Genomic DNA, 141,747 nt, shown 5'->3' on the forward strand with positions numbered 1-141,747 from the left:
TCATACTCTGTGGGTGGGAATGTAAATTACTACAACCACTACGGAGAACAGTCTGGAGGGCCCTCAAAAATCTAAAAATAGAGCTTCCTTATGATTCACCAATCCCACTACTAGGTATATACCCAAAAGAAAGGACATCATTATATCAAAGAGATATCTGCACTCCCATGTTTATTGCAGCACTTTTCGCAATAGCCAAGATTTGGGGCCGGATGCAGTGGCTTATGCCTGTAATCCCAGCACTTTGGGAGGCCGTGGCAGGCCGATCACCTGAGGTCGGGAGTTCCAGACCAGCCTGACCAACATGGTGAAACCCCGTCTCTACTAAAATACAAAAAATTAGCCAGGCATGGTGGCGTGCGCCTGTAGTCCCAGCTACTCGGGAGGCTGAGCCAGAAGAATCATTTGAACCCAGAAGACGGAGGTTGCAGTGAGCCAAGATCAGGCCGCTGCACTCCAGCCTGGCCACAGAGAAAGACTCTGTCTCAAAAAAAAAAAAAAAAAAAAAAAAAGATTTGGAAGCAATGTAAATGTCCATCAACAGATGAATGGATAAAGAAAATAAATGAAAGAAATTTAATCAAAGTTCTCCCCCAATTTGATAACAAACCAAAAAATTTACATGACATTGCCAATAACAACTTGTGAACTTGAAAGAAACTTTTATAACTGCCACAAATGATAAAAGACAATTTTGATCCACCACGTTAAGAAAAGACTGAATTACCTTCCTGGTCTCTCTCTAAAATGATATTATCAAGTGATTGTCATGTGAAGAAGCAATCAAAGAGTATGCAGCCAAAAATGTAAAAAAAAAAGTAATATTCAAGTGTGACTAGCATTTAATCAATCAAACTATTATAGAAAATTTTTTGTGATGCTTGTAGTAGTCAGCTTCTCAAAATTTGTAATTTGTTATGATTTCTCATTCTAAATAAATATTCACTTTTATACCTATCTTTAAATTTGTAAGTTGGTGGGGGTTTTTTCCTTAAAGAGGGCGTCCCCTTCTTCCCCTTTCCCTTGGAATTATATGTGCACCACACTCCATAAAACCTGGCTGACCAAAATGCAGAGTGAGCTCTTAGGTGCTGCTACAGCTATTTAAGGTGCTGGGGCTGGTATTGTCAAGCATTGTCAAGACACCTGTGCTGTTAGGCTCTGAAAAGTGGTCATAGGTTAGAAAAGTCACCAGAGTGGATCAAATTAAAACACCTCTTTATGAGGTCACCTCTCAGGCATTTTAGATCACCAGTAATGTTACCAGCGCCTATCTTTGCTTCTGGAGGAACCCCAGGGTCAGGAGTTCTTGCCATTCACTGTCCCGGAAGCAAGGTGATTCCAGCTCCTTGAAAATTGTTAATTATTTGTGCTAGCGTCATCTAGTGACAAAAAGAGGCAAGTTCAGCTCAGCTCACCAAAATTTGTCAAAACGGTGCAGCTTTTTCTCCTTTTCTGTAATTGTGCAGAATACTGTGGTTTACTAAATTCGAGTGACTTTTATTAATTTATGTCCTCAAATAAGTGAAACCAGAGAAACAGCAGGCCAGATAGAGATGAAAATATAAAGTAAAGCCTGGGCGTGCTGGCTCTCGCCTGTAATCCCAACACTTTGGGAGGCCGAGGTGGGCAGATTACGAGGTCAGGAGTTCGAGACCAGCCTGGCCAACATAGTGAAACCCCCTCTCTACTAAAAAATACAAAAACTTAGCCAGGTATGGTGGCGGGTGCCTGTAATTCCAGCTACTTGGGAGGCTGAGGCAGGAGAATCACTTGAATCTGGGAGGCAAAGGTTGCAGTGAGCCGAGATCATGCCATTGCACTCCAGCCCGGGCAATAGTGTGAGACTCCATCTCAAAAAAAGGAAAAAAGAAAATATAAAGTAAAAACTGAGAGGAAAACAGCGCTTATTTTAACTCCTGATGGCACTGTTTGCAGGAGTCATGCTTCAGTGCCTTATAAGAAGTTTACCTAACTGCCAGCCTCATGGAGCAGGATACCCCTTTAAGATGGGTGGGCCAGGTGCAGGGGTGGGGATCGGGGTCCTGCACAACTCTGCTGATGCTTGGTTGACCCTGATGGATATTCTGGGCCATCCTGGCTTTTGACTGGAACCTGCTACCTAGGTTGACCCTTCAGTTCCTCTCCTTATCAGCTCTGTTATTTCCAATCTCTGACTCACATCTTGCCCAACTCCATTCCACTATGTCTGTTTCAGTTCGCATCCTTTCTCTCTTCCATTTAAAGTTTCCCCAAACAGATCTGGCCTTATTGTATCCTCTATTGAGTTTTCATTCAACAACATTTGTTGAGCATCTTTGTGCCAGGCCCATGGTAAGTATAGGAGACTCAAGGCTGAGAATAACACAGCATTGCAAGCACATCCTCTGGATCCAAACTACCTGGGTTCGAATCCTAGTACCATCATTTTTAACTGTGGGATCTTGGACAAGTTACTTTGTTGTACTCCAGTGTCCTCATCTATATAAAAAGAATAATAATACGGTCATTTTCTTACGGGGTGAGAGGATTGACTGAGGAGCTTACAAGGGTGTCTGGTGCCTGGTAAGCACTCTTTAAGTGCTGGCTCTTAAGGCGCGGTCCTTGCCTCTCAAGGAGCTCATGGTCTACAGTTGCCCCTGGGGGACAGGGCTGAGTCGGCTGGCTTCGCAAGTGACCTGCAGCTCATGGCTACCCTTACCTGAACCAGGTGGAAGTTTTTGAGTCACAGATTCACTGTATGACCCCGGACAAGTAAGTTCTCTCGGTCTCACTTTTTGCATTTATAAAGAAAGGAAATTGGACTAAAATTGATTTCCAAGATCCCAACAAACTGGTATACTTGTTCTGGGTCAAGTAGCCCAAGTTTCAAACTATGTCAGCTTGGCCAAGACACTTAGCCCTCAGAGTTTGTTTCATCCCTGTAAAACGTGGATGATATTGCTAATCCCCTCCCAGTGTTGTGATGAGGGTTCAATAATACAAGGCAAGCCCCAGGCGCTCGCCGGCTCTAGGTATACAGCGAGAGGAAGTCAGGCCAGCCTTTCTGATTCACCGCAGAATTCTAGCCACCCGCCCTCACCGTTCGGCGCACGCGCGCTGGCACCGCCACAGCCCACGCCGACCGCAGGTTCCCGACTTCCGGTTCCGCCAGGGCCCAGAGGCGGTGTTGAGGCTAATGGCGGTGCCCACGGAACTGGATGGAGGGAGTGTTAAGGAGACCGCAGCGGAAGAGGAATCGCGAGTTCTGGAACCTGGCGCCGCCCCGTTCGGAAATTTTCCTCATTATTCTCGCTTCCACCCTCCGGAGCAACGGCTCCGCCTCCTGCCCCCGGAGCTGCTTCGACAGCTCTTTCCTGAGAGTCCCGAGAACGGGCCGATTCTGGGGCTCGACGTGGGGTGTAACTCCGGGGTGAGTGACAGGGGAGGGATTGGAGCATCCGGAGCCAAGTGGTTGGCTGCCTACACATCCACTGTGGTTTTGGCCTGGGCTCACACCCATCGAAACTTTCCCAAAACGAGTATAAAGCGTGGCGTTGACTGAGCCAGTGCCGCTGCTGCCTGCCCGCCAGGGTTCCACCATCTGTCTTAGGAATCTCTCTTGGAGAGGAGTCCTTGTCGACTACGTTCCCACTTCTCTTTCAGGGCCAGACCCCGGGTGAGAACGGTCCTTGTATCTAGGGTGGCCTCTGTCCAGCGTGCCTGGCGCTTTGACTGGGGAGAGGGGGCTTCCAGAGACACACGTTTGGGAACATGGGGTTAGGTTTGGTTTACTGGGAGAGAAGAGCCAAGGGTGACAGAATCATGCCTGATATTGAGACTCATGTGTGCTATACAGTGCAGGACAGACCCTGGGACCTGCATGTTTATTTCAAAAAAAGTGAGTAGGCCGGGCGCGGTGGCTCACGCCTGTAATCCCAGCACTTTGGGAGGCCGAGGCGGGTGGATCAACAAGGTCAGGAGATCGAGACCATCCTGGCTAACACGGTGAAACCCCGTCTCTACTAAAAATACAAAAAATTGGCCGGGCGTGGTGGCAGGCGCCTGTAGTCCCAGCTACTCGGGAGGCTGAGGCAGGAGAATGGCGTGAACCCGGGAGGCGGAGCTTGAAGTGAGCCGAGCTAGTGCCACTGCACTCCAGCCTGGGCGACAGAGCGAGACTCCGTCTCAAAAACAAAACAAAAACAGTTAGTTGACAGAGTACAGTGGAGAGGATCGAGAAGCAAATAGAGCATTTTGCCCAAGGGAATGGAGAAGGGTGACACTGCCACTCTTCTTGCTACAAACTATTCTTAGGCATATAATGATTATAATCAAACCACATGCAAAATAAGGAAATGTCTCTCCCACACCTATCTGTAGCCACTGGGATATTCTACACTAGCAGGCAGTCTGAACTTACTATGGCAAATGCTTCAAAAGTTAGTACCCTCTCTCCGCTCCCTCCATCACTCTAGTCCAGCATCTGGAGGGCGGGGGACAATTCTGTTGTGTTGCTGTCCTTTCACAGAAGAGACTTTGGGGGACGATTTCAGACCTTGTGGGACTCAGCTGATAAGTAGGAAGGGGACATTTGGATACAGTCTCAAAGACTGGAATGAGGAGATGGGTTGATGTCCGGTGTCCCCTGCAAAATTTCTCCACTGTGATGATACGGGAAGTCAGAGCGTAACAACAATGGAAAAGAGAGACTGACGTTAAGGCTTGGGATTTCACGAAAGGCATTAGGAAACCACCAGAGATTTTAAAGTTGAGAGTAGTATACACATGAGAGGTAAAGACATAGTTGGCCGCTAACTAGGGTAGTGGTTCCCAAACCTGGCTGTACGTTTATGGAGCTTTCTGTTTTGCACTTTTTAAAAAATGCTTTTTCTTGTGGATCTTTGTAGTCAGAAAAGGGAAAAAAAAATGCTTGCGCTTGATAAAACAAACAAATTCAAACAACAAAGGGGTATATAGTAAAAAGTAAGTCTCTACTCCCAACCCTAAATCCTTCTCCCCCTCCCCCCCACACAGTGGCACTACTGTTTATAATTTCTTAGGTATCAGTCCTGTGTGTATACCAGCATTTATGTACGTATAAGTACCCCCCTTTTAGTTTTACAAATGGTAACACACTATTAGTAGCTTTTAATTCTGAGATTATTTATATCACCACATTCTTTTTTAGCAGCTTCCTAATGTTTCACTGGATAGATGTACCATAATTTATGGGTGCTTTTTTTTTTTTCAGTTTTAAAAACTCCTTCCCCAGCCTGGGCAACATGGCAAAACCCCATCTCTAAAAAAAATTAGCCAGGTGTGGTGGTGGGCATCTGTAGTCCCAGCTACTTAGAGAGCTGAGGGAGGAGGATCGCTTGAACCCAGGAGGTCGAGGCTGCAGTGAGCCTTGATTGTGCCACATACCCCAGCCTGGGTGACAAAGTGAGACCCTGTCTCAAATAAAACAACAACAAAACCAAAAAACTGCTGGGCGCAGTGGCTGACGCCTGTAATCCCAACGTTTTCAGAGGCTGACGCTGATGGATTGCTTGAGCCCGGGAGTTCGAGATCAGCCTGGGCAACATGGCAAAATCTCATCCCTACCAAAAATACAAAAATTAGCTGGGCACGGTGGTGTGCACCTGTGGTTCCAGCTACTCATGAGGCTGAAGTAGGAGGATCTCTGGAGCCTGGAAAGTCAAGGCTGCAGTGATCACGCCACTGTACTCCAGCCTGGGAAACAGAGTAAGACCCTGTCTCAAAAAATAAATAAATAAATAAAAAATTAACAGTTTCAGCACCCCACAACTTCCCCTATATGCCTTTTCCTGTTCATAAACCTCTGTCTCTACCCAGAGGTAACAACTAGCCTTCTGTTGTTTCCTTGCTTTTTCAAATAGTGTACTGTTTCTCTTCCCTAACGATGTACTTTAATTTCACCCATTTTTGAGCTTCATGTAAATGGATGCTTGTCATATATTTTCTGTTACGGCTTGCTTTTTTTCTCAGCATTATGTATTTGTGAGAATCATCCACGTTGTGCACCAAGCTGGGTGCCTTCATTTTTTAACTGCTATTTAGTATTCTATCTTCATGATTCTACCACATTTATTTGTCCATGCCACTATCATTGGACATCTGGGTGCTTTCCATTGTGCATTTTCTTCACCTGCACAAAAGGCATAAATAAATATTTTCCTCACATGCTTGTTACACCAAGCAAATAAAGTAGTAAACAGAAAAATGCCTTGATAATACTATGTGGAAAAACACAAATTTGAATTAGTTATAATGGTTATAGAAATCAAAGAGGCCAGGTGCAGTGGCTCATTCCTATAGTCCCAGCACTTTGGGAGGCTGAGGCTGGTGGATCACTTGAGGTCAGTTAAAGACCAGCCTGGCCAACATGGTGAAACCCTGTCTCTGCTAAAAATACAAAAATTAGCCGAGTGTGGTGATGCATGCCTGTAATCCCAGCTACTTAGGAGGCTGAGGCAGGAGAATCGCTTGAACCTGGGAGGCAGAGGTTGCTGAGATCACGCCATTGCACTCCAGCCTGGCCGACAGAACCAGACTTTGTCTCAAAAACAAAGGATTCAAAGTTAGAGAAAGGAGATGGTGACTTAAGAGTAAAAAAGGTGCTAATGTGGTAAAAATCACAAATCATTGGACTTGTCTAGAAGGTTGTTAGCAGTGACTTTTAGCAATGATGGTTATAGAAGCAGAATGTCTCAGAAGGAGGTGGTGAATCCTAAGACAGTAAAATTAAAGCTGTAGTGAAGGCTGAATGAGGACTTTGGAATCCAGACTTCCCCCACCGCGGGTCTGAGAAGCAGGTTTTTATAAGATTGTGTTTGCTGTATTCCCCACTTTCCTGGTAAGAGACACTGGTTATGCCTCTGGACCCCTTTCCTCCTCCCTGGGGTCTTGAGATAACCAGAAAAAGAGTGAGTTTATCAGCACATTACTTAAGCTGGGAAATACTGCTGTAGGCTCCTTTGCTGCATCCATTTGGCTGTAACTTTCAGCTATACAACCCAATCTATCATCAGTGTCGTGTCAGGAAAATATGGGAATGATGCATTACAGCATGTGACCCCTGGAGGGCACTGAGAGCCTACTCTGGAACATTTTTGCACAACCTCTAGGTTATGGTTTAGGAACCTCACATCCTATACAGCCAGAGGTAAGTGGCATTCTCAGTGGGAGAATGATAGAGATTTCTCTTCCATTCACTGATTGAGAACTGCAGTGACAAAGCTGTTTTGGATTCCTCTAGGATCTGAGTGTGGCTCTATACAAACACTTCCTCTCCCTACCTGACGGGGAGACCTGCTCAGATGCGTCAAGAGAATTCCGTCTCCTCTGCTGCGACATAGATCCAGTCCTGGTGAAGCGAGCCGAAAAACAATGTCCTTTTCCTGATGCCTTGACCTTTATCACCCTGGACTTCATGAATCAAAGGACCCGGAAGGTTCTCTTGAGCTCTTTCTTAAGCCAATTTGGACGTTCAGTTTTTGACATTGGCTTCTGCATGTCAATAACCATGTGGATTCATCTGAATCATGGAGACCATGGCCTGTGGGAGTTCCTGGCCCACCTTTCCTCCCTCTGCCGTTACCTCCTTGTGGAGCCTCAACCCTGGAAGTGTTACCGGGCAGCTGCAAGGCGTCTCCGAAAGCTTGGACTCCATGATTTTGACCACTTCCACTCCCTTGCCATCCGAGGTGATATGCCCAATCAGATTGTGCAGATCTTGACCCAGGATCATGGCATGGAATTAATATGTTGCTTTGGCAACACCAGTTGGGACAGAAGCCTTCTGCTCTTCAGGGCAAAACAAACCATAGAGACTCATCCAATCCCTGAATCACTGATAGAAAAAGGGAAAGAAAAGAACAGATTAAGTTTCCAGAAGCAGTGAGATGGGAGGGCAAGAAGACCAAGAAAGATATTGAAAGGGTTTTATATTGAGAATTATGTTCATTCTCCTTAACTCCTTAACAATCAGGCAGCCGCAAAACCTGGCAGGAGCTTTTGGTAAAATGTCCAAGGCACATAATTGAAAGAATCAGTATCTGTTCCCCATTGTTTGGAACAAATCTTGAGGAGAATGAATCTGTGGAGTGATGAGCTAGGATATCTGGATTGAGATGGCCTAGGAAAAGTGGTCCTGGTTATGGGTTATGGAGAGGGCTGCTTTGGGGGATTATTTATAAAGATCAGACTAGGCTAGTCTTAAAATATATCAGTTCCTGGGCTCTCTGAATCTTACCTGGTTTCCTCAGGCTTCTGGACTTGCTAGGCCTGCCTTTGGGCAAAACCTTAGTAATTCAGGTCTGGAATGGGGCTTAGGAATCTATTTTCTGTTTTTTGTTTGTTTGTTTGTTTTTGCATTCTTCTATTGTAATATATACACAAAATTTACCATTTTAACTGTTTTTAAGTACAGTTTTTCAGAACGTAGAAATCCCATCAAAAATTGGATTAAAAAATTAAGATAAATTAATAATTTTTTTTAAAGTGTACAATTTTGTGACATTAAGTATATTTACAATGAGGCATCTGTTTTTAACAGCTCCCCCAGATGATTCTGAGGCAAGCAGAGGTAGACCATACTTTGAGTGCTTACGGTTCCATTCAGTCTGCCTCTATGTAACTTTCCTGGGGTGAGTTCTCCCCTGTGATTTTAACAACTACCTACATGCTTATGGTCCCCAAATATATTGGTAGCCCTACATCCACAGTTCCAGACTAGCATTTTTCCTGTTTTGTCATTATATCCCTTAGTTCTTAGGTACATCAGAGTCAACAGATCTCAAAAGCAAGCTCACTACCCTCATTCAAAACCTAGTCCTATCTCATTTGATAGTAATCATTGCTTAAGCTAGAAACCTCAGTTGATTTTCTCACTTACACTCCCCACATTGAAATGCTCTCAAAGTCCAGCAGCAAATTCTATCAATTACATGTAAGTTTCATTCCATCCATGTGTCCGGTGCCTGGTGGGAGGTTCCTATATTAAAGTCATCTACCTTCCAATCCATTATCTGCCTTACAGCCACAGTTTACTCATCTGTACAACGAAATAACACCACTTTCCTTTTCCTATGCCCAAATGAGCTAAGGATGTGAAGGTATTTTGCAGAATATGGAGTGATAAAGAAAAATAAGGTGCTATTACACTGTGTGAGCATGCTGCAGACCACAACTGCACTTGTTAGACCGGAGGCTTATGAGAAAAACATCTCACCTTGTAGAAAACATGCATCTTACTATCTCTGATAACTTGTTTTCCAGGATGATGAAGTAATAAGGAGTCCAGCCTCAGTGCTACAGAGCATTTTAAAGGAAGCAGTGTTGGGAGGGAGGGATATGGAGCTAATGGAAATGAGGCTAGTTTATGATGGTCTCAGTTATCACAGTAGTTACAGAGCTGAGTTTACCCACAAGATCTTAATTTAGGAACACTTTGAAACCTTGTAACCCTGCTGGCTGCTCTCTACTCTCACTCCACCAAGGCAGTGCACAGAAACATACGTGGGGCTGTGGTAGGATGAATAATGGTCCCCCAAGATGTCCACCTCCTTTAGCAAAAGGGGCTTTGCAAATGAGATTGAGGATCTTGAGATAGGGAGATTAACCTGGATGATCAGAATATACCCTAAGTGCAATCATCAGTGTTCTTATAATAGGGAGGCAGAGGGAGAGCTGACCACAGTAGGCGATGTAATGACAAAAGCAAGAGGTTGGAGTGATGTGAAGAAGGGCTGCAAGTCAAGGAATGCAGGTGGCTTCTAGAAGTTAGAAAAAGCAAGGAAATGTATTCTCCCCTGAAGCCTCCAGAAGGAACAGCCCTGCCAATGCGTTGATTTCAGATTTAATCTCCAGAGCTGTAAGAGAATAAATCAGTATTTTAAACCACTAAGTTTTGTGGTGATTTCTTACAGCAGCACTATAAAACTAATACATGGGCTCTGACTACAGTGAGACTGGCTTACAAAGCCAAGTGGCACCTTTCCCAGATAACTCCTTGATAACAGAAAATAACCTCAGTGAGCAGAAGGATACACAGGGGCTTTGTCCAACATGGCTAATTAAGAAATTGCCAGGTGCAGTGGCTCACCCCTGTAATCCCAACACTGGGAGGCTTAGGCAGGTGGATCACTTGAGCTCAGCAGTTTGAGACCAGCCTGGGCAACATGGCAAAACCCCGAATCTGCAAAAAATACAAAAAAAAAAATTAGCTGGGAGTGGTGGCATGCACCTGTAGTCCAGCAACTTGGGAGGCTGAGGTGCAGGATCACTTGAGCCCAGGAGGCTGAGGTTGCAGTGAGCCAAGATCATGCCACTGCACTCCAGCCTGGGTAATAGAGCGATACTGCCTTAAAAAAAGAAATCCTCAATAACTAAAAGCTTTGGGAGATGCTTCAGCATCCGAACCTGACCTGTTCCCTAGTAACAGATTGGCTGAGCAGTTACCTGACCTGTTGGGAGAAACCACTGTATTTCATGTCTGTGGCAGTTAGTTTCAAAAAGGATGTGCAGGCGCGTGCCTGTAATCCCAGCTACTTGGGAGGCTGGGGCAGGAGAATGGCTTGAACCCGGGAGGCGGAGGTTGCAGTGAGCCAAGATCACACCACTGCATTCCAGCCTGGGCGACAGGGTGAGACTCTCTCTCAAAAAAAAAAAAAAAAAGCAAAAAGGATGTGCAATTAGTGCCCATTAAAATGAGGTCCTCAGGTTGGGTGCGGTGGCTCACGTCTGTAATCCCAACACTTTGGGAGGCCAAGGCGGGAGAATCACTTGAGCCCAGGAGTTACAGACCAGCCTGGGTAAGACAATAGGACTTCATCTCTACAAAAAAAATTTAAAAATTAGCTGAACATGGTGGCGTGCGCCTATAGTCCTAGTTACTCGGGAGGCTGAAGTGGGTGGATTGCTTGAGCCTGGAAAGCAGAGGTTGCAGTGAGCCGAGATCGTGCCACTGCACTCCAGCCTGGACAGCAGAGTGAGACTCTATCTCAAAAAAAAAAAAAAAAGGAATGGCAGTATAAGCATATTTAGTCATATAGAAGAATCAGCCAAAAAGTTAAAATGGCTCATTGCTGGAGGTAAGAAATGCAGCAAATAATTGCTTCAGTATTACTTGATTATTAAACCATATGGACATATTACTTTTTATAAAAACTAATCTTAAATGAATAATTTTTAAAATTAGCCAGTGTTTTGTAAAATAACTCACTGTACCACCCATCTATCTGCCTAATTTTTCCCTCACAGCATAGCCAAAATCTTAGAAAAGTTTTTTTGTTGTTGTTTGTGTTTTTGTTTTGTTTTTGAGACAGAGTCTCACTCTATCACCCAGGCTGGAGTGCCATGGCGCAATCAGCTTACTGCAACCTCCGCCTCCCAGGCTCAAGCGATTCTCCTGCCTCAGCCTCCTGAGTAGCTGGGATTACAGGCACGTGCCACGGCACACAGCTAATTTTTGTATTTTTAGTAGAGACGGGGTTTCACCATGTAGGCCAGGCCGGTCTTGAATTCCTGACCTCAGGTGATCCACCCACCTCGTCCTCCCAAAGTGCTGGAATTACAGGCGTGGGCCACTGCGCCTGGCCGAAAAGTTTTAAACATCCCATGTCTCCATTCCTTACTTTGTAAATTTTTCTCAATCCTTCAGAATCTGGTTTTGCCAAGTCACGCATGGTGGCTCACGCCTGTAATCCTAGCACTTTGGAAGGCCAAGGGGGAGGACTGCTTCAGCCCAGGAGTTCGAGAACAGCCTGGGCAATGGAGTGACACCCCATCTCTATTTTAAATAAACAAATAAAATCTGGTTTTATCAAAGTCTCCAATGATACGTGGCCAGAGTCAGTGGGGATGTTTCTGTCCTGATCCAACTTGACTCAGCAACATCGGGGCCAAAAAGTTATCCCTTCCTATTCATGGGGAATTGGTTCCAGGACCCACAAGGATACAAAAATCAAAGGATGCTTAAGTCCCTTACATAAAATAGTATAGTATTTGCAAATGACCCGGGGGTATTCTCCTATATACTTTAAATCATCTCTAGATTACTTATAATATGTAATATCATGTAAATACTGTGTAAATAGTTAACACTAAATTTTTTTTTTTTTTTTTTTGAGACGGAGTCTCGCTCTGTCACCCAGGCTGGAGTGCAGTGGCGCGATCTCGGCTCACTGCAAGCTCCGCCTCCTGGGTTCACGCCATTCTCCTGCCTCAGCCTCTCCGAGTAGCTGGGACTACAGGCGCCCGCCACCACGCCCGGCTAATTTTTTGTATTTTTAGTAGAGACGGGGTTTCACCGTGGTCTCGATCTCCTGACCTCGTGATCCGCCCGCCTCGGCCTCCCAAAGTGCTGGGATTACAAGCGTGAGCCACCGCGCCCGGCCTAAATTTTTAAAATTTTGTATTTTTATTGCTGTAGTTATTTTTTTTCTGATCTAGTCTTCGGAGAGATGTAGTTTTTATTCTTTTATTTTTTCTGATCTGAGGTTGACTGAGTGCGTGGATGTGGAAGCCACCAATAAGAAGGACCGACTGTATTTGGTCTTTTTTTGGAAATCCCTTTCCTGGGTTCTGGTGACAGCGTTCATTCAGTTTTCTTTCTCCTTCTCTGAAGACCCCCCTCTAATGTTGATGTTCCTTGGGGTTCTGTTCCAGCCTTTCTTTTCTCCCCTTGCACGATCTCCTCAACTCCATGACTTCAGTAACCACCAACGTTCTGAGGACTCACAAATCTCTTATCATCCCGATTCCTCTCCTGAGCTTCAGAATTATTTATCCCACAGCCTACATCAGTGCTTCCCAACCTTTTCCATGTCAGAACACACATAGAAAATGATGGTGTTTTATATGCTGGATGATGCAATCTGGCATAACCAAGATTGCTCTCTGACTCAGGAAGCTTGTGCTGCCCAGAGAATTGTGAAGCCCATTATGCAGCACCACCGCAACCTCTTCCTGAGGCACACAGGAAGTTCTGACGAGTTGGAGAGATGTTTCTACTTGGATGCCCCCTGGGCATTTCTACGTCTGTACGTCTCTACATCTGCAGCTACCAGAGACCCAAGAGGCGTAGCCTGTTTTGTTACACAGACTCAAGTAAATAACAATATATGATTAGTGGTATATCATAAGAGTGAAGAACAAACTTTGGGACTTCTGTGTAATTTTTAATTTATGCAAATAATAGCACTAAGGAATGAAAAGTGTCTTAAGCCTCATCAAAAGACTGAAAGGGATCTTGAAGCAATAGTAGCTACACTTCTTTCAACCCCTGTCAGTGAGGATGAAGGTTTGTTAAGCATAGAGAATCTGCCAAAATCTGAATGCTGAAATTATCAAGTGCACAATAGCCTTTAAGGAAGGAGTGCAGGTACTTGCTCTGACAAATACAGATGTTCTGGCTGTGTTTATTAAACAAGGGTAAACATCTAAATGCAAAGTAAAATATTGGCTGGGTGCAGAGGCTCATGCCTTACTAATTCCAGCACGTTGGGAGGCTGAAGTGGGCAGATCACTGGAGGTCAGGAGTTCAAGACCAGCCTGGACAACTTGGTGAAACCTCATTTCTACTAAAAATACAAAATTTAGCTGGGTGTGGTGGCGCACACCTGTAATCTCAGCTACTTGGGAGGCTGAGGCAGGAGAATTGCTTGAGAATTGCAAGAGGCAAGAGAACTGCCTCTTGGAAGGCAGACCTTGCAGTGAGCCGAGATTGTGCCACTACACTCCAGCCTGGGTGACAGAGCAAGACTGTCTCAAAAAAAAAAAAAAAAAAAAAAAGGAAAGTAAATTATCATCTTGATGTTCTGTTTACTTCCAATAATTCAGTTATTTGGAAACATCCAAAAGTAGTTAGAAATGCCTGGCAGACCAGGCCGGGCGTGGTGGCTCATGCTTGTAATCTCAGCACTTTGGGAGGCCGAGGCGGGCGGATCACGAGGTCAGGAGATCGAGACCACAGTGAAACCCCGTTTCTACTAAAAATACAAAAAATTAGCCGGGCGTGGTGGTGGGCGCCTGTAGTCCCAGCTACTTGGAGAGGCTGAGGCAGGAGAATGGCGTGAACCTGGGAGGCGGAGCTTGCAGTGAGCCGAGACTGCGCCACTGCACTCCAGCCTGGGCAACAGAGCAAGACTCCGTCTCAAAAAAAAAAAAAAAAAAAAGAAATGCCTGGCAGACTTTTAAGGTTTTCTACCTCAAGGCAGAATTAGGAATACAAGGCAATATTAGGAATACAACAGGTATATGGAGTTTTATTGGACTTTCAAGCCCTTTGAAGAAAGGACCATGGCTACTTTTTGTTGTAATCCCAGAACTAGCCCACTTATTCAATCATCACAGATGATTGAATAAGAATTCACAATGCTGTAGGCTTCCGAAGATGCCACTATCATCAAGAAATAAGGTGAAAAGGAGAAATGAAAACATGTCTATGAAAATGTTTGCACCAGAATGTTGATAGCAGCCATATTCATCATAACCCCAACTGGAAATACCCAAATATCCATCAATTGAAGAATGGATAAACACATTGTGATATATTCATGAAATGGAATATTACTCAGCAATAAAAAAAGAACAGATTACTGATACACATGGATGGATCTCAAAAACATTACTAGGCTAAAGGATACAGACACAAGTACATACCATAAAGCTCCATATATGTGAAATACAAATGCAGACAAATCTATGGTGCTATAATTCAGGAAGTTGCCAGGGAAGGGTGGTGGTGGGTGTGGGGTGATCAACTATAAAGGGGCATGAGGGAACTTTATAGGGTGGTGGTTCAGTATCTTGTTTTGGGTGTTTATTACATAGGTGTATATTTTGAAATTCACCAAACAAAGCACCTAAGATGTGTGCATTTTATTGCATGTTAAGAATAATTTAAGAGCCGGGCATGGTGGCTCACATCTGTAATCCTAGCACTTTGGGAGGCCAAGGTGGGCAAATCACCTGAGGTCAGGAGTTCGAGACCAGCCTGGCCAACATGGTGAAGCCCCCGTCTCTACTAAAAATACAAAAATTATCCAGGTGTGGTGGCGCACACTTGTAATACCAGCTACTTGGGAGGCTGAGGCAGGAGAATCACCTGAAATCAGGAGGCAGAGGTTGCAGTGAGCAGAGATTGTGCCACTGCACTCCATCCAACCTGGGACAGAGTGAGACTCCATCTCAGAGAAAAGAAAAGAATAAAATATTTTTTAAGCAAAAAAATGAGAAAGCTGGTGGGGGTAACCATCAAGACATCTTTTAGGTTCCAGTAATAGCTGTCCTTGGGCACTCTTTTCATCAAACTACCTCTATGCTCAAGAACCCAAAATGACTTCTTTATCTTATGTCTTGTCACATCCATATCCTTATTCTGCTCTCCTCCATAAGAAACCTCCTCCATTAACTTCTCCCACTTCCCAACGTACCACGGTGATCTGCTCACGGTCCCATGCAGATAATTTGCTCTTTCCTATCTGAGTCTCCTTGTGGCCTTTACCCTGCCTGGACCCTACTCAAGCTCTCTCTGCCCTTCAAATCTCGTATTTAAATAAATCTCCTTCAGAAAAGAACTCTTAATCCTAGCCAATCTGAGCACCCTAAATTGCCTTACTTTTTATGTTCCTTTATTGGACTAATATGATACTCTAAGCTGCATCCTTTGTATACCCGCGACAAAGGAAATTTTAATGAAGTAGGCAGAGACTGTACCTAGGGATTCCTTTGTATTTCCCTGCAGAACCCAGTTGAGAACCTACATTTCTGGGGCAGTCACTACAATGCAGGTTGTGAGGATTATACGGTATTTAGGCGAGGGCAAATAGGTGTTTAATTAAGGACTAATGGGAATGATATTGAAAGCTCTGAGGCTCTGCAGGGGCCTGTTTGCTTTTCCTCATCCTCACCGAGATAGCAAGTGGTTGAGAACAAGGTTGTATCCTTTTTCTGCCCAGCCTTTCCCCCAAACCAGTGAGGAAACGGCCAGCACTGCCGTCTGACGAGAAGAGCCTGTTCCTATCACTGTTTTCCAGATTACGGGGGGGACGACCCCTTCCTGGAGAAGGAAGAGAGAGGCGGGAGCATTTAAGGCCAAAGAGGCACTCAAGCCTTTCCCCCATGGATTTACACCCCACACGTATGCAGAAAGGCAAACTACAAACACCGACGCTCACAACCACACATACACGTGCACGCCCAGCCCCACAGAAGCAAACGCGCATGCCTGTGGGCCCGCGCGCACCTACTTAGTTTTCTCTGTTCTAGACGCCCTCATTCCACCCCCGCTCGGCCCAGCCCGGCGTCCTCTACCCAGGCACGGCTGAGGTTTACCAAGCCCGGCCCGGCCTGGAGAAAGTGTTTCTATAAGGGGGAAGGGAGGTCCTTCCCACCAAAGCGGAAGCGGCGCGCGCCGGCCGGGCAGACTTAGCTCGCGTCCTGGGAACATCTGGAGGGGGCTGGGAGGGGCGCGCATCCAGGCTGAACGTGGATTGGCTGCTAGGGAGGAGGGGGGCGGGGTCAGAGCCAGGGGCGGGGCTCCCCGGCCCCTTTAAAGCCTTGACATCAGGAGGCGGCTCCGGCACCCCCCTTTCTCTGCCCCCCGCCCCCAAGCCGCGGCCATGGACCTGGCGGATCCGGCCTGCCCTGGCCCAGCTCAACACCTCATTTCGGTGAGTTCTGGGTCTACTTGGGATTGAAAGGGCGGCGAGTGCGGGGGGGCGATCTGTAGCTCCGGGCCGGGGGGAGTGGGGTGTGGAGGGCAAGGCTCTCGTGGCAGTACAGGGTCGGAGAGGGCGTCGCGGCTTCCTGCCCAAACCCTGCTGCCCGCCCCTCCGTCCCTCCCTCCAGCCGCATCCTCCTCGGGGGTCCGGCTGCGACTCTGTGCACCCCCACCCCACCCCCTCCCGCCCCCCGCGCCATCCTCGCGCACACTCCGTGGCCCCGGAAGGGAAACTTTCGGGAGTGGGGGATGTTCCGGGGGCCGGGCTCCCCTCCCTCTTTGAAAGCACTGACCTTGCCCCAGCTGCTCACCCCACCCAACCCGCATCCCACCGTCCGGGTGCCGCTCAGCGGTGCCGGGTTATTGCGGGGGGAGGGGCTCTCTCCCCAAAGCGCAGGCGCGGAGACGAGCCTGGGGCTGCCTTTCGCACTCCTTCCATTCCCCGTGGCCTGGGGCGGTAGGGCCTGGGGAAGGCGGGGAGAGGCGGAAAGACCGGGTCTCCTAGAGAACAGCCCTTCAAAGGCTTTGAGGGATTGCGGGAAGGAGGAAGGACCTGGTGGGCTGCACGCTGAAGAGAAGCTAAGGGAGGGAGAAGGGTTGGTTGGGCAGGGAGCAGGGACAGGGCAGCGCCTGCAGAAAAGGCCCTCCGGGTGCTGGCTGCGGTGCCAGAAGAATGCAGAGAATTCATCTGTGCCCGACGCTCCCCTGGCTTAGCCCAACTAAGAAAGCGGCTGCCCGGATCCTAGCTCCCCTCTCCTTGTCCTGGGCTCAAGGTCCCGCGTTGTCTCCAGCCCTGGCACGGCCCCAAGGGCACAGAGGGCCCTCACCTCCCACAGGCCTGGTTTTCCAGGCATCCCAGGGCTGGATCAGCCGAGTCCACCTAGTCTGTCCAGCTGCTACTTCTTAAAGGCCTGCCTTGCTGAGGAGCTAAGGGTCTTGGGCTAAGGAGTTCGCTGGCTGTAGAGGCAATCCCTCCCTCCCACTTCTCCCCCTCTTTCATGGGTCCTCCTTCTTAAGCACAATGGTCAGCCAGAGGAAGTGGCCCGGGCAGGGGTGGCCTGGGGAGCAGTAGAAAGAGTGTCAATGCCTAACCGTTTTGTGGTCAGTACTTTTGGGGAAAATGAACATAGCCCATTTGTCTTGTTGCAGACCCTGCCTTACAGACATTACGCCATCTGGCTCTCTGAGACTCCTTGTGTGACAGGAAAATTCACTTCTCAAATTGGTCCCCCTATCTTCCTAAAAACAGCCTGGGATTAGTGGGTTTCCTATCCCAAAGAAACCGTGTGTATTCCTGTCCGGGGAGATATTCCCATGTTCAAGCTTGTTTTCAAAGTCTATAGTCTGTGCATGAGGTGGCTTCGTCCTTCCAGCATCTTTCTCCAGCTCTGGCCCTCACGAAGAGTGAGGACCTGGAGGGGCAGGTGCCGTGGTTGGCAGGGAAGGAGGATCTTCATGATAGGCCGGTGAAGACCTAAGTGTTTGGGGACCAAGCGGGTATCAATAAAGACAGAGTCAGAAGCTCTGGTCCCTACTTCTCCTAGCTTGCTGTATGACCTTGGCCAAGACAGTTTGCTCTCTGGGGCTCAGTTTCCCCATCTTTAAAACTCAGTAGTTGGACTAGATAGCTCTAATATTCCCTTCCACTTTTTGACATTGAATGGTTCCACTGATGGGTGAATCTACAGAGGAGAAAGCTTCTCTGGCAGAATGGTTCCATTTAAAGGGAGCTAAGGTGTTGGGTGTGCTTTAAATTGCAATTACTTAGGATTAGAACCCTGGGTAGAGAGAACAGATTCCCTTATTCTAAGCCCGAGAGTAGACCTTGTCCCACACACCCCTGGTGCCTTGGGATATGAACTCCTGCTCCTGCTGGCTTGGGTTTGGCCCACCCATCACGCCTGTGGTGAGACATCCTGGCCCTTTGAAGAGAAACTGAGAGAGGAGGAGGCAGCCAAGGGCCAGCAGGGTAAGCAGATTCCCAGGAGACAGTTTACGTCTCAGCTGTTGGGACTTGTTTTAGGATCTGGGCCAGGGAGCACAACACACTTACCCGCCCACCCTCTTATAGGAGGAGGGCAAGGAGGGCCCCACTGCTTTTGCCCATCCCACCCCCAGCCCTGCCCACCTCACTGCTGTACTCACAGCCCCAGGTCCCAGGCAAGGGGCTAAGGAATCTTCCCCACTGCCCTCATCCAGCCCAGCCAGCCTCCCAGGCCCTGCTATACCAGCCCGTGGCAGCAGTGAGGAGAAGCCGCCCCCACCCCAGCTTTCCCAGCCCCTTCCCTCCCCGGGGTAGGACTCAGGAGTTGGGCTCTCCAGGTTGGGACTTGCTTTCCAGCCCAAGAGCCAGAGGTCTTGAAGTTCTTCTTGTTTGTTTTCATCCTCGGTCTCCCAGGTGAAGGGGAATGTTGAAGGAGAGGTGGTGGTTAAGGAAGCCCTGGGTTTGCTCAGGTAGGGGCACATTCTCCCTGGGTTACTTTTCCCTCTGCTGGCTCTCCTGGGCCTGGGAAGCCCTCTGCCCTGGGCCTTGCTGCCTATGAGGGTGAAGCTGCAGCAGGAGGTGTTTAGGTTAAATCCCAAGGAAGCCTTCCTTACCACTGTGAGTCCTTGGAATGGATAATGGAAGCTCCCAGGGAGGTCAGTTTCCCAGAAAGTGGCTAATGCTGGAGTCGCTGTCAGACTGAAGGATGCAGCTGTTACTAGGCAGAAGCTGCTGTTCCCTCTTGGGGTGTGGCTCTGAGGCTGGCCAGCCAGAGGCCCCGTTACAAGCAGGAGGAGAAAGGGCCCTTGCCTGACAGCCAAAGTGAGGTCCCTGACCCCATCATGCCTGAGTCACCAGAGCTGCATCTCTCAAAACAAGTGCCTTTTCTAGCCCCTGCTTCTTAGCCCCCTCCCCCAGTTCACCACTGCTCTCACTGTCTCTTTCGACAACCCTCACCCGAACCTGGCAGGTTCCCCGAGCCCCAGTCTGGCTGCATTAATGGACTGATTGGATTTTCTATACTTGGAGTTTGGGATTTCTGATTGAACATACAAATTTATGTAAATCAATCTGGGATCTGCCACTACATCAAAACAACCCAGAGCATAGGCTGGAAGGAATCCTAGAGACAGTCTAGTCCAACGCCCTCGTGTTAAAAATGGGGAAACTGAAGTCCAGAGGGGGAAGTGATTCATGCGGTGGTGAGTGTCAGAGGCAGGACTCCTGATTCTGCTCTGTAGTTTTACATGGTTCCATTCTGCCTTAATGTTTTATGCATGAGGTAGCCTGGCTGGATTTAAAGCAGAGAGGGCCAGTTCTTGAACCTGAGATAGCAGAAAGCTGGGCCCTTGGAGAGTCAGAGTGTTATCGCAGGACCCCCCAGGGGCTCTGGTCAGCTTTGTAACATGCTGAGGAAAAACAGCTTCAAATCCCTGAGAACAAGACCCATAATATTTTGCCCCAGACACTGACCTGGAGGGTTGGAGGCTAAGGTCATTGGCTGCTGCCTGTCTTGGCCCTTGTGTTTTCTCGGGAGCTTAGATTTTGTCTGTCCCGGCATCTGTCACAGTACCAGGCACGCAGCAGGCTGTGGAAGGACCTGCATATGCAATGCCTCCATCATTGTTTACCCTTCCCTTCTAGTTTGAGTCTCTACTGGTTCCCTCCGGGGACACAATGGGAAAAGGTCGTTGGTCTCTTAGGATGCTTTGCCCACCGTCCTCTGCCCTCTTGGAGGACAGACGCCAACTGGACCTCCCCTGCAGGTTTCTATAGCACTGGCCAGACAGGCCTTGCTGTAGGAAGGATCTCTTTATTTTAGGATCAATGCCAAGGATGCAAGGGGGCTTCAGAGATGGGCTGGGATCCCCAAGAAGCAGTCTCCCCTATTTCTTGACTCTTCTTGATCTGATCTGCCTACCTGGCTGTAAGGTGCTCCCCACTCCCACTTCATGGACCGTGCCTGTGGCGTGGGGCTGTTCGGAGGGCTGAGCGCTCACTTACCCTGTGGCGCCTGGGCATACTGTATAGATGTGGAGGTGCCTGAGGCAGCTGTCAGCCTGCATTGTGATACTCTGGCGGGGGTGGGGCATGGGCTCAAGAACAGAGGCCTTGATTCCCAGCTAAGGCTACTCACCAGGCCCTGCCGCAGCCTAGGAGGGGGCTTGGGACACATATCTGGGTCTTTCTTCACCTTCTCCCCAAACCCAAGTCTGGAGGACTCTGGAATGAGTGCCCCTGTCTTCAGCACCTTCCCAAAACACTGCAGATGTGGAACTGGCACCCTCACCCCCCACCGCCTAGCAGCCCTCGGCACCTGTGTCTCTAGTTCTCTGTGAGGGGAAATCCTTCTCCTTGGGCCTCAGTTTCCCAGCCAGTGTACCTGGATTAATCATGCATCATGACTGGGGTGTGGCATCTGCTCAATAACTACCATTTTCCCAGCTCTGGGAGTTACGCAGATGAAAGAGGAGGCCAGGCTGTTATTAAGGTGAATTATTGTTGCTGTTATTACTGATTTCTAAAACCCAGCAGCTGCTGAGAAGAGCCCAGTCAGGCACAGCACTCTGAACCTTATGCTGGTCCTTGAACTCTGGGAATTCTCCAATATTCACTATGCTTTTTTTTTTTTTTTTTTTTTTTAATGTATAGATGTCTTAAAGGAGAGAAGACCCCATTCTGCTGCTCCTGCTGTTGCCTGCAGGGCTTGAGTGACAGGTGCTGCTTAGGACCTGTGGTCTGCATGTCTCCTCACTCTCATGTAGTTCAGCCTGAAATTGCCCCTGCCCTTAGACACTCTGGGTAGGCCAATGGTCAAGATTTTTCTAGGTGGGGCTGTGAGGGGCCCTGGAACTCCCGTAGTGTGGCTCTGGGGTTCTCAGCAGTTGCAGTTCCCAGGGGCTGATTTACCTCACTCCCAGCTGGCTTGATGTGGGAGCTGTAATCGGCCCTTCTGTACACGGATCTGTTCAGACACCCCCAGAACCTGCCCACAGCAGCACCAGGCACTTCCAGGAGTCACTTACCCCACTTGCCCCAAACTTCCCCCTGCCCTCTGCCTCTGCCCCTGACCAGACTGTCCCCCTTCCCAGGGACCTAGAATAAACCCAACTTTTACCCAGGTGGAAGTGCCCCTGACCAACTTCTGAATACTGGTGTTACCATGCCCACACCACAGCCTGGGGTTAGGAGGGCCTCTCTGCTAACCCAGGGCAAGATTGCTGGAGAAGAAAGGATGTGAAGGCATCAGCAGCCCTGGGTTGGAGCCCCCACGGTCATCTGACCGGCCGCCTCACCTGCTCCCTTGTCCTAGGGGCCTGGAAGAGGGTGGATGCCACAGCTGGGAGGAGCTTTGGAAATCACTTGTTGAGTAGTTTGAGTCCTTCTAATATTTTTTGCAGTTTTATTTTTTCACCAGGTTTTATAAACACAGTTTGAAAATTGAAATCTCTGCTGGGCATGGTGGCTCATGCCCAGCATTGTGGGAGGCCAAGGTGGGCAGATCACTTGAAGTCAGGAGTTCAAGACCAGCCTGACTAAGACAGTGAAACCTCATCTCTACCAAAAAAATATAAAAATTAGCTGGGCGTGGTGGTGTGAACCTGTAGTCCCAGCTACTGGGGAGGCTGAGGTGGGAGGATCGCTTGAACCCAGGAGGCAGAGGTTGCAGTGAGCAGAGACTGAGCCACTGCACTCCAGCCAACAGTGAGACCCTGTCTCAAAAAAAAAATCTCACCCCCACCTCCATCGTGTTCTCCCCCACAATCATTTATTAGTTTCTTGTATATCCCTGGAGTTTCCTTACACAATACCAAACACACACAAATATATATTCTTTTTTTCATTCTTACCCAAAATACAGCATAGCGTGTCTACTGTATTTGTTGCCTTACCTATTAGCAGTACCTGGGTGTGTCTGAATTTCTCCTGCCGCCTATGTCGGCTCTCCTGTTTCTGACTGTCTTAGTCTATTTGAGCTGCTATAACAACATACCATAAACTAGGCAGCTTAGAAACAACAGAAATTTATTTCTCACCGCTCTAGAGGCTGGGAAGTCCAAGGTGAAGGCAAGGGCAGATTTGGTGTCTGGTGAGGGCCGGCTTTCTGATTCCTGGACAGAGGCTTCTTAATTGTGTCCTCACATGGTGGAAGGGGTGAGGAATCTCACCAGGCCCCTTTTCATAAGAGTACCAGTCCCACTCATGAGGGCTCCACCTCCATGACCTAGTTACCTCCCACAGCACCACCGCCCCGCCACCCCACAATAGCATTACCTTGGGTATTAGGATTTCAACATGTGCATTTGGGGGGATGCAAACATTCAGACCATAGCACTGGCCTTGACCACTCATCCCAGGGTTCCCCAGTTGGCCCCAAGTCATGAGCAGTGTTCATTCACCTTTGTATACCGAACTTCATTCAGATGCCAGGATTCAGGCCAAACTGGCCTCTGAGGAATTCTCAAGCTATATGAGCAGCCTATTCATTCAGCCAGCAGATTATTTAGAATTTACCGTGTGCCGGGTGCTGTGCTAATCTCTACGGATACAGTGGTGATCAAAAAAGTCCATGTTAATCAAGTAATTAAACAGTTTTTTAATTATAGCTGTGATAAGGGTTGCAAAGAAAGGACACGTGCTGTAAGAGCAAGTGCTCCGAGGACCCCCCCCACTGCGTGTTGGGAGTGGCCCATGCCAAGGCGCATGACATGGCACACATGCTGGAAGCAGGAGTCAGGCCAGGACTGCAGATGTGGGTACCACATGGCCTAGAATGCTGGCTTTCTCAACTTGGCTTGAGTGGCTTCTCTTCTCCCCACTCCCCCAGTCTGTGGGATGTCCTGGGCCCCTTGAGTTTTATTGTGTCCAAGACAGGAGACCCCCTTCTCTGCCAGATGGTGCTGATCATTTCTCTTCCCCCACCCGCATCACGTCGTCTTTATTTCCCCAGCTCTGAGCCTGCAGGCTCCTGAAGCTGGAGCCTTTCTTTCCACTCCAGGCTGAGGGGAAGTTGGGGGATGGGGATGGGGGTTTGCTTCTCACTTCCTCTGTAGACAGCACCTCACTTCCTGTCCCCCAGGCTAGAAGAAGGCTAAAACTCTTGGCTTTGCTGTCCCTTCCTCTCTCCTCCCCCACTGCTTTCCTGGAAAGCCTACAGGCCTTGAAGGCACAAGGCAGCATCAAAGCCTGCAGCTTATCCCTGAAGGCCCTGCCTAGCTCCTTACCCCACCCTTACCCCTCACAAGGGACCTGGCTCCTCAGCTGCAGTCCTTTTCTAGACGGGATATTCTTCTCTCCTGTGCCCTGCAGGGGAGAGGAGTCAGAGGGCTCACCCCCATTTTACAGGAAGGAAACTGAGGCCCAGAGGGGTGCCAGCTTCTCCTAGGGTCACGCGGTTTGGCTGCATGAATCTCAGGAGCAGAATCCCAAAAGCCTGATGCCTGTTTGTTATCATAAACAAGAGCAGAGCCCAGTGGGGGCTTATGGGTGAACCAGAGCTGTTTTCTCCTCCCAGCGTAGAGCTGGCAGCTTGGGGTGTCACCTCTGGGCTCTGGCTGGATGGTGCCCACTAGCTGAGCACTGGAGTTGCTTGAGTGCAGAAGGCATATTGGCTGCCCAGAGCCTATTCTTTTTGTAGAAAGAAGCCAGGAGATGGGGGCCTGGGTGCAGTGGCTCACGCCTGTAATCCCAGCACTTTGGGAGGCCGAGGTGGGTGGATCACAAGGTCAGGAGATCGAGACCATCCTGGCTAACACGGTGAAACACCGTCTCTACTAAAAATACAAAAATTAGCCAGGCATGGTGGCACGCGCCTATAGTCCCAGCTACTCGGGAGGCTGAGACAGGAGAATCGTTTGAACCCAGGAGGTGGAGGTTGCAGTGAGCCGAGATCGTGCCCACTGCCTTCCAGCCTGGGTAACAGAGCAAAACTCCATATCAAAAAAAAAAGAAAAAAAAAAGCCAGGAGATAAAGTTTGGGGGATGGGCACTAGGAGCTGGAAGGGTATCTGCCCAGCTCTCCTCCCCCTGCAGGTGTAACCTCCCAGGCCCTATTGTTTCAGACCTAGGAGAAAATACTAATAGCTGATGTTTCAGTGGTCAGCTCTGCCATCACCTCCGCCATCACTTCCAGGAGCCTCTCTGCCTTGGTTCCTCCTGTGGGGCCCAGCATGTGTCTCTGGTTATGCCCAGGATATTGAAAAGATGCCAACTCCCTAATTCGGCCAGGGGACAGGAGAGGAGTTAGTTATTGGCATGGGCCAGGGGAGCAGGAAACCATCACCTTCAAATGTCCTTAGATCCAGCTGCACTGAGTCATTCTGGTTCCATATACACCCAGAGGTTTCTGCCTCCTCACTTCTGTTGCTTCCCTTCCTTCTGTGTGGAATGACACCCTTCCCTTTTCGTTGTATGTAAACCCCACCTGTCTTTACCTTCTGTTCACTTGATGGCTCCAATTCTGAAAAACGGTTTCAGCTTCAGCTTAATATTTCTCTCCTGATTTTTAAAGTTCTTCAAAAGACTCCTCTTATGGAACTTCCTTCATAGTACAGCTATCTGTCCAGATGTCTGTTTTCTTTTCTTCCCTTGAGGCAGAGTCTTGCTACGTTGCCCAGCCGGTCTTGAACTCCTGGGCTCAAGCAATCCTCTGCTTCTATGCATTCAACTTTTTAGAATCCATATGTAAGTGAGATCATGTGGTATTTGTCTGTGCCTGGCTTATTTCACGTAACATAATGTTCTCCAGATTCATCCACATTGTTACAAATGACAGGATTTCCTCCTTTTTTAGGGCTGAATAGTGTCCTATTGTGTACATATAGCATCTTTTCTTTATCCATTCATCTACTGGTGGATACTTAGGTTGGTTCCATATCTTGACTACAATGAATAAATATGGGAGTGCAGATACCTCTTCAACATCCTGATTTAATGGTAGTTCTATTTAAGAGTTTTAGAATTTTTTTTTTTTTTTTTGAGGCCGAGTCTTGCAGTGTCGCCCAGGCTGGAGTACAGTGGCGCAATCTGAGCTCACTGCGAGCTCTGCCTCCCAGGTTCAAGCTATTCTCCTGCCTCAGCCTCCCAAGTAGCTGGGACTACAGGCGCCCACCACCACGCCTGGCTAATTTTTTGTAGTTTTAATAGAGATGGGATGGTCTCCATCTCCTGACCTCATGATCCGCCCACCTCGGCCTCCCAAAGTGCTGGGATTACAGGCGTGAGCCACCGCGCCCAGCCTTTTTTTTTAAATACAGGGTCTTGTTGTGTTATCTAGGCTGGTCTTGAACTCCTGGCCTCAAGTGATCCTCCTGCCTTGGCCTCCCAAAGTGTTAAGATTATAAGTGTGAGCCACTGGGTCTGGCCTATTTTAAGTTTTTTGAGAAACTTCCATACTATTTACCATAGTGGCTATACTAATTTATATTCCCTCCAGTGGTGTACAAGGGTTCCCTTTTCTCCACATCCTTGCCAACACTTATTATTTTGTCTTTTTTATAATCTAAATGTATGAGGTAATATCTCATTGTGGTTTAATTTACATTTCCCTGCCGATTTGTGATATCGAGCATTTTTTCATATACCCACTGGCCATTTGTCTTTTAAGAAATGTCAGGCTCTGCATGGTGGCTCACGCCTGTAATCCCAGCACTGTGGGAAACTGAGGCAGGCAGATTGCTTGAGCCCAGGAGTTCGAGACCAGCCTGGGCAACATGGTCAAACTCTGTCTCTACAAAAAAAATCCAAGAAATTAGTTGGGCGTGGTGATGCATGCGTATAGTCCCAGCTGAGGTGGGAGGATCAGCTGAGCCCAGGGGTTTGAGGTTGCAGTGAGCCATAATTGCACCACTGCAACCAGCCTGCACTCCAGCCCGAGTGAATGAGATGTGTGGTTTACAAATATTTTCTCCTATTCTGTAGATTGTCTCTGTAATCTGCTGTTTCCTTTGCTCTGCAGGAGCTTTTTAGTTTGATGTAATCCCCTTTGTTGCCTGTGCTTTTGGGGTCATATCCAAAAAGTCATTGCCCAGACCAATGTCCTGGAGTTTTTACCCTGTATTTTATTTTCTTCTAGTAGTTTTACAGTTTCTGGTCAGGTTTAAGGTTTTTTGTTGTTTTTTTTTTTCCCAAGACAGAGTCTTGCTCTGTCACCCAGGCCAGAGTGCAGTAGCACGATCTTGGCTTACTACAACCTCCACTACCTCCTGGGTTCAAGAGATTCCTGTGCCTCTGCCTCCCAAGTAGCTGGAATTATAGGCATGAGCCACCACACCCAGCTAATTTTTGTATTTTTAGTAGAGATGAGGTTTCACCATGTTGCCCAGGCTGGTCTCAAACTCCTGACCTCAAGTGATCTGCCTGCCTTGGCCTCCCAAAGTGCTGGTATGATAGGCATGAGCACTGCACCCGACCAGGTTTAAGTTTTTAATCCATTTTGAGTTGATTTTTGTATATGGTGTGAGATGAGGGTCTAAACTAATTTCACTCTTCTGCATGTGAATATCCAGTTTTCTCAACACTAATTACTAAGGAGACTGTCCTTTCCCTGTTGTGTGTTCCTGGCATCTTTGTCAGCAATCAATTAACTGTAAATGTGGATTTATTTCTGGTCTCTCTATTCTGAACCATTCATCTAGTATCTGTTTTTATGCCAGTACCATGCTATTTTGATTACTATAGCTTTGTAGTAGGTTCTTCAAATCAGGTAGTGTGTTGCCTCCAAGTTTGTTCTTTTGCTCAAGAACAAACTTTTGTTCAGCTTGTTTACCTGGCTTTACTCTAGGATGTGGTGTGATAGCTAGCACAGAGAATTTTGGATTCTCAGGGGTAGGTTCAATTCCTATATTCTAGAAATAAGAGGATTTTAACCTCTATTGTTTACTCTATCAAAGTAATTCTTTTGTCAGACTTATTGCTTTGGCTATTTGGGGTCTTTTATGGTTCCATATGAGTTTTAGGATTTTTTTTCCTATTTCTATGAAAAATATAATTGATATCTTGATACAGATTGCATTGAATCTGTAGATGGCTTTGGGTATTTATGGACATTTAAAAAATATTAATTCTTCCAATCCCTGAACATGGGACATCTTTTCAGTTATTCATGTCAATTTCTTTTATCAGTGTTTTATAGTTTTTAGTGTAGAGATCCTTCATCTCCTTGGTTAAACTTATTCCCAAATATTTTACTATTTTGTACTTTTTTAGGTAGTTCATTGTTAACATATAGAAAGGCTATTGATTTTTGGCTGGGCGCGGTGGCTCACGCCTGTAATCCCAGCACTTTGGGAGGCCGAGGGGGGCAGATCACGAGGTCAAGAGATCGAGACCATCCTGGCTAACACGGTGAAACCCCGTCTCTACTAAAAATACGAAAAATTAGCCGGGCACGGTGGCAGGCACCTGTAGTCCCAGCTACTCTGGAGGCTGAGGCAGGAGAATGGCGTGAACCCGGAAGGTAGAGCTTGCAGTGAGCCGAGACAGTGCCACTGCACTCCAGCCTGGGCAAAAGAGCAAGACTCCGTCTTAAAAAAAAAAAAAAGAAAGGCTACTGATGTTTTTTCTTGCATGTCTTATGTCCCTATAGACTGAAAGCTCCAAGAAGCCCAAGAGCTGACCCTTCTCTGAATTGCCCCCAGCTGTATACCCAAGCATTGCATTTCCTAGTGAGTTTGTCGGTCCAGAATATCTGTAGAATGAATAGGTTAGGACTATTTGCCAGAGAGAGTCACTGAGGCTTAAGATTGGGTTGAGAACTTTTTTTTTTTTTTTTGAGACAGACTCTCATTCTGTCACCCAGGCTGGAGTGCAGTGGTGCGATTTCAGCTCACCACAACCTCCGCCTCCCAGGTTCAAGCAATTCTTCTGCCTCAGCCTCCCAAGTAGCTGGGATCACAGGCACGTGCCACTACGCCCGGCTAATTTTTGTATTTTTAGTAAAGACAGGGTTTCGCCATGTTGGTCAGGCTGGACTCGAACTCCTGACCTCGTAATCCGCCCACCTTGGCCTCCCAAAGTGCTGGGATTACAGGCGTGAACCACCGAGTCTGGACTTTTTTTTTTTTTTTTTTTTTTTGAGAGGGTTGAGAACTTTGAAAGGGTCAGGGACAAATCTGAAAATGTCCCTTCCTCACCCCTCGGTATGTCCTATGGGCCCTAAGAGCCATTTGATGGAGAGGATAGTTAGGGGTCTTTCGGGGAACTTGATGAGCCCATGTTTGTTCTTAGCTGTCCCTTCTTTCTAACCTTCTTTCTGATGAGAATGAAAAGAGATCACCAGTTCTGCAGGGGGCAGGGTGGCTCAGGGCCTGGTCTGGTTGGTAGGGGTGGTACACTGGCAGAGGGCGTGGCAGGGAGTGCAGAAATACAAGCAAGGGCCTCTCCTCGGGGAGCTCCCCTTCTAACGGTATAGGGAGTCCCCTCCTCTTCACAGGGAATGTTCAAGAACACGATGCATTGCATTTGGAAATACTGATCTTGCAGGAGGCACTTGAAGAAGATAGAACAATGAGGCTGCATGAATCCAGGAAAGCTTGTCCAAAGAGTTGCTCTGGGGCCAGACAAAGGCAGAGCTTCGAGGGTTGTGTTGAGGGCTTTGGTCATTCCCAAAAGCAGTAGGAGGTCGTGGGAAGATTTGAAGTGGGAAGAACACAATCAGATTTATAGTTTTAGAAGGTTGCTATGGTGGAGCTCCTTGGAGAAGTGTTTGTGGCAAGGAAAATACAAGATAAGCCAGGAACATCTTATGGCAAGAGAGTGCTTAAAAAAAAAAAAAAAAAAAAGGAAGCATTGGCGGGGTGTGGTGACTTATGCCTGTAATCCCAGCACTTTGGAAGGCCCAGGTGGGTGGAGCACTTGAGGTCAGGAGTTCGAAACCATCCTGGCCAACGTGGTGAAACCCCATCTCTACTAAAAATATAAAAATTAACCAGGTGTAGCGGCACACACCTGTGGTCCCAGCTACTCAGGAGGCTGAGGCATGAGAATTGCTTGAGCCGAGATCACGCCACTGAACTCCAGCCTAGGCGACAGGGCAAGACTTGTCTTAAAAAAAAAAGGAAGCATGTTGAAAGAAGGACCCAACCTGAAGGATCCTCAGTGGCCAATGGCCGTAGCTGGAATTTGAGCAATGAAATGTGATGATATTATTGGATTATAAACCAAAGATTCAAATAAATATCCAGTTCGTCCATACCAATATAAATACGTGATTAAATGGGATGAAGGGACAATTCTTCCTTATAGAAAACTTGCAATTAATAAATATAGAAGGAAGATAAGAAATTGAAAATTATGTTTTAGAACACCATAGTAATTGCTACAAGCAAGATCCACTGATTTTGGTAAAAAATTGCTGGGTGAAAATTTAAGGAGAAACAGGATATTTACATAGTCTCAAAGTATTGCCCCCCAAAATATTTAATTACAAAAGGAAAAATAGTGACTTTATAATGGAGAAACCAATTAATAGATACTGCCTAACCAAGTGATGAGGTTAAAATATCACCAGGAGCAAGAAACCTTGATTATCATGTGTGTCCTCAGATATAATGCCCTGGGGAAGGCATATCACCTCCGTGGTATTCTTCTCAAAGCATATAACCTCAGTCTAATAAGTGAGAACATCAAACACCCCAAATTGGAGGACATTCTCCAGAATGTTGACCAGTCCCTTCAGAAGTGTTAAGATGATGAAAGGTAAGGAAAGGTCGAGGGATTGTCATGAATTGTAGACACTAAGGAGACTGGGTGACCAAGTACCCTGTGGAATCCTGGATTGGCTCTTGGAACAGGATATTGATACAAAAACTGATAAGATCCATATAAAGGCTATAGTTTCATTTTCTAAAAATTGTTCTGCTAAAGAAAGATGTGGAACCATGAGAACGTGCTACTATGTCTTTTTTTTAAGTATGTATTTATACATAAAGTAACACATAGGCACACAGAAGAAGAGGTGGAAGAGGGGTGGGAGGAGCAGGGGAATGTAATAGGCAAGGGAAAAGTCATCCAGGAAGAAGTGGATACCCTCAAGAAAGTGAAAACACAGCCCACAGAATGGAAGAAAATATTTTCTTTTTCTTTTTTTTTTTTTTGATATGGTGTCTCACACTGTCGCCCAGGCTGGAGTGCAATGGCGTGATCTCGGCTCACTGCAACCTCCACCTCCCGGGTTCACACGGTTCCCCTGCCTCAGCCTCCCGAACAGCTGGGATTACAGGCGCACACCACCACACCTGGCTAATTTTTTGTATTTTTAGTAGAGACGGGGTTTCACTCTGTTGGCCAGGCTGGTCTCAAACTTCTGACCTCGTGATCCGCCTGCCTCAGCCTCCCAAAGTGCTGGGATTACAGGCTTGAGCCACCAGGCCTGGCCGTAAGAAAATATTTTCAAATTATATATATATATATATATATATAATAAAGGACTTGTATCTAGAATATGTAAAGAATTCCAAAAACTAGATAGACTGGGCTAAGTTGCTCATCCCTGTAATCCCAGTGCTTTGGGAGGCCAAGGCAGTAGGATCACTAGGAGGAGCTCAAGATCAGCCTGGGCAGTATGGCAAGACCTGTCTCTACAAAAAATTTTAAAATTAGCCAGCTGTGGTAATCCTAGTTACTTGGGAGACTGAAGTGGGAGGACCACTTGAGCCTAGGAGTCTGAAGTTACAGTAAACTAGGGCACAATGTCTCATGCCTGTAATCCCAGCACTTTGGGAGGCCAAGGCGGGCAGATCATTTGAGGCCAGGAGTTCGAGACCAGCCTGGCCAACATGGGGAAACCCCATCTCTACTAAAAATACAAAAATTAGTCAGGTGTGGTGGCGCACGCCTATAATCCCAGGTACTCGGAAGGCTGAGACAGGAGAATCGCTTGAACCCAGGAGGCGGAGGTGGCAGTGAGCTGAGATCGCGCCACTGCACCCCAGCCTGGGCGACAGAGTGAGACTCCATCTCAAAAAAAATAAAAAATAAAAATAAAGAATTCTCACAATTAGATAATAAAAAGACACAATCCCCAATTTAAAAATCAGCAAAAATTTGAAAAACATTTCTCCAAGGAAGAGATACAAATGGCCAATAAGCACATGCAAAGATGCTTAACATCATTAGTCATCAGGGAGATACAAACTCAAACCACAATAAAATCTCACTTCACACTTACTGGGTGGCTGGAATCAGCAGATCAAATAATAAGTGGTCACGGTATAGAGAAATTGGAACCCTCATACACTGCTGGTGGTATTATAAAATGGTACACCTGCTCTGGACAACAATCTGAGAGTTCCTCAAATGATTAAACCTGCAGTTATTATATAACCCAGCAATTCTACTCCCTAAGTATATACCCAAGAGAAAGGAAAACATACATCTATACAAAAACTTGTGTAGTGATCCACATTTGCAGGGTCCAACCAACTGTGGGCCAAAAATATTTTGGGGAAAAAAACAATAAAAAATAACGATAAAATAAAAATAATACAATGCTTAAAACAACGTAGTCTAACAACTATTTACATAGCATTTACACTGTAGTAGGTATTATAAGAAGCCTGGAGATGATTTATAAAGTATACCAGAGAAAGTGTTTAGGTTCTATGCAAATACTGTACCCTTTTTTATATAAGGGACTTGAGCATCCTCAGATTTTGGTTTTTGCAAGGGACCTAGATCCAATCCCCTGGGGATGCCAAGGGAGAACTACATACATGATCGTAGCAATATTCATAATAGATAAAAAGTGAAAACAAGCCAAATGTTCATCAGTGGAATGGAGGGATAAGCTGTGGCTGGCCCATACAGTGGAGCACTGTTCACCCATACAAAGGAATGGAGGCTGGGTGTGGTGGCTCACGCCTGTAATCCCAGCACTTTGTGGGGCCAAGGAAGGAGGATCACCTGAGGTCAGGAGTTCGAGATCAGCCTGGACAACATGGTGAAACCCCGTCTCTACTAAAAATACAAAAATTAGCCAGGCGTGGTGGCGGGGGCGCCTGTAGTCCCATCTACTCAGGAGGCTGAGGCAAGAGAATCGCTTGAACCTGAGCGGCAGAGGTTACAGTGAGCCGAGATCACGCCACTGCACTCCAGCCTGAGCAACAAGAGTGAAACTCTTGTCTAAAAAAAAAAAAAAAAAAAAAAAAGATGAAAACAAAACAAAAGGGGTGGAGTACTGATACATGCGACAACGTGGATGAACCTTGAAAACATCACGCAAAGTGAAAGAAGCCAGTCGTAAAAGGCACCAGTGATATGATTGAATTCACATGAAATGTCCAGAATAGGGAAATCAATAAAGACAGAAAATAGACAAGTGATTGCCTGTGACTGGGTGGGGAGGGGGCAGTGTTAAGGAAAGGAACAATAAAAGCTAATAAAAGTGTTCTAAAATTAACCATGGTGATGATTGCGCGTATCTCTGAGTATACTAAGAACCACTGAACTGTACACTTGCAGTGGGTGAGTTGTGTGAGACATTGACTGTCTCAAAGCTTTAAAAACAAAGTCCAGGGGGAAGTGGTCACAGAGGTCTTATGCCTGTGACGGCAATGAGGATTGAAAAATATCGTTTGGATTTAGCATCGTGGTGGTTACCGCTGCAGTTGGACCAGGTTAAGGGAGGAATGAGAAGATGGTTTTGGGATTTTCTTTTTTGTTTTTTGAGAAGTTTGGCTTTGAAGTATCTAGAGTATTTTTTGAAATTTGGCAGTATCTGGGAAAATGTCAAGCAAAGATTGTTGTTTTTGTTTGTTTAAGAGAAAAAAAAAGGGTCCCTCTCTGTCGCCCAGGCTGGAATGCAGCAGTAGCCGGGTCGTAGCTCGCTGCAGCCTCGGAGTCCCTCAAGTGATCCTCCCACCTCAGCCTCCCAAGTAGCTGGGACTACAGGTGTGAGCCACTGTGCCCAGTGAGAAGACTGTTTTTAAGATTTAAAGATTTTAAGTTTTAAAGGGTAGATGGGAAGCTCTCTTCAGGAGGTAGATACTGAAGACGTAAATGGGGAAAGTCTGGGACAAGCAGGACTGGCTTTGGCTGGGAGCAGGCAACTCATCTGCTGTAACAGTGGATGAGGAGGTGGGGAGGGTTCCGAGGGGGCTGGGAGGTGGCGGCAGGAGGTGTAAGGGGGTTTCCCTCTGCTGGCTTTAATCCTCTGGGGAAACAGGAGGGTGGTAGGCCAGAAGTTTTAGGAGAGTGGAGAGGGTGTGTGCTACTCATGGCAGAGAATGAGAGAGCAGCTCTCTTACCCGAGCCGGGCAGGATTGCCAAGCTGGACTGACAGTGGGGCTGAGCTGGCCTTCTGTGGTGGGGAAGAGAGGGAGAGAGAGCGTAAGCACGAGCCCGGGGACAGGAGTCCCTTTCCAGCACCCACTCCTGTGGAAAGAAGCATTGTCCTAGAATACGCAAGTCGAGGAATCCCAGGGAGCTTCTTGAGCTCACGTGTGGCTATCTAAAATTAAATGTAAAATTCAGTTCCTCAGTCGGACTAGCCACATTTCAAGTGTTCGGCAGCCAGGTGTAGCTAATAGCTAGCTTCCATGTTGGATAGTACAGACTAAGCATGTTCATTATCACAGAAAGTTCTACTGGACAGCACTGTTCTAGAAAAACGACTCCAACTTTTTTGTCTGAGAACTCTTCTATATGCTTAAAACTTGAGGACCCCGAAGAGCTTTTGTTTATATATGTTATACTTAACAGTTATTTAATTAATGTGTTTAAAAATAGCAATAAGCCCATCACATGTTAGCATATTTTATTTAAAAATATAATTATATATGTTCCAAAAACACAAATAATAAGAATGTCATTGTTCTCTATTTTTGCAAATTTCTTCTGTCTGACTTAATAGAAGGAAGCTGGCTTCTCCTGTCTGCTTCGGTATTCAATCTTTTGCGGTATCACACAGCATAGTATCTGGAAAATGCCACTGTACACTCAGGAGAGAATGAGAGTAATAAAGGCAGATAGTGTCTTAGTAGTAGTATTAGGAAAACAGCTTTGACCTTACAGACCCCTGGAGAGGGCCGCAGGGTGCCGAGGCCCCACTGTGGGAACCACCGTGGCAGAACAACAACCACTTGGTGGAAGAAACTCATCTCGGGGAGACGGAATTATTTGCCTAGTCGCACAGCATGTGAGTTAATTGCAGAGTTCGAACTGGACTCCATGCTAGACTCTTCTGCCTTCCAGTCTCAGGCTGTTTCCAGTACCCTCGGCTGGGCTAGGACGGCCTGGGCTGGACTTTTGGGACTGGGGCCTGGGCCGCTTGGCTGCAGAGCCCCTGGTGTGTGGTCCTATAAATAAACCCATTGTGTCGGCACCCCTTCCCTCTCCCCACCCCCTTCCCTCCCCCCACCCCCAGCAGCTGCTATTTTTGTTACTGGGTTATGCTGTGGACAGGGAGCAGGAGGGCTCTGAGGGAGGGGAGATGAGGGAACGTTGAAATCTGGAAGCCTTTGGGACTCATAACACGACCGCCCTTCCTTCTTCCCTTCCTGGAAGGGCTGAGGACCTATCCTGCAGCCGGTTCGGAAGAACCCACGCCATGGTGGTTGAGGTGCTTAGAGTGCCTGTGAAAAGGAAGTTGGGGGGACGTAGGGGGCCCCTTCCAAGACAGATGCCTCTCAGAAGGGCTATTGTGTCTCCAGTACCAGTTGTCAGGAGGAGGGAAGGAAATTCTTGTCTGCCCTCTTACCCTGAAGGGGGAGGAGACCAGTTGGAATTCTCAGGGCTGCAAGATGCCTTGGGTCAGGGATTAAGTGGCCCCTTTCAGGCTAGAAGTGCCCTGGGAGCCAGGCCTCAGTCCTCCTGTCCCTCCCCACACTCCTCAGCAGCCCAGAGCTGATCTTGGCTGGCAAGGGTGTTTGCTGTGGGGACAGAAGTTGCTGTTTACAAGTGGATTCTTGGGTGTGACTGGTAAAAGGGCTGGGAGGGTGAGAGGGATTCCAGAAAGCAGCTGGGGAGGGCGCGGAGGGAAGCGGTTGGTGTTACGGGTGATTCTGTGACTAAGTGAGCTCTCCATCTCTGCCTTCCTACAGCTGCCCACCCGCCCCCACTCCTGGTCCCTGGCTTCTCTCCCTAGAGGACTCTGGGGGGAACAGCTGGTGAGTGAGGGGCTCACCAGGGGCCAGGAGGCTTTGGCTAAGGGCGGGGGTGAGGGAATGAGGACAGGCTTGCTGCCGCCTGCCTCTCCAGCCCCTTCCTCCCATGCCTGGTCTCTGTTCAGGGAGGGGTCTCGCCTGTGCCCTGCTGGAGAGGAGGTGGGAGCTACAGACCCCCCTCTGGTGTGGCTAACTGAAGGGCCAGGACAGTCAAATCTCTTTGGAGGCCCTGAAAGCCCCTGTCCCCTCCTGGCTTTAAGGGGGAAGGGAGAGCTGGGGCCCTCCATGACTGACTTGGCTGCAGAGATAGTGGTCGCCCAGGTTACCCAGAGACCCCTGAGCAAGTTTCCCCCTTCCTCGGCCCTGGCTGCCTGAAAACTGGCCCCCTCCCCACCCCCCCTGAAGGACGAGCCAGAGAGGACTCCGCTCTTCTCCCCCCTCCTTCTCTCCCTCCCCCTGCACTGAGGTCACCTCCCTCTGAATCAGGCCTTTGTGGATGGAGGGGCCTCCGCTGGCAATTCCGGCGGCGGGAGAAGCCTCCAGTTCAAGTTAGAGTTCCAGCCCCTGCCTGGCCGGCACTGCGTGTCCAGACCCAGCGTCCCAGATGCGTTGGGGCCACCAGAGGAATGTCTGAAAGCAGAGCCATTCCAAAAACCCCAAGCCTGGGGTTTCCCCTGCCCCAGGTCGGGCTGAGCTCAGGGCTATGAGCAGGAGCTGTGGGTCCTGAGGGAGGAGGCGGTGCTCAGCCCCTGGGGATGCAGCAGGGACCAGCACTGTGAAGCCTGCCTGGGCAGGCATCCCCCATGAGATGCAGGCAGAAAGCCCAGACTCCAGAGGGCCACATTCCTGACTTGGCTTCGATTTGGAGCTGGTGGTGGTGGTCTCGCTCTGGATCTTGACTTTCCCTAGAGAAGGGTAAGGACTCAGGAAGTTTTCTTTAGAAATCTTGAACTCAGACTCCGGGCCGACTCTCACGGCCCGTGCACCTCCCCACCACCAAGCTTTCCTGCAGGTCTCTTCCCTTTGACAGCTTCCTGCCCTCCACTGTGATGGCCCTGCAGATGCAGAGGAGGCCCCTCATCCTGGGCTGACCCCAGACCCCCTCGCTGTGAGGCCAGAAAGCATTTCTCCCGAAGTGGGGCTGAGTCCCAGCCCCACTCCAGCTGGGGCACACTGAGAAGAAGAACTGTGGCCACTGGCTGGCTCATAAATCGGAGGGTCTTCCCCATTCTCAGTGGGACTCAGGCCTCCTGGCCTGGGATTCAAAGGGGCTTAGCTGTGGATAGGGGCCACGCCTGGCTTTGTGGAGTGTGTGGGGTCTCCATGCCCCTCAACACAGAAAACCACCGCATGCACACATAGAGAGTCCACAGCCAGTCCTCACAGCCTGGCCTTGCTCTTAACCTGGATGCTTTTTTATTCTTTTGGGAAAAGATACTCTACTAAACCACTGTCACCCATTGTTTCGTTGTTGCTTTCTTATGAAGAACACAAACCTTAGGGTTTCCCGGTCCTTAGTGTTATCCTTTTCCAGACCCTGGATGCTGCCTTCTTCATCCCATTCCTTTCCCTCACCCTCCCAACTTTTTTCTCCTCCTCCACAGCATACCTCAGCCACACCCCAGCCCCTGTGATGGTGAGGGGATTGAGGGACATGCTGGGGACCGACGGGCAGGTTGCTTCAGGCAGTGGGAGGACGGTGGCCCAGAGACCAGAGTTGTGGGTGAGGGTGGCACTGGTCAGATGCTGGACATTGTCTGGGTTTCACCCCATTAGAGTGTGGGAAGGAGGATAATTCTTAAATTTTTTTTCATTTTTTTTCCAGGCCTGTATATTTCTTAAGTCTATCAAACATGATAATGTTATGAGCAAACCAAGTTAAATATGATACATTTTTATGATGTTAAAATAAAAAACTTCAGGCCGGGCACGGTGGCTCAAGCCTGTAATCCCAGCACTTTGGGAGGCCAAGGCGGTGGATCACGAGGTCAGGAGATCGAGACCACGGTGAAACCCCGTCTCTACTAAAAATACAAAAAATTAGCCGGGCGCGGTGGCGGGCGCCTGTAGTCCCAGCTACTTGGGAAGCTGAGGCAGGAGAATGGCGTGAACCCGGGAGGCGGAGCTTGCAGTGAGCCGAGATTGCGCCACTGCACTCCAGCCTGGGCGACAGCGAGACTCCGTCTCAAAAAAATAAAATAAAATAAAATAAAAATAAAAAATAAAAATAAATAAATAAAAAACTTCAGATTATTATACAGTATTAACAATAAGCATTAGAGGCCAGGCACAGTGACTCGTGCCTCTCATCCCAGCCACTTGGGAGGCTAAGGCAGGAGATCACTTGAGCCCAGGAGGCCAAGGATGCAGTGAGCTATGAATGTGCCACTGAACTCCAGCCTGGGCAGTGAGGTGAAACCCTGTCTCTTAAAAAAATAAAAAAATCAGTATTAAACAGGTCTTCCTTTTCCTCCAAGTGTTTTCAGAAGTCCCCTTCCCACTGTTGTGTACACACACACACACACACACACACACACACACGAAGAAGCATTCTCTCTTTTCACTGTAATCCCAGCCCCCAAACATCCAGCTGCTTCTCTTTCTGGGGTATCAGAAGAGAAGAGGGAAGGCAAGGCTGGCCCTGGGGCTGGAGGACCGGCTGGGAGGAGTTGGAGAGAAGGCCTCTGAGAGCAGGGTGGGTGGGGCAGCATTCTGAGATCTTCAGGTGCCTCTATAGCCGAAACCGCTGAGTAAGGGCCCTGGGACTTGGAGTCGGCCCCTGTGTGAACGGACAAGGTAGCAGCAGGCTCCACAACAACCCCATAGCTTTGCACTGTGCCTCTGTCAGGTGATGATATGAGAAGTCTCCATTTATGGAATTCGTGCCAGACACTCTCTATATATTAACTCATTTTGTCCTCCAACAACCCTTTGGGCTAAGTGTTCTTATCCCTGCTTTACAAGTGAGAAAAAGAGAAAAGAGATTCTTTAGTGTCAGATTTCTAGCCCAAGTTTCTAGCCTCCGGGGAGCCCTAGGGCTGTATGGAGCTTAAATGTCTGTTTTACTGTGGAGCTTACAGTGAAGCTTGGGTGTGTGCAGAGGAGTGGGAAAATGTAGGCCTGTCTGGTGTGCTTTGTGAAGTAGCCATGTGACTTAAGCAATATCCTCTGCCCCAGAGCCTGCCTCCTCCCACAGGCGGGTGCTCCCCTTCCAGGGTTGTTAGGAGAACCAGATGGGATGGTGTGAAGAAAGCGCCTGTGCTATTCATCACACTGGGTGAACAGTGTGTGCAAGTGTAACTTCCTGTTCCTCAGTTTCCTCACCTGAAACACAGGCATTGATAATAGCATTTCACATTGTTGTGGTTAACTGTTGAGCACGAGACAAGACAATGGATGTTGTAGAACCGGGTTGTAAAGCACCAGGTGTGACTGTTCAGTCTCCTCTGTTATCTGATGATTCCTGGCTGAGGGCTGGGGACCTTTGCACTGGCTCTTTCTGCTGTCCCAAATGCTTTCCCGTTCCAGGATTTCATCTGGACTTCATTCAGGTCTCTGCCTAATTGTCATCTCTCAGTGCCTTATCACAACCCAACGCTGTACATTGTCGGCCTCGCCCAATAGAGGGGAAGCTTCATAGCGGCTGGGCTGTCTCTGGCTGTTCGTCCCATGTCCCAGTGCCTGGCGCATAGCAGGAGCCCAGTAAGTGCGTGGCTGACATCATCTTTTTTTTTCTCCACAGGCGAGGTGACCGTTCTGGATGCTAGAGTGAGTGTGCCCACCTGTGTAAGGGGGCAGAGACAGGTGAGGGGCTTGGGGGCCTGTGCATGCTGGGGGTGGGAGAGGCAGCCCTGGGCTCCACTGTGGAGGATAAGGAAGCAAGCGCTCCGATGGCTGGGTGGTGAGCTGCTGAGGACCCCTCTCTCCTATAGTCCAAAAGCTCCAAGCCGTTTTATTTTTGTTTTGAAACAGAGTCTTGGTTTGTTGCCCAGGCTTGAGCGCAGTGGCGATCACAGCTCACTGCAGCCTCGAACTCTAGGGCTCAAAGGATCCTCCCACTTCTTTTTTTTTCTTTTGGTAGATGCGGTCTCAGTATGTTGCCCAGGCTGGGCTTGAACTCCTAGCCGTAAGCCATCCTCCCACCTTGGCCTCCCAAAGTGCTGAGGTCACAAGGCATAAGCCACCACGCCCAACCCCATTTTTCTTTTGTGGGGGCTTCAATGGCACAAGGGGTAGTCAGTGGTGGACCAAGGTCCACCCTTTTATAATAGGAAGGGTTGCCCATCTACTGGAAACCTCCACAATATTTGTATGAAAGGAAAACAGCATTTTTCTCTAGCAGAGAAATGGGAACTCAATTGGAAGATGAAGACTAGTCAGTTCAAGCTAGCAACAATGGCAGTGGTTTGGTGGGGCGGGAGGATCCCATGGTGTGACGCAGGTCTGAGCCCTGGCCGTGCTGGATGTGGTCATGAGCTTCGTCTAGTCATCAGTCTGTCTCCTACATGCCAGGGGTCCCACCAGGAGGCGTGTGAGTTTGGATGGGGAGGCGAATGCAGTGTTCCTGCCCTCACGGAGTTGACTGTCTGGTGGGGGAGGCTGGTGTACAATCTTGCAGGAGCATCCCTGGGAGCCCTGAAGGACGAATAGGGAGGAGCTGGTCAAGTCGAAAGGAGCAGGCGGTGTCAAGAGACCCCAGCAGAAGGACCATCGTGCACAGAGAGCCTGATCTGACGGGGCCTAGCTCCTGCCAGGGCAGTGGGTGCCTAGTGAGGCTGGAGCTAGAAAGCAGAGCCCCGGAGGGGTGCAGGGCACTTCCCACTCTGTCCAGGAGGAGCCTGAGGCCCAGGGAGCGGGACCTTGCCCTGGGATGACCCAGCAAGTGAGCACTGGAGCCAGAGCTAGAGCGAAGGGTGCCAGGCCCCAGGCTCAACTCTATTCTCCGCATTCGCTGAGTCATGTTCTCAGGGTGCTGTTCCCTAGGCGGTCACGTTTGACTCTCAGAATGACTCTGTAAGGGAGGAAGAATTCTTCTGCCCATTTCTCAGAACTAGGAAACTGAGGCTCATCTGGTTGACCGAATGAATGAATGAGCTCACTTTTCATATGTTCACCCAGTTCACACTAGGCAGAGCCAGGCAGAGGCTTTTGGCCGCAAAGCCAGGGTTTTATCCATTTTCTCCACTACCTAAAGCACGTGCCTGCTCCAGGCAGGGGACCACCGACGCCCAGGACAAAATCCTAGATGTCTTACTTGTTAAATTAGTTTAAATTATTATTACTGTTATGAGTAATAACGGTCTTGTGTTTTAAGTGTTTTTGTTTTTTTTTTAACTTCTTCAAATCGCTTTCACAGACCTAATCTTTGTTTGCAAATACTGAATGAGATTAGGGGATATTGGTGTTATTTTACAAATAGAGGGACTGAGACCCAGGGAGGCTGAATGACTTGCGCCAGCTTGAGGCCAGTCCCAGGGGAGAAATCGGGTTTCTTGTGCGAGTGTGGGGCCTTCTAAAACAATGGTCTCTGTTCTGAAGATGAGGAGAGTATCTGTGTGTCTGCCCCGTGACCGTGACTGGGAGATTCCCAGCCTGGCCGTGAGTTGTTACAGTGTCATGCATTATAGGTCACACTGACCTAAGCTCCAAGGAGACCGAAGGGTTTCATCTTTGTCCTCTTCCTCCTCACTTCCTCCTCGTGCCCTGGAGTAGCCTGCCGGGGCTTCTCTTCCTTGTTCCCAGGGCCAGATGTCGGAGGCCATGGACCAGCCAGCTGGGGGTCCTGGAAACCCAAGGCCAGGAGAGGGTGATGATGGCAGCATGGAGCCGGGCACCTGCCAGGAGCTTCTGCACCGACTGAGGGAGCTGGAGGTGCGGCGTGGGGCATGGTAGGGGCAGCAGTGCCAGCCAGAGCCCTGGGGAGGCAGGGCTGCCCCTCCTTCTGAGCCTCCTGCGGGTTTTTGGGTGCCATGGGCCTTCCTCTCAGCCTGCTTTGCCAGGCGGGAGGCTAGCAGAACATTCTTTTGCAAAGCTCCTCTGAGAAGCCCTTTCCTTGCTCTTAGCTCCCCAGCCCAGTGACGGCTCGGGGACAAGAAGTATGCACAGGGATGAGCGTCCTAACCCCTGAACACCTCCCTTCCTTAACCTCTCATGCCTCTGCAGGCTCTAGGAAAGGGGCCTCCTCCAGAGGCCACAGGAGGCCACAGGAGGAAGAGGCTGGATGGCCCAGGGCTCAGGAGTTGAGGGATAAGGGTGCAGATCCTCAGGCCACACCCCTCATCACATTCTTAACACCCTGTCATCCTCCCTACAGCCTCCTCTGCCCGTCTCCCAGGGAAATAAGGGTTACCGTGGGCACCTCCCACCTCAGGTCTACCTGGCCACTGTGTCTCCCCAGAGCCCCCATTGCCACTGACTGAGGTCCGGGTTTATAGAAAGCCATCCCAGGTCAGCCCGGCCCTCCTGCTGCCCTTGGCCTCTGCAGGATTCCTCATATGAGAATCTGCTCACAACCAAGAGCTGGAGTGGTGGTGTAGTTGGCACCCCTGTAGTTGCCTCCCCTTTCCCAAAAGGAATGTGCCCTGGGGGAAGAATAATCCCCAAAGCCACCTTTTTGCCCTCTTCCTCCCTCACTCCTGCAGGCAGAGAACTCGGCACTTGCCCAGGCCAACGAAAACCAGCGGGAGACTTATGAGCGCTGTCTGGACGAGGTCTGTGGGTCTGCAGTAGGACTGGGGGGACGTGGCTCATCTGCTCCTGGCAGAAGCTGGGGTCAGCTGATGGCTCTGCCTTGGGGCTTTCTGTCCCCAGGTTGCCAACCATGTGGTGCAGGCGTTGCTGAACCAGAAGGTGAGTAGCCTGGGGAGAAGCCCTGGGCACAGCAGATGAGACCCTTCCTGGAGACTAAGGGCTTGGAGGAGACGGGCTGTTGCCCTCCGGTGATTCCCCGTCTTTCCGTCTTGAGCAGGTCCATACTGTTCTACCTAGAGGCAGAGGTGGGACTAGGTAAGGCCAGGTGTCTGAGCAGTGGTCACTGATTTGAGCATGACTCCTTCCCTTACCCTGTCCCCAGCTGGCTTTTCCAGGTTGTGATAGCCCTTAAAGCAGTGTTGATGTTGTGAGCCTAAATGGCATCTGAATATTTGCTCACGTATGGTGGATAACTTCTTGACATCGGGGCCACTTTGACTCCAAGGCCTTGCTCTGTCTTATATAGGCCCTTTTTTGATGTGTGGTTTCTAAGAGGCAGAGGGCCAGGCGCGGTGGCTCACGCCTGTAATCCCAGCACTTTGGGAGGCCGAGGTGGGCAGATCACGAGGTCAAGAGATCAAGACCGTCCTGGCCAACATGGTGAAACCCCGTCTCTACTAAAAATACAAAAATTAGCTGGGCGTGGGAAGGCTGAGGCAGGAGAATCGCTTGAACCCAGGTTGTGGAGGTTTTAGCAAGCCAACGTTGCACCACTGCACTCCAGCCTGGCGACAAAGTGAGACTCCGTCTCAAAAAACAAAAAGAAAAAAGAGGCAGGGGGGTCGATTCTAGGGATGAGAAAGATAACAAAGAGAATAGGATTTACCTCCCACCAGGGTTGATAAACTTTAGAGAATTTACCATCCCCAGAAGATGCTATAGCTACCAACATCGGCAGGGTCAGATTCCTCATAGAAGGGGGTTGCAGCGGAAGGGTGTGCCCAGAAGGGTCCTGGAGCCTCCAGACAGGATTCGTGCATGCCGCTCTTCTGATGAAGAGCACTGTGACACTCCCAGCATCCTCTCCTCTTCTTCCTGCACCTTCCGGGGTGGGCGGCAGGACCTGCGAGAGGAGTGCATCAAGCTGAAGAAAAGGGTGTTTGACCTGGAACGGCAGAACCAGATGCTGAGTGCCCTGTTTCAGCAGAAACTCCAGCTCACGACAGGCTCGCTCCCTCAGGTAGGCATCTGCGCTCCTTTCACTCCCATCACACTGCCTCCTGCCTCCTCGGCTCCATCGGCCCCATGACTCTCTTCTCACGTGCACCTAGGGGAGCAGGCCATCAGCTGTCCACCTTCCATTCCGCGGGTATGGAAACTACCCAACTCCCCTGGGTTTGGCTGTTCCCTCCTCCCAGTGCTCCCCACCAGCGGGCATCACTTCTTGTTGACAGAGCTTTGCATTCGCTCCTGCCTCGGGTGGGGAGATGGGTGGAGTCTGCAGATGCAATTATTTCAAGCTTCCAAGAGGCTTATTTGGCCACTGACGCAGCCTCTTCTTGGCCGGACGCAGGGGTAGGGCTGGGTGTAAGGCAGCCTAGGGTATGGTGTCACGGAGAGGTCAGGAAAGACATTTCGGTTCTGCTAACTGTTCACAGACAGTCTCTGCTGGGAGCCCTGACACCTGCCTTCCCCAGGAGAAGCAGGAGGCTATTGGGAGTGACTCCTGGGCTGAGTTAAGGTGTCACTTGAGGTTACTCTGTGAGGAACCCCCAAGGATGGGGTAAGACATGGGGGTGGGAGGATCAGGAGCAGCTCCAGATGCCTGAGGTGAGCAGCAGGTTGTTTCTGAGGTTAGCCAGCCCCTTCCCCTCACTTTGACAAGAAGAGAAGCACTTTTCTGTGTGTGTGTATGGGGGAGGGGGGTGTGCGTGTTTGTGTCTGTCTGAGGCAAACTAGGCAGCTCTTGGCCCCCAGTCCCTGAGCAGGCAGCCCCTCCACTCACTGGTAGCCTGGCCCTTGCAGAGGAGGCCCCTCGTCACCATGGCCACTCTGGAGCCCCCGTCTTGCCAGGTTGGTACAGAGCTGGGTCAGAGTCCACAGCAGCGACTCTGCAGTTCTCCTTGCCCTGGATCTGTCCCTGTGGCAGGTTCACCCTGGAATCCCCAGAGGCCCAACCACACCAGCTCAGCCCACCCCGGCACACTCTTCTCAATGACTGCTGATGACAGAGGGGTTGAGTGTCCTTAAATCATTTACTTTTTACCTAAATGAATTCTAGAACCTCGTGGGGTTTGGGCCAATAGATTTATCTTCCCCAGAGGTAACATGACATAATGGAAAGAGCACGAAGCTTGGCCTCGGATAAACTTGGGTTGGATCCCTAACTTAGCTACTTCTTAGCTGTGTGACCTGGGACAAATTACTAAGCTTTACAGACTATAGTTTTTTCTTTACAGATAAGGATAAAAATACCCATATTACGGCCGGGCGCGGTGGCTCACGCTTGTAATCCCAGCACTTCGGGAGGCCGAGGCAGGCGGATCACGAGGTCAGGAGATCGAGACCACGGTGAAACCCCATCTCTACTAAAAATACAAAAAAATTAGCCGGGCGTGGTGGCGGGCGCCTGTAGTCCCAGCTACTCGGAGAGGCTGAGGCAGGAGAATGGCGTGAACCCGGGAGGCGGAGCTTGCAGTGAGCCGAGATTGCGCCACTGCACTCCAGCCTGGGCAACAGGGCGAGACTCCGTCTCAAAAAAAAAAAAAAAAAAAAAATACCCATATTGCAGTTGACGTGAAGATTCAATGAGATGATATGTCGCGCTTGACCCACAGTAGATAGTCAGTCAGTGGCAGCTGTTTATGATGTGATTCCCAGCTTGTGCTTTGCTAGGGTGAAAGCTCCTTTGCACAAATGCCAATTAAGCTCTTACTGTGAGCAGTGCCTTTGACAACACGTGTGGAATTGGACTGCATCACAAGGCCCTGTCTAAGGGCTGAGGCCTCTGCAGGCCAACAGGACCCCAGGACCCTGGGACTGTTGGGAGCTCAGGGAGGTAGAGACACCATGCCACAAGGCAGAGTGTGACAGTGCCATCAAAGAACCCAGGGGACAGTGTGGGGAGGCCATCAGAGAAGGATGGAAATGACATTGGAACTGGGCCTTAATGGATGGATGGAAGATTTTTTTGAGATGGAGTTTCACTCTTGTTGCCCAGCCTGGAGTGCAATGGCACGATCTCGGCTCACCGCAACCTCTGCCTCCCGGGTTCAAGCAATTCTTCTGCCTCAGCCTCCCGAGTAGCTGGGATTATAGGCATGCGCCACCATGTCCAGCTAATTTTCTATTTTTAGTAGAGACGGGATTTCTCCATGTTGGTCAGGCTGGTCTCGAACTCCTGACATCAGGTGATGCACCTGCCTCAGCCTCCCAAAGTGCTGGGATTACAGGCATGAGCCACCATGCCCGGCCAGATGAGAGATTTTAAGAGCGGAATGGGGACTGGGGCGGAGGGATTCCCTGTGGAAAGAACAGCATGAGCAAAGATCCAAGGGCGGGGAAGCCCAGAGAGCAGCAAGCTATGCAGCTTGGCTGGAACAAAGGACGTGTGAAGGGACAGTGAGGGTGACAGCAAGGTGGAGACGGTGGCATGGGAAGAGCTGGCCAGCCAGGCCCGGAATGCCTGCAGAGGAGTTCACACTTGTTTCCATGGGCAATGGGCAGGCATAGGAGGCTTCTGAGCACAAAAATGCTTTAGAAAAGAAAACGAGGCCGAGCGCGGTAGCTCACGCCTATAATCCCAACATTTTAGGAGGCTGAAGAGGGAGAATCACTTGGGCCCAGGAGTTCAAGACCAGCCTAGGCAACATAGCAAGACACCATCTGTACAAAAAAAAAATTTTTTTTTTAATTAGCCAGGCATGGTGACACGCGCCTGTAGTCCTAGCTACTTGGGAGGCTGAGGCAGGAGGATTGCTTGAGCCAGGGGATCTAGGCTGCAGTGAGCTACAGTCGTGCCACTGCATTCCAGCCTGAGTGACAGAGGCAAAACCCTGTCTCAAAAAAAAAAAGAAACTCAACTCATTGTTAGAGTTTACAGTTTAAAGAAAAAAAAAGATGCTTTAGGTTGTCTTGTGCACAGGAGATTGAAAGACCACCAAACCAGGTCAAGGAGACTGAATGAGATTCTCAGCAGTACAGGCCAGAGGCAGGAAGAACTGGGCTGGAGGCGCTGCTGCAGCTGGCCATAGGTTGTGGGGCACGGGGGCTTGGGGGCGCTGCAGAGATAGGGTTTAAAGGCTGTGAAGAATGAGGGAGAGGGAGGAGTTAAAGCTGACTTATATCTAGCCGCAAGATGCCCAGGAGAAGGAGATTACATTCTCAGGGACTGAGAATGATTAAATCCCGCCTTTTCAGTCCTCAGAGTAGATGTTCCACATGAGACCAGGTAGGGGAGACAGAAATATTCTAACTCCCTGCCATCTCTTTTCTAAGACCATCTAAGACCATTTTATCTCAGCTGTCCCTGTGATCCTCAGATCCCAGGTGGTCAGAACAGGAGGAGACCTTTGTGGTAACCCTCTTTGTGAGAGGAGAGGAAGCCCCACAGAAAAGTAAAGCAGGCCTGGAGCTGAGAAAGGCACCCTGAGTTAGACTTGCTGTGGCCCTCTGGGCCCGGGACATTCATGTTTCTCCAAAGCCCTCTGACCAGTCTCACTCTGAGACCCCAGATCTGCCTGTGCTGTGGTCTCCTGAGGCTTCTCTTACCGGTGGGTGGGGCAGCAGCAAGAGCTGCATTTGGGGCTGGGAGTCTGGGAGTCCTCCGTGAAGGAGCGGACTCAGGGGAAGGCCTCGCTTTGCGAGGGAGTAGGGAGCTGGGGTCAGACAGCTACTGTGCTAACTCTGCCTCTCCCTCTGCAGATCCCACTCACTCCACTTCAGCCACCATCAGAGCCACCAGCCTCCCCCTCCCTGAGCTCCACTGAGGGACCGGCTGCCCCGCTGCCTCTGGGGCACTGTGCTGGGCAGAGAGAGGTAGGAGGGCTAAGTATTGTGGTCAGTACTCCACTGATGTTTCCTAGCAAATAGCCGGAGAAGGGCTGTTGCCCAGTGCTCAGACGTTTGTCCAGGCTGGAAGTGTGAGCAGCCGAATGCCAAGAAAAGCAGATCCCCAATCCCAGCCACTGGCCCTGTGAGCAAATGCATTAGTAATGCATTAAGAGGCATGGTTAACAATTACTGAGCTCTTACTGCATGCCAGGCACTGTGTAGAACACCCTGGATCTCATTTGTCTTCTTTAGTGAGGTTAACGTAATGATCATCCCATTTTACAGATGACACAATGAAGCAGCTTAGAGCTCAAATAACTTGAAGGCCCTATGGATAGGGAGAACTGGAACTTGAGCCTACACAGGCTAACTCCAGAGCCTATGGGTTGCCCACTCTACCACACTATGCTACACCTGAGAAAGGGCTGGGCATGGCATCACCCCCAACCCCTTTCTGCTGGGGATGAGGTCAGCGGCATCAGCTGTGTTCCCTGAGGAGGCCTGGGTTTGCCTATAGTGACTGACTTAGGACTTGGCCACATCACACTCCCTTCTGGAGTCTGTGTGTTCTTTCTGAGCCTGAGAAATGGACAGGCCTCCCTCCCCTGGGACAAACACAGAAGTCAGAGTTTTAGGTGGTCAGCCCTGCTAATCCAAATGGCTGTGGGGAGTAGGGGCTGGGCAACCAAGAAAAGGATGTAGGGTACCTGCCCAACCCCAAGTGTGCCAGGAAGAAGAATTGGGGTAACCAGGGTTGAGCAACCCTTGAGGAAGCGGAACCGTCATATCCCAGTTGCTGTGAATTCCTTTCGGGGACACAGACACAACCAGGCCAGCTCTGTTCCTGGCATTCCCTGTTAGGCCAGCCCAGGGCCTGGGCGGGGAACTGGATCCCAGCAGCGTGTGGTCTCCTCCTCATGCCATCATCTCTCCCCTAAGGTGTGTTGGGAGCAGCAGCTGAGGCCAGGAGGCCCAGGCCCCCCAGCCGGCCTTCCCCCAGCGCTGGATGCCCTATCCCCATTCCTTCGGAAGAAGGCCCAGATTCTGGAGGTGCTGAGAGCCCTGGAAGAGACTGACCCCTTGCTTCTCTGCTCACCTGCCACCCCCTGGCGGCCTCCAGGCCAGGGGCCTGGCTCCCCAGAGCCCATCAACGGCGAGCTGTGTGGCCCGCCTCAGCCTGAACCCTCGCCCTGGGCGCCCTCCCTGCTGCTAGGTCCTGGCAACCTGGGAGGCCTGCTGCACTGGGAGCGCCTCTTGGGGGGTCCAGGAGGGGAAGAGGGCACTGGGCGGCCCTGGGGTCCTAGCAGGGGACCTCCTCAGGCCCAGGGCACCAGCTCTGGCCCAAACTGTGCCCCAGGCAGCAGCTCCTCCTCGTCTTCTGATGAGGCAGGTGACCCCAATGAGGCACCCAGCCCCGACACCCTGCTCGGTGCCCTGGCCCGCAGACAGTTGAACCTGGGCCAGCTCCTTGAGGACACAGAGTCTTACCTACAGGCCTTCCTGGTCGGGGCTGCAGGCCCACTCAACGGGAACCACCCAGGTCCCGGGCAGCCATCCTCCCCAGACCAGGCGCCCCCACAGCTGTCTAAGTCCAAAGGCCTCCCCAAGTCAGCTTGGGGTGGGGGTACCCCAGAGGCCCACAGGCCAGGCTTCGGTGCTACCTCAGAGGGCCAGGGGCCCCTCCCTTTCCTTAGCATGTTCATGGGTGCTGGGGATGCCCCACTGGACTCTCGGCCTGGCCACCCCCATTCCTCATCTCAGGTGAAAAGCAAGCTCCAAATCGGCCCCCCTTCTCCTGGGGAAGCTCAGGGACCCCTTCTGCCCTCTCCAGCTAGGGGTCTCAAGTTTCTAAAGCTGCCTCCAACCTCGGAGAAGAGCCCCAGCCCAGGAGGCCCGCAGCTCAGTCCCCAGCTCCCCCGGAACTCGCGAATCCCCTGTCGGAACAGTGGTTCAGACGGCAGCCCCTCCCCACTGTTGGCCCGAAGGGGTCTGGGTGGAGGAGAGCTGTCCCCAGAGGGGGCGCAAGGCCTGCCCACCAGCCCTTCACCCTGCTACACAACCCCAGACTCTGCACAGCTCAGACCCCCGCAGTCAGCCTTGTCCACCACGCTGTCCCCAGGCCCAGTGGTGTCTCCCTGCTATGAGAACATCCTGGACCTTTCTCGGAGCACCTTTAGGGGGCCTTCCCCAGAGCCACCTCCATCCCCACTGCAGGTGCCCACCTACCCACAGCTAACTCTGGAGGTACCACAGGCCCCTGAGGTCCTCAGAAGCCCTGGAGTCCCCCCCAGCCCTTGCTTCCCAGAATCGTACCCCTATGGGAGCCCCCAGGAGAAGAGTTTGGACAAGACAGGCTCGGAGTCTCCCCATCCTGGCCGCAGGACCCCAGGCAACTCATCCAAGAAGCCCAGCCAGGGGTCAGGACGGCGACCTGGGGATCCTGGCAGCACACCTCTGCGGGACAGACTGGCGGCCCTGGGGAAGCTGAAGACAGGCCCCGAGGGGGCCCTGGGCCCAGAGAAGAATGGGGTGCCAGCCAGGCCTGGCGCCGAAAAGACCCGGGGACCTGGGAAGTCAGGGGAGAGTGCTGGAGACATGGTGCCCTCCATCCACAGGCCACCGGAGCAGCTAGAAGCCAAGGGGGGGATACGGGGGGCAGCGGCCTTGGGCACGAACAGCCTGAAGCAGCAGGCACCTGGACTCATGGGGGACCCCGGGGCCCGAGTCTACTCCTCTCACTCCATGGGGGCCCGGGTGGACCTGGAGCCTGTCTCACCAAGGAGCTGCCTCACCAAAGTGGAGCTGGCCAAGAGCCGGCTGGCAGGGGCCCTGTGCCCCCAGGTACCCCGTACCCCTGCCAAAGTGCCAACCTCAGCCCCAAGCCTGGGCAAGTCCAATAAGAGCCCTCACAGCAGCCCCACCAAGCTCCCTTCCAAGTCACCCACCAAGGTGGTGCCTCGACCTGGGGCTCCCCCAGTCACCAAGGAGTCCCCCAAGCCTGACAAAGGGAAGGGCCCTCCCTGGGCAGACTGTGGTAGTACCACGGCCCAGTCCACACCCCTAGTACCTGGCCCCACCGACCCAAGCCAGGGCCCTGAGGGGCTGGCCCCACACTCAGCCATCGAGGAGAAGGTGATGAAGGGCATTGAGGAGAACGTGCTGCGGCTCCAGGGCCAGGAGCGAGCCCCCGGCGCTGAGGTCAAGCACCGCAACACCAGCAGCATCGCCAGCTGGTTCGGCCTTAAGAAGAGCAAGCTGCCGGCGCTGAACCGCCGCACGGAGGCCACCAAGAACAAGGAGGGGGCTGGCGGGGGCTCCCCACTCCGGAGGGAAGTCAAGATGGAAGCCCGGAAGCTGGAGGCCGAGAGCCTCAACATCTCCAAGCTGATGGCCAAGGCGGAAGACCTGCGTCGGGCACTGGAAGAGGAGAAGGCCTACCTAAGCAGCAGGGCCCGGCCACGGCCTGGTGGCCCAGCCCCAGGGCCCAACACGGGGTTGGGGCAGGTGCAGGGCCAGCTGGCTGGGATGTACCAAGGTGCAGACACCTTCATGCAGCAGCTGCTAAACAGGTGAGGGCCTGGGATCAGTCAACAGGTGCTTGGTGGGCATGGGGCACTTTTCCCTTCGTGGGCACACCTGCGTCTGGAGCTAGGCCTGCTTTTCCTGGGAGCTGGGGCTTCCCAGAGGTCAAAAGGGATATAAGGCCACCAAAGCAGCTGGGGGGTCAGTGACTTGGCCTGGAGGAAAGATCAGGGGCTTGGCCTCATTGCTGGCTTCTCATTTGAGAAGAGTTAACAGTCCACATCCTCCTGGATGGTCTCCATACCAAATGAGGCAGCCTGCGTGTGATAGTTAAGTGAAGGATAGAGCCTAACTATGGGCTGATAAAGGTCTTTTCCCTCAGGAAAGGGACAAGGGGAGTTCTCTTCCCATCTTGCCCTTTGACACCTGCCAAGACAGGAGTTGTGGTTTAAAGAAGGGATCCACCCATCTTGGGGTTGCTCTGTCTGGGCCAGATGAGGCAGAAAGTCTGCAGGAATTGGGCCCCAGGTAGGGTGCATGGTTTGGACCGCAGGTGTGCTCAGAAGTTCAGCTAGAGCAGGTGGAGTGTGTCGTTCGTGGGCCAGGATGTGACCGGGTCTGCCAGTCTACCTGGAATCACCATCAAGCAGTCTCTAGGCTTGACCCTGGATAACTTTCGGGGAGTTCTCCCATCTTCTCCCCTGCCCTCTGTTCCTCTGGGGTTCCCTAGGGTCCTTGCCTGTTGCCAGGGTCAAGAAGGGTGGTGGGAGCAATCACTAGCGACATGTCCCCTTCCCCGGGGGTGGATGGCAGGAAGTGCCTCCCTAAGCCCAGCACCATTGGCTGGTGCAAGGCTGGAATGTCTGGGCAGGCAAGACCACCCTCACCTACATCTGCGCTGTTGCCCATAGGGTGGATGGCAAGGAGCTGCCATCCAAGAGCTGGCGGGAGCCCAAGCCTGAGTACGGGGATTTCCAGCCGGTGTCTTCTGACCCCAAGAGCCCCTGGCCAGCCTGTGGGCCCCGGAATGGCCTGGTGGGCCCTCTTCAGGGCTGCGGAAAACCTCCTGGAAAGGTAAGTTCTTGGGGCAGGGACTGGGTAGAGGGCCTGGCTCTCTGGCTCTGCCAGGTCTCTTACCCCCTAGAGGGTTCCCCTTCCCCAAGACCATGAGTGCCAGATGGGTCTCTAAGGGGAGACTGGAGAGGGGAGAGGGGCTTCCCAGTCTGCAGGGGCTCTCAGATCCATACTCCAGGGCCCTAATCCTCATACTCCCATATGTTTACAGCCACATTCCCACCCTCTAGAGGCATGGGGAGGGATGTGGAGGGGGTAGGAGTGGACTATGAGGTCTCCTGTACCCCACACAGCCGAGCAGCGAGCCAGGGAGGCAGGAAGAGATGCCCTCGGAGGACAGCCTGGCCGAGCCAATGCCCACCTCACACTTCACAGGTCAGCAGGGTCAGGGGCTGAGGATGGGCCTGCCCCCACCCCCCTACCCACTTCTTCCCACTTTACTTCTTCCTGTCCCCGCAGCAGGTGCCAGGCTCTGTGTGCCATCTTGGTGCCAAGCACCAGGTGGGCACTGGAGCTACACAGCAACAAATCCTTCCCTGCCCTCAGGGTACTCGCCCCACCTACACCCCTTCCCCAAGCCCAGGGCAGGTGGGGATGGTGGACAGGTGCTGTGGAATGAGCCTGTTGGGCCAGGAGGGGCCCTGAGTAGGGGTGGAGCCTGGGCTGGGCAGGAAGTGGAGGCAGGCCGGGGACTGAGCCCAGCCTCACACTCTTAACGGGCCCTCCCCTTCCCAGCCTGTGGCTCCTTGACTCGAACCTTGGACAGTGGCATTGGGACCTTCCCACCCCCAGACCATGGTAGCAGTGGGACCCCCAGCAAGAATCTTCCTAAGACCAAGCCACCGCGGCTGGATCCCCCATCTGGGGTACCCCCAGCTCGGCCCCCACCCCTTACCAAAGTCCCCCGCCGTGCCCACACACTGGAGCGGGAGGTGCCAGGCATAGAGGAGCTGCTAGTGAGTGGGCGGCACCCCAGCATGCCAGCCTTCCCTGCACTGCTACCCGCTGCTTCGGGCCACCGGGGCCATGAGACCTGTCCTGATGGTGAGTGTCCAGGTGGGAGGGTGGGATGCCCCCGGGCATCCTGGAGCCACCCAGGCAGCTCCATCCACCTTCCCTTTGTTCCTGGACAGATCCCTGTGAAGACCCAGGCCCCACCCCTCCTGTCCAGCTGGCCAAGAACTGGACCTTCCCCAATACTAGGGCAGCCGGCAGCTCCTCGGACCCTTTCATGTGCCCACCCCGACAATTGGAGGGGCTGCCCAGGACCCCCATGGTGAGAATTGCAGCAGAGGAAAGGGGAAGGACTCGGGAGCAGGAGGGAGTGATGTGGGGAGACCAGTTTCTCCAGTGAGGTATGGCCTGTGTGTCACACAGTGTCAGCGCTGCACCCTCTGGGAGGAGGACCCCTGGGATGCCCTGTGAGCGGCCCTCCCCACTGCCCTCCTTGCACTCCTCTCGTGGGGAAAGGGTTTCTGTCCCTCCCCAGAACCTTGTAGGACTGTTCTCAGTTGTACCTCCAGCCTGTTTCCTCTGAAGTATACCCCACCTTGGGCCCCCTCTGGAGCGGCCCCCCATCAGGTGCACAGACGCCCCTCAGAGCTCAGTGCCTCTGAGGCTGGGCTGAAAGGTGGAGAGGAGCTTCCTCCCGAGCTGCCCCTCCTTTCCCAGGCCCTGCCAGTGGACCGGAAGCGAAGCCAGGAGCCCAGCCGCCCGTCCCCTACGCCCCAGGGCCCACCTTTCGGGGGTAGCCGCACCCCCAGCACTTCGGACATGGCTGAGGAAGGCAGAGTGGCCAGCGGGGGGCCCCCAGGGCTGGAGACCTCGGAGTCTCTCAGTGACTCTCTCTACGACTCGCTCTCCTCCTGTGGGAGTCAGGGCTGAGGGGCAGCGCCACGCCACGGCCCCGCTGGAGTTGGGGACCACAGACTTGACCGGCTCTCTTCGTGCCCAACCCCTGGAGACGGGGGCCCCTCCCTGAGGGGACCAAGGAGGCAGGTGGATAAGAAGGTGAAAAGGGGGTCCCTGGCACACCCCACCACCCACTGCTACTGCAGATGAGATGGCCATGCTCAGCTCAGGGAGAGACCCCGCCCTTGGTCCCTTCTCTCACCCAGAGTAAGGCTCTTCCGTGAAGGGACTGGGGGTTTAAGGCCACTGTGTCGCAGCCCCCCAGCCCCTACTTCAGGCTGAGCCATCTTGTGGTGCTGGGCTTCCTGCCCACCAGCCGTGCCATCTCTGCCCAACCCGGCTGCTCCTCTGCCCCGAAGCCCTCGCGAGGACCTCTTGGAGGCCCCCGTGCTGGTGGAGTTTGGGGGCCAGGGGGACAAGTTGCCTTCTCTCTCTGCCCTGGTCCTCCCTGCTGTCTGGATGGTGCTGCCCTCCCCTGCCCCACGCCTTTGGGGTCTATTCGTCCGTCTTTTTTGTCGTTGTTTTTATATATTGAAGCGCCTGGCCCAGCCACCAGCCCCCAGCCCCGCACTGCGGTTAATTTATCTGTTTCAAATGCGGCTGCTTTGCTTCCTGCCTCTGCTTCTGCCGTATCCCTAATAAAATGTGGAGGCCCCCTCCCTGCCCCTGACTCGGCTTGTTGTGTGGGAGGACTCAGGCAGGCCAGGTCGGGGAACACTGCATGGGTGCCAGGTTGAGGGACCCCAGGCCCCCTTGTGACACAGCCCCCTCACCAGGGCAACTGGCTGGAGTCATCCCAGAAGGTAACTGAGGGTTGGGAGAGTAGGGCCTGCTTAGGCCCGGAAGGGTACCTGGGCTCGGAGAGATTCTCCCGGCCCAGGGCTTGGGCATAGCGCGAGGCTGGGTGGCCCCTTGGAGAGGGAGCTGGGGAAGATGGCTGTGGACATGCACTCAGGCCCCACGTGTCCCAGGCTGGGTGGGACATGCAGACTCTGAGCAGAGTTGCATCTCTTCTCCAGACCTTGGTCTTCCTCCTCTATAGAAGATTAGAAGTTTAATCCAGACGAGCTGGTCCCATCAGCCAGACTTTCTTCTCAGCATTCTCCTCTTCCTACCCCTTCCCCAATTCTCTTCCTACCCCTTCTTAGTTAATATCATCATTGAAGAAACTAACAAGACAGAGGGGTCAAGTCAGATGTCTGGGTTTTTTGTTTGTTGGTTTGTTGTTTTAAGTCAGTTTCCCATTTTCTTCCCTCTTGTGTTCTACTTCCAGATTCCTATCCCACTGTCCTATCCTTTCTGCTTTTATGGGCTTAAGCATGATATTACCAAGCTGTAAATCTCTGCTTCTTGGCAGGTGGGCTTCAAGAGGTCTACCTCCTTCCCACTTTTTATTTCTCGGTTTTTCAAGCCCTCTTCTCTGCTTGAACTTGGTAGATTACCTCATTTCCTAGTTAGAACAGAATTGTTTGCCTGCAGGATATTCCTCCTGTTTCCTTGTGGGGAAGGAGTTTGGCATAGTAGGTTTGATGCAGGACTCCACCTCTTTCAAGCTGAGACCAGAGGGTCCATCCACATTCTTACCACCAGGGTCTGATCCATCTGCCGCCAGGCTCTATTCTCTGGTGTTTGCAAATGCAAGGTGTCACCTTGGTTTCCAGGGCAATGTGGGCTGACTGACCAGGGCAGGGCAGGTGGCATCAGTCACACATGACGCCTGGAGGCAGCCCTTGCCTACCAACTGTTCCATGGTGGGAAACTTCCTAAATTCCCCAGCATTCTGCTAAGAGACCCTGGACCCAGATGAGCCACCCCACGGCCCACATAATCGTGTGCCCTCCACACAGACCCAGTATTTTATCTAAAATGATTCTGTGGAGGAGGAAATGCAGTTGAGTTTAAAGACACTCATGGGAATCAATTTCTTGCACTTCGAAGAAAGGTTTGGCTGAAAGACCATTTGATCCTTACTAAGGCAGAACACTTCATATCTCAGTTTGTAACATCTTCCTGCAGAATTCAGGTAAATTCACTGTTTTCTCCAAGAATAATAGGTGAATGTTTGTCTTTCCAATGTGCAAGACCCATTCTGCTGGATTTTCCAAACAAAGGAAGACAAAACTGCCAGGCCACCTCCCCCATCCCCCAAAATGGCATCAAGGCATTAGCAAAAGATTATGACAAGGCTTCAGGTTCAGCTTCACCGGGCACTTTGCCTTTTGCAGGAACTGTCCCAAAAATGTTAACTCAAGTGTTCTCTGGGCAGCCAGTGGTTTTTTTTTTTCCCCTTCTTTACCCTTTTCTAGATTTTCTACAAATAGTGTGCTTTGTTTTCTTTTAAAAAAAATTTTTTTTTTTTTTTTAGAGATGGGGTCTCACTATGTTGCCCAGGCTGGTCTCAAACTCCTGGCCTCAAGAGATCCTCCCACCCTGGCCTCTCCAAGTTCTGGGATTACAGGTGTGAGCCACTGCATCCAACCTGTTTTTTTTTTCTTTATCAAAAAAAGTTTTAAGGCCTTGCGCAGTGGCTCACGCCTGTAATCCCAGCACTTTGGGAGGCTGAGGTGGGCGGATCACGAGGTCAGGAGATCGATACCATCCTGGCTAACACAGTGAAACCCTGTCTCTACTAAAAATACAAAAAACTAGCCGGGCGTGGTGGCACGCGCCTGTAGTCCCAGCTACTCCGGAGGCTGAGGCAGGAGAATCACTTGAACCCGGGAGGCGGAGGTTGCAGTGAGCCAGGATCGCGCCACTGCACTCCAGCCTGGGCGACAGAGACTCCGTCTCAAAAAAAAAAAAAAAAAAAAAATTTTAAAAGAGAAACAATTATTCTCTGCAGCAAACTCTAGATATATACCCTCATTCTGTAATCCTGTGAGTTAGTTCAAGCATATAAATAAGTTATTTAAGGCAACATGAATTTGAAGTTAATACAGGTGAGCATTTCTATAGTCTTGGGAAAAAAATTTTTTTAACCTTTCTTTTTTTGAGACGGAGTCTCACTCTGTCGCCCAGGCTGGAGTGCGGTGGCGCGATCTTGGCTCACTGCAAGCTCCGCCTCCTGGGTTCACGCTGTTCTCCTGCCTCAGCCTCCTGAGTAGCTGGGACTACAGGCTCCCGCCACCACACCCGGCTAATTTTTTGTATTTTTAGCAGAGGTGGAGTTTCACCATCTTAGCCAGGATGGTCTCAATCTCCTGACCTTGTGATCTGCCTACCTCGGCCTCCCAAAGTGCTGGGATTACAGGCGTGAACCACCGTGCCTGGCCCCTTAAAAGGTTTTTAATTGTTAAAGGAATAGAAATTATAGAATTATATGTTCCCCAGGCACAATGGCTCACGCATGTAATCCCAGCAATTTAGGAGGCCGAGGTGGGTGGATCACCTGAGGTCAGGAGTTCGAAACCAGCCTGACCAACATGGAGAAACCCCATCTCTACTAAAAAATACAAAATTAGCCAGGCGTGATGGCACATGCCTGGAATCCCAGCTATTCGGGAGGCTGAGGCAGGAGAATCACTTGAACTTGGGAGGCGGAGGTTGCAGTGAGCCAAGATTGTACCATTGCCCTCCAGCCTGGGTAACAAAAGCAAAACTCTGTCTAAAAAAAAAAAAAAAGTATATGTTCATGGTTTTTAAAAAAAGGAATTGAGGCCGGGCGCGGTGGCTCACGCTTGTAATCCCAGCACTTTGGGAGGCCGAGGCGGGCGGATCACGAGGTCAGGAGATCGAGACCACGGTGAAACCCCGTCTCACCAAAAAATACAAAAAAATTAGCCGGGCGTGGTGGCGGGCGCCTGTAGTCCCAGCTACTCGGAGAGGCTGAGGCAGGAGAATGGCGTGAACCCGGGAGGCGGAGCTTGCAGTGAGCCGAGATTGCGCCACTGCACTCCAGCCTGGGCGACAGAGCGAGACTCTGTCTCAAAAAAAAAAAAAAAAAAAGGAATTGAAATTGAATATTATAACTAATTATCAGGGAAATGCAAATCAAAACCGCAATGAAATGCCATCTCACTCTAGTTAGAATAGCTCTTCTCAAAAAGACAAAACGAGTGTTGGTGAGGATGTAGAGAAGTAGAACCTTTACACACTGCTGGTGGGAATGCAAATTAGTACCTCTATTAAGGAAAACTGCGGAGGTTCCTCAAAAAATTAAAAGTAGAGCTACTATATGATCCAGCAATCCCACCAGTGGGTAAATGTAGATACCTGTACTCCCATGTTTATTTCAGCACTGTTCACAATAGCCAAGAATTGAAGTCAACCTAAATACCAGCAATGGATGAATGGATAAAATGTGGTATATCTACACGGTGGAATACTATTCGGCAATGAAAAAGAATGAGATCCTGTCATTTGAAACAAATTATATGAACCTGAACATTACGTTAAGTGAAATGAGTCGGACACAAAAAGACAAATACTACATGATCTCACTGATACGTGGAATCTTAAGAAAAAGAAAAAGCCAATCTTGGGGAAGTATAGAGCAGATCAGTGGTTACCAGAGGCTGCGGAGCCAGTGAAGGAGAGGAGGTTGAGAAGAGGTTGTTTGGAGATACAAAACTAGATAGGAGGAGTAAGTTCTGGTGTTCTATTGCACAGTAGGGTGACAGTGGTTAACAAGAAGATACGGTATATTATTACAAAATACAAGAAAGGGTTTTGAATGTTCTCACCACAAAAAAAAATGATAAATTCATAATGAGATGGCTGTCCTAAATACCCTGATTTGATCAGTATACAATGTATCCATGTATGCAGAAACATCACATTGTACCCCATAAGTACATACAATTATAAAGTGTCAAAAATTGAAAAGAGGCCAGTGCTGTGGCTCACGCCTGTAATTCCAGCACTTTGGGAGGCTGAGGCAGGCGGATCACGAGGTCAGGAGATCGAGACCATCCTGGCTAATATAGTGAAACCCCGTCTCTACTAAAAATACAAAAAGTTAGCTGAGCGTGTTGGCGGGCACCTGTAATCCGAGCTACTCGGGAGGCTGAGGCAGGAGAGTGGCGTGAACTCGGGAGGCAGAGCTGACAGTGAGCCAAGACCGCACCACTGCACTCCAGCCTGGGTGACAGAGCAAGACTCCATCTCAAAAAAAAAAAAAAATCGAAGAGGCTGGGCACTGTGGCTCACACCTGTAATCCCAGCACTTTGGGAGGCCCAGGTGGGTGGGTCACGAGGTCAGGAGATCAACACCATCCTGGCCAACACAGTGAAACCCTGTCTCTACTAAAAATACAAAAATTAGCCAGGCGTGCTTACACCTGTAGTCCCAGCTACTTGGGAGGCTGAGGCAGGAGAATCGCTTGAACCCGGGAGGCGGAGGTTACGGTGAGCCGAGATCATGCCACTGCACTCCAGCCTGGCAAACAGAGCGAGACTCCATCTCAAAAAAAAAAAAAAAAAAGGAAAAGAAAAAAATTGAAAAGAAATTAGGCCAGGCGCGGTGGCTCACTCCTGTAATCCCAGCACTTTGGGAGGCCAAGGTGGGCAGATCACGAGGTCAGGAGTTTGAGACCACCCTGACCAACATGGTGAAACCCCGTCTCTACTAAAAATAAAAAAAAATAAAAATAAAAAAAATTAGCCGGGCATGTTGGCACGTGCTTGTATCCTAGCTACTCAGGAGGCTGAGGCTGGATAATCGCTTGAACCTGGAAGCAGAGATTGCAGTGAGCCGAGATCACACCACTGCATTCCAGCCTGGGCAACAGAGCAGGATTCCATCTCAAAAAAAAAAAAGAAAAGGAAAAGAAATTGAATGTTATACAAGGAAAAAAAGGGGCTGGGCATGGTGGCTCACACCTGTAATCCCAGCACTTTGGGAAGCCAGCAGAGGAAGATCACTTGCACCCAGGAGTTTGAGACCGGCCTGGGCTACATAGTGAGACCGTGTCTCTACAAAAAAATAAAAAATTAGGCCGGGACTGTGGCTCACACCTGTAATCCCAAGCACTTTGAGAGGCCAAGGCAGGCAGATCACTTAAGGTCAGGAGGTTGAGATCAGCCTGGCCAACATGGTGAAACCCCATCTCTGCTACAAATACAAAAATCAGCTGGGCGTGGTGGCACATGCCTGTAATCCCAGCTACTTGGGAGAGAATCGCTTGAACCCAGGAGGCGGAGGTTGCAGTGAGCCGAGATTGCACCACTGCACTCCAGCCTGGGCAACAAAGCAAGAGTCTGTTTCAAAAAAAAAAAATCAAAAATTACCCAGGCGTGTTGGTGCACACCTGTAGTCCCAGCTACTTGAGAGGCTGAGGTGGGAGGATGGCTTGAGCCTGAGTGATTAGAGCCTGCAGTGAGTGATGATCATGTCACTGCAGTCATCTTGGGTGACAGAGTGAGACCCTGTCTCAAAAAATAAGTAAAAAATTAGCTGGGCATGGTGGTGTGAGCCTGTAGTCCTACCTGCTTGGGAAGCTAAGGTGGGATGATTGCATGAACCCAGGAATTTGAGGCTGTAGTGAGCTATTAGCATCCAACTACATTTCAGCCTGGGCAACAAAGCAAGACCTTGTTTCTAAAATTTAAAAATAATTTAATAAAAAACAGAAAAAAGGAAAAATCCGCTTCATACTGTGCCCTCAGTTTCATTCCACAGGCAACCTGAGTTAATTGGTTATCCTTTCAGATGTTTTTATTTATTTTTATTTATTTATTTATTTTTGAGACAGTCTCGCTGTGTCGCCCAGGCTGGAGTGCAGTGGCGGGATCTCGGCTCAGTGCAACCTCTGCCTCCCTGGTTCAAGTGATTCTCATGCCTCAGCCTCCTGAGTAGCTGGTATTACAGACATGCACCACCACACCCAGCTAATTTTTGTATTTTTAGTAGAGACGGGGTTTCGCCATGTTGCCCAGGCTGGTCTCAAACTCCTGGCCTTATGTGATCTGCCAGTCGCGGCCTCCCAAAGTGCTGGGGTTACAGGCATGAGCCACTGTTCCTGGCCCCTTTCAGATGTTTTTAAAATCCACATATATACAAGCATATTTATGTTTACCTTTTATTAGACAATGAGATTATCCTGTAGTTACTGATCTTCCCTTTAGCATTTAATAATATATCTTGGAGATTTTTCCAAAACCCATGAATCTCCACTTTTGTACATCGTACGTCATCGTATAGACATTATTTATTTATTTGTTTTGTCATGACAACACTGCAGTGAACATGCCATATGTGTCTTTGGCCACTTGTATATTTCCATAAGATAAATTCCTATATTCTCCAGGTATAGTAGCTCATGCCAGTAATTTTAGCACTTTGAAAGGCCGAGGCAGAGAGAAGTGCCTGAGGCCAGGAGTTTGAGACCAGCCTGGGCAACATAGTGAGACCCCATCTCTACAAAACCTACAAAAATTAGCCAGATGTGGTGGCACATGCTTGTAGTCTTAGCTACTTGGGAGGCTGAGGCAGGAGGATCCCTTGACCCCAGAAGTTTGAGGCTACAGCAAGCTATTTTCCCACCACTGCACTCCAGCCTGAGGAACAGGGTAAGAGCCTGTCTCCAAAATAAATAAATAAATTTCTATAAATGGAATTGCTGAGTCATAGAGTATGCTTAGGTTTTTGTTTTTTGAGACAGTGTCTCACTGTCACCCAGGCTTGCATGGAGTGGCGCCATCTCAGCTCACTGCAACCTCCACCTCCCAGGTTCAATTGGTCATCCCACCTCAGCCTCCCCAGTAGCTGGGACCTAGGCATGCACCACCACACCCAGTTGACTTTTGTATTTTTTGTAGAGATGGGTTTTGCTATGTTGCCCAGGCTGGTCTTGAACTCCTGGGCTCAAGTGATTCACTCGCCTTGGCCTCCCAAAGTGTTGGGATTAGAGGCATGAGCCACCGCCCTGGCCTTAACTTTGTTTTTTAATAGACATTCATAAGTTACACTCCCACAAGCAACATACAAGTTGAACTGCCTCCCCACTTCTTCCATATCATTGATTGTATCAAACTTCCTGTTAGCCAATTTGGTAGAAGAGATCATGTGGGGTTTTGCGTCAGCGTCGGGACTGCTTTGGCTTTCACTCAAAGTGAAATGGGGAAGCAGTGGAGAGTGATGAGAAGAGACTGTAGAGGGCTGGCACAGAAGCAGGAGCCAGTAAGGAGGCCTCTTCAGGAACCCCAGTGAGAGATGCTGGTGACCTGGACCAAGCGGAGACAGTCAGGATGACAGGATTTGCTACCATAATTGATGTGAGGAAAGGAGAGTCAAGGATACCTCTAAGAGTTTTGGAGCAAATGGAAGGGTGCCATTCACTGATACGGGGAAGACTGGCTAGAGCAGATGTCGGGGAGGGAAGGAAGGTCAGGAGTTAAGTGTTGGTCATGTTACATTTGAGATGCCTGTTGGATGACATCCAAGGGAAAATGTGGAGTAAGCAGTTGGGTTACAGAAGTCCAGAGTTTAGAAAAGAGGCCTGGCTGGAGGCATAAGTTAGTAAGTCGTCAGCATGTGGATGTTATTTAAAGCCAGAGGACTGGATGAGGTCACCAAAGAAGTGAGAAGAGGAAAAGTCTGGGTCCTGACCCCTAGCATACTCCATTCTTTAGAGGTCAGAGGAAACCAGGAGGAAACGGCAAAGGAGGCTGCAGGGTGGTCCTGGGAGAATGTGGGGTCTTGGCATGTAAGTGAAGAAAATGTTTCAAGAAGGATTAAGTAATCAGCTGTCACTTCTGCTGATGTGTCTGGCAAAAAGAGGATTGAAAATTGCCTTTTGAGCCAGGCGTGGTGGCACGCACCTTTTAGTTCTAGTGCTCTGTGAGGCTGAGGCAGAATGATCACTTGAGCCCAGGAGGTCGAGGCTGCAGGGAGCTATGATTGTGCCACTTCATTCCTGGATGGATGACAGAGTGAGACCCTGTCTCAAAGAAAAACAAAAAAGAAAATTGCCTTTTGGACTTAGCAGCACAGAGGTCACTGGTGACCTTAACAGGAACAGTGATGGAAGTGAAAGCTGTTTTGAGTGGGTCAAGAGCAAATGGGAAAGGAAGAATTGGAGTATAGACAGTTCTTTTTTAGCATTGTGGCACATCCCTATAGTCCCAGCTACTCAGGAGGCTGAGGAGGGAGGATCATTGAGCCCAGGAATTGGAGGCAGCAGTGAGCTATGATCGCACCACTGCACTCTCCAGCCTGGGCGACAAAGCGAGACCCTGTCTCTAAAAAAATAAAAACCGATAATTTAAGAAACAGAAAATTATTTTAAGATATAGGGAAGAAAAAGGCACATGCCTATAAGTCCCCCACCAGCTACTCAGGAAGCTGAGGTGGGAGAATCTCTTGAGTTTAAGAGTTCAAAGTTCGAGGCCATCGTGATCTCGTTTTCCCTAGACGCCATCTCTCTTTTTTTTTTTTTTTTTTGAGATGATGTCTCGCTCTGTCGCCCAGGCTGGAGTGCAGTGGCACGATCTCAGCTCACTGCAACCTCTGTCTCCTGAGTTCAAGCAATTGTCGTACCTCAGCCTCCTGAGTAGTTGGGATTACAGGCACGTGCCACCACACCTGGCTAATTTTTGTATTTTTAGTAGAGACGGGGTTTCACCATGTTGGCCAGGCTGGTCTTGAACTCCTGACCTCAGGTGATCCACCCACCTCAGCCTCCCAAAATGCTTGGATTACAGGTGTGACCCACTGTGCCCAGCCTAGATGCCTTCTTTGGGGACAAGTAAGTAGGGTAGAAGAGAGTGGGAGAGGAGATGGGGGTCAAGAAATTAGACTTTTAACATTTTAAAGTTTTTATTTTTGGAACTATTTCATACACAAATGTTTCAAATACAGTACAAAGTTCTTTTTCCTCCCTTCAGCTATCTTTTTTTTTTTTTTTTTTTTAACAGAGTCTCACTCTGTCGCCCAGGCTGGAGTGCAGTGGTGCGATCTCGGCTCACTGAAACCTCCGCCTCCTGGGTTCAAGTGATTCTCCTGCCTCAGCCTCTTGAGTAGCTGGCATTATAGGTGTCCCGGTCTTTCACCTAAACTATTTAAGAGTAGGTTGCTAACATGATGTTTTATCACCCCAAACACTTCAGGTTTGTTTACTACAAACAAGGACACTTTCTTATCTTCCCCAATACCATACATACCACCATCAAAATCAGAAATTAATATTGATAAAAAAAACTTATCTACTCCTCAGACCACAGACAACTTTCACCCATTGTCAGAATAATATCCTTTCTAGCCAGTTTAAAGTCACACATTGCATTCAGTTGTCATGTTTATTCAGTCTCCTTCAATCTGGAACAATTCCTCAGTCTTTCCTAACTTACAGGACTTTGAAATTTTGGAAGATTACAGATATTGATATTGATTTGTCTCATTACTAAAAATGCTCATTTTCATTACTTGCTGTGTGCTAGGTTTCTCCATCACACATTTACTATTTCCCTTTATAATGAATAATTACGTTGTAGGTAGGTACTCTGAAACTATGTAAATATTTAATTTTTATTTAACTTTTTATGTGTTCATTTAAGTCAGTATAGAATTATGGTTTCTTATTTTATTCAGTGGTTTATATCTCAAATGCTCAAACTGTCCATGATTTGGCCAGTGGGAGCCCCTTCGAACTGGCTTCTGTGTCTTTTTGACAAATCTTCATCATTCTTCAAGGACGTAGTTACTTTCTGCCATAACATGCTCCAGATTCATCTTGGATTTTCCCCAACCCAGTACTGGAATCAAGCATTTTTCCAAAGAGCGCTGTTTTATTTTCGTGGAGAATATTTAGAAATAAAGATTTGGAAGCTGGTATGTTCATTGCTGTTGGAGTGTTGTTGCTCCCAGGCTCTAAGGGGGGGTTTCTTAAACATAGGAAAAGTTAGCCAGACAGGCCCAGTGGCATGTGCCTGTAGTCCTAGCTAGTTGGGAGGCTGAGACGGGAGGATTGCTTGAGCCCAGGAGTCAAGTTCAACCTGGGCTGCATAGTGAGACCCCCCATCTCTAAAAATTAAAAAAAATAAAGAAATTACAGCATATTCTTATACTTATTGGAACGATAAACTAGAGAAAATCTGGGGCCGGGTGCAGTGGCTCACGCTTGTAATCCCAGCACTTTGGGAGGCCAAGGCGGGCAGATCACAAGGCAAGAGATTGAGACCAGCCTGGCCAACATGGTGAAACCCGTCTCTACTAAAAATATAAAAATTAGCTGGGCGTGGTGGCACATGCCTGTAGTCCCAGCTACTCGGGAGGCTGAGGCAGGAGAACCACTTGAACCTGGGAGATGGAGGTTGCAGTGAGCCGAGATCATGTCACTGCACTCCAGCCTGGCGACAGAGCGAGACTCCATCTGAAAAGAAGGAAAGAAAGAAAGAAGAAAGAGAGAGAAAGAAAGAAGGAAGGAAGGAAGGAAGGAAGGAAGGGGAAGGGAAGGAAAGGGAAGAAAGAAGGGAAGGAAGGGAAGGAAGGAAGGAAGGAAGGAAGGGGAAGGGAAGGAAAGGGAAGAAAGAAGGGAAGGAAGGGAAGGAAAGAAAGGAAGAAAGAAAGAAAATCTGATGACTCACGAAAGAGAAGAGGGAATTTTCGGGCTCCAGTGCATAAGTGGCTTTAAATAGCATTCATAGGTACAGGAAGGAGGAAGGCTCAGAAGCAGGTAGTTGGGTATATGTGATGGTGTCTAACTATAGGAGCTCTCTCCTGGGTGCTTTTATTTTCTCAAGGAAATATTCAAGATCATCAGCTGAGAAAGATGGCAGGAGAAGATGTTGGAGGCTTGAGAAGACAGGAGAACGTATGAGTAGTCATCTAGGAGCTCAAAAGAGTGAATGAACTGGGAAACGTAGTAGGATTAGCAGGCAGCATGGAGGGTCCACCTTATGTAATTAGGAATTTAAAGGGAGATTGGTTAACATGAATGTGTTGGTTTTCTTCTCCAGCCCATGCTTCCCATGCAGTGAGGTGAATTAGCCAGGGCTGCCATTTACTAATTGAGTACAACAAAGGAGAGGGAAAGAAGCAAGGAAATTGAAGATGTATACAGGGGAGCGATTCTATTTTTTTTTTTTTTTTGGAGTCAGTGTCTTGCTCTGTCACCCAGGCTGATGTGCAATGGAGAGATCACAGCTCACTGCAGCCTCAAATTCCTGGGCTCAAGGAATCCTCCTGCCTCAGCCTCCTGAGTAGCTGGGATTACAAGTGTGACTGTGGTCTTTAAATTGGATAAAAAGGGAAAAAGGAACAGTAAAAGAGGGAGGCATGGGGGAGTAGGGACAGTAGATTGTAGGTCCCAGTGGGATCAAAGGAATTTTGGAGGTAGAGTACTAGTGGGAATAAGTTGGAAAGATGTTGGGAAGAAATGAGGTGGTGGTCACGGGATGGCTGCATGATATTGAGAGAATGGGAATGCGAATGGAGTGTTATGGGTTGAGTTGTGTCCCTCTCCCTCTAAGATGTGGAGGCCTACCCCCAGTATCTCAGAATGTGACCTTGTCTGGAAATAGGGTCTTTACAGAGGTAGTCAAGTTAAAATGAGGTCATTTGGGTGGGCCCTACTCCTATTTTGACTGGTGTCTTTATAAAAAGGAGGAACTTGAAGCCAGATGGACAGGCACACAGGGAGACACCATGTATATTAGTCCATTCTCATGCTGCTAATAAATACATGCCCTAAACTGGGTACTTTATCAAGGAAAGAGGTTTAATTGACTCACAGTTAAGCATGGCTGGGGAGACCTCAGGGAACTTACAATCATGGTGGAAGGGGCAGCAAACATGTCCCTCTTCACATGGCAGTAGAAGGAGAAGTGCTGAGCAAAAGTGGGGAATGCCCCTTATAAAACCATCAGATCTCGTGAGAACTCACTCACTGTCACAAGAATAGCCACTCCCATAATTAAATTACCTCCCACTGGGTCCTTCCCACAACACATGGGGATTATGGAAACTACAGTTCAAGATGAAATTTGGGTGGGGACATGGCCAAGCCATATCTCCATGTGAAGATGAAAGCAGAGGTCAGGGTGATGCATCCATGAACCAAGGAACCCCGAGCATTGCCAGCAACCACCAGAAGCTGGGTGAGAGGCACAGACAGGTTCTGTCTCACAGCCTCAGGAGGAACCAACACTGATACCACCTTGATCTCGGACTTCTAGCCTCCAGAAGAAGGCTACATTTCTGTGACAATATATTTTTGCTGTCTAAGCCATCCAGTCTGTGGTACTTTGTTATGACAGCCCTAGCAAACTAATACAGAGGAGGTGCAGTTATTACTAATGACAAGGAGCAGGGGGTGGCCATGAGAGGTCTTTGGAGGAGAGGAGATCGTGGAAGTGAGAGGCCAGGGTATGGGGAGGATGTATCTACGTGAATATTGAAATCTCTAAGGACCTGGTGCGATGGCTCACGCCCAGAATCCCCAGCCCTTTTGGAGGCTGGGAGAAGGATCACTTGGCCCAGAAGCTCGAGAACAGCCTGGGCAACACGGCGAAACGCTGTCTCTACAAAAAAATACAAAAATCAGCCTGTCGTGGTGGCACATGCCTATAGTCCCAGCTACTCAGGAGGCTGAGATGGAGGATCGCATAAGCCTGGGCGGTTCAGGCTGCAGGGAGCCAAGATCACACCACTGCAGTCCAGCCTGGGAGACAGAGCAAGACCCTGTCTCAAAAACAACAATAGGCCAGTGTGGTGGCTCACGCCTGTAATCCCAGCACTTTGGGAGGCTGAGGTGTGCGGATTACCTGAGGTCAGGAGTTCGAGACCAGCCTGATCAACGTGGTGAAACCTCATCTCTACTAAAAATACAAAAATTAGCTGGGCGTGGTGGTGGGCACCTGTAATCCCAGCTACTCAGGAGGCTGAGGCAGGAGAACTGCTTGAACCCAGGAGGCGGAGGTTGCAGTGAGCCAAGATTCTGCCGTTGGACTCCAGCCTGGGATATAAGACCAAAACTCCGTTTCAAAACAACAGCAACAACCAAAATCCAACCAAACAAACAAAAAGAAATCTCTAAGAATTAGGGCAGAAATCATGTCAGAGAGAATGACAGTGAGGTAGGAATGAAACCTTCAAGAAACACGGAAGTAGCCCAGGGATTGGTAGGTGCATGGAAGAGGGAGGCAGCGTCCTACAACCTGAGACTCAGAGCTGAGGGATTTTAGGGAAGAAGGTTCTGAAAGCAGCACTGAAGAACAAGGAGGGCGCCTCGAGGCACAAAGGTGAGGCAGGGAATGCTGCACCCACCTGAGGGAATTGCAGGGGGGGCCGTGTCCTCCAGGGGGAGCCAGAAACCTGCTGCCTGGGAAGGCAAAGGGAACACTGGGAGAAGACCCAGTCGGGGAGTTTTGCAGATGTAGGGCTGCGAATTCTAGAGGGCCCAGTGGAAGGGCTTCAGGAGTTGGGAACAGACTTGGGAATGTGCAGAGCAGTTTGAGGATTAGAGTATGAGAGATGAGGGGTCATCACATGTCGATGGAGGAGCTACAAAATATGGTGGCCATTGTCTATCAGTTTACCATATGGAACCCTCACCTTCATTCTCTATCTCTGTACCATTTTAATTTCACACCGTGTGGATGGGGAAATCGCAAAGATATGGGATGGTCACTGCAGATAGTGGAGAGGGGCCAGGCTAAGGACAAATCAAGGGTTTTCAAAGGAGGCTGGAGCCCAGTGGAGGGTGAAGTCCAGGCATCTCCTTAGCACCAGACTGCAGGAAGGTCGGACTTCTGTGGTTGCTGCTGCTTCTCCTAGCAGGGTGCAAAGGCCGGGTTCTAGGACTAGAGAAGGAAGATTGTGGGATTAATCCAAGGTCAGGCTTTGCCCATGAGGGAATTGGCGAGAGGCTAAGTGGAGTGATCCAAAGCCTCCAGCTCGAGTAATACTAATAATGATACATAGGAGCAAACGCATATATAATATTTACAATGTGCCAGGCACTGTTCTAAGCACTCTATACAGATTAAGTCCATTAATCCTCGCCACAGTGTTTTTGGGTAGGTATTATTGTTATTTCTGTTTTACTAGGAGAAAGTGGAGATCAGAGAACTTAAGTAACTTTCCCAGTGTCAAAGCTTGTCTATGGAAGAGCTGTGAGACAAGCCCCGACAGCTCAGCCCCAGAGTCTGCATTCAAAATCACAACACGAGCCGGGTGCTGTGGCTCATGCCTGAAGTCCCAGCACTTTGGGAGGCCGAGGCAAGAGGATCACTTGAGCCCAGAAGTTTGAGACCAGCCTGTGCAACATGGTAAAACCCCATCTCTACTAAAAATATAAAAATTAGCCAAGTTTGATGGCAGGCGCCTGTAATCCCAGCTACTCGGGAGGCTGAGGCAAGAGAATCACTTGAACCCGGGAGGTGGAGGTTACAGTGAGCTGAGATCGTGCCATTTTACTCCAGCTTGGGTGACAGAGTGAGACTCCATCTCAAAAAAAAAAAAAGGAAGCAAGATAAAGTGGAGGGATTAAGGGGCAGGACTGGGCTTGTAATGCAACCAAAGTGTAGGTGAGGAGGGGGCAGAGGAAGTGAGAACTGAATAACATGGCTGTGGCCTGAGAGTAGGAGAGCAGATGGTGAAATGGGGCTGGGGCGGGTGAGCGTCCCTGCAGGAGACCAAGAAGCTGCGTTGGGGAGGCTCAGCCACAGGAGCCCTGGGGTATCCCAAGTGATATGAACAAGGAGGGAGAGGACACCTGGATACAGGTCTGATCAATGCAGAGAACAGGTCATGCGAGAGTCAGCAGGCAGGTCCAGTCAGGTGGCAAATGCCATGAAGAAATCAGGTTTCTCCCGCTGACTCAGGAAGCCAAGAAGATAGCATTGGGGGCCTTCTCTAAGGCAAGAGCATTCCCAGGAATTGTTTTTTAAATAACAAATATAAATTTGCCACGTATGTTCTTTGTTTTCGATTCCTTCAACTTAAAAAAATATATTGTTGGCCAGATGCAGTGGTTCACACCTGTAATCCCAGCACTTTGGGAGGCTGAGGTGGGCGGATCACTTGAGGCCAGGAGTTAGAGACTAGCCTGTGCAACATGGTGAAACGTGTAGCCACCAGATGGTGCAACCGAGGCAGCACCCATCCGAGAAGTTTGCAGGCCTGAACTGCCACCCTGTGGTGGGAAGAGGCAATATGCAGAGTGCCTTCCTTTCACCCTTTGTGACCAATGCACCAAATCCTGACCACAGTCTCCCCAACCCACTGCAGGCCTTGGACAAAGTGCAGAGAATACAAATATATGGGCTTGACGGACAGAAACTCTTCCCTGGCCTTATCTGTTTCTCCTGGAAGTAACCCTGCCAGTCCTTCCCCCAGCCTGGCATGGGAGGCGGGGGACACTTATCCTACAGTCAGCCCCAAGGTAGAAAGCGTTGGCAAGGGAGCAGGATGGATGATGAGCCTTGTCTGCGTTTCCTACCCTGGCCTTCCTGAAGTCAGGACGCACTTCGGGTGACCTCCCTCCCCATGCCGTGCCTCCACTTTCGGGCCTTCATTTTCTCATCCAACCACGGTGTTAATTTGCAGAGCTTCACACCAAGTAGGTGTGAAACGCTGAGCCAGACAGCAGGAATTCAGAGGTGAATGTGGCTCCCAGTTCCAGTGGGTGATGCCAACAGCCCCCAGGTGACTCCAGCCGTGCTGTGAGGGAGGGAGGCCCCAGAAGAGGCTCCTCTAACAGTCTTGAGGGCTCAGAGGAGACTCCCTAGATGAGGCCATATCAAAACTAAGACCTGTAGCCGGGCGAGGTGGCTCACACCTGTAATCCCAGCACTTTGGGAGGCCAAGGCGGATGGATCACTTGAAGTCAGCAGTTCGAGACCAGCCTGGCCAACATGGTGAAACTCCGTCTCTACTAAAAATACAAAAATTAGGCATGGTGGCGGGCACCTGTAATACCAGCTACTCGGGAGGCTGAGGCAGCAGAATCGCTTGAACCCGGAATGCAGAGGTTGCAGTGAGCCTAGATTTCGCCACTGCTCTCTAGCCTGGGCGATAGAATGAGACTGTCTAAAAAAACAACAACAAAAAAGCCCCACAGAACAACCTAAGACCTGCAAGATAGGTATGACTGACCCAGGCGGAAAAGGGGGAGTGAGAGCTCTAGGCAGAAAAAGAAAAATGCTAATCAAATGTGTAACAGTGAGGGATCTAGTGGAATATTCTAGCATAAAAATGAGTCTCATCGCTGGGGCACTGAAAGATGAGAGGACGGAGGTAAGCCAGAGCCTGGGAAGTATGAGTTTGGGCTTTATCTAAAGAGCAAAGATGAGCCATTGAAAAGTTCAGTGTAGAAAGGTCGTTCTAGAAGTAGTGCAGTGGGTTGGGGAGACTGTGGTCAGAATTTAGTGCGTTGGTCACAAAGGGTGAAAGGATGGCACTCTGCATATTTCCTCTTCTCGCCACAGAGTGGCAGTTCAGGCCTGCAAACCTCTCAGATGGACTGCAGCGATCCAAGACTAGCAAGGAGGCTGGGACAATCATCCAGGTGAGATTCAGTGGGGCCTAAACCTAGGCAGTGGCAGAGGGGATGGAGAACCATGGAATAAAAGTTTCCACACACTCCTTAAGTGGTGAGGTGCCTGGGTTTCCTGATGGAGCCTTTGAGATCCATCTAAGTTGTTGTATGTGTCTGTGGTTCATTCCTTTGATTGCAGAGTAGTATTCCATTGTATGGATGTACCACAGTTTGTTTGTTCATTCATTCACATATTGAAGAATATTTGGGTTTGTCCCATTTGTAGGCTATTAAAAATAAGGCCTCTCTGAACATCTGTGTACAGGTTTCTTTTTCTTTATCTTTTTGAGACTGAGTCTCACTCTGTCTCCCAGGCTGGAGTAAAGTGGCGCGATCTCGGCTCACTGCAACTTCCACCTCCTGGGTTCAAGTGATTCTCCTGCCTCAGCCTCCCAAGTAGCTGGGATTACAGGTGCAGGCCACCATACCCGGCTAATTTTTGTATTTTTCGTAGAGATGGGGTTTCACCTTGTTGGCCAGGCTGGTCTTAAACTCCTGACCTCAAGTGATTCACCCACCTCGGCCTCCCAAAGTGCTGGGATTACAGGCATGCCGTGCCCGGCCTCATGTAGAGGTTTCTGTGTGAACATAAATTTGTATTTCTCTAGGGTAAATACTCAGCAGTACAGTTGCTGGGTTATATGGTTAATATATGTTTAATTTTATAAGAAACTGCCAAATTGTTTTCCAGAGTCTGTGCCATGTTACCTCACCACCAGCGACATACGATAGATCCAGTTGCTCCACATTCACACAAGCACTCAGTATTATCACTTCAAAAAAATTTTAGCCATTCTAGTAGGTGTGTAGTAGTATTTAATTGTTGCTTTAATTTGCATTTCCTTAATGTCTAATAATGTTGAACAACTTTTTTTCTTTTCTTTTCTTTTCTTTTTTTTTTTGAGACAGGGTCTTGCTCTGTGGTCCAGGCGGGAATGCAATCACAGCTCCCTGCAGTTCAACCTCCTGGGCTCAAGTGATCCTCGCAACTCAGCCTCCTGAGTAGCTGGGACTACAGGTGCATGCCACCAAACCCAACTAATTTTTAAATTTTGAACATACTTTCATGTGCAATTTGCCATTTGTGTATCTTCTTTGGTGAAGTAGTGAAGTTCAAGGAGCTGACATTTTTATGCTTTAAAAATGTGCCAAGTTGGCTGGGTGCGGTGGCTCACGCCTGTAATCCCAGCACTTTGGGAGGCTGAGGCGGGAGGATCACGAGGTCAGGAGATAGAGACCATCCTGGCTAACATGGTGAAACCCCATCTCTACTAAAAATGCAAAAAATTAGCCAGGTGCAGTGGTGGGCGCCTGTAGTCCCAGCTGCTCAAGAGGCTGAGGCAGGAGAATGGTGTGAACCCAGGAGGTGGAGCTTGCAGTGAGCCGAGATCGCATCACTTTACTCCAGCCTGGGCGACAGAGGGACTCCGTCTCAAAAAAAAAAAAAAAAAAAAAAGTGCCAAGTCAGGCTGGGTGCAGTGGGTCATGCCTGTAATTTCAGCACTTTGGGAGGTCAAGGCGGGTGGATCATCTGAGGTCAGGAGTTTGAGACCAGCCTGGCCAACATGGTGAAACCCCATTTCTCTACTAAAAAAAAAAAAAAAAAAAAAATTAGCCAGCCATGGTGGCGGGTACCTGTAATCTCAACTACTCAGGAGGCTGAGGCAGGAGAATTGCTTGAACCCAGGAGTTGGAGATTGCAGTGAGACTCTGTCTCAAAAAAAAAAAAAAAAGAAAAGAAAAGAAAAAAGTGCCAAATCATCCATACATCTATTCCTAACTTCTTCCCTTAGCTTTAGATTCATATCCCAATGTCCCCTGGCATCTGCAAGGGTGTCCCACACCACTGCAATCTCAGCATGTCAGAGCAAAAACTACCATCCCACCCACAGACCTGGGCCTCCCTAGTGGAAGAACTAACATTTAGAAGTTTCATTATGGGCTGAACACACTTCTAAGTTGTTTACATACAGTAACACAGGAATCTTGTCATTGTGTGAATATGGTAAAGTATACTTACACAAACCTAGATGGTGTAGCCTACTACACACCTAAGCTCTCTGGTATCGCCTGTTGCTCCTAGGCTACAAACCTGTACAGCATCTGACTGTACTGAATACTATAGGCAATTATAGTAACACCATGATGAGCATTTGTGCATCTAAACATAGAAAAGGTACAGTAAAAATATAGTATGATAATCTTTTTTTTTTTTTTAGACGGAGTCTTGCTCTGTTGCCCGGGCTGGAGTGCTGTGGCGTGATCTTGGCTCACCTCACTGCAACCTCCGCCTCCCGCGTTCTAGCGATTCTCCTGTCTCAGCCTCCCAAGTAGCTGGGACTACAGGCGTGCGCCACCACGGCCAGCTAATTTTTGTATTAGTAGTAGAGACGGGGTTTCACTATGTTGGTCAGGCTGGTCTTGAACTCCTGACGTCGTGATCTGCCCGCCTCGGCCTCCCAAAGTGCTGGGATTACAGGTGTGAGCATAGGACCACCATCATATAAGCAGCGTGTCATTGACCAAAACATCATCATATGGCACATGACTGTATTTTATTAATTTAATTCTCACAATAGTTCTATACAGGAAGTACTATTATTACTTCCATTTTACACATGGGAAAATGAGACACAGAAAGGCTGAGTAACTCTCCCAAGCTTGCACAGTTGGCAAGTAGCTGGTAGGACCATCCCGACCCCCTGAGAATCATCTTTGATCTCCTGTCTTTCTCACCTCCCCATGTCTAATTAATCACTAAGGCCTGGAGATTTTACCGCCAGAATATTTTAGTCCATTGTCTCCTGTCCTTATGACTACTGCTCTACTTCACATCATCTTTTCTCTTGCCTGGACCATTATGCCTTTTTTGTTTCTTTAGTTTTCCATGATAGAACATTTCAAACACAAAAGGAGAGAGAATCGTGCAATGAATGTCCATTGCCTAGCCACAACTGATATAAACTCATAACCATTCATATTATCTATACCCTCTACTTTCTTCACTCCCTGCCACCATTCAACTGACTATTTCTTTGTCTTTTTCAAAAAGAATTTTTTGAATGAAATAGCATTTTGTACACTAACAAAGTGGTAAAAGAAAATGACTGAAACTTAAATGTAAAAGAACACTTCACAATTAATTGTATACATTTCTCTTAAATGTCAGTGAAAAATCACCAACTATTATAAAAAACAGGACGAAGTATATCACAAAGAAGCAAAAATTAGAAAAAAATAATAAAATATATCCAACTATGAAAAGTATGGCCCTCTTGGTGCCTTCACACCCTTCTGTTCTGTGTACTGATGTACTTTCCTTGGATAAATGTAGCCCATACTCATTCTTTTTTTTTTTTTTTTGAGACAGTCTTACTCTATCACCCAGGCTGGAGTGCAGTGGTGTGATCTCAGCTCACTGCAGCCTCCACCTCCCAGGTTCAAGCAATTCTCCTGCCTCAGTCTCCTGAGTAGCTGGGACTACAGGTGTGCACCGCTGTGCCTGGCCAATTTTTGTACTTTTTTTTTGAGACGGAGTCTCACTCTGCCGCCCAGACTGGAGGTGCAGTGGCACGATAGCTCACTGCAAGCTCTGCCTCCCAGGTTCACGCCATTCTCCTGCCTCAGCCTCCCCAAAATGTGGGGATTACAGGCATGAGCCACTGCGCCTGGCCTTTTTTTTTTTTCCCGTACAGAAGGGGTTTCACCATGTTGGCCAGGCTGGTCTCAAACTCCTGCCCAACTCAGCCTCCCAAAGTGCTGGGATTACAGGCATAAGCCACTGTACCCAGCTTCCCATACTTATTCTTCAGTTGTATATATTCTTCTGTCTACACCAAGGCTATATTCATGCAGCCATCCAGGCAAGCCAGGACCCCTCGATAATCCACTCTAGAATTTAATTTTACCACAATTGGTCGTCCGATGATTTGCTGTAAGAAGTCACTAGGGGCTTGCTTCCAAAGACTCATTTTAACAATCCTAAATCTCATGGGTGGGATCCAGAACCCTCACTCCAGGCACTCCACAAGCCCAACTGAGTATTTTGATGCAAATCTCAGACATCATAGTAATTCATCCATACATATTTCAGTATGCATCTTTAATTTTTATTTATTTATTTTTTTGAGATGGAGTCTCACTCTGTCACCCAGTCTGGAGTGCAGTGGTGAGATCTCGGCTCACTGCAACCTCCACTCCCAGGTTCAAGCGATTCTCCTGCCTCAGCCCCGAGTAGCTGGGACTATAGGCGCCCACCACCACGCCTGGCTCATTTTTGCATTTTTAGTACAGACCGGGTTTCACCATGTTGGCCAGGCTGGTCTCCAACTCCCGACCTCAGGTGATCCGCCCACCTCAGCCTCCCAAAGTGCTGGGATTACAGGCGTGAGCCACCGCACCTGGCCAGTATGCATCTTTAAAAGATAACTTTTGAAGAATGCAATCATAACATTATTAGCGTTATGCATTAATAATATTTCTTTATCATGTAGTCAGTGTTTGAGCTGTTATCTATTGCTGTGTAACACAGTGGTTTAAAACAACAATAAATGTATTATTGCTCACAGTTTCTGTGGGCCAGGCATTCAGAAACAGGTTGGTAGATTGGTGAGGCAGTTCTGGCTCAGTGTCTCATAAGACTGAAGTCACCTGAAAGTTTGAAACTGGAGGATCTGCTTTCATGGTGGCTCCTTCCCACTGGGTGACAAGTCGGTGCTGGCTGTGGGCAGGGGGCTCCAGTCTTCACTTCGAGGCTTTCCACACAGGGCGGCTTGAATGGCCTCAGAACCTGTACTTAGTTTCACTCAGAGCAAGGGATCCAAGGAGCCAAGGAGGAAGCTGCAGTTCCTCTGAAGACCTGGCCTCAGAAGCCACACACGCTTCTGCAGTGTTATTTTGGTCACGTGTGCCAGTCTGCCTCAATGTGGAGAACTCTACGAGGGCACGCCAAGGTGAGAATCCTTGGGAGCCATCTTGGAGAATGTGAATCGCGGTTCAAATTGCTCCAAATGTCTCCCTTTTTCTTTTCCTTTTGCACTTGGGTTTTTTGTTTATTTTTGTTTTTGTTTGAGATGAAGTCTCACTTTGTCGCCCAGGCTGGAGTGCAGTGGTGCAATCTCAGCTCACTACAACCTCCGCCTCCCAGGTTCAAGTGATTCTCCTGCCTCCGCCTCCTGAGTAGCTGGGATTACAGGTGCCCACCACCATACCCAGCTAATTTTTGTATTTTTGGTAGAGACAGAGTTTCACCATGTTGGTCAGGCTGATCTTGAACTCCTGACCTCAAGTGATCCACCGGCCTCAGTCACCCAAAGTGCTCGGATTACAGGCGTGAGCCACTGTGCCCAGCTATACTTGGTTTATTTGAATCAGGATTCAAACAAGATCACATCATTGATTGCATTTTGTTGATATGGCTTATAAGTCTCTTAATGTCTAGGTTTCCTTCCTTCTCTTTTTGGATTTGTTCTTTGCCATATTTTTTGAAAAAAGAAACCAGTTGTTTGAACTTAAAGTTTTCGTTTTATTATTAATTGATAGATAAAACCATATATGTGTCCAACATCTTTTGAAGTGTATACACATTGTGGCACGATTAAATCTAGTGAACTGACGTATGTATTATTACCTCACATAAAACTTAATATGATTCAGATTCAATTTTTCCCCCCAGGCTGGAGTGCAGCGATGCATTTATGGCTCCCTGCAGCCTCAACCTCCCAGGCTCAACTGATCCTCCCACCTCAGCCTCCCAAGTAGCTGAGACCACAGGTGTATTTTTATATTTTTTTGTAGAGATGGGGTCTGCCCAGGCTGGTCTCAAACTCCTGGACTCAAGCAATTCACCCACTTCAGCCTCCCAAAGTGCTGGAATTACAGATGTGAGCCACCGTGCCCAGCCCAGATTCAATTTTGTTGTTGTTGTTGAGAAAACTTCATTGGTAGGCTGGACGCAGTGGCTCACTCCTGTAATCCCAGCACGTTAGGAGGCCGAGGTGGGCTGATCACTCGAGGTCAGGAGTTCGAGACCAGCCTGGCCAATGTGGTGAAACCCCATCTCTATTAAAAATAAAAAAATTAGCTGGGCATGGCGGCAGGTGCCTGTAATCCCAGCTACTTGGGAGGCTGAGGCAGGAGAATCACTTGAACCTGGAAGGCGGAGGTTGCAGTGAGCCAAGATCATGCCACTGCACTCCAGCCTGGGCAACAGAATGAGACATCTCAAAAAAACAAAAACAAAAACAAAAAAATACACACTTCATTGGTAGTATTTACTTTCATCAGGAAGTATGTGATGTCAGGTTGTCTGTCTTAATATGATGTTAGTGGCCATTCTTTTTTTTTTTTTTGAGACAAAGTCTCACTCTGTCACCTAGACTGGAGTGGAGTGGCATGATCTCAGCTCACTGCAACCTCCACCTCCCGGGTTCAAGCAGTTATCTTGCCTCAGCCTCCTCAGTAGCTGGGATTACAGGTGCGCGCCACCACGCCCAGCTAATTTTTGTATTTTTAGTAGAGATGGGGTTTCACCGGGTTGGTAAGGCTGGTTTTAAACTCCTGACCTCGTGATCTGCCCACCTCCCAAAATGCTGGGATTACAGGCTTGAGCAGCTGCGCCCGGCATTAATGGCCATTCTTATATTATCATTATCTACTTTCATTATCAAAGGTGTTTTTTTTTTTTTTTTGAGACAGAGTTTCACTCTTGTTGCCCAGGCTGGAGTGCAATGGTGCGATCTCGGCTCATCACAATCTCCGCCTCCCAGGTTCAAGCGATTCTCCTGCTTCAGCCTCCTGAGTAGCTGGGATTACAGGCATGCACCATCTTGCCAGGCTAGTTTTGTATTTTTAGGTTTCTCCATGTTGGTCAGGCTGGTCTCAAACTCCCAACCTCAGGTGATCCGCCCGCCTGGGGTCTCCCCTAGTCCTGGGATTACAGGCGTGAGCCACTGCGCCCAGCTTCATCAGAGGTTTGATACAACAGTGCCTCATACTAGGTCTTCAGTAACTGTTGACTTACCCCCTCCATTTCCTACTAGTTTCCTCCAACTTTCCTAGTCAGCAAAACCTGTTTTTGCAGCTCCTTCCTTGCATTCCCCATGCTGGAGTGTACTCCTGTCTTTCCTCGTGCTAATCCCTTGATCAGAAACATCCACTCCCACTGCCTTTCTTTTTTTTTTATTTATTTTTTATTTTTATTTTTTTGAGATGGAGTCTCACTCTGTCGCCCAGGCTGGAGTGCAGTGGCACGATCTGGGCTCACTGCAAGCTCCGCCTCCCGGGTTCACGCCATTCTCCTGCCTCAGCCTCTCCCAATAGCTGGGACTACAGGTGCCCGCCACCACGCCCGGCTAATTTTTTGTATTTTTAGTAGAGACAGGGTTTCACCGTGGTCTCGATCCCCTGACCTCGTGATCCGCCTGCCTCGGCCTCCCAAAGTGCTGGGATTACAGGCGTGAGCCACGGCGCCCGGCCTTTTCCACTGCCTTTCTTAATCTCTTCACTTGCCTCACTTTTACTCAAACTTTGAGATTTAGACTTAGCTGAGGTATCATCTGCAAAGCACTTTCTCTGACCGACCAGACCAAGCTGTGTCTCCTGCTGTTGTCTCATGGCCCACTATGCTTAACTCCTATTCACGCGTAATGTTCATATGTGGCTCTCCAGCACTGCTCAGTGGTGAAGGACTCCAAAGCAGGAACTGTCTTCTACATCTTTATCCCCAGCTTGAACATGACAGATCCCCTCATCTGCTCACCATGCTTAGAAAGAACATATTGTTTCTTGGCTGGGCGCGGTGGCTCATGCCTGTAAGTAATCCCAGCACTTTGGGAGGCAGAAGTGGGCAGATCACTTGAGGGCAGATCACTTGAGGTCAGGAGTTCAAGACCAGCCTGAGCAACATGGGGAAACTCCCTTTCTACTAAAAATATGAAAAATTAGCTGGGCATGGTGGCATGCACCTGTAATCTCAGCTACTGGAGAGGCTGAGGCAGGAGAATTGCTTGAACCCAGGAGGTGGAGGTTGCAGTGAGCCGAGATCGCACCACTGCACTCCAGCCTGGGCCAGAGTGAGACTCCATCTCAAAAAAAAAAAAAAAAAAATACTGTTTCTTCTTTCAACCCGGAGGACCTTCCACTTCTGCCGCCACTAGGATCTTCCTTGGTCTAGTTTTGGCCTGCAGGTCTCTTACACATGGAAAGAGCTGCTGTTTGTTATCCTCTTCCATTTAATTGGTAATTGGTGGGCTGGCTGGGGGAAGAAAGATTAAAAAGGCCGCTCACTCTTCTACATTTCTTTGGTTACAAAGATTTGGGGTGGGGAGATTTTGCTCAAACCCCTTCACAATTTCCCTTTCCACCCTTGGCCAGAGCCATAGCCAGGATGCAGGTCAGGATGGAAAGGATGACTCCAGCCCAGGACTAACCTTAACGCTGCTTACATAGGTTAACAGTAAAGGGTAGGGGCTCTGGAGATAGTGTGCCGAGATTCTTTCTGGACACACGTCTGCCAGCCCTGGAAGTAACTGACCATATGAAGTAAATACACCATCTTCTTAAACTACTGGGGATGTTAAGCAACCCATGTAAGGCACTTTGTACAGTGCCTGACCTTGTAAACACTCAAAAGGTGTTGTGCCTTGTACTTCTCCCCTAGCAAAAGGATAAAATGGGAGCTTTAAAGAGTCTTTAGGACCAGTCTTTTCTCAAAGTCAGCAAGAGAGAAAAGATGCTTAAGGAATATTTCCCAAGCTTAAGGAAAATGGCTATCTTTAGTTGGCACGGGAACATGTGGACTCCAAACAGGTCAACTGGGAGTAACCTAGATGAACCAGTCAGAGTAATGGTCAAATTCTAACAGGAAGGCCTGGGTCTACAATGAATATGACAAGCAGAGAACAAGCATAGTAAAATTGAGCTAGTAGGCTCGGCATGGTGGCTCAAGCCTATAATCCCAGCACTTTGGGAGGCTAAGGTGGATCGTTTGAGGAACAGGAGTTCGACATAACCTGAGCAACATGGTGAGATCCCATCTCTACAAAAATTAAATTAGCTGGGTGCAGTGGCATGCACCTGTGGTCCCAGCTACTCGGGAGGCTGAGGTGGATCACTTGAGCTCAGGTGACTGAGGTTGCTGTGAGCCATGATCGCATCACTGCACTACAGCCTGTGTGACAAGGCAAGACCATGACCCTGTCTCCAAAAATCAAAACAAAAACACACAGAATTGAGCAACCTGATTGTAATGCCAAGTTCCAATTGACAATCTCATATCTAAACTATGACAAGGACTTTTATTTTTTTGAGATGGGAGTCTCTGTTGCCTAGGCTGTAACGCAGTGGTGTGATCTCAGCTCACTGCAACCTCTGCCTCCCGGGTACAAACGATTCTCCTGCCACAGACTCCCGAGTAGCTGGCACTGCAGGCGCCCGCCACCATGCCGGGCTATTTTTTGTTGTTATCTTTAGTTGAGACGGGGTTTCACCATATTGGCCAGGCTCGTCTCAAAACTCCTGACCTCAGGTGATCCGCCTGCATCGACCTCCGAAAGTGCTGGGATTACACACGTGAGCCACCGCGCCTGGCCGACTTTTTGAGACTAAGTCTCTGTCACCCAGGCTGGAATGCAGTGGTGCATCTCAGCTCACTGCAACCTTCACCTCTCAGGTTCAAGTAATTCTCCTGCCTCAGCCTCCCAAGTAGCTGGGATTACAAGTGCCTGCCACTATGCCTAATTTTTTTTTTTTTGGTGTATTTAGTAGAGATGGGGTTTCACCATGTTGGCCAGACTGGTCTGGAACTCCTGACCTCAAGAGATCTGCCCACCTTGGCCTCCCAAAGTGCTGGGATTACAGGCGTGAGCCACCATGCCTGGCCAACTTTTACATCTTCATTAACTACTGCACTTAGAATACAGCCTGGCAGCAGTGGGTGAACAAAAATACTTGCAGAATGAGTGGGTATCATTTGCCTTTTTCCCATTATGCATCCTCAAATTCCAAAGCTTGGCTGCACATCTGAACCAACTGCACATACCACAAACAACACATAGCAAAGGTGGCAGGGGGTGGAGGGGACTGGAAAAGAAACTGGCTTACATATTTGACAGAGAAAATTCTCAACATTTGTGGCATGTTGGGGCTATAGAGTGGGAGGTCTAAGTGGGGGATCTTTGTCTCTATTCATACTTAGGACACAAACTCAATCGTATCCCACTCCCAGCCCCCACTAGCGAACCCTGGCAGTATCACAAGTTCCATGACCAGCTGTACCCTTGAATTTAACACAAACACCAGGAAAGGTTAAGGAATTTTATTTATTTTTTACAAATTAAGACTATGTAGATTTCATATATTTCTGAATCAAAAACACCTTTGTCTTCACAGTATGAGTTAGAATGCAGCCTGAGCTGAAAATCAAGGAACTAGAAAAGAAAGTGGTAGAGATAACTATATTAAAAATCTGTTAGGCATTTTCTTTAAAAGTAGGGTTTTTTTTTGTTTTTTTTTTGCTTTTTTTTTTTTTAATATCTGGTCATTCTTGGCACTGTTTCTAAAGAAAAACTCCATTATCCCAAGCAAAAAGCACAGAAGGTGGAGTTTGGCTTCAAGAGATATAACTCAAAATCTTAGGCCTGGCAGAGAATCACCAAATTTATGGAGAGTTAACAGGGGTTTAACAGGAAGTAAGTCCCTTTAGTAAGTTCTCAAGCCAGAGGCTGGAGGCAGCAGCTAAATCAGAGGACAGCATCCTCAGTGAAAGTGAGCCATTCCGGGTGGCACGTCACTCCAGGAATAAACACAACTTGGAAACAAATGCATGGGATAGCACAGTGACATGGTGCACTGTGAACCTGAGGCCACTGTGTCAAACTGTGTACTGGTTGTGAATAGGGAGAGCCAAAAATTCTGTCCTACTGGTAATGAGCTTTCAATGGCTCCGATCCTCTCACACTGAAGCTCTGTAGAGCAGCTCAGAGCCACAACCACTCCCAACATTGACCCTTCTGGGGGCAGCTGTCTGTGGCAGACCACAGGGAAGGAGCTGGAGATCCCCAATAGGACTGTCCACCCACACTTGAAACCACAAAACTGCAGGGATTGGGGCTCTCACAGGTTTGGTCGCCTAACTCCCGCCTAAAAGGCCACAAATTTCTGGAAAACAGGTAACAGACCAAAAACTAAAGTGCATCTGTAAAATGAACATTTATCTACTGCCCCGAATCTCTGGCTTGACACTACCTATTGGTGTCCAGTTGGGGACAGACTAAAATGCACTGAAGGACCATTAGGATTGCTGCCTCCTAAGTTATCACAGCCCCGTTCTGTTGGTGTGAATGAGGAACTGCTTGGTTGTTAAAGGAGATTTTGCTCCCTGCTGCCCCAAACAGGTCCTTATCTAGGTTTGCTCCCGACTGCCCTAAACAAGTCTGGCAGGATTGGTTACAATCAGCTCCAGAGGCTCAACCATTCCCCTTCCCTATCCCTGCTTGGGACATTTAATCACAGCAACCTAGTAGAGGCCACTCAGTAAGGGGATAACCAACTAAAAAAACAAAAACAGGGCAAGTTTGGGGGAACCCTACAATGCTGTACCTTGATACACATAATCAGCCTTTTCAAAAATGCCTGACAAAATTAGTTTTTCCTTTGTGCTGAAGTCTTCCCACCCATGGATGGAAGCAGGCTGACTCCCTGAGGGTCAAAGGGTGGGAAAGGGAACACATTACTTTTGTGAAGGCAAAGCAGAAAGGTGTGTTTGCCAGACCAGTGTGAGCAGCTCAGAGGAAGCAAAGCATCCACCAGGAGAGGCTCTCCATTTTCTTTGCAGGGCCTGACGGTTCAGATATGAGGCTGAGTTAACAGTGGGACCACTGAACTTCTTTCCAATGGAAAACTCACGGCCCAGTCCCACAGGAACTGTGCGCATACCAAACAACGATGAGGAAGGAAGGGCCGGGTGGCTCTACCAAACAGTTCAGGTCCACTGGGTGAAGCCTGGTGGGAAAGTAGACTCCTGGTTGGCGCCCTCTGCTGGTGCCACTCCTCATCGTGGCGGGTCGACTGCCTGAGGAAGAGGCTACGGATGGGGTTGACAAAAAAGGGAGTGAGGGGAACCCCAGGAAGATGAAGCCAAACTCCAAACTATATTTTGCTAATCAGTTTTTTGATCAAAAAATTCAAAATAGAGGAAACCACAAAGTACAAAAGCTTTTCTGATGCTTTTCATTATCACAGAACACACCACCTGTAATGTGTGCAAAAAGGAAATGAGGGGTGGAAGGAGAGGAAGTCAAATTGGGAAAGGCTGGATGGTCACTTCATTTCTTCTCTTTCTTCTTATCCTAGAAATGGAGAAAAATCACCCAATTAATTTTTGACATTTGACATTCAAGCTAAAACTCTTGAGTGAGCATTTAGTTAGGGACTAGAAGTGAGCCAGACAATTAAAAAGAAATGAGAAATGCTTCCTAAGCTCAGCAAGAACTGAATCTTAACCACGTCCTACTGGTGGTTCCCAAAGCTGCTGACAGACCGACTGAGAATAAAGGTTAAGCAGCTGTCCCCGCCCCCACCCCAAGAGTGCCTAGGTGGGCTGCCTGACCACTCTAGGCTATTCACAGCCACTACAGCTCAGATCCCAACAGTGAAGGCTGCAGATGGCACTCTATCCTCAAAGAGTGAATGAAACTAGAGGCCAAGACCACCAACCATCCATTAGGCGCGAGAAATGCTGCACCCTGCAAAGTGAGCATGACTCTTTGGCATAAACTGACATTCAGAAATAAGTTGGTCCAGCAGAATTCTTCATTCAATCTTGGATGGAAGCCCAATGTATTAAGGAATGAAAATTGAGTTGCTTGTTCTGAAACCTGTACATCTGCTTAGTGCTCAGTCCAACCATGGCATAGCCCAGACAGAGCCAGCTCTGGTCAGCTGCTCCCACTACCACTATGCTATCTCTAAGCTCCATAAGGTCTGTAAAGAAAAGCTCATTTCATTTGTTTCCCCCACTGCTGGACTCAACTATGTTGGATACTCATTAGCCCTATACAGAATGCTTCCTTGGAAAAAAAAATTAAGACTAACAAATGGATAAAATTAGTCTACTTCTGAAATTTACAACGTCCTCCACAATACCTTTCTCTGAGTCACAACTATATAGCCTTTAAATTATTCATATAGTAGGTTGTGTTTACTGCCACTGAAGCTTTTTTCCCTTTCATACTAAGCTCAGGGATTAGTTAAAAAAAATTTTTTTTTTCCACTTGCTGCTTTTTCTCTATCAACTGAAGACTTCTGGTTTACCTCTTACTTAGCGGCCTGCCTTACAGTTACCCTGGATCTAACACAGTGTGTGAGCAAGTTTTCAAATCTGAAGTATACACATATGCCAAGCTCAGGAGCCATTTATTCTCTCATCTTTGGGTTGTAGGCTAACTAACCTTTTCATTCATGGCCAGGATCATCATGAGTTTTCTGAAGAGAGTAATGAAATCTAAGAAGAGATCAATGCAGTGCCTGAAAGGCAAGAACCAGATTAGGATCTGTACTTCAGACTTTCTTTTATCCACAAGCCCACAAAGATGCAGAATATAAACCCCACCCCCGCCCCCGCGAGCCAGCTTCTCCCACACTTTACCCCCAACTAAGGAAGTAAAACTCTGGAGTCTGAGATCCTTTAGACTCATCGAAGTCATGCAGCCTAAAGAGACTGGGAAGGGCACAGTAGCTCATGCCTGTAATCCCAACATCTTGGGAGGCTGAGGCAGGTGGACTGCTTGAGCCCAGGAGTTCGAGATCAACCTGGGTAACACAACAAAATCCCGTCTCTACAAAAATTAGCAGGGCATGGTGGCATGCACCTGTAATCCCAGCTACTGAGGAGGCTGAGGTGGGAGGAACACCTGAACCCAGGGAGGTTGAGTCTGCGGTGAGCCATGACAGTGCCACTCTCCTACTATAGCTTGGGTGACAGAGCAAGCCCTGTCTCAAGCGCTTTGAACTCTGCAGAGGTCCAAGTCTGAACCCTTAACTACCACTAATTAGTCACGAGACTGAGAGAATCACTACATTTAAAAAAAAGTGCTGGGCACAGTGGCTCACACCTGTAATCCCAGCACTTTGGAAGGCCGAGGCGGGCAGATCACCTGAGTCAGGAGTTTGAGACCAGCCTGACCAACATGGAGAAACCTCATCTCAACTAAAAATACAAAATTAGCCAGGGATGGTGGCACATGCCTGTAATCCCAGCTACTCAGGAGGTTAAGGCAGGAGAATCACCTGAACCCGGGAGATGGAGGTTGCGGTAAGCCAAGATCGCACCATTGCACTCTAGCCTGGGCAACAAGAGCGAAACTCCGTCTCAAAAAAAAAAAAAAAAAGTGAGCTGGGCATGGTGGCCCATGTCTGTAATCCCACCACTTTGGGAGGCTGAGGAAGGTAGATTGCTTGAGGCCAAGAGTTCAACACCATGTCCTCACGGGGCAACATGGCAAAACCTCGTTCTACTAAAATTACAAAAATTAGCTGGACGTGGTGGAGAGCGCCTGTAATCCCAGCTACTAGGGAGGCTGAGGCACAAGAATCACTTGAACCCAGGAGGCGGAGGTTGCAGTGAGCTGAGATGTTGCCACTGCACTCCAGCCTGGGTGACAGAGCAAGACTGTCTCAAACAAACAAAAAAAAGGGGCTGGGCATGGTGGCTTAAGCCTGTAATCCCAACACTTTGGGAGACCAAGGCAAGAGGATTGCTTGAGACCAATCTGGGCATATGGTAAGACCCCATCTCTACAAAAAATAAATTAGCCTGGCATGGTCACATGTGCCTGTTGTCCCAGCTACTCAAGAGGGTGAGGCAAGAGGACCGCTTGAGCACAGGAAATTCAGGCTGCAGCGAGCTGTATTCATGGCACCACACTACTGCTTACACAACAGAGCGAGACCCTGTCTCTAAAATAAGAGTATATCTTCTACTCATTGTTTAAAGAATACAGAAGTATAAAAAGGAAAAGGAGAAAAATCTCTTTCCCTCACTTCTGCCTGGAGGTACCCACTATGGATATGTAAATATATAGCCACGCTGCAACACTTTTTCTTTTTTTTTTTTCTTTTTTTTTTTGAGATGGAGTCTCGCTCTGTAGTCCAGGCTGGAGTGCAGTGGTGCAATCTCCGCTCACTGCAAGCTCCGCCTCCTGGGTTCACGCCATTCTCCTGCCTCAGCCTCCCGAGTAGCTGGGACTACAGGTGCCCGCCACCACGCCCGGCTAATTTTTTGTATTTTTAGTAGAGACGGGGTTTCACCGTGTTAGCCAAGATGGTCTCGATCTCCTGACCTCGTGATCCACCTGCCTCGACCTCCCAAAGTGCTGGGATTACAGGCATGAGCCACTGTGTCTGGCCCCCACACTTTTTTTTTTTTTTTGAGACAGGGTCTTGCTCTGTTGCCAGGCTGGAGTGCAGTGGCGCAATCTTGGCTCACTTCAACCTCCACCTCCTAGGTTCAAATGATTCTTATGCCTTAGCCTCCTGAGTAGCTGGGATTATATACATGTGCCACCATGCCCAGCTAATTTTTTTATATTTTTAGTAGAGACGGGATTTCGCCATGTTGCCCAGGCTGGTCTCGAGCTTCTGAGCTCAAGCGATCCAGCAGCCTCAGCCTCCCAAAGTGCTGGGATTATAGGTGTGAGCCACCACGCCCAGCCTATTAGCCCAGATTTTTGAAAAACCTGAAGTCTTTCAGGAATTGAGGAAGATTATGGTATACAGTTCCAAAACCATGGGTTTCCTACCACATACACTCCCAAAGCTTGGCCACCTATGTTCAGCCAATGCCAACCTAAGTTCAGCTGTGGAACAGTATGCCTCAACCTTCATGCTTGTTAAAGACTAGTTCCCACACTCACCAGATATAATCTTGATCTCCATGTTCGGCCTTTTCAATAATGAGTTGAGTATCAAAAAGGACAAAGCCACACATGACCACCAGTCCCACATACAGGTTTGCCTAGCAAATGTATGAGATTAAGTTACTATATAGCAGAAGTTGTAGAGAAAAAAAACAGCCATACTTTCTGGCTCATAGCCACTTGAAAGTACATCAAATGTGAACCCTATGAACATTACCATTCATGAGAACTGCAGCCTAGCGTGAAGACCACATTACTTCCCTAGGCACAATACTGCACTGGTCACTGGAAGAGTTTCAATCATTTTAACAATCAGCCACTGCCAGACTGGCCTTACACAAATGGTGTCTGAGCAAACCATTTTCTCTTAGCAATGCCCAACCTTGTGCAGCCTGTTTTCACTTGTGGCAGAAGGCTCCATACTATGAAGGATAACGGGAAGGCTTAGAGAGCACTGCCCTTAGTAGTACAGAAAGAAGTGCGAAAGAAAGGAAGGAAGGAAGGAAGGAAGGAAGGAAGGAAGGAAGGAAGGAAGGAAGGAAGAAAGAAAAGAAAGAAAGAAAAGAAAGAGTGAGGCAAATGGCTGCTAGAAAGTTCTAGGCTAAGTCTTACCTGGAAAAGCCAAATGGATCCAAAGAAAACATTCCCCAGGGAAGACAAAAGCAACAGGCTCAGGGCTGACATCAAGATACCTATAAGACACAGCAAAAAGCTGTCTTGAGAGAAGCCAAAGCAAAGTAAAGCAATCCCATTAAAGCCATTCCTTAACTTCCCCCAGAATGAAGGTTAATCTCAACTCAATAGTCACAAAGGAGTTAGGGATAAGGAAGGAGTACTAGTGAGAATTCTGGCTAAAAAGGAGCCCCCATTCCCTGTTTCCCAGTTCACACTTACCTCCCAGAAAGAGGTAGCTACGGCGCCTGGCATAGAGTGCACTGAGGGTGAAGCAGGTAAAGATCATTGCTGTGCCCATGAAAGCAGTGGGAAGGATGCTGTTAGAAAAAAGACCATTAGATTAAGGGCTACAGGTATACGGTCCACATTTAGAAGGTGTATTCATAAAGATAAAAGCACGTAAGACACTACCAAAAGAGTTACCTGGGGTTGACGGCAATACAAAACTCCAGGGCAGGGCCCAGGCCAACTCCTAGAAAACAAAAAACCCAGAACACAGTATTACCATCAATTCTTGAATAGGATCCTCATCCAAAAGCTGATCCCAAAATATAGGCATACTCATGCTCTTAACAAACGTGGACTAAAGAATTAAATCTCTCTCCCCTCCGCTGTAATTGTTTTCAATAAAATGTATACTTGACTGCGTTGGTTTTTTTTAATAGAAATAGCTGCAAAATTGTCCTCCTAGCTGAAAATCATGGATGACCTCAGGGAAGGTACAGAAATTAGAAGAAAATAAAGTAGGCATGCCAAACATTTCAGAGCTAGAGTGATGTGAGATGGTAATATAGGCCAAATCAGGAATTAGAAAAAAAGGATAAAGAGCAAAACAGTGCCTCCTGGCCAGCAACCTCATAGTCATGTAGGACTGACTCCCCTTTGTAGCAAAGAAAGGCGAGAATGGTTCTGCAGGTGAACACCTGCCAACGGGAGGGCAACCTGTTCTAGCTCTAACATTTCTTTCATTCTAATTACTTTCCTCTTTCCTTCTGATAATTCCACCCCTTAATGCCTTCAAAAACTAGCTTGCCCTGATGCAAAAATCTTAATCCCTAAATCTCTTCCTTTCTAAAATTTCTCCTACATATATTAGACTGTCACTCAGAACAAGCTGTTCTAATTCAAATGTTGTTTTGCAAACATTTTTATTATATAGCTTGAGTCTTGTTTCCTTTATGACAATTCTAGAAGAGCTGTGCCTTTCTTTTTTTGAGAATCAGCAAAGTGTCCTGCACAAAAGGTCTCAATGTATAGCTTTAATGCACTGTCTGTAAGACTCAGAACAGAAGCTCCTATGGTAATTGCCAGTGTGGGTGCAACTAAGTTGGATTCTCAGGTCTAGTTTATTAAAAGTTCTATGTCTACTATTAGTAGGTTATGCTACCTAAGCTCTTGAACCTCATTCATTCAAGTACACAATGGCTATTTTTGGATACAAAAGTAGAGTCACAGTGGCTACTCACAGTTTCCCCTAATGGATGGGGAAACAAAATGAACCTATATGAAATTAGAAAGCAGGCCAGGAAGGCCAGGCACGGTGGCTCACGCCTATAATCCCAGCACTTTGGGAGGCTGAGGCAGGTAGATTACCTGAGGTCAGGAGTTCGAGACCAGTCTGACCAACACGGTCAAACCCCGTCTCTACTAAAATACAAAATTAAGGCCAGGGGCAGTGGCTCATGCCTGTAATCCCAGCACTTTGGGAGGCCGAGGTGGGCGGATCACGAGGTCAGGAGTTCGAGACCAGCCTGGCCAACATAGTGAAACCCCATCTCTACTAAAAATATAAAAGATTAGCCGGCGTGGTGGTGGGTGCCTATAATCCCAGCTGTTCGGGAGGCTGAGGCAGGAGAATCGCTTGAACCCGAGAAGTAGAGGCTGCAGTGAGCCAAGATTGTGCCACTGCACTCCAGCCTGGGCAACAAGAGTGAAACTCAGTCTCAAAAAAAAAACAAACACAAAAAAGCGCTGGGTGTGGTGGCTCACCCCTGTAATCCCAACATTTTGGGAGGCTGAGGCGAGCAGATCACGAGGTCAGGAGATCAAGACCATCCTGGCCAACATGGTGAAACCCCGTCTCTACTAAAATACAAAAAATTAGCCGCTTGTAGTCCCAGCTACTTGGGAAGCTGAGGAAGGGGAATCGCTTGAACCTGGGAGGCAAAGATTGCAGTGAGCTGAGATCTCGCCACTGCACTCCAGCCTGGCAACAGAGTGACACTCCATCTCAAAAAAAACCCAGGAGGCAGGGTACTATGGCTCACGCCTGTAATCCCAGCACTTTGGGAGGCTAAGGTGGGTGGATCACCAGGTCAAGAGATCAAGACCATCCTGGCCAACATGGTGAAACCCCATCTCTACTAAAAATACAAAAATTAGCCGGGCATGGTGGCACATGCCTGTAATCCCAGCTATTTGGGAGGCTGAGGCAGGAGAATCGCTTGAACCCGGGAGGCAGAGGTTGCAGTGAGCCGAGATCATGCCACTGCACTCTCTAGCCTGGGTGACAGAGGGAGACACTGTCTCAATAAAAAGAAAAAAAAAGGGCCAGGCATGGTGGCTCACGCCTGTAATCCTAGCACTTTAGGAGGCCGAGGCGGGCGGATCATGAGGTCAGGATATCGAGACCACCCTGGCTAACACGATGAAACCCCGTCTCTACTAAAAATGCAAAATATTAGCCGGGTGTGGTGGCAGGTGCCTGTGGTCCCAGCTACACGGGAGGCTGAAGCAGGAGAATGGTGTGAACCCGGGAGGCGGAGCTTGCAGTGAGCCAAGATCGAGCCACTGCACTCCGGCCTGGGCAGCAGAGCAAGACTCCGTCTCAAAAAAAAAAAAAAAGAAAAAAAAAAAGGGGTAGGGGATAACTAAGAGATACTGAAAATACAGCTCACCCCTCAAAATTAGACAAATCCCTTAACGTACCTGTAAGGAAAGCAAATCCAGCAAGAAGTCCCAGTCTTTTCTGTTCAGTTTCATGGCTATGAGGTGTTGCCATCAGCCAAATCATCAATATCAGGGAGCCCAAGGCAGACAGCAGGCCAGCCTATCAGAGTCAGAATCAATCGATCATTCAATCATTAAACACTCGAAAGTTTCAAATTTATTTTGCAAGAGACCTTTATTGGGTTCAAATACTCATCTGAACTTCCTAACATTTGCTTACAACCTGGAGGCAGGAGAAAAAGTAGTGTTTTCTCAGGGATGGGGCTGAGGAGAGAACCCAGAAGCCTTGAAGCACAGTTAGGACCATGGTGGATGCTGGAAGCTCTTCTGGCTTGCATAGTCCTTCAACTACAGTACAACTACCTAAGTCAAACTATGAGTGAGTCTTGCCCAAAAAATAGAAAGGATGAATGAAACGTGACAAGTGCTTAAAGTACATTCCATCTGTACAATAAATAGAAATGATCCCTTTTTGATCACTTAAAAAAAAACATGGTGGCTCACGCCTGTAATCCCAGCACTTTGGGAGGCCGAGGTGGGCAAATCACCTGAGATCAGGAGTTCGAGACCAGCCTGACCAACATGGAAAAACCCCGTCTCTACTAAAAATACAAAATTAGCCAGGCATGGTGGCACATGCCTGTAATCTCAGCTACTCAGGAGGCTGAGGCAAGAGAATTGCTTGAACCCAGGGAGGCAGAGGTTGTGGTGAGCCAAGATCGCGCCATTGCACTCCAGCCTGGGCAACAAGAATGAAACTCCGTCTCAAAAAAACAAAAACCAACAAACAAACAAAACCCCCAAAAACCAAAACACCAAGACACATACATATACAGAAGACTGCAAAGTACTAAAATGTTAATAGTAGTTATTTCTGGATGATGGGATTATGGAAGTTTTTAAAATACTTCCTTCTCATTGCTAATCTGTTTTCTGAATTTTCTAAAATGAACGCATTATTAGCTTTGTAGTAAGAAAAAAGTGTTTCTGTTTTTAAAAACGCAAAGTGGGAAAAACTACAGGCATTAGAAAAAAGAGAAGTCATTAAGGATGGACGTAGACACTGAAGTTCCTTCCTTCCTTTAAAGGAAGAAGTTGATTCTCATTATTCACAGTGTTTATGTTATAAAGTCACAGTGGACAATGAATTAGTAAGCCCTTGTTCCTGAGGGAAATAAAAGGTAGGTAAGTTCCTGCAAGCCTAAGGTCACAACATTTTCATCAAATGATCAATAGATACCTTGTTTTTATGTGTGTTTCTGTTTAAGGACACCTCATTTGACATTATTTTTGATTCCTTAACATTGAACTCACAATCACAACAGCAGTACAACTCATGCCGGAATGAAGCTTATCTAATATACACATTTTCTTCATAAGGCACATTACGGTCTTTCTGCACTCAGGAATGCTAGACAGCACTTCAGCACTATGCTGTTTGCAGTCTAACAGCAAAATTAAGCCAAGCATGGTGGCATGCGCTTGTATTCCCAGCTACTTGGGAGGCTGAGGTGCGAGGATCACTTGAGCCCAGGAGTTTGAGACCAGTCAGGACAACAACACAAGATCTCCACTCAAAAAAACCAGCAAAATCACCAATTAAAAGCACAAGAATGCAAAGAAAGTGGCACTAAATGACCATGAAAAGAACATTTGTTTACAATATGAGAACTGAAACAAGAAGGCAGAGCACTGTCTTGTTCAACCTCAGCTGAAAACACTGCACAACAGGGTGACTCAACTTTTTCACCACTCTGTGCCTGTCTGCAAAAAGTGCCATGAGTAACAGAGCAAGACTCTGTCTCAAAAAAAAAAAAAAGTGCCATGAGTATTGATTTTGGGGTTACAAATTTTAATGAGTAGGTGAATTCACAAATATAGAATCTGTGAATAACAAGGATTGACTGTATTTTACTAAATTATCTAAGGGCTAACCTTGCCTAAAACTCAAGCGATCAAAGCCCTATCCTTTGAGTGTCTAAAGTAATTTTTCACACAATCCCTACCAGGAGATGCCTGAACATAAGGATGGTTCTCAACAGTGGCAAATGCCAACAGAGGCCCACCTCTACATTTATGCTACAATACTCTACAAAGGGACAAGACTATGTTAGGGAGTCTTCAAACTTTCTGGTTATTCCTCAAACTATACCTTCTACTCCTGCTGACCAAACCCAAATTCTCTCTCAATACAGGAAAACAAATTGCTAAAGGTGTTTACCCAACCATGCAGACAACAGTTATCAGAAAATAAAATGGGTCAATTCCTTAAAAAGATCTCAATCCTGCCTCTCCTGATAGTTAATCACACAACCGGAGTTTTGTAAAGGAAGAATGGAGGAAAAGATAAAAAGGCTTCTGTGGCAAAGAATCCCAGCATGCACGCCATGCGTCTACTCAGTGGGTGGGGGTCTTGTACGTCAGCAGCACACCATTCAGTGCCAAGGTTAAGGCATTCTGTTTTCGGTATCTAGAGGGAGCACAGTTGCCAGAAAATTAAAATGGCTTTACATGTCCTGATTTAATGGCTGAGTTTAAATCCTAAACTACCGATAAAGATTAAAGAGAGGAACAGGGTCCCTTGGACCACCTTGCTGAGCTGGTTTTTCCTAATGTAATTTGTACCACAGCAACCAGGAGAATCGTTCTTACCTGAATGAAATGAGTGACCACATGGACATAGGCCCCTGCAGCTGCCACGAACATACAAAGGGCAAAACTTGCATAGACCTTCTTCAGGTGCTGCTGCGTTGACGGGGTTCTAAGAAAAGAATGTGAATAAGAGCAATCACTCCCAGACCAATCTCATATTTAAGCTAAGAAGAATCATTTCTCTCTTTCCCTTCCTGGGAATATGTAAAAGTTCTGTTACAAATAGTTTGAAATACTTTTAGGAAAGCATATTACAATAAAAAAGAATATTCTGAAAATAGGTTAACAGAATCTTAAATGCTGAGGAAGACCAAATGCCCAAAATTATGAATAATCAGTACCCAAACTAGAATAAATGCCTTTCCAATAACCACACAGCAACCCGTAGAATCTGGACATTTTCATCAGGTCCTCTGGATTCTGGCCAAGTCAATTTGTTAGCTTATACACACAAAAGTTATAAATGCAGAAAAGGGAAAAAGAGATATGAAAAGAAATGCAGTACAAAACCAGTCAAGGTCAAAACACTTACATATGAGAAAATTTAAAAAGCGCATCAAAGTTGATCTTTCGATCAAATATGTTCATGGTTCCAGAGTCCGTGCAACAGTCTCCACTCTGCAGAATAAAGAAAGGTTAGAGTAATTATAAGTCATACAGAATCACACGAACAGCTTATAAAAAAAAAAGCAACATATAAGTTCAGAAAGATGAAAACTTGCCTAAAATTCTACAGCCCTAACACAACCATTTTTATGTGTCCTACAATATATTTGCAATCATAATCAACCATTTTAAAGAGGACAGAGGCATTGAATGCATCTTCTCCCTCAAACTATTTTGTTACTATCATTTGATTTCTATTCTTTCAGAAGGTAATTTGCCCCTTTAAAAGGCAGTGAGTTTGTAAGAGAAATTCTCAATTAACAATCTAGTTAAAGGAACCCAGACACTGGCACATAAAGCAATTTTATGTCATTGTTTCAAGATGCTAAAGAATTCCCTTGGCTGGGCATAGTGGCTCACTGAGGCCTATAATTCCAGCAATTTTGAGAGGCTGAGGTTGGCGGATCACCTGAGGTCAGGAGTTCGAGACCAGCCTGGCCAACATGGTGAAACCCTGTCTCTACTAAAAACACAAAAATTAGCCGGGTGTGTTGGCACACACCTGTAATCCCAGCTACTCGGGAGGCTAAGACAGAAGAATTGCTTGAACCCAGGAGGCAGAGGCTGCAGGAAGCCAAGACATGCCACTGCACTCCAGCCTGGGCAACAGGGCAAGAGTCTGTCTCAAAAAAAAAGAAAAAAAAATTATCTCACTAGCAGCACCTCAAAGATAAAAAACAAAACTTTGACTAGTCTTAACAAAACAAAAACTATAAAGCTGTGTCTGGGATTAAGACCTGCGTTTTAAATACATGCATATCAAATTTTCTTACCTAATACCTTTAAGAACTGAACTGAAAAGGATCCACAATTTAAAAAAAAGAAAGGTTCCTACCTCCATAAAAAAGGAATTTATGCAGAAAGGAGGATTTTTTTGGGGGGTATTTTTTTGACAGTTTCAGAACCTTTCGTACAGAAAGGCTGGAACAGTACAAAGAATTCCTGTACAACCTTCACCCAGATTTCCTAAATGCTAATATTTCACACATTTGCTTCATCCTCTTTCTATATAGCAATATATACAGAGATGTAAAAATATCTTTTCCCTAACCACACAGACACAGTACTCCTAAATACTTCAGTGTGTATATCCTGAAAGCAATGATCAAAATCAGGATATTAATACTGATGCAATACTATTTCTAATCTGCAGACCTTATTCAGATTTTTGCCAACTGTCCCAATGTCAAAAAGGGCATTTTAAACTGAACTATATACAGATTAGATCATATCAATACCATAAAGTCAAGTTCTTAAGTTTTGCTCCCTCCCCTATTTCACATGCAATCCTAAGTGAACGTGTTCAATCTACAGTACTAAAGATCGAGTCAAGAACTTTCATCTTTTCTAAATATAAATTCTCCAAACTCTTACCAGGGCCATAATGCCCATCCATTTTAAATCTACCAGAGAAGGAGGGGCAGGGAGGAAGGGATTCAAACACAAAAGTTATGTGAAAGGCCACCTACTGAATGAAGCACTCTAATCAGCACCCAGCGCAACACTTAGAACAATTCATCTAGGTAATGAAAGTTACAGTCCCCAAACAAATTTCCTAAGGAATCCTGGGCCAGTGGAAAGATATAAACATCATTTGCTTCCTGAGGCTCTCTCCCACAAATGAAACAATCACAATGGCTGGCTTGCATTCTCTGGTTTCTCCTTTCCTTCTCTCATCAACATCACTACTCACCTCAGAACTTTTGTTAATTCTGTTCTTAAGGACCGACACAGTGAGAAGCTGCAGAACCTACTAAGGCTGTTGCTCTCTCCTCTGAGTCACAGGCATCTGGGCTCTCTTGATCTAGATGGTGCAATTATTGCAGGTTGTTACAAGGCCAACCACAGCCTTCCATAACCAAGATGAATATGAATATGTCCTCTAGAGAGCACACTTACAGCATGGCAGAATTCAGCACCTGGAAAGCGTCTTTGTTTAAGGTTTCCCATGAACACCCCTAATGACATCCCTAGACAGCACTTACAATAATACTGAAGCAACCTTCAGAGCCAAGTTTCTCAGTATTCACAACAGCAACGCTAAAGAACCTCTTGCTTCCAATTACAAGAATTAAAGAAAAGTAAGGGATGGAGGGGGTGGATCCTCAAACGCCCAGGGGATTCTAAGAAAGAGGCAACGCTCATGTAACCAGACCCTGCTTGGCGGAATCTGTCCGAGGGAAGAATGGCAGAAACTCCCCTGTCTCAGATACCTCTCTTGACATTTCCCAGGGGGTACTGACTGCCTCTTTCTGGTTCTCTCTTAACAACTGTTGATGGAAAAACCAAAACCATCAAAGGCTGTGCGGGTTGGGGCAGGGGGATGAGATGTCAAATGGCAATTTCACCTTGATTTAATAGAAGCTTGTGGTTTGAAATCATTAAAAAATAACTAAAACTTCTGTTTTTCAATATCAGTATTTCAAAATTTAAAAAAAACATGTAACTACCAAATACTGGCCGAGCGCGGTGGCTCACGCCTGTAATCCCAGCACTTTGGGAGGCCGAGGCGGGCGGATCACGAGGTCGGGAGATCAAGACCATCCTGGCTAACACGGTGAAACCCCGTCTCTACTAAAAATACAAAAAATTAGCCAGGCGAGGTGGCGGGCGCCTGTAGTCCCAGCTACTCGGGAGGCTGAGGCAGGAGAATGGCGTGAACCCCAGGGGGCGGAGCCTGCAGTGAGCTGAGATCGCGCCATTGCACTCCAGCCTGGGCGACAGCGAGACTCTGTTTCAAAAAAAAAAAAAAAAAAAAAAATTGCCAAATATAGATGCAAAAGGGCACAGCAATTTTATTAGCTTTATGGAGAAAAAAAAGAAACCTGATAAAGCACAGATGGTCCCTTACTTACCAGGGTTGACCTATCGCTGGGAGAAATTGATACCCATTCAGTACACTCCTTGATTTGCGATGGGTTACATCTGGATACACCCATTGTAAATTAAAAATATCGTCGAGACAAAAATGACTTACAGGTTGGGCACAGTGGCTCACGCCTGTAATCCCAGTACTTTGGGAGGCCGAGGCAGGTGGATCACTTTGACGTCAGGAGTTCGAGACCAGTCTGGCCAACATGGTGAAATGTCTCTACTAAAAATACAAAAATCATCTGGGCATGGAGGCACACCCCTGTAGTCCCAGCTACTTGGGAGGCTGAGGCAGGAGAATCACTTGAATCTGGGAGGTGGAGGTTGCAGTAAGCTGAGATCACACTACTGTACTCCAGCCTGGGCAACACAGCGAGACTCCGTTTCAAAAAAAAAAAAACAAACAAAAATGACTTACAAAAAGAAAAGGACTTACATTTTCAACTTATGATGGGGTTTTTCCAGATGCAGCCCCGTCTTGAGCACCTGTATGCATTTAATGTGTATGACACAATGTACAGATGAGAATTTCAGAAATGTTAAAATGTGAGAGGGAATACATAGGTCTTAGAATCAAAGAAATACGATAGTTTGCTCTAGATCTGTTCCAAATAGACAAGAATATACAGATAAGTAATGAGATCAAACTGTTCTGACAAGTTTTGCCAGATAAAATAAACTTACCAAATTTCAATCTTAGCTTCAACTAGCGAAGCTCAGAAAAGATACCTACATTTCAATGGCCAATATGCAAACTCAGCCAAACAAGATTAAGTTGCACTTAACTCAAAAATAGCAGCTCTCATATCAAGTATTTTCCATTCTAGGAGCAATCAGCTCTTAAGAGCTTGAAGTATTATATTCAATACCATTAACTAAGTAACTCGCTAACATTCCAGAGGAGCCCACAGTTAAATGAAAATCTTTGTTTTAAAAAAAACACATTAAAATGTTATATTTTACCACGATAAAGAAAAAAAAGTACATTACAAGCTGCTAAAAAATTCAATACAGCAGTCCTTTCACACCTCTAAGCCTATTACTAATTCAACTCTAAAATAAAGAGGGGTTATTTACATAGAATGCAATGTGGATAGTGCCTCCTGGAGTTGTGGAAAATTTGCCTATACTGCATTTGTAACGGAGAAGTAAATGTTCAGGTGTTAATCATAACCAAATTCCTCTAATTTCATTCAGAGCCTCCTGTTATGCCCTCATCCCAGGAGAGGAAAATCTGTCAGAAGCTGTCAACATGTCATGCACATACTGCTAAAGTTTTGCTGAAGTGTCATCATTCTGTGGTATCCCTGACCAGCCTCCTCTGCCAGAGCCATACAAAAACAAAAAGCTAAGAGCTTAATACACAGCTCTCCCAAGAAAAAACTCAAGTAAACACAATTGTTTGAGTTAGATATTCCTGTGGTCTGCTTTTGCTTGGGAAGACAGGGACAGCAGGGGCTGGTAGGAGACAGGTATTCTTAGCAGTGGACATCTAGGTCATGTTAAATGCCTTGTTTTGTTCTAGGTATCTCCCTTACCCTTGTCCTAAAATGAAAGACTATTATCAAGGGTCCAGCCTTAAATTAAAAAAAAAACAAAAAAACAAAAAAACAGGCCGGGTGCGGTGGCTCATGCCTGTAATCCCAGCACTTTGGGAGGCCAAGGCGAGCAGATCATGAGGTCAGGAGTTTGAGACCAGCCTGACCAACATGGTGAAACCCTGTCTCTACTAAAAATACAAAAATTAGCTGGGCATGGTGGCGGGCACCTATAGTCCCAGCTACTCAGGAGGCTGAGGCAGGAGAATTGCTTGAGCCAGGGAAGCAGAGGTTGCAGTAACTGAGATCACGCCATTGCACTCCACCATGAGTGACAGTACGAGACTACGTCTAAAAAATAAATAAATAAATAAATAAAACCATTCTCTTCAGTCCTATTCCCACACACCTAGGAACTACAGTGAATATGAAACATGCTGAAGTAGCCAAAAGCTATGCAAAACAAAACTATCATGGATTTGGTATGCATTCTATGCAATGCTGGAGCCAGGACAGACTTTGCCTCAGTATGTACAGCAACATTAAAACAGCAAGTCAAAGAAACACTGTTCACACATTTAATTAAATATCAGTTTGTTTTATTATGAAGACAATAAAATCTCAAGGTTATGTTCACTTCCAAAAAACAAAAAAGGAAAATTAGGCCATGCACAATGTCTCACACCTGTGAGCCCAGCACTTTGGGAAGCCAAGGTGGGAGGGTCGCTTGAGCTCAGGAGTTCCAGACCAGCCTGGGCAACACAGCAAGACCTCGTCTCTGCAAAAAATTAAAAAATTAGCTTGGTGTGGTGGTGTGCCCCTGTTGTCCCAACTACTTGGGAGACTCAGGAAGGAGAATTGCTTGAGCCCAGGAATTTCAGGCTGCAGTGAGCCATCATCATGTTGCTTCACTCCAGCCTGGGTAACAGAGCAAAAATGTGTCACTGCACCCCAGCCCGGGCAACACAGCAAAACTGTTTTATAAATTAAAACAACTAACTTAGTTTGTCAATTACATGGTTCTTTCTTCCTGTTGTATTAATTCAACCATCCTGAACCTTGTTCCCACATATCTAGAAAGGACCAAATTGATACTTAGAAGAAAAATCCCATATGGTTTAAAAGAGGGGAAAGGGCTGGGCACGGTGGCTCATGCCTGTAATCCCAGCACTTTGGGATGCCTAAGTGGGTGGATCACCTGAGGTCAGGAGATCGAGACCAACCTGGTCAACATGGTGAAACCCAGTCTCTAGTAAAAAAAAAAAAAAATACAAAAATCAGCCAGGTGTGGTGGTGGGCGCCCGTAATCCCAGCTACTCAGGAAGCTAGGGAAGGAAAATTGTTTGAACCCAGGAGGCAGAGTTTACAGTGAGCCAAGATTGCGCTATTGCACTCCAGCCTGGGTGACAGAGCCAGACTCCGTCGCAAAAAAAAAAAAAAAAAAAAAAAAAAGGAGGGGGAAGAACTTTGTAATTTTTCAGTAGTTTTTTTTCTTCTTCTTCTTCTGTGTTTTTGGCCAGGAAAGCTTTCCATTCATTAGTTTTTACTACTGAGTTATGTCCATACACTGTATAACCATGTTCCCTGCATAGTGGTTAAGAGTGCCTGCTACTTCTGAATCCTAGTTATTTCCTTAGCAGTGGGACATGCAGCAAGCTTCTGGCACTTAATCTCACTGTACTTCAGTTTCGCCTACCATGTGTAAAATACTAATGCATAACATTTCTTACTTCGTAAGGTTGAAGATTAGGTGAGATAATACAAATAAAGTTCTTAAAATAGCTCTTTGTACAGAGGATGAGTTCAATACATGGTAACCATTGTTATTACTGGTGTACCAACATTGTTATTACTGGTGTACTCATTATTACAATGTCTTCAGTAGATTATTCTCTTTCAAAAGTCTAGTTTTAGCCTGTAATCCCAGCACTTTGGGAGGCTGAGGCAGGCGGATCACTTGAGGTCAGGAGTTCGAGACCAGCCTAGCCAACACAGTGAAACCCCATCTCTACTAAAAATACAAAAAATTAGCCAGACGTGGTGGGCGCCTGTAATCCCAGCTACTTGGGAGGCTGAGGGAGGAGAATGGCTTGAACCCAGGAGGCGAAGGTTGCAGTGAGCCGAGATTGCACCACTGCACTCCAGCCTGGGCGACAGAGCGAGACTCTGTCTCAAAAAAAAAAAAAAAAAAGAAAATTATAAACTGAAACATAAACGCACTTGAAAAACCTCATTACTGGTTAAAAGTACAGATGCTCGATTTACAGTGAAGTTACATCCCAATAATCCCATTGTACACTGAAACTATCGTGATTTATGCATTTACTACACATAACCTACCAAACATTACAGCTTAAGACTACCCTACCTTACCTTAAATGTGCCCAGAACGCTTACATTCGTCTGAAGTTGGACAAAACTAACACAAAGCCTACTTTATAATAAAGTGTTGAATATTTCATGTGAAAGTATCATACCAGATAGCCCTAGTCTGGGAAAAGATGGAAATTCAAAATGTGCAGTTGTTTTTTTTTTTTTTTTTTTTTTTTTTTTTTTTTTTTTTTTTTTTTTTTGAGACAGAGTCTCGCTCTGTTGCCCAGGCTGGACTGCAGTGGAACAATCTCAGCTCACTGCAACCTCTGCCTCCCAGGTTCAAGTGATTATCATGCCTCAGCCTCCCGAGTAGCTGGGATTACAGGCGTGTGCCACCATGCCCAGCTAATTTTTGTATTTTAAGTAGAGACAGGGTTTTGCCATGTTGGCCAGGCTGGTCTCGAACTCCTGACCTCAAGTGATCTGCCCACCTCGGCCTCCCAAAGTGTTGGGATTACAGGCATGAGCCACCATGCCCAGCCTGAAGTACAGTTTCTAACAAACAGGTAGCACTTTTGCATCATTATGAAGTAAAAAATCATTAAGTCCAATCATCATAAATGGCGGCCCGTCTGCACTTTTGTTGAAATGGCATACCTTTCCTCTAGCACATTTATACTATCTCTCTTGTCCCACAGGGCCATGGGCATTTTGAGACAGCCTAATAGCCACTAAGTGATAATCTGATATGGTAAAGGATTTGATGAAGTAAATGCGCAAAAGCTTGATGCTTTCCCTGCCACTCCCAGGAGGTAGGTCAGTTCAGTTTAGGAACCATCCAAGGAATTGTGTTTCATTCAACTAGGACCGAGCTTTGATCTTCCCAGGTGGACACCCTAGATGTCCCAGCCTCTCCCTTAACTTGGACCCAAATCCCTGGATTAGCTAATAGTGAATCCATCTCTCTAGGGGGCTGCCTCAAAACCAAATCAGTAACTGGAAATGAAGTGCCTACTGCCTTCAGTAAATTATTTTTTGTACCAAACTTTGACACTACTGCATCTCCCTCTCTATAACAACTGTTTGACAGATACTGAATCCTAAGAAGGCCCCAAAATCCTAAACACATAATCTTCTTCCAGTATAAACCAGTAATCCCTCCCTAATAACACCATATTTATCCCAAATGGGGAGCACACACAGATTAGGACAAACAGCACACCCACTTCACCCTCACTCGTGAAGCTCCTTTTTCAAGTGTTTTGGATTCCAGTTAATTCTGCAGGAACTTCTCACCCTGAGGGCAGAGCTTGCATCTGGTTCAGCTCAGCTATCCCCAAGATTTAAGCACTACAAAGTCTCTAGAGCAAATTTAGACCCTATTATCAGATCAAGAGTGCTGTCACCTCAAATCAACATTCCCCAGCTGGCTCAGAGTGGAATCTACCTCAAGGGGTCACTCAGATAAAACCTTTAAGTCAAGGAGACGGCCTTTCTCTCCTTGGTCTCGAACACCGTCTTTGGAAAACAAAATGTGTATAAAAACTACAAAAAGCTGCATGCAGTTTGGTTAGAAACTCTGGGGGAACAAAACAGTGGTACAATACATTTCTACCAGATTCTACAACCAGGTCAAAGTAGTAAAGGAAAAAAAATTAGAAGTTAGAGCATCAGAATATTCAATGGTTTCCCTAGAGAAAACTAATACCCTTGGGCAGTTTACGAAATAAAATGAAACTCGTCAGGCCAGCAGTAGTACCTTCTATACTAATACTCCTGACTACATTTATATAAAATTTAGAACTTTTAAGGTGCTTTTATATATGTATCGCCTTTAATCCTCACACATCAACCCACGAGGAAAGGGAAAGGTTAGGCCCACTTTAAATATACATCTTTTTTAAGTTCAAAAAGGCAATGTTAATAGTGGCAAGAGGACAGGATTTGGTGTCACAAGTGCTGCCACTTTCTACCATATAACCTAGGAAAAATCATTTTACCTAAGGTTACCTCAGCTTCCTCATCTGTAAGATAGTGATGATGATCAATACCTGCTCTACTGAATGCCAATAAGAAAATATGTGTGAAATCAACGTAAAGTACTCAAACAAACAGTATTGATTTGACCAACATTAGAAAGTTAAATAGCAGAGCCAGAACCAGATTTGGGGTCTTCTGACCACTATAGTCTAGTGCTCTTTTTACTATTCCATCCTACAGTAGAAAAATAAGCTTTCATTTATATAAGCTTTCAAAAGTTTCAGCCATAGATGAAAACAAATCTTTAAAACAAAAAAAAAACCTCCCAAAACATAACTGATTCCTATGACATTTTTCTGCATTTTCAGCATTTGTATAAAGAGCATGAACTATATCTATAACCAGGGAAAATAACTTGAAAATGCTAAGTATCTGGATTAATTTTACCTTTTCTTATTCTTCAGGAGAGATGACTCTTATTCTTTAGGAAAGGATTACACTGTAATCCCAGCATTTTGGGAGGTCAAGGCGGGCGAATCGCTTGAGGTCAGGAGTTCGAGACCAGGCTGGACAACATGGCAAAAGCCCGTCTCTACTAAAAATACAAAAATTAGCTGGACATGGTGGTGCACGGCTGTCATCTCGGCTGCTTAGGAGGCTGAGGCATGAGAACTGCATGAACCAGGGAGGCGGAGGTTGCAGTGAGCCGAGATTGCACCACTGCACTCCAGCTTGGGTAAGGGAGTGAGACTGTCTCAAAAAAACATAATAATAATAATACATAAATCGCTTGAGTTCAAGAGTTGGTCAGCCTGGGCAACATGGTGAAACCCCATCTCCACAAAAAAATACAAAAATTAGCTGGAGTTGGTGACGTCCACCTGTGGTCCTAGCTACTCAGGAGGCTGGGGTGGGAGGATCACCTAAGCCAGGGGAGGTCAAGGTTCAAGTAAGCCATGATTGTGCCACCGCACTCTAGCCTGGGCGACAGTGAGACTCTGCCTCAAAAAAAAAAAAAAAAAAAAGGAGGAAGGTACTAAACCACGTTTCCACAATCAGATAAATAACGGAAGAAGGAAACTCTGGATCAAAAGTACAGGCTGTATTTCTCAAGGGTTCAACTATTCTGTCCCTACTGGAGAAAAGTGGCAGAGAATCTAAATGTCAACATATTCTTTAGGCTAGAACAAAAAATATTAGACAAAAAGGAATAAGAAAACACCAGAGTGTAAATACAACAATTACAGAAAAAAGTGTGTATACGAAGGTCATAAGAAATGTGTTTATGCAATTCCCTTATCTTTCCAGAATTAAATTCTTAAACCACACATACAAAAGATAAACTGTAAATAAATATCAATAAGTAACTAGAAAAGTCCATTTGCCATTTATTTACCTTCGACCTTAAAATCCTTGTCTGTTTCAAGCACAGTCAGCCCTTCTACTGGGTTACACATTCACAAGTTGCTAGAACAGTCTCAAGTTCATAGTGATTTTTGTTGTGGGGGTGGTCAATGAAAGGCTGATGACCCCAAGCAGCCCGGGCTGGCACCGGGTAGTAATTCTACACTTAGTAAATATACAAAGATACCAAAGCCTACTTGTTACCACAGGTCCAGCAAGTAGGCCCAAGATAAAAACTGCCCAACGACGCCCTTGCTGAGCAGACTTAGACGCCCACAAAAGCTCAAGACCAAGCAAAGCAAAGCCACCTCACCTGCCCAAAGGTAACCAATCCGAACAGAGCGGGGCCGCCCCGTGGGCCTGGAAGGCAGCCCCAGCCCCAGCCTCCTCTCACTTCCCGCCTCTGCCGTTGGCTAAGGAGTAACTGAGGAGCCTCGCGTGTCACAGAGGTTGTGACATCACCCGCCCGCCAGGCCCTACCTCGAGTCTTGGCTCCGGGCCGCTCACCCAGGGTAAGCCCGACCAGAGGACCCGCCCGCAGCCGAACAGCAATCGGATGGGTGGAGTTTCGCTTTCCTTCACTCCGGAAGGACGTGCTCTGAATTCGAAAGATCGAAGCTAGGCCAAGGGGCCCTGAGTCTACACTTAGTGGAGAAGAAGGAACGGGAGAAAGGAAAAGTCGGGCTGAGAAGGGGCCTTGGCCAGCGCTCTGGGGCAGAATAGAGGCCTCGACGCCCCCCAAAACCCCGCAGACTCGCCTCCGCCCCACCCCCGCTTCAGCACTGTTGCGCATGCGCAGCACTAGCTCCCTAGCTTCCCTCCCCACCCAGTTTTCCCGAGTCTGGTCTCCGAGCAGGGCCTCGCTCCTTCAGGGTGCCATCTGTCCGCAGAAGGAAGCTACTGCCACTCTTGCTCAGACAGTAACTGCTAACTCCCTTTCCATTTCTCACTCCCAGTTCGCCCAGTACTAGCTTCAGACTTACCTTCCTATCCCGCCTCTCCGAGGCCTACCAGCGCTTCTAACACCGGATGTGCTCTGACTCGCCCACTTCCGCTCCCGATACTTTACGCGGCGTCCGCCTCTGGAGGGAAACCCCGCCCTGTGGTCCGCTTAAGACCAGTCCTCATTGGCCGTTGGCCGCACTTCTGCCTTTCCATTGGCTGTACGTGTATAAAAAACGGCTTCTTAGTTCAGAGGCCTGAGCTTGTCGATCAAGACTCTGGCCACCAACCGCCGTCGAAGCAAAAGGTCTCCGCCTTCTTACTGTAGTAAGCCAGTCACGGTGCGCTGCTGCCTCTAGTGGAGAAAGTGAAAATAGGCAGGCCCCGCCCGGGACAGCCCCCACGACTTGTGAAGGGGTAGCGCGGCAGTCTCGGGACTCTGGCTTTAGTCTTGTCATGCAGTATTAAAGGGGGAAAGCGATTCAGAGAACACATTAAAAAAAAAAAAAGCCCCCTAACAGGGGGCGATTTACTGTGAAACTAGTGGAGCGTAAGCTTCAGAGAACCTTTGAAAGCACTTCGATTTCTCTAGAGTATGCGAGAAGGAAATAGCAGGATTCCAGGAGGAAAGCCAGAATTTAGGAAACTGCTTTCTGGAAAGATAGAACAGTTCTTTTCAGTAAAGGATACAAATATCCAGGGTATGATTCTCAGTACGCAAACCCAAGTGTGCAAGTAATAGAAGTTAATTTTCGGCCAGGCGTGGTGGCTTACGCCTGTGATCCCAGCACTTTGGGAGGCTGAGGTGGGCAGATCACTTGAGGCCAGGCGTTAGAACAGCCTGGCCAACATGGTAAAACCCTGTCTCTATTAAAAATTTAAAAAATTAGCTGGGCGTGGTGGCGCATGCCTGTAATCCCAGCTACTCAGGAGGCTGAGGCAGGAGAATTACTTGAACCCTGGAGATGAAGGTTGCAGTGAGCTGAGATGGTGCCACTGCACTCCAGCCTGAGAGACAGAGCGAGACCCTGTCTCAAAAAAAACCAAAAAAGTTAATTTTCTACAATACAACCTAATTTTTGCTATAGTGTAGCAGGACAAGCCGCAGACAAAACCCCTCAGACACCGAGTTAAAGAAGGAGGCGGTTTATTCGGCTGGGAGCATCGGCAAGACTCCTGTCTCAAGAGCTGAGCTCCCTGAGTGAGCAATTCCTGTCCCTTTTAAGGCCTCACAACTCTAAGGGGATCTGCTTGAGAGGGTAGTGATCGATTGAGCAAGCATGCACTGGTAATTAGATCAGAACAGGACAGGGATTTTCACAGTGCTTTTCTATACAATGTCTGCAATCTATAGATAAACATAACTGATTAGGTCAGGGGTCGATGTTTAACCACCAGGCCCAGGGTGTGGTGCAGGGCTGTCTGCTTGTGGATTTCATTTCTGCCTTTTAGTTTTTACTTCTTCTTTTTTTGGAGGCAGAAATTGGGCATAAGACAATATGAGGGGTGGTCTCCTCCCTTATTCCCCCGCTTTGAGACTCTCACTCATTTTATTAGTGGGAGTTCTCACCTTCATCTTCACTACCTATGTCTTCCTGCATGACAGATCGATAGTGATTTATGTAGTACACTTGTGCTGAAGCATTCTGGTGAACTAGAGTAGTGATGAAACCTTTTACCATTTGAATGAGTACAGGTAGTAAATAAGGGATCAGTAAGCAGGTTCCTATTACTACTATAATTTTTATTATAAGAGTATTAAATCCTCCTAGTGCTGGGAACCGTTTTTAAACATAGCTTCAGAGTCAAATCCGTGTCACACTTGTACAGGCACATGTGCCAGTTTCATCATGTCTTTAACTGTATCTTCGACTACTTGCCTCTGATCATCTATGTGCCGGCAGCAATTGGTAAGGTTAAATTTTCCACAGACTTCTCCTTGAACTAAGATATTTACTCAAGGATCCAGTCCGGCCCCATCGATGCCCAAGGTCACATGCTTCCCTTTTTTTTCCAGCGAGGATCAAGGGGATTGGTTATTACTAGCTCTAAGGGGTTACATTGTCCCTTAGTACAGGAAGAGCCATTTTTTCCTTTCTGAAGGTGGACTGGATCCTTTTCATTTTTTATCCAAGTGGCCTAAATGACACAAGACCAGTATCCACATTCATTTTCACACAGTCCTAATTCATGACAAATGTACTTATTTTTGGTCATATAGCCTTTTTCCCAACTAAAAGAGCCACATCCCCTTCCTAACGTATTGCTATTAATGACAGCACAGGCATCAAACTTCAAGGTGACTTGTTTGGGGACCCCTTTTTCTTTTTGTTTTGGCTAACACTTTACTCATATCGTTTATGAGTCCCCACCAGTCCTCAGTCCTTAATCTTATTTTAAAAACTGTGGTCATGGGAGGCTCAGATGGGTCATAACACACATCAGGTTGGTCATTTCCTGGGCTACATACCTTGTATAGAATAGCATTATACAAACAAGTTCTTTTTAGAGTCCCGGTACACTTATAATAACCATAAAATAATAAGACTGTAGCAACTTTTTGTCCTACCTCAGTGACTTGATGTATACACTAGGAACAGTCGTCAGTCTGAGGAAGGTCAGTTGAAGTCCTTACTGTACAAGTCCAAATTTTAAGGAAAATGAGTCCTGTGATGAGTTTTCTCATGCTTCGGCCGTGTGTGGACTAGTCAGCTTCTGGATGTGACCGGAGCAGGGCTTGTTGTCTTTTTCAGAGTCACTTTGCAGGGGCTGGCGAAGCTGCTCCTGTCCATATACAGCTCACAGTCTACTGATATTCAAGGATGGTCTCGGAGGTTCGGCCCACTAGAATAAACTGAGTCCAATACCTCTACACAGTTATGTTCAACTGGGCTCTCTGATACTGGGAGCAAGGTGGCAAGATTTAGGGTGTTGTAAACTTCAATGGTTATGCAGGGATTTTCACATAGCAAGCTTTGGTACTTGGTTAATCTAGCATTTGTTAGCCAATGATGTCCTCTGGTAGTCATCAAAGCTACCACAGCATGGGGGGCCTTTACATTCAGGTTTTGCCTAAGGGTTAGTTTATCTGCTTCTTGTGCTAACAGGGCCATTGCTGCCAGGGCCCTTAGACATGGGGGCCAGCCTTTGGAAACCCCGTCCAGCTGTTTTGCGAGATAGGCCACTGGCCTTGGCCATGGCCCCACAGTCTGGGTTAAAACTCCAACTGCCATTTTTTCTTTTTCTGACACAGAGTGTTAAGGGTTTTGTCAGGTCAGGTAGCCCCAGGGCTGGGGCCGACATGAGTTTTAACTCATGAAAAGCTTGTTGCTGTTGGTTATAATAGATATAGTTTATCCAATCTACATTTTTATTAACTGTCACCTACCAAACTATTGACTCAAATCCTGCCGCTATTTTATTTCAAGCTTTAAATTGATCTGGTATTCCCCGTGGGACTCCAATTGTGTCTAAATGGACGTGAGAGTCGGAAGACCAATAAGGGGCTTCTCTCGCTTTATGATGTCTTATTTTTTTCTCCCTCTGGTTGATGAAATGCCAGGGTGAAAGGGATAGCCAAATGGACCAAAGCACAAGTGCCACTCCAGTTGTTCAGCAGAATGCTCAGTAAAGGTCCACCACAATACCACCACACATCTGCTCAGGGATGAACAAAGGCTGACTGACGGATAAGCTCTTGAAAATTCTTAAGCTCATTGCATCCTTTCAGGTCTCCAAGGAGTGCCAGGGAGACACGAAGTGAACTTAGTGTTGAGAGACGGAAGCTGGATGGCCCTTGGGGGCTGACCCGCAGGGTGCTGGACTTCAGGATGTAGCAGAGAGAGCTTGGCATGACTTATTACTCCAGGCTGTAGAATCCTGGAAAAGAGCTACCATGCAGCCTACGCCTGATCGACTGGAGGACCACCTTAGTGGAAGGGGGACAATCTGGGCCTCTGGCCTGCCATGTGCACAAGCATAACAATTGCTTTTGTTTAATGTGCAGATGAAATATTTGATTCATTTTAACCAGGCATTTGCATATTGGTATCCTGTTTTAATTGCTAAAGTTTGTTTTAAGTCTTTAACTTCTATGATCCTCTAGTAAAATGAATGTATGATTTTAGGAAATTACAAAAACCAGTTAGGGCAGTCCATCCTTGCTCTTTAGTGGTCCACAGAACGTTGGACCAACTATAGCATAAAAGCTCTACATTGGGGGGCAAGACTCCTGGTTGACACTGGAATCTTTATCGAAATTTCCCCAGATTAAATGGTCCTAATATACTAACGCCCAGTCTGAGGAGAGTCAGGAGGGACAGAAGTACTTTTCTGAAGTAAAGAGTTGTCTTTGACTTGGCAAGTCCCCACAGGGTATAACAAGGCAAGCATTAAATGCAATAGTTTGAGGTGAAATTGACTTGGTTATGTTAATAACTAGATGGTTAGCAATAGAGCGAGGAAAGAAGAAAGAGTAATAGAATAGATGAAAGAGTTAAATTTTTCTTAGCTTTAGTTTGGTAAGGTTTTCCCCTGGGACTATGGCCCACAACTCTAGAGGGGGTGGCGCTTTCTTGACTTGGTTGTGGTGAGTCCATCCCCTTTCCGCTGTATGAACAGCAGTCTCAGTGGTTAGAAGCACAAGGTAGGGTCCTTCCCAGGCTGGCTCGAGTTTTTCTTCTTTCCACCCTTTGATGAGAACGTGATCTTCAGGCTTGTGCTGGTTTACCGGAAATTCTAGGGGTGGTATATGTGCTAAAAGACTTTTAGTTTTTGAGGGAAAGGAAAGTGGAAGATAAACCAAGTATCTAATTTTTAAGAAATTGACCTTTTGTTTTAAATGTGGGGACCTTGGCAGTGGACTTAGTCCTTAGTGCCTTTTTACTGAGAAATTTTCTTTAGCACCTTTTTTTATTAGTTTTTAAACCAAAGAAAGCCAAATACCATTTTACATTTAACAATGCTTTTTGTATGATTTTTACACCAGATAAGCTAAATTTTACTTTTATATTAGTGCGTTATTAATGTTAAACCTAATTTTAACAAAACCTTGTAGACATATTTATGCAATTTTTAATGTTAGACCACAAGGTAAGATTTTATAGACTCTTTTTAACATTTTATAATTTTTGCTAAAGAGCAGGTTGGTGCTTTAAGAAAAACCTGCTATGGTTTTATTTTAATGTCCAGTTTACAGAAAAACTGGATGATACCGCTTTAACTTTAGCCAATGCTTACACACAGAATTTTCTTTCCAATTAACACTTTAAAACTTGATTAAACCTTTAAAACAAAATATACATATTTTTAGCCTTTTAATGTAGGTAAAAATTTATATTCTTATGCCCCCTTATAATTCTTTTACCACAGGTATATTTTACTTTCCTTATACACCTTGCACATAAACTGTTGTTTGTTTGTTTGTTTGTTTTTTACATTCAGGAGGCCTAGTTACTTTTAAATTATACAACAGTTCTTGCATAAGTTCTTTTTTTAATAACATTTTTCTCTTTCATGACTTTTGCAGACAATTCTTCGACATGCTTCAACTTTCTGACTTATTACAAATATTTCTTTCTTTAAACAACCAGTTAATTTAATTCACGACAAAAATTTACCATATAATACTCTTTTTACATAAATTCTGCCCCCCCCCCCCTTTTTTTCCTTAGGATACTTCTGAACCGGTGAGGTGTGCTCACAATGAGGTTTCCTGTACAAGTTATTTTTTTTACTTTTTTCTGTTAGCAAAGCAGTTGCCGCTACAGATTGAATGCATTTGGGCCATCCGCAGGTTACTGGGTTAAGGATTTTTGATAGGAAGGCCTCAGTGCTTTCAGGATACGCCCTTGTTTACATTGACAACAAAGTGGTATTGGAGTGTTACAGGGTTACGGAGAATACCTTCAAGTATCAATTACAGGTTTTAAATTTACCTTGGCTTTTAAAGGAATAGGGTACACTTTTTTTTTTTTTAACTCCTGGTATATCTCTTTTATTTTCTGTCTCTTTTTCTCTTTGACTTTCCTTTTGCCTCTGCCTCTCTCTCTCTCTCTCTCTGCTGGTCTTTCCTTGCCTCTGCCAGCCACTTATGCTGCTGTTCTCTCAATCACTATCAGGGGATCTAAAACCAGCTGTAACCAAGTGTCTATGTATGGGAACTGGCCTGGGTGCTTTGGCTTTGGCTTACAGGTTACCTTGTGCCATACCTTTGAAACAAGCGACCTGTCCAGGCTTCCTTCTGATGGCCAACCCACCTCTAATGCTGGCCAGTCTATCTTACACAAAGTTTTAAGTTTTCCTGGTGTCATAGTACTCCATAGTCTCCCTTAAATCCTTTCTTGAAATTTTTCAACATAGTTCCTAGTGGGGTGGGCTTACTTTGTGCCTGACCCATGCTTCTTTGAGACAAAACACCATGCTCACACCACACGCACACCACAAAACAAAGAACGGGTAAAAAGGGCACACACACACTTTTGCAGTTTACACCAAATGAAAATCAAAACCAAAATCAGAGTATCAAGAAATCCAAGCCAGGTCAAAACCAAAACCAAAGTATCAAGCAATCCAAATCAAGTCAAAAACAAAAACCAAAGTGCCGGTACAGGCACACCATCGATGATCAGGCCATGCTTCCACCCAGATGGAGTAGGCAAGTTCCCAAGACCAGTCTTGTCAAGCAATTCAAACCAAGTCAAAACCAAAACCAAAACCAAAGTGTGGATAAAGGCACATCGTGGGTGATCAGGTCATGCTTTCACTCAAATGGAGTGGGAAAGTTCCTAAGACCGGTCTTGTCAAGCAATTCAAACCAAGTCAAAACCAAAACCAAAACCAAACCAAAGTGCCAATAAAGGCATGCCGTGGGTGGTCAGGCCACGCTTCCACTCAAATGGAGTAGGCAAGTTCCAAAGACTAGTCTTACCAAGTTTCAGATGTCTGGACTCTAAGTACCAGTTCTTTCCTGGTGTTCAGCCACTGCATTGATCTTCCATGGGGGCCTGCCACACACTGCTCTGGCGAGGCATCCCACCGGGGCAAATGCCTACCCAGGAGCACTCTCAGGATCTGCGTCGCTTGGGCTGGTCGAAGTCCCCCACAGGGATGTTCCACAGGGCAGACTTAAGCCGCCTAAGGAGTTGTCTCAACCATCTGCCAATCACCTCGCTTCCTGGTCAGGGAACCAAGAAATGTAGCAGGATAAGCTGCAGACAAAACCCCTCAGACACCAAGTTAAAGAAGGAAGTGGTTTATTTGGCCAGGAGCATCGGCAAGACTCCTGTCTCAAGAGCCGAGCTCCCCTAGTGAGCAATTCCTTTCCCTTTTAATGGCTCACAACTCTAAGGGGGTCCACTTGAGAAGGTTGTGATCGATTGAGCAAGCAGTGGGTATGTGACTGGGGGCTGCATGCATTGGTAATTAGATCGGAACAGAACAGGACAGGGATTTTCACAGTGCTTTTTGATACAATGTCTGTAATCTATAGAAAACATAACCAATTAGGTCAGGGGTTGATCTTTAACTACCAGGCCCAGAGTGTGGCGCCGGGCTGTCTGCTTGTGGATTTCATTTCTGCCTTTTAGTTTTTACTTCTTCTTTCTTTGGAGGCAAAAATTGGGCATAAGACAATATGAGGGGTGGTCTTCTCCCTTATTCGTACAACCTAATATTTACTCTGAACCTCATTCCACCAGAATGGAAAAAAAAAAGTATTACCAGCCCTTCATCGGTCCCTTGGACCCCAGCATGGAGGTCACTCTCTCAGGCCAAGTGTCAGTTGAGGGTGGACTAGGGTGGGTGGGCTAGGGGACGAGGGTAGTGACCACCAGATGGAGCTGTCTTAGCAGCCCCTTTGGAGACCAAGCCAAGGGAGATCAAAGGGCTGGAATTCTCCCCAGGGCTTTTCCTCAGCGAGAAGCACCACCTGTGCAAGACATTATAGCAAGGAGTTGGAAAGCTGATAATACAAAGTTTAGAGACTATCAACTATTTAAAATCTATTTTTGACTAATTTATCTTTCTAACATCTCTATAAAATGGTACAAAATGGTCATTTAGTTGCAAAGAGTATGCAACTAAAAAATGCAAGACAGATGAAGACTTATAGCGGTTGCTAGGCAGTTAATTATTTTTCTGGACTTTGTGATGTCTGTGGTTTTTGTCAGTATTTCAAAATCTACAATGATTCCTCTCATTTTAAATATTGACTTTATGACATCATTTAATTCTTTATTACATAAGTTTATTTACTCTAAATAAATATTGAATTTATTACATAATTTTAGAGCCCCACAATTGTATATGTTTCAGGCTCCACAGAGCATATATCCACTCTTTTTTTTTTCTTTTTTCTGAGACAGAGTCTTGTTCTGTCGCCCAGGCTGGAGTGCAGTGGCATGATCTTGGCTCGCTGCAAGTGAGCCAAGTTCAAGTGATTGATCTGGGTTCAAGTGATTCTCCCACCATAGCCTCCTTAGTAGCTGGGACTACAGACGCACACCACCACACCTGGCTAATTTTTTTTTTTTTTTTTTTGGTAGAGACAGGGTTTCACCAAGTAGCCCAGGCTGGTCTTGAACTCCTGGGCTCAAGTGATCCACCCACCTCGGCCTCCCAAAGTGCTGGGATTACAGGCATGAGCCACCTGCCTGGCCTGATCATATATCCACTCTTTTTTTTTTTTTTTTTGAGACAGAGTCTGTCGCCCAAGCTGAAGTGCAATGGCATGATCACTGCAACCTCCGCCTCCCGGTTTCAAGCGATTCTCCTGCCTCAGCCTCCCAAGTAGCTGGGATTACAGGTACATGCTACCACATCTGGCTAATTTTCTGTATCTTCAGTAGAGATGAGGTTTCACCATGTTGGCTAGGCTAGTCTCGAACTCCTGACCTCAGGTGATCCACCTGCCACGGCCTCCCAAAGTGCTGGAATTACAAGTGTGAGCCACCATGCCTGTCCCCAAGATTTTTACCTTTGTACCAGTGTGGCCCTTTCAGGTGCTGCAGCTCTGTTTTCATGCCATAGTTAAGGTTCAATTGACCTTTTGTCAGGCTTAAATTATGTGCCTAGGACAAGAGCTTTCTAAGAGTTCTGCCTGCACAGTTTTGAGTGACACAGGTTATTCATTTATTGAGCACCTACGACATGCCTGCTTTAGGCATGTGTGGGTATATCAGTGAACAAAATACAAAAATCACTGCCCTCATAGAGCTTAAATTCTAGCAGAGGGAGAAAAACTAAATAATAACCATAAGTAAATTGTATAGTATTGTTAGAGTATAAGTGCTACAAAATAGAGTAGGATAATTGGTATCGGAAGTTCAAAGAGATGGAGGCTGAGGTGGGTGGATCACCTGAGGTCAGGAGTTCAAGCCCAGCCTGGGCAACATAGTGAAACCCCATCTCTACGAAAAATACAAAAGTTAGCCAGGCGTGGTGGCACGTACCTGTAATCTCAGCTACTCCAGAGGCTGAGGCACAAGCATCACTTGATTCCAGGAGGCAGAGGTTGCAGTGAGCCGAGATCTCGCCAGTCTGGGTGACAGAGTGAGACTCTGTCTCAAAAAAAAAAAAAAAAAAAAAAAAAAAGAAGTTCAGAAAGATGGACATGTGGAAATTACAGAGGTGGTAGGCTTCATTGGGAAGTGAGACTTGAGCAATAACTTGGAGGAGATGAGGGAGGGATTGCACAACACAGGATCCAAGGAAAGAGTATTTCAGGCAGAGGAACAGTAAGGACAAAAGCCTTAAGTAGAAACATGCCTGGCACAGGTGAAGAACAGTAAGAAGGCCAGTGCCACTGCAGTGGTATAAATTAGGGCAGAAGTACAGGAGATGCAGTCAGAGAGGTAGTGTAGTGGGGGAAGATCATGTAGGGGCTTGAAAGACTTAGGACTTTGGCTTTTCTGTTCTGAGGAAAATAGGTAACCATTGCAGGGTTTTTAGCAAAGGACTAACATAATATGACTTACCTTCTTACAGTAACACTGCCTGCTGTTTGAAAATAAATTGTGGAGATTCAAGGGTAAAAGCAGTACAGTTAGAAGGTTCACACCAAAGTGGTAGTGGTGGAGGTGGTGGGAAGTAGATTCTGGATGTATTTTGAAGGTAAAACCAATATAATTTGCTGGCAGATTGGATGTGGGATGTAAGAGAATGAGGAGTCAAGGATGACACCTAGGTTTTTAGTCGTATGTATTATTTATCTACTGTTTTGTAAAAGAGCACTACAAAACTCAGTGGCTTAAAACAATAATCATTTATTATGTTATCTTTGAGGCCAGGCATGGTGGCTTATGCCTGTAATCCTAGCACTTTGGGAGGCTGAGGTGGGAGGCTCCTTTAAAGCCAGGAGTTCAAGACCAGCCTGGGTAACAAAGCGAGATGCCACCTCTACAAAAACGAAAACAAGAATTTGAGAGCACCTTGCAGGTAAGTCAGTCACTCTTGCTGGCTAGCACAGTTCTTTCATAAAATAGTGTGAAATTGGGTCTCCAGAATAGTGTTGACATGCTTATTTGGGGTCAAACACAAGATGAGTTCAGGTCTCTGGGCTGTCAATAGTCCTCTACCAACCCTTGGTCATGAGCCATGTGTTGGGGACCTTGTGCTGGCCCTCCTTTGTCAGTGTTCTGACTGTGGAACTGCTGGTGGTCCACAGCACCTGAGGACTACAGGGTGGTAGCAGACATCTTTTATTCTGTGTATGACTGCATGCCATCTCCTTTCTGCCCCATCACTCGCACCCAGGGTAGTTACCCCACCCCGGCAGAAGATTCCATGACAGGTGTCAGGCAGTCCTCCCTGGGTAGTCCAACCTTTCTCCTCCAGGATGAATGATTTTGGGATTGTTGCTACACAGTGCCAAAGGGTCCTTTCCAATTGATGTCCTCTTTTTCTTCTGACTGATGTGGTGAGGCAATGCTCCCTCCATGTTTGTCTTAAGTCATGCCAAATGAGGCATGCAGGAATGGGATCACTCCTCTTGCTGCACCCATGGGCCCTTCACACATCTTCCCTGTTGGTGATGGTGTCCGAAAGATAGGCATGTGGTCAACATTCAAAGAATTGATAGTCTAGGAATGTTGTAATTATGGTTTAAAGTGTGCAAAAGAAGATAGGGTTAGAAGAAGTGATGCTCTATGTTTATGACATAAAATTCTGAGTGAAAATTTAACATGATCATAAAACAAATTATTGTTCACATTTTTGGGCATTCTCTGGGTAAGACTTGCATTTGTGATCATAATCAAGAAAATACAGTAATAAAATAAAACAAAATAAAATTAAAAAATTTTAAAAAAGAAAATACAGTAATAATTTTTGAGAGAGTCATGGACAACATCCTGAATAATGTATCATGAGTAATGTTGTAACCAGGAGTATTAAGGAACTCCAGAAACAAAAATGTCTATATTATTTCACTACAAACAAGTTCCAAAGACCTATGGAATTATAGTAACAAGAGTTACTACCTTTTCCTCTTGTGGGAGATATGAAATTAGCCAGGAATGGCACATTTGACAATAAAGAACATGAAGAACATGATTTTTGGACCTGAACAAGAAAAGGTGATACCTGCACACTGTGAAGAATCATCACATGCTCTGATATGGACAATAAGCTGATATCTCTTTTCTACCCATTATTCTAAGTCTTCATTGATATATCATTTTGCTATATGTCATTATACTTCACATAGTCTCATAAACTTTGTAATACATTTAAAAATTGAGACATAATTCACATATCATAAACTTTACCATTTTAGGCCAGGTGTATTGGCTCACACTTGTAATCCCAGCACTTTGGGAGGCCAAGGCGAGTGGATCACTTGAGGCCAGCAGTTTGAGACCAGCCTGGGCAATGTAGTGAAACCCCATCTCTACTAAAAATACAAAAATTAGCTGGGTGTGGTGGCACAGACCTGTAGCCACAGGTACTAGGAAAGCTGAGATGGGAGGATCACTTGAGCTAGGAGGTTGAGGTTGCAGTGAGCAGAGATCGTGCCGCTGCACTCCAGCCTGGGTGACAGAGCAAGACCCTATCTCAAAAAAAAAAAAAAAAAAAAAAGGGACAAACTTCTTAGCTGAGCACAAGGCTCTTTTTGAACTTGATTTGACCTGTCTTTCTAGATTTATCTCCTCTCTTCCTGCTACACACCCTACTCTTCAGCCTCACTGGATTCTTACTATTGCTCAAACAATCCATTTTCACCTGTATCGTTCCCCCTTCTGGAATGCCTTTTCTCCTTCCTGATCATCCTTCCATCACCTTCTAATCACACTGTTCTCTCTTTTCCATTTGGCACATCTATTCTCCCTTAAACGATAGCTCAAGTGTCATCCCCTCCCCAGTTCTCTCAGTAGCACTTGGCATGCCCCTCTATGACAACACTTACCATACTGTTTTGTAAACATTAGTTTGAGAGGCTTTTGGATTCCTATTCGCCCTATTGTGAGCACAGGGAAGAAAGACACCTATTCATAGCTGGATCTTCCTTATCCTTAGTACCTGAAACAAAAGAGGACTGGATATATATACTTTTAAATAAACAAATAAGCTCCACAGACCAGACAAGACATAGACAAAAAATTAAACAGCTTTGGGAGGCCTACGCAGGTGGATCACCCGAGGTCAGCAGTTGGAGATCAGCCTGGCCAACGTGGTGAAATCCAGTCTCTACTAAAAATACAAAAATTAGCCGGATGTGGTGGTGCACACCTGTAATCCCAGCTACTTGGGAGGCTGAGGATGGAGAATCACTTGAACCCAGAGGTGGCGGTTGCAGTGAGCCAAGACTGCACCACTGTACTCCAGTCTGGGCAACAGAGTGAGACTCTGTCAAAAAAAAAAAAAAAAAATTAAACAGCACAAGGCAGTAAGGGAACCAGAAGTTACATATCTACAAGTTCCAAATGAAAAGTAGAGAAAACAAGAGTCATGATCATTTGAATTTGGGAAAACTCCAGGATGGGATTTGAAACTTGGTACCCACCAATATAATACCAACAATCTCACATGGTTCCTTCAAACTGGGTCCACACTCCTCCTCTCTACCTTGCCTCTCTTGCCCCAGACTTGGAGCTCTTTTGAAGTTGGCAGCAGGTCTTTTGTTCATCTTTTCATCTTGCATTCTTTCTTTATCTACTGGCATCTAGCCAGATGTTTTACACATAAGCACCCAATAAACCTAAAGATTGTATTAAGCCTGGGTGGGATTTGGATAGATGGAGTAGAAAGAAGAAGAAATCCAGGGATGCAGCAGGAATGTGTTAGTTTCCTGTTGCTTCTCTAACAAATTCTCACAAACGGTGGCTAAGAACAACACAGATTTACGATTTTATAGTTCTAGAGATCAGAAGTCTGAAATCAGGTCTAACAGGGCTCAAATTAAAGTGTTGACAGGGCCATGTTCCTTATAGAGGATTGAGGGGAGAATCTGTTTCCTTGACTTTTTTCAGTTTCTAGAAGCTACTGCATTCTTTGGCTCATGGCCCCACCTCACCCTGACCCCTGCTTCTGACATCACATCCCCCTCCCTCATTTTGGCCTTTCCTCTTATTATAAGGACAGTTGTCATCACATTGAGATCACCTGGAGAGTCTTCTCATCTCTAGATCTGTAACTTAATCACATCTGCAAAGTCCCTTTTGCCATGTAAGATAACATATACACAGGTTCTGGAGATTAGGACATGGATACTTTGGGAGCCATTATTCTGTCTACCACAAAGAGCAAAGCTAGACATAAGAATGAGCAACTAATGTTTGGAGATGGACCTTTCCAGCTGAAGCAAAGGGTTGATTTGATTAGAAGACATTAGAGTTTGGAGATAGACCCTCAAATATCAGAGTAAGGAGTTTTAGTTTTATCCTATAGAAAGTAAGCATTAAAGGTGGGTGAGGAGGGAGTTAACAATGAAAGAAGTAATCTAGCAGACCCCCAAAGACCCTAGAGTATATAAATCTGGTGGTTATGCTTGAGGCAAGCAAAAACAGAATTAAAAGGTTAGGGACCAAGAGACCACACAAAGGTGAATACACTGCTGTTTACTGTCCTATCGAGTTTCTTCTTTTTGCTAGATGTTCCTTGTGCATCCACGATAAATGGTGAATTATTTCCCTTCTTGAACTCTCAACTTTTGTCTAGTGGAAGTCTACAGTCTTGTTATAATCCCTCTGCTTAGAAGAGTCTGCCACAGCAGTTGGGAAAGCGTGTATTTAGGGTAAGAAGTGGAGAGGAAGAAAGGGGATAAGATGTGAACTGATTAATTTGTTCACTGATTAGAAGAGCCTGAGCTTCACAGGAAAGGGTTTCAATGGTTTGGAAAGACAGGGACTCTACCTCTTGGTTGTAAACAACAGGAACCCAATGCATAATGAGTTAGAAAAAAGAATTTACTAGTTTTTGGCCGGGCACGGTGGCTCACACCTGTAATCCCAGCACTTTGGGAGGCTGAGGCGGGCAGATCACGAGGTCAGGAGATCGAGGCCATCCTGGCTAACACGGTGAAACCCCATCTCTACTAAAAATACAAAAAAATTAGCCGGGCGTGGTGGCGGGTGCCTGTAGTCCCAGCTACTCAGGAGGCTGAGGCAGGAGAATGGCGTGAACCTGGGAGGCGGAGCTTGCGGTGAGCCGAGATCACACCACTGTACTCCAGCCTGGGCGACAGAGTGAGACTTCGTCTCAAAAAAATAAATACATAAAATTAAAAAGAAAAAGAATTTACTAGCTTTAATAGTGTCTATATGACGATGATTTCCAAATTTACATTGCCAAATTGCATAAATTAATAAGTAGAGCTGCTGCTTGTCGGAGGCATGATGGCTTCAAGGTTACTTTGCACAGCTGGAACGCTGGCCATGAAGGCTTTGAGGGCTTGCAGCCCCAGTAGGGTGCAATTGCAATAAAACATATATGAGTCTGAAGAGCAAATTCATATATGTCCAATTGCCTAGTGGATATCTTTACTTGGATGTCCAAAAGGCAAATCAAACTCAACATGGCCCAAACTTGTTCCTGACCTTCCCTTTCCAGTTCCCCCTCACCAAACCTACTCCTATCATTTGCCCCATTTCAATTAGTGAAAACTCCACCATCTTTGTTGCTCAAGTCAAATACTTTGCAGTTATGTTTCATTCACCCTCCACATTCAAACTATCAAGAAATTCCATCAGCTTTACTTTCAAGTCTATAAAAAATCTGACCATTTCTTTCCACCGGTACAGCTACCACCCTGGTTCAAACCATCTCTCACCCAAATGATTGGACTAGCCTGCTAACTAGTCTCCCTGTCCATACTTCTATTGGTTTGTTTTCAATGCAAGAGCCAGAGTGATCCCTGTTATAAAACATGTTAGATCATATCACTCCTCTACTCAAAATCCTCCAATGGCTACCTATCCTACTTAGAGAAAACCAAAGTCCTCACACAATAGCCTACAATATCCTACACAATATGGCTTCTGGTTACCTTTCTGACTTCATCTTTCACTACTCTTTTCCTTGCTCATTGCACTCCAGCTACACTGGCATCTTTGCTCTTCTTCTAATACATCAGACATAGTATGCACTTGCTATTCCCTTGTCTGGATAATTCTTCCCTAGATAGCCACATAGCTTATTTCCTTGCATCCTTCAGATCTTTACCCAAATGCTATCTTATTAGTGAGTCCTTCCTTGATCATCCTATTTAAAATATTTATTATGAGGGAGGGGAAGAAGGAGCCAATGCAATGACTAGTCTTTATTGGAGAGAAGACACTTTACAGCACATTTTGAGCAATTAGTGCCACGGCTCACTGGGCCAACTTGTGGGGCATCAGCTTGTAATGGGTTCACAGTTAGAGCATCGCTGGGTCTCGCCTTTGTGCAGCCAGAACCAGTTGACAGCACTGTTGTCCTCTTCACCGATGCAGCTCACTATTATCTTGGTGATGGAGGGAGCTGTTAGGGTCTTCCCTGGTGCCTGAAGCTGCCTTTGGGGGTAGTATATTGTATGGGTCCAATCTCATACATGGCTCTCATGAACCCCCTCTCCAGCCCAGTCATCTGCTCGTCATCAGTAGGAACACCACCTCCAGATGTCATGAAGCATGCTGCAACCACCCCATTGGGACTGTAAGCCCTCAGGCCTATGCGGCTAGCGCTCCAGCTCTGAAAATTAACCTTGAAGCCATCATGCCTGTGACAAGCAGCAGCTTTATTTATTTATTTATTGAGACAGAGTCTCACCCTGTCACCCAGGCTAGAGTGGAGTGCCATGAACATGGCTCACTACAGCCTCAACCTCCTAGGTTCAATTGATCCTCCTGCCTCAGCCTCCCAAGTAAGCAACTCTATTTAAAATCTGAATGCTTCTTCCATCTCTATCCCCTTTCAGTTTTATTTTTTATTAACACTGATCACTAACATCTATACATTTTACTTATCTAGTTTATTGTCTACCTTTCCTTCTACACAGATTGTGAATTCCAAGAGGACACAATGTATATCCTGTTTGTTTCCAGATGTATCTTCAATGCCCAGAATAGTATCTGGCATAGAATAAGCTTTTTAAAATAAATATTTGTTGAATAAATGAATGAAAAATCTAGGTGATAACTTCAGGCATGGTTAGATCCAGGTTCTTGGCATGTTATTAGAATTTTGTCCTGTCTCGTAGCTTTTCTCTCCTCTGCGTTGGCCTCATTCTCAAGCAGGCTTGATGTGTTACAGGTGATGATAAGACGGCCACCAGCGGCTGCAGGTTTACATTCTAACAATTTTGCAGCCTAAATGGAGAGACAGTGAGTGCCTCTTTGCTGATTGTTCCAGAGAAAGCCTTGGATATATCATATTGTCTGGGCTTGGGTCAAGTGACAACCCCTAAAACAGTGTCTATGGGTAGAGGAGGAAAATGTTGTGACTGACTGGGCCTGGGTCATGGGGCCCGTTGGAACTGGGGATAAAGTTCAGCTCCATTTGGACTGAGAAGAGGGGAGAGGTGGTTTCCTAAAAGAAAAGGGGGTGCTATCACTGGAAGAAGATGGCGGCTAGACAACAAATGTCCACCGCAAATGTCAACGACCCACCCGCCGACTGAGCCCAGAACAGCGTTCTTCTCCTGCCTCTCCATTTTCACACGCAGCCAGATGAGCCTCTGACCGTGGTTAAGCTTCTCTCCTCCCAAATGTCTTTTCCCCTGCCTCTGTCGGGTAAGGGCTTCCTCATCCCTCAATGCCTGGTCCAACTATGATCTCCTTCACCCCGACTCTTAACAGATACTGTCTCTCTCCCTCTTCTGAGTATCCTGCTTGTTTCTACTTCTCTTGTAGTTATTTTTGTACGCCATGCCTTGTATAATATTTTACTTACTTGTATACATCATGAGTTCCTTTTGAAAAAGGGTACGGTCCATTCCCGGGGTGTCCACGCCAGCTCCTCACGCTCTCTGGGAACCGCGGTGATTCGATGCCGGCTGAGGCCGCCAGGGAGCGCTCGGCTCCCGGCACGAGGCCGTCAAGGGCGGGAGGCGCTGTGATTGGCAGACGCGGCCGTCAATCGGGCGCAGGCGGGGCGGACCGGGCCGCCTGGGAGGCCTCCGGGCGGGAGGCGGGGCCTGCATGAATGGGGCGCGCGTCGCGCGGGCTGCAGTCGGCGCTCGCGGGGGAAGCCCGAGTCCCGGCCGGGAGTGGGTGGGAGGAAGCGAGGTTGGCGGGGGGGGGGGGGGGGGAGGGAAAGAGCGGGGGGGGCGGGGAGGGGCAGCGCCCGGGCGGCGCGCCGAGCGCGGCGAGGCGGCGGGTGTGAGCGAGAGCCGGCCGCCTTCGTCCCCCTCGCTTCGGTGCGGCTGTCCGCTACGCTGCCTCCGCCCTCGCCGCGCGCCCCCGCCAGCGGGACTCCAGGGAACCCCCGGCGCCCTCGACGGGGCCGAGGAGTCAGGACTCGGGGAGTCGGCGCTGAGGGAGGAGCCTGGTCGGAGCTGCGGAGCCGAAAGCTCCGGAGCGTGGAGGTGGGGGGCTGAGGCCCCTGAGGGGGCCCCGCCGCGATGGGCAACCTGGAGAGCGCCGAGGGGGGCCCGGGAGAGCCCCCCTCTGTCCCGTTGTTGCTGCCGCCCGGCAAGATGCCGATGCCTGAGCCCTGTGAACTGGAGGAAAGGTTCGCCCTGGTGCTGGTGAGAGCTGAGCCCAGCCCCTTCCCCCGCCTACCGCCCCTCAGGTCCCGACGCCCGGGCTGGGACTTTGTGCTGGGCCCCCGTCCCGCCCACCCTTTCAGTCGGGGTCCCGAACGGATCCCAGCCTCCAGTGTCTTCCCAGGAACCTCTGAGCAGCCGCTGGCCGGCCCGGACAGCCCCGTCGGGGATCTCGGGACCGACGCCTCCGCCGCTGGACCCTTAGGAGAAGTCCCCAGCTCGGGACCGTCCTAGGAACCAGGCTTCTCCCTCCTTCCTCCCCCTTCTGCTGCCCTTTTCCCGTCTCCCCGCTTCTTCGCCAGGCTCCCCGTCCCTAGCATTCTCAGCCCGGAGCCTCTCGCGGGTGGGGGGAATTCAGAAGCGCGGCCGGCTCGCTCCTCAGCAGGCTTCCCTGAGTGGGGACACCGCCTCTCCTGCGAACATGGAGGCTTTCCAGGGAGTGGGTCCCACTCCCAGCCCAGACCAGATGTTTGGGGGGAGAGGGGGATGGGGAGGGGGCTGGCAGCTCCTGAAGGGGGTGGAATAAGGAGTATGCCATTCTGCTTATTTTCAGAACGGCCTGCAGGCATCCTGCTAAGTTAGAGTGGATTTGCCTAAAAGGCTGAACATGTGGATAAACCATTTCACTGGGGTATTTCTCCAAGTGAAACAATACACAAACCATCCTCCCCCCCTTTTCATGTTAAGCCATAGTGACTGGTTTGTGTTGTTTAGCCTGTGCTTTTTAGTCTTTCTGTAGGTTTCAAACGGTCTGTATAAATGGGTTTTTAGAGCTGACTTTGGGATTCTTCTTTGGTGTGGGAGTTGGACACTGATGTCAGTGGCTCTATGAAGCGAGAGGTTCTGAGCTGGTACCACCGGGAAGGAGCCAGAGAATAGGTTGGCGCTGAAAATGAAGTTTTGCAGAGCGAAAACATCGGTAAACCGGGGTTAATCTTTGAGAAATTTGGGGAAATAGTTCTCACTTCCCCAAAGAGTTATCTAAGAAGCAGTAATAATTCTGGCGTTATTGTTGGTATGGCCTGAAGGGCCGACTCTGCCTTTGCCCATCAGGAGGGATAAGTTGTGGACTTAGCAGCCTTATTGGATTTCATCTGCCTTGGAATAAGGAGATTAGATCTGTTGGCAACAGTGGAGCTGTCTAGAGATCTTGGCCTCTCCGATGGTAGAGAATCTGACATCAGCCCACTGGCACCAGAGCTGGCTCAAAGAGGGTCCACAGGGTTCCAAGGGGAAGTGGTGTCGCTGGCACCTCTGCCTGCCAGCTCTGCGAAGGGCCAAAGGGATGTGGGCCATACATCCTGTGGCCCTCTGCATTTCCCCCAGCCTTCTCAGGGGGATCGGGTGAGTCAGTGATTACCAATGTGCTGTGACCATCTCACAGGCTGAGGGGGAGAGACTGGGACTTAGTGGCCTTGAGAACAAGAGCCCAACTGTTGGGGAAAAGAGTGGGAGGGGATCTGCACTCTGGTGGGGGTATGAAAACCCCCAGCAAGCTGACACAAGTTAGCTATAGAAATTGGGGAGAAGGATGGGGTGAGGTGGACTGGGTGGGAGGCTGCCTTAGGTAGGAGCCATTTTTTGTGAGAGCCCAGAACCAGAATCCATCATGTTCTCATTGGCTCTTGGTTGACCAGTTCGTTTAGTTAGCAAACTAATGGCTTAGTATTCACAAAATGCACGTGGTGTCCTAGTTAACCAGGACACCAGAGCACCAGGAGAACCCAGGTCAAACGGGGAACTGGACCACCCACTTGCATGCCTTCCTTTCTGTATAAAATTTTGATTTGTTTCTTCGTGCCTTTTGTTTTGGTCTTGTTTCTGTGTGCCTGAGCTGCTGCTGATGAAGGGTTGGAACAGGGCAGGCCAGAGCTAGTTAGTTGTCTCAGGAGACGGGATTTCACCTCAGTTTTCCAATACAGGGAAATCATCCCTTCTTGGGGATTTGAGTTCTTCTCTGGGGGCTCTTAAGTGTCCCTGTGTCCACTGTTCTGAAAGGTAACCTTTCTACCATGCTTTGGGAACAGTACTGACTGAGTTAGGTGTTTGACCCAGGTACAGGCTCAGGGGTATTTCCTGAACAGTCAGGAGAAGCATAGTGTAGTAGAAAAAGCAAGGAGTCTGGCTTAGCAAGTATCTTAACTTCTCTGAGCCTAGACTTCTTCCTCATCTGTAAAATGGAGGTAATCCTGTTCTGGGGAGATTGTGAGAATTAGGTGAGCCCTTGTATATAAGGTGCTTGGCACCCAGTAAGTACTCAATATAGATTAGCTTTTTTTTTGAGATGGAGTCTGGCTCTGTCACCCAGGCTGGAGTGCGCAGCACGATCTCGGCTCACTGCAAACTCGGCCTCCCGGGTTCAAGCAATTCTCCTGCCTCAGCCTCCAGAGTAGCTGGGATTACAGGTGCCCACCACTACGCCTGGCTAATTTTTGTATTTTTAGTAGAGATGGGGTTTCGCCATGTTGGCCAGGCTGATCTCGAACTCCTGACCTTAGGTGATCCACCCGCCTTGGCCTCCCAAAGTGCTGGGATTACAGGCATGAGCCACCGTGCCTGGCCAGATTAGCTTATTTTTGTTAATGGCGTGAAACAGTCAGATAAGCTGTTTCTTTCTCACCTTTTTCTTTCCTAGATTGTCAGCTTCATTATAATTGGTTTGGTTTTTTGAAAAAGCTATTTGAGAGGTTTGTTGAGGTGACATAGTGGTGTCCTGGTTAAGCTTATGGACTTTGAAATCAGAGTGGATTCAAATTCTGTTTCATCTATAGTCTTTGGTTAGAAGAGTGTTTGACCTCAAGCAAGTTAGTTAATCTGATTCCCAGTCTTCTCTTATACATGGGGAAAATAGTAGCATTTGCCACATTAGGTTGTTGTGTGGATTTAATGAAATTGGAAGTCAAATACTTAGCAGAGTCTGGCATCTACTATATGCTTGGTAAATGGTAGCTTTTAAGTTTGTACCTCTCAGCAGTGAGTCAGATCTGAGATCACTTGTGTTCCCAAAAGGGGGTTTTAAAGTTTAGAAATCTGATAAAACCAATTACCCTGTTGTGTATCCAGTCTCAGAATATGGCTTGCTGCTGTAAGCTGGAGGGCTTCCTTATCCCAAGTGTGTCTTTCGAAAACCCCTTGAAGAGTATCCTCGCTGGGGAAGTTGTATCAGTGCTGAGTCAAGACCACAGGCTCCCAGCCTTCTGTTCCAGACACATGATCTGTCAGCCAAAGTTGAAGAGCTTGAGATGAGGGCTATGAGAAGATTTGATGAGGACATTGATTCCAAGAATCCTAACCCAGCCCAGTGCCTTAATTCAGGGCTTCCCTACCAGTGTGCTGCAGATGGATCACAGGTGTGCTGGAATACTGATCCCCTTATTCCTAGGGGCAGCTAAAGTTCCCAGTCAGTCCTCTCTGGATGGGATCAGCTTCTACCCCATGTACTGTACAAACAGTATTATTTTCTAGGTGTGCCTCGATATGAAAAAGGTTGTGAAGCTGCTGTGTTACACTGCTTCTTGGCATCCTTCCTTACCCCCTATCTGAGTAGTACCTCCCATTCTGTTGGGTATTGAGAAGTTTGGGGTTGGGGCAATTAATGGAGCTCCTCTTTATGAATACCAGAATGAGAGCCAATCTCTGGTCTGATACAGTCCCAATGTGTTTTGGTCCAAACTAGATTACTACCCAAACTCAGTTGTTCAGAAGCTAGTATTCTGGCCAGTACTGGACTTTCCATAGAGAGGGGAGGCAGAGGGCTCTAAGGTCTTTGAAAGGATAGCTGTCTGTCTTTGTTGTGATTGTACTCTGATTTTTGTCTTTGTTGATTTACTACAGACTTCACATGGAGTCTAAAAGTTCTGATGCCAGAAAAAGCCCTGTGTATCCCTTAGGAGGAGGCTTTCAGGGCATAAGGGTAGGGTTGTGTGACAGGGGCTATCCCTGCTGCAGTTTCTCCTCTCACATTTCCCTGGTGATGACTAACAACTTGGGGGTTTTTCTGTAGGTGTAGCATTGATGTGGGAGCTAAGCTGGCCTGGGTACTAGTTGTCTAAGAGGCTTTGAGGGGCCTCCTTTGACACAGAACGGGGCTGGGAAAAACTTGGACTAAATATCAGGTTCCAAATCGCCACGGTGGAAATTTTTTTCCCAGCCCTCAGGATTGTGGTGAATTAGTTCAGGCTGGAATAGAACTTGGGAGGGGGCAGGGAAAGGGCCTTTGACAGCAGCTGGTCAGAGGAACCTTCTTCTTGTTCAGAGACCCCACAGAGAAGACCCTAGGCCACAGAGAGGAGTCTTATTCCCTTGACCTTCTGATATGACCCTGCCTTAGTCTGGGAGAAGCCTGTGTGTGGTGGGGAAGGGACTGATGGAGTGGACTCTGTCGTTTGGGAATGTTTTCATTGCCCAGAGGGAGATTCAGCTTTTTGTTTTTGTTTTGTTTTGTTTTGTTTTTTCCTCTTAAAGTAATACTTATTCTCTAAAGAAAGTATGGGACAATTCAGAAAGAAGAAAAGACTAAAGATTTAGGTTAAAGAAAAACATCCATATTTTCTCTAGTTTCTTTACCAAATGCAAATATTTTCTTAGTTCCTTTACCAAATGCAGCTGATGTGCTTTAAAACCTTTATATTTTTTTCTCTGCATAGAGTTTTATACAATGTTTTGATATTTGGTTTATTTATTTAAGACAGAGTCTCGCTCTGTCACCCGTGGTGGAGTGCAGTGACATGATCATGGCTCACTGCACCTCACTGCAGCTTTGAACTCCCAGGCTTAAGCGATCCTCCTCCCTCAGCCTCCTGAGTAGCTAGACCACAGGTGTGCACCACCATGCCTGGCTAATTTTTTCATTTTTTGTAGAGATGCGGTCTTGCTTTGTTGCCCACATTGGTTTCAAACTCCTAGGCTCAGGTGATTCTCCCACCTCAGTCACCCAAAGTATTGGGATTTTAGGCATGAGCCACCATGCCCTGCTGGTATGTATGTTTTTTATCCAGTTTTTTTGTTTGTTTTTTGCTTTTGTTATTTCATTAGTTTTCCCAGGCTAGTAATTGTAAATGGTTTGTTTTTGTTTTTGTTTTTGAGACAGTCTCATTCTGTCACCCAGGCTGGAATGCAGTGGTACAATCTCTGCTCACAGCAACCTCTGCCTCCTGGGTTCAAGCGATTCTCCTGCCTCGCCTCCCAAATAGCTGGGATGACAGGCGTCTGCCACCACGCCTGGCTAATTTTTGTATTTTTAGTAGAGACGGGGTTTCACCATGTTGGCCAGGCTGGTCTCGAACCCCTGGCCTCAAGTGATCTGCCCACCTCGGCCTCCCAAAGTGCTGGGATTACAGGCAAGAGCCACCAAGCCTGGCCTGTAAACATTTAAGTGCTTGTACGATGGCCCATCAAGTGAATGTACCTTTGTTTGCTTACCCATACACCTTTTCTTAGATATTTAGGTTTTTTGCTTCTGTTTGCCATCATAAACAATGCTGTGATGAACATCTTGGCGTACAAAGTATTTTCAATATTTAGAGTTTTCCTTGGGATAGAAACAAAATAGAACTTGCTGGATTGTAGGATATAACTGTTTTGTTTCCAAATGGTTTTTAAAAGAGGGAATAATGTATGAGAATGTTTTTAAAAGGATGGAAGAGGATTGAGAATAGCTTCTTTTCTCCTGATTATGAAAATAATACATATTTATTAGGTAAATTTGGAACTTACTGAAAAGTATAAAGAAGATAATAAAACCTATAATCTCACCATCTACTATTAACACTTTGATGTATGTGTATATATATTTTTTTAACAATTGAGATCATACTGTGTATATTGTTTTGTAAACTGATTTGTTCATTCACTATTTTAAGCATTTTCTCATTTGCTTATATATTATTCAGTATCGTTATTTCTTTTTTTTTTTTTTTGAGATGGAGTCTCACTCTGTTGCTCAGGCTGGAGTGCAATGGCCTGATCTTGGCTCACTGCAACCTCCACCTCCTGGGTTCAAGCAATTCTCCTGCCTCAGCCTCCCAAGTAGCTGGGATTACAGATGCCCACCACCACGCCTGGCTAATTTTTTCGTATTTTTAGTAGAGATGGGGTTTCACCATGTTGGCCAGGCTGGTCTCAAACTTCTGACCTTAGATCTACCCACCTCGGCTTCCCAAAGTGCTGGGATTACAGGTGTGAGCTACTGCGCCTGGCCCAAGTATCATGATTTCATTACTGCATAGTACTCTGTAATATTTTATCACTGCCTTATGTTGCTTTTTTTTTTTTTTTTGAGATGGAGTCTTGCTCTGTTGCCCAGGTTGGAGTGCAATGGTACGATCTCGGCTCACTGCAACCTCTGCTTCCTGCTTCCTGGGTTCAAGCAATTCTTCTGCCTCAACCTCCTGAGTAACTGGGATTACAGGTGCATGCTACCACGCCTGGCTAATTTTTGTGTTTTTATTAGAGACGGGGTTTTGCCGTGTTGGCCAGGCTGATCTCAAACTCCTGACCTCATGCAATCCACCTGCGTCGGCCTCCCAAAGTTTTGGGATTATAGACGTGAGCCACTGCGTCCAGCCTATCTTACCCTTTTAAAATCTTTTTTTTTTTTGAGATGAAGTCTCACTCTGTTGCCCAGGCTGGAGTGCAGTGGCTGGATCTCGGCTCACTGCAAGCTCTGCCTCCCGGGTTCACACCATTCTCCTGCCTCAGCCTCCCAAGTAGCTGGGACTCTAGGCACCCGCCACCACGCCTGGCTAATTTTTTGTATTTTTAGTAGAGACAGGGTCTCACCGTGTTAGCCAGGATAGTGTCGATCTCCTGACCTCGTGATCCGCCCGCCTCAGCCTCCCAAAGTGCTAGGATTACAGGCGTGAGCATCACGCCCAGCCTAAAATCTTTTTTTTGCTGTTAACAAATAACGCTGTGTTGAACATCCTGTGCATAAATATTTGTGTCCATCTCTGATTATTTCCTTAGGATAAATTGCTAGAAGTGGAATTATTGGGCCAAAGGGTATATGGTTTTTAAAGACCTTTGAGACATATATCTTCTGAAAAAGTTTTATCAGTTACCTTTTCCACTGATAATATGTGTGTCTACCTTTCTCTGTAAGCTAACCGTTACTGAGTGAATTAATGTTTTTAAAGCCTTTGCCAGTTTGATTAATTAGACATGGTATCTTGTTTTACTTTGCAGTTTTCTGAACATTTCGTTGTAGGTGTTTTGGCCATCTTTTATTTGCGTTCTTTGCTCTCTGTTGGGGATTTATTATGTATATATGTCCATGTAATAAATGTATACATTTCCTATAGTTTTTCATTATAAAATATTTTTCACATATGAAATCATATGTAACTGTTATGTAAGGTTAAAATAATAAAACGGATACCAGTATATCCACTGTGGAGTTCTTAGAATTGCTTCCTGCCCCTTATTTTCTTCCTGCTACTTTATCTGGGATGAAAAAGCCCTTTCTCGGGACTCATTGGGTCTGTGTTCTGCAGCTGGGACAGTCCAGGTGGCAGCCACACCAGTGCTTCCTAATTCTGTCTGTGGGGAAACAACTGCTGCAGCTGGTGAGAACAGGAACTGGTCTTGGTGGAAATAACTAATCTTCAGTGAAGTGAAAAAAGAAGCCAAAGTGGAGAGGAAATGAGACCACAGATCCTCCCCTGCCCCTGAAGTTGCTTGGGGAGGCTGGGCAGAGCCGGGGTCCTGGTTCTGTGGTCAACACCAAAGTATGTGCCCCAGAAGTGACTGTAGTAAGCCCATGGGACAGCAGTGCTGGCTGCCTGAAGTCAGCGTGTCATCTGGTCTGCCAGACCAGTCATTTCCATTCTGGGGAAACATTTCTCCCACGTCTCCAGACCAGTCTCTTCCATTCTGGGGAAACATTTCTCCCGCGTCTGAGCTGAGCAATAGCAGAGCCAGGGAAAGGCTGGGGGTTCATCGTGGTTCGGAAATGACTTTAAAGAAGGGGGAGGACCTTTGTCTTTGAAGATAGAGGAGGGGAGGGTCCTGTCAGCACACAGGCTCTCCCTTTCCTGCTTCTTGCTGGGTACTTCTGAATAGCAGCAGGTGAGAACTTCAGGGATTTAAGGTTGTCATTCACGAAGAAGTGAAGTGCATTGCAGAATAGAACTGAGCTGGGCAGCTAGAATTCCTGCATTCCATTTCCAGTCTCTCTTTTTTGCCTCTCTGGGCAAAGTTATTTCTTTGTATCTTGTTTTCCTTTCACATGGAGAGTGAGTCAGTCCCCCAATAAAGGTGTAGAAGTGTCAAGCTCCCTCTGTGTCGTGGAGACACTCTTGTCGCCTTTGCCTCCCACTGTCCTCTCCACTTCTCTTTTCCTCTTTTAGAATCTTCCTCTCTCCAGGTTCTCTTACCCTTCCTGTCTTCCATCACCTCACAACAAAGTTGTGGGTTACGGTTTGTGTGTTGGGTAGAGGAGGACATGGATAGGGTTTTTTTTTTGGGGGGGGTGGGGAGCAGTATCCCCCTTCAGCTTTACTGTTATGCATACTCTTCTTAGTTTATAAAGTATTTTGAGGTCCTTGAAAGGTGTTCTCAATAATGTCCAGAACCATGAGGGTCTAGCAGAATTATTTACATGGCAGATTTTGCCAGTAGAGGACAAGTTTAGGCTCTTGTATATTAGTGATGGTTTAATTCTTATCCTTATCTCCCGCCTCCATCTCTTTTACCACCTTCCCCCCTCCCACCTCACCCAGAGTTATGGCCAAAACTGGAGTTGAGGCTGGTGATCTTACCTCTGGGTCCCTTATACACACTAACAGGGAAGATATGTACTTTCTTTCTCCCCTGTTTGCTCATTTCTACTCAAATTCAGAATGGAGAATGTCATAGTCCTCTTTTAATTGTTTGGTGCCTCTCTAAGAAAGTTGACATGAGCCTGGTCGTTGGGTACTTTAGGGGATGAATATTTAGTTTTAAAAACTACCTATAGCCTAGAGCAGTTTCTGTTCTTGTTTTTACACAGAAGCTGGGGAGCCAGTCAATAGATCCTCCTAGTGTTTCCCATGAAACCTTAAAAAAAATTTTGTTCTGGGAGGAAGCAGTAGACCATTGGTTTTGGAATCAGAAGACTTAGGTTCTGATCCAGCTTTATAGTCTTTTTTTTTTCCAGCTGCATGACCTTAGGCAAATCCTGTAACTTTTCTGAGTCAATTTCATCCTTTATGACATGTGTGAAGATAATACCTATCCTACAGGTTTTTGAGGATGCTTACAGGAGACAACATAGTGAAAACACTTTGTAACCTATAAAGGTGCTAAAAATAAATATTTATTATATATACATTACCCACTTTATCTCCTCTTGGAATTCCATAAGTTAAAGTAGCTTTCAACTGAGGGAGGTATTGTCCCAGGAGGGAGTTTTTGGAAGCACTTGAGGATGTTTTGATTATCATACTGACTGGGAGTGCTAGGCTTTCTAGCTGAGGGCCAAGGCTGTTAAACATCCCTCTGTGTTTGGGTCATGTTTGGGTGAGTCCCACACAATGAAGAAGGATCCTGCCCAAAATGTGGTTGGCACCCCTGCTGAGATTTGCCTTCCGCTTATCTGTACCTCGTTTGTCCTGTGTACCAATTGAGGATGAAGCTTCAAGAGCAGTAAAAGGGAAGACAGAGCCATGGTATGTGGTGCTTTCTTGGTTTTCCCATTTCCTAGCACACCTTTAGGAGAGAGGTGGACCTCTTTTTATTACCTCTGCCTGTTGGTTTAATACCTGATTCCTCTGTACTGTGGGCTCTGTCCTAATACTCATGAAGTGGCAGTTTGGGATGTACATACTACATTCACCCCCTGGTCAGTTACTCAAGCCAGAGTAAAAGTTTTTATAAGTTGGGAATATGTTTGAGAGATCTGTCAACAGTAGTTCTGAATCTTTTGGGTAACAGATTCCTTTGGAAATCCAATTACACCTGTGGTCCCTATTTCCCCTCTCCCCCTCCCATGTATATATGAACACTTGTAGTATTTTGAGAGTTTTAAAGACCACTTTTGGATTTGCTAAGGAAGCCCTGGATGCCAGCCTGGAGGAATGGGAAGTGATGGCTGGGTGAGGAAACTCTACTGCAGGAACTCCTTGATACAGTTTTAGTACTCTTGATCCTTGATAAGAAGGAGCCCTGGTTATTGGTTCAGATAAAATAATGCTGCTGTTGGTGGTTCCAACAAAAAGAGCTTGTTGAAACTTGGGTGATTCCCATTCAGAGGGAGATATTCAGGCCCTTGGACAGTTTAACTTTGATTAAGGGTCTTTTGTGGTGGGGTCTACCTCTTTGAGGGCCCTAGCCCTCAACCTTTGGGAAGATCCAGGTGGAGATAATAGAATGTACAGCTGGCCCTCCTTATCTGTGGGTTCTGTATCTGTGGATTCAACCAACTTCAGATATAAAATATTTGAAAAAATTGTGCATGTACTGATCATGTAGCATTTTTTTCCTTGTAATTATTCTGTAAACAAAACAGTATAATAACTGTAGGGGAGTCTTAAACAACAAGGCCTTGAATTGTGTGAGTGTGCTTATATGCAGATTTTTCAGTCAAACGAGAATTGAGTAGTAAGAATTGAAAACCTTATAAGGAGGTCAGACTTATTCATACACATGGGATCTATGGGGCCTGTGGAGTTTGAGTATGCTCAGGTTTTGGTTCCAGGACCAGGCTTGGAGCCATTTGGTCTGGTCCTGGAACCAATTCCCTGCATATACCGAGGGACAACTGTATTTACATAGCACTTAATTGTATTATGTATTGTAAATAGTTTAGAGGTGATTTAAAGTATACAGGAGGATGTGTGTAGGTTGTATGCAATTACTATACGATTTTATTTCAGAGACTTGAGCATCTGGGGATTTTGGTATTCTAGAGAGGTCCTAGAACCAATCCCCTTCAGATACCAGGAGACAACTATACTTTGACAAATCCCAGGAACCCAGTGGCCTCTTGCAGTGACGGCCAAAGGTTAGGTAATATCTTGTGTTTGAGGTACTACCTGCCTAAAGCAGCAACTCTTTCCTGCAGGCCTGAGGTCCTTGGGGGAATGTCTGGGTAGTGGGCTTCCCAGCATCTGCCTGGGAGAAGGATGGAACGTTTGTTTCTCTAGCAATGCTTAAATCCTCTCTTCTACCTTACAAAAAAAAAAAAAAATGACCTGTACCTTTTTTGACTGCTCGGATATTTCATAACAGAATTTTTATAGGAAAATTTACCTCTTTTGGGGGACTTATGAAAAAAAATCTTTAAGACAGCACTCTGTTTTTTCTGGGTAGAGTCCCTCATCTCATCCTTTTAGGAATGGGTCAGTGTCTGGTCCTTACCGAATGCCTGGATTTAACTTGTAAAGGTTAAGGAAAGACAGTTAACATTTGTTGGATGTATGCCGCGTACTTTGACATGTGTTATCTCATTTAACTTGACAACAACTCTATGAGGCAGTATTTCACTGCAGTGTTTTTTTACAGGCAATATGAAGCTAGGGCTCAGAGGGGTTAAGTAAGCGGGGATGGTCTCAGCTTAAATGTCACTTACTTAGGCCTTAAGGAAACTATTTTTGGTTAGATATTTTATTCATGCTAAAAGGGCTGTTGGAAAAACAACTTCTAAAAGATGCTGAATCTTTTATTTTTTATATATAGATTTTAAATTAATAAAAAAGTATCTGTAAGGGTACAAATAAAACCGATAACACTAGTTAGTTACCTCTGGGATTCAGGGGTAGGGGAGGAACCATGATGGGAAGAACAGATTCAAGAGAAATTTAGCTTTATCTATAATGTTTACATCTGAAATTTTTATTTGTATATTTTTTAGAGACAGTGTTTTGTTCCCTAAACTGGAGTCGAACTCTTGGGCCCTCCCACCTCATCTTTTGGAGTAGCTAGGACTGCAGGAGTGTACCACCATGCCTAGCTATAATGTTTCCTTTTTTTTTTTTTTACAAGGATAATTCATTTATGTATTAGTTATGTAATTAAAAGTTAAATAATAGAAAAAGTTTTTTAACTTCACTAGAAATCAAGGAGATGAAAATTTAGAGGATATACTTTTTTTTTTTTTGAGACGGAGTTTCGCTCTTGTTGCCCAGGCTGGAGTGCAGTGGCGCAGTCTTGGCTCACTGCAACCTCTGTTGCCTGGGTTCAAGCAATTCTCCTGCCTTAGCCTCCTGAGTAGCTGGGATTACAGGTGCCTGCCACGGCACCTGACTAATTTTTTGTAGTTTTTAGTAGAGATGAGGTTTCACCATCTTGGCCAGGCCGGCCTGGAACTCCTGACCTCGTGATTCACCTGCCTCGGCCTCCCAAAGTGCTGAGATTGCAGGCGTGAACCACCGCGTTCATCCTGATATACTTATTATACTAATTATCTGGGTGAAATTTTGAAGACTGACAATGTCTGTGGTCAATATTAATGGCAGAGTAATTCAGTACAGACATTTTAGAAGGCATTTTACAGGGTTTATCCATTTAAAATGTGTGTGTTCTCTAACTCCCCCACCTCACCTTTAGGAAACCATTCTGCAGAACAGTTTACACATGTGACGGAAGGGGCATGTAAGGAATAATCGGGGCCACATTGTTTAACGTAAAAAAAAGGAATGGGGAAGAGCCTGATTGTCCATTCCTTGCTTAAATTTACTGCTCTCCCATTCACCTACTCAGGGCAAATCCTGGGAGTTATTTTTAATTTTTTCTTTTCCTTTCTCCATAACCCACTGTATGAGTAAGTCTTGCTGATTTCATCTCCAAAAATAGGACGGGCGTGGTGGCTCATGCCTATAATTCCAGCACTTTGGGAGGCTGAGGCTGGAGGAGCACTTGAGGCCAGGAGTTCAAGACTAGCCTGGGCAACATAGTGAGACCCTGTTTCTACAAAAAATAAAAATTGGCTGGGTGTGGTGGCATGTGCCTGTAGTCCAGTCCCTGAGGATTGCCTGAGCCCAAGAGTTTGAGGTTGCAGTGAGCCATGATTGTGCCACTGCACTCCGGCCTGGGCCTCTGAATGAGACGCTGTCTTTAAAAAAAATAAGATTGTTGGTGGCTCACGCCTGTAATCCCAGCACTTGGGGAGGCCAAGATGGGCGGATCACCTGAGGTCGGGAGTTTGAGACCAGCCTGACCAACATGGAGAAACCCCGCCTCTACTAAAAATACAGAATTAGCCAGGTGTGTGGCGTGTGCCTGTAATCCCAGCTAGTCAAGAGGCCGATGCAGGAGAATTGCTTGAACCCAGGAGGCAGAGGTTGCAGTGAACTGAGATTACACCATAGCACTCCAGCCTGGGCAACAAGAGCGAAACTCTGTCTCAAAAAAAAAAACAAAAAAAACAAGATTGGGAGGCTGAGGCGGGTGGATCACTTCAGCCCAGTAGTTCAAGACCAGCCTGGCCAACATGACAACTGTTGCTGCTAAAAAATTAGCCGGGTGTAGTGGTGTGTGCTTGTAGTCCCAGCTACTGGGGAGGCTGAGGCACGAGAATCACTTGAACCTGGGAGGTAGAGGCTGCAGTGAGCTGAGATGGCACCACTGTACTCTAGCCTGGGTGACAGAGCGAGACTATCTCAAAAAAAAAAGAAAAAAGTGAAAAAAAAAACAAAAAAACAAAAAACTGTCTCTCTCTATGTATATGTAATCTGCCTGTCCCTTTTCTCTACTGCCACTGCCCGGGTCTAAGTCAAGATCAGCTCTTGCTCGTATTGCAGCCAACCAACTGGCTTTCCATTTTTCTCTCTTATCCCTATCTCCGTCTTCCCATCCATTCTCCACAAAGCACCCAAATTTAAAATATAAATTAAATAACATCATTCCCTGGCCTAAAAACCTTTAATGGCTTCCCTTTGTATTGTACTAAAAGGAAAAATGCAAACTCCCGACAGGGACCCTTAAGATTGCATCATTTGACGCCTGCTGACCTTTTTAACCTTATTGCCCTCCTGTTTACGAAGTTCCACATTAGCCCTCTTTCGTTCAGGACAAGCTCCTTTCTATCTCAGGATCTTTGCATAAGCTGTTTCCTCTCCTGGGATACCCTTTGCCTGGATATTAAAATGACTTTCTAGTTTATACTTTAGGTCTCAATTTTTAAAAATGCCACCTCTCAGGTCTTCCCCACTTACTATTCTTTTTCTTAGTTAGCATCCTATTCATTCTTTTTCCATTTTACAATTATTTGATTACTTGTTTATTATCCGTCTCCCAGATTGTTGATTCAGTGAGGGTGGGGACATTACGTTTGCTTATCACTGTACAGCCAAATACCTGGCACAGGGTGGGCACTCAATAAATGGCTCTGGCAAATGGGAATCTCCAAGATATATATGTATGTGTAAATATAATCTAAAAAGGCAATTAGAAGAATGTGTATATAATGCTTTATAAAAACCATATATGGTTGTATATAAATACATAGAAAAAAGGCCTAGAAAAATAAACACCGACCTATTAACTGTGGTGAACTATGGAGGGGATTGAGTGGGGTTGAGGGCTGAATAGTGACTGATTTTTTATTCTATAAGCTTTGAGTTGGTTGAATTTTTTTATTTTACATTATCTACTTGTGTGTTCCTCCTTTAAGAGAAAAGGAGGAATAAAAATTGGGTGGGGAGGGGGTGGACTGAAGTTTTTTTTTTTTTTTGGAGACAAGGTCTCTTTTGCCTAGCTCAGAGTGCAGTAGTGTGATCACAGTCTCGACTTCTCAGGCTCAATCAGTCCTCCCAAGTAGCTGAGACTACAGGCATGCACCACCATGCCTGGCTAATTGTTGTATTTTTTGAATAGACAGGGTCTCGCTATGTTGCCCAGGCTGTTCTTGAACTCATGGGCTCAAGCAGTCTGCCTGCGCTGGCCTCCGAAAGTGTTGAGATTACAGGCATGAACCGCTGTGCCCAGCCAGACCCAGCTTTTTTTTTTTTTTTTTGAGATGGAGTCTTGCTGCGTTGGCCAGGCTGGAGTGCAGTGGCGTGATCTTGGTTCACTGCAACCTCCACCTCCCGGGTTCAAGCAATTCTCCTGCCTCAGCCTTCCGAGTAGCTAGGACTACAGACGTGCACGACCACGCCCAGCTAATTTTTGTATTTTTAGTAGAGATGGGGGTTTCACCATGTTGGCCAGGCTGGTCTCAAACTACTGACCTCAAGTGATCCATCCGTCTTGGCCTACCAAAGTGCTGAGATTGTAGGCGTGAGCCACCGCACCCGGCCAGACCCAACTTTTAATGGGAAAAAAAAAAAAAGCTCCTCTCTTACTTTTCGCACTAAGCCAAAAGAAAAGTGCGAGAGAGAAAGGGCACCAGTGGGGTCAGCAACTAGCCACTGCCCTGTGCCCTGTGCTGAGCTTGGCACTGTCTCCACAGTAAAAAGAATCCTAAGAGATGCTGTTTTGCCCTGAAGCTGTATTTTAAATTATTTATTGTAGGCATGATCCTGGTCCCCCAGACACAGGCAGGCTATGTATTTTTAGTCTCTTTCATTTCCAGGCCAGTGAAAGCTGCATCTCCAGCCTTGGCAGAGCCATAGCCCTTAAAGTCAGCACAAGAATAAACCTAAGCTCTAGGCTGTGTTGCATCTCAGCTTCTCAAAGTCAAGTCGGTTCAGCAGCTATGACCACCGTGACAATCATTTTCTCTAGATTCTTGCCTTCTAGGAATAAGGATAGCTAATAATTTTAATAGCTAACATTTATTGTGTGATAATGGTATACCAAGCACCATGCAAAACACTTTACACACATTATCTCATTTAATCATCACAACTCTGTGAAGTACTTGTTTTTTTTTTTTTTTTTTTCTTTCTTTTTTTTTATTATACTTTAGGGTTTTAGGGTACATGTGCACAATGTGCAGGTTTGTTACATATGTATCCATGTGCCATGTTGATTTCCTGCACCCATTAACTCGTCATTTAGCATTAGGTGTATCTCCTAATGCTGTCCCTCCCCCCTCCCCCCACCCCACAACAGTCCCCGGAGTGTGAAGTTCCCCTTCCTGTGTCCATGAGTTCTCATTGTTCAATTCCCACCTATGAGTGAGAACATGCGGTGTTTGGTTTTTTGTCCTTGCGATAGTTTACTGAGAATGATGTTTTCCAGTTTCATCCATGTCCCTACAAAGGACACGAACTCATCATTTTTTATGGCTGCATAGCATTCCATGGTGTATATGTGCCACATTTTCTTAATCCAGTCTATCGTTGTTGGACATTTGGGTTGGTTCCAACTCTTTGCTATTGTGAATAGTGCTGCAATAAACATACGTGTGCATGTGTCTTTATAGCAGCATGATTTATAGTCCTTTGGGTATATACCCAGTAATGGGATGGCTGGGTCAAATGGTATTTCTAGTTCGAGATCCCTGAGGAATCGCCACACTGACTTCCACAATGGTTGAACTAGTTTACAGTCCCACCAACAGTGTAAAAGTGTTCCTATTTCTCCACATCCTCTCCAGCACCTATTGTTTCCTGATTTTTTAATGATGGCCATTCTAACTGGTGTGAGATGGTATCTCACTGTGGTTTTGATTTGCATTTCTCTGATGGCCAGTGATGACGAGCATTTCTTCATGTGTTTTTTGGCTGCATAAATGTCTTCTTTTGAGAACTGTCTGTTCATGTCCTCTGCCCACTTTTTGATGGGGTTGTTTGTTTTTTTCTTGTAAATTTGTTTGAGTTCATTGTAGATTCTGGATATTAGCCCTTTGTCAGATGAGTAGGTTGCAAAAATTTTCTCCCATTCTGTAGGTTGCCTGTTCACTCTGATGATAGTTTCTTTTGCTGTGCAGAAGCTCTTTAGTTTAATGAGATCCCATTTGTCGATTTTGGCTTTTGTTGCCATTGCTTTTGGTGTTTTAGACATGAAGTCCTTGCCCACGCCTATGTCCTGAATGGTATTGCCTAGGTTTTCTTGTAGGATTTTAATGGTTTTAGGTCTAACATATAAGTCTTTAATCCATCTTGAATTAATTTTTGTATAAGGTGTAAGGAAGGGATCCAGTTTCAGCTTTCTACATATGGCTAGCCAGTTTTCCCAGCACCATTTATTAAATAGGGAATCCTTTCCCCATTTCTTGTTTTTGTCAGGTTTGTCAAAGATCAGATAGTTGTAGCTATGCGGCGTCATTTCTGAGGGCTCTGTTCTGTTCCATTGATCTATGTCTCTGTTGTGGTACCAGTACCATGCTGTTTTGGTTACTGTAGCCTTGTAGTATAGTTTAAAGTCAGGTAGCGTGATGCCTCCAGCTTTGTTCTTTTGGCTTAGGATTGACTTGGCGATGCGGGCTCTTTTTTGGTTCCATATGAACCTTAGAGTAGTTTTTTCCAATTCTGTGAAGAAAGTCATTGGTAGCTTGATGGGGATGGCATTGAATCTATAAATGACCTTGGGCAGTATGGCCATTTTCACGATATTGATTCTTCCAACCCATGAGCATGGAATGTTCTTCCATTTGTTTGTATCCTCTTTTATTTCATTGAGCAGTGGTTTGTAGTTCTCCTTGAAGAGGTCCTTCACATCCCTTGTAAGTTGGATTCCTAGGTATTTTATTCTCTTTGAAGCAATTGTGAATGGGAGTTCACTCATGATTTGGCTCTCTGTTTGTCTGTGATTGGTGTACAAGAATGCTTGTGATTTTTGTACATTGATTTTGTATCCTGAGACTTTGCTGAAGTTGCTAATCAGCTTAAGGAGATTTTGGGCTGAGACAATGGGGTTTTCTAGATATACAATCATGTCATCTGCAAACAGGGACAATTTGACTTCCTCTTTTCCTAGTTGAATACCCTTTATTTCCTTCTCCTGCCTGATTGCTCTGGCCAGAACTTCCAGCACTATGTTGAATAGGAGCGGTGAGAGAGGGCATCCCTGTCTTGTGCCAGTTTTCAGAGGGAATGCTTCCAGTTTTTGCCCATTCAGTATGATACTGGCTGTGGGTTTGTCATAGATAGCTCGTATTATCTTGAGATACGTCCCATCAATACCTAATTTATTGAGAGTTTTTAGCATGAAGGGTTGTTGAATTTTGTCAAAGGCCTTTTCTGCATCTATTGAGATAATCATGTGGTTTTTGTCTTTGGTTCTGTTTATATGCTGGATTACATTTATTGATTTGCGTATG

At 47.1% G+C, this 141,747-nt stretch overlaps 4 protein-coding genes across 14 annotated transcripts in view; 3 read left to right on the forward strand and 1 right to left on the reverse strand.

The window, feature by feature from the left end:
- The first annotated feature begins 3,150 nt into the window (after positions 1-3,150).
- Positions 3,151-10,054, forward strand: BCDIN3D (BCDIN3 domain containing RNA methyltransferase). The gene is made up of 2 exons (XM_032143906.2): positions 3,151-3,412; positions 7,262-10,054. The coding sequence occupies exons 1-2, from the start codon at positions 3,179-3,181 to the stop codon at positions 7,904-7,906; spliced, it is 879 nt and encodes a 292-aa protein (XP_031999797.1). The 5' UTR covers positions 3,151-3,178; the 3' UTR covers positions 7,907-10,054.
- A 6,533-nt stretch (positions 10,055-16,587) lies between these two features.
- NCKAP5L (NCK associated protein 5 like) lies at positions 16,588-56,364 on the forward strand. Of its 3 annotated transcripts, none has more exons than XM_032143902.2 (13): positions 16,588-16,679; positions 39,558-39,619; positions 41,528-41,686; positions 42,457-42,525; positions 42,626-42,664; positions 43,626-43,745; positions 47,429-47,542; positions 48,497-51,126; positions 51,991-52,153; positions 52,447-52,528; positions 52,889-53,197; positions 53,287-53,429; positions 53,825-56,362. In XM_032143902.2, the coding sequence occupies exons 3-13, from the start codon at positions 41,564-41,566 to the stop codon at positions 54,035-54,037; spliced, it is 4,005 nt and encodes a 1,334-aa protein (XP_031999793.1). In that variant the 5' UTR covers positions 16,588-16,679; positions 39,558-39,619; positions 41,528-41,563; the 3' UTR covers positions 54,038-56,362. The 3 variants fall into 3 exon arrangements, with proteins under 3 accessions (XP_031999793.1, XP_031999794.1, XP_058289550.1); XM_032143903.2 differs by having other exon boundaries at positions 16,602-16,679; positions 41,558-41,686; XM_058433567.1 differs by lacking the exon at positions 52,889-53,197 and having other exon boundaries at positions 16,602-16,679; positions 41,558-41,686; positions 53,825-56,364.
- A 25,477-nt stretch (positions 56,365-81,841) lies between these two features.
- Positions 81,842-117,930, reverse strand: TMBIM6 (transmembrane BAX inhibitor motif containing 6). 5 transcript variants are annotated; one of them, XM_058433489.1, is made up of 10 exons: positions 117,849-117,930; positions 94,264-94,349; positions 93,732-93,840; positions 91,059-91,179; positions 88,554-88,602; positions 88,350-88,447; positions 88,068-88,147; positions 87,453-87,553; positions 84,990-85,065; positions 81,842-83,888 (listed from the first exon to the last, which is right to left on the reverse strand). In XM_058433489.1, the coding sequence occupies exons 1-10, from the start codon at positions 117,849-117,851 to the stop codon at positions 83,865-83,867; spliced, it is 747 nt and encodes a 248-aa protein (XP_058289472.1). In that variant the 5' UTR covers positions 117,852-117,930; the 3' UTR covers positions 81,842-83,864. The 5 variants fall into 5 exon arrangements, with proteins under 5 accessions (XP_058289472.1, XP_031999798.1, XP_058289473.1 ...); XM_032143907.2 differs by lacking the exon at positions 117,849-117,930 and adding an exon at positions 105,487-105,731; XM_058433490.1 differs by lacking the exon at positions 117,849-117,930 and adding an exon at positions 104,817-105,142.
- A 5,290-nt stretch (positions 117,931-123,220) lies between these two features.
- Positions 123,221-141,747, forward strand: part of FMNL3 (formin like 3) — a 65,754-nt gene continuing 47,227 nt past the window's right edge. For 4 of the 5 annotated variants that reach the window (XM_032143909.2, XM_032143910.2, XM_032143913.2 and 1 more), the window contains exon 1: positions 123,223-123,605. In XM_032143909.2, coding sequence (XP_031999800.1) covers positions 123,480-123,605 — 126 coding nt within the window. In that variant the 5' untranslated portion in view covers positions 123,223-123,479. Of the gene's footprint in view, positions 123,606-141,747 lie in introns of all 5 variants that reach the window. The other variant, XM_032143911.2, reaches the window with a different exon arrangement.

This window comes from Hylobates moloch, unplaced genomic scaffold, assembly GCF_009828535.3.
Source record: "Hylobates moloch isolate HMO894 unplaced genomic scaffold, HMol_V3 SCAFFOLD_22, whole genome shotgun sequence".
Taxonomy (NCBI): domain Eukaryota; kingdom Metazoa; phylum Chordata; class Mammalia; order Primates; family Hylobatidae; genus Hylobates; species Hylobates moloch.

Excerpts from the sequence above, each read along its gene's own strand:
- BCDIN3D (XM_032143906.2), top strand. The coding sequence starts at position 3,179 with ATGGCGGTGCCCACGGAACTGGATGGAGGGAGTGTTAAGGAGACCGCA. Across the intron at positions 3,413-7,261 it reads ACGTGGGGTGTAACTCCGGG|GATCTGAGTGTGGCTCTATA; the intron begins GTGAGTGACAGG and ends GGATTCCTCTAG.
- NCKAP5L (XM_032143902.2), top strand. The coding sequence starts at position 41,564 with ATGTCGGAGGCCATGGACCAGCCAGCTGGGGGTCCTGGAAACCCAAGG. Across the intron at positions 42,665-43,625 it reads AGGCGTTGCTGAACCAGAAG|GACCTGCGAGAGGAGTGCAT; the intron begins GTGAGTAGCCTG and ends GGTGGGCGGCAG. Across the intron at positions 53,430-53,824 it reads GGCTGCCCAGGACCCCCATG|GCCCTGCCAGTGGACCGGAA; the intron begins GTGAGAATTGCA and ends CTCCTTTCCCAG.
- TMBIM6 (XM_058433489.1), bottom strand. Across the intron at positions 88,603-91,058 it reads TGGATTTGCTTTCCTTACAG|GAGTTGGCCTGGGCCCTGCC; the intron begins GTACGTTAAGGG and ends TTTGTTTTCTAG. Across the intron at positions 88,448-88,553 it reads TGTATTGCCGTCAACCCCAG|CATCCTTCCCACTGCTTTCA; the intron begins GTAACTCTTTTG and ends TTTTTCTAACAG.